This window comes from Parasteatoda tepidariorum, chromosome 10 (genome assembly GCF_982258835.1).
Source record: "Parasteatoda tepidariorum strain Cologne lab strain chromosome 10, Ptep-v5.0, whole genome shotgun sequence".
Classification (NCBI taxonomy): Eukaryota; Metazoa; Arthropoda; class Arachnida; order Araneae; family Theridiidae; genus Parasteatoda; species Parasteatoda tepidariorum.
Window position 1 is genome coordinate 49,152,159 of NC_141764.1, and position 144,179 is coordinate 49,296,337.

At 28.5% G+C, this 144,179-nt stretch overlaps 4 protein-coding genes and 1 long non-coding RNA gene across 7 annotated transcripts in view; 2 read left to right on the top strand and 3 right to left on the bottom strand.

Annotated features, from left to right (window-relative positions):
* Nucleotides 1-8,339: 8,339 nt before the first annotated feature.
* On the bottom strand, nucleotides 8,340-9,864 carry LOC147802769 (uncharacterized). The gene is made up of 2 exons (XR_015429734.1): nucleotides 9,490-9,864; nucleotides 8,340-8,485 (listed from the first exon to the last, which is right to left on the bottom strand). It is a non-coding gene; the product is annotated as an uncharacterized LOC147802769 (long non-coding RNA).
* A 15,383-nt stretch (nucleotides 9,865-25,247) lies between these two features.
* LOC107450508 (uncharacterized) lies at nucleotides 25,248-53,095 on the top strand. Its single transcript, XM_087154170.1, has 17 exons — nucleotides 25,248-25,558; nucleotides 28,942-29,023; nucleotides 30,777-30,952; nucleotides 33,203-33,332; nucleotides 35,021-35,849; nucleotides 36,545-36,593; nucleotides 36,698-36,815; nucleotides 36,944-37,099; nucleotides 38,633-38,740; nucleotides 40,379-40,528; nucleotides 42,185-42,304; nucleotides 42,991-43,189; nucleotides 43,525-43,617; nucleotides 45,177-45,337; nucleotides 47,555-47,669; nucleotides 49,065-49,183; nucleotides 52,798-53,095. Exons 2-17 carry the CDS (start codon nucleotides 28,946-28,948, stop codon nucleotides 53,053-53,055), a joined length of 2,859 nt encoding a protein of 952 aa, XP_087010296.1. The 5' UTR covers nucleotides 25,248-25,558; nucleotides 28,942-28,945; the 3' UTR covers nucleotides 53,056-53,095.
* On the bottom strand, nucleotides 53,080-75,514 carry Pus10 (Pseudouridine synthase 10). The gene is made up of 15 exons (XM_087154172.1): nucleotides 75,091-75,514; nucleotides 72,905-73,075; nucleotides 70,151-70,237; nucleotides 68,679-68,713; nucleotides 66,828-66,998; nucleotides 64,056-64,098; nucleotides 63,903-63,976; nucleotides 63,435-63,646; nucleotides 62,478-62,534; nucleotides 61,068-61,144; nucleotides 59,586-59,641; nucleotides 58,329-58,490; nucleotides 57,002-57,100; nucleotides 55,482-55,581; nucleotides 53,080-53,183 (listed from the first exon to the last, which is right to left on the bottom strand). Exons 1-15 carry the CDS (start codon nucleotides 75,217-75,219, stop codon nucleotides 53,118-53,120), a joined length of 1,539 nt encoding a protein of 512 aa, XP_087010298.1. The 5' UTR covers nucleotides 75,220-75,514; the 3' UTR covers nucleotides 53,080-53,117.
* Nucleotides 75,515-81,040: 5,526 nt separating this feature from the next.
* LOC107450831 (uncharacterized) lies at nucleotides 81,041-94,584 on the bottom strand. Of its 2 annotated transcripts, none has more exons than XM_016066781.5 (7): nucleotides 94,457-94,584; nucleotides 93,354-93,492; nucleotides 91,641-91,789; nucleotides 88,830-89,006; nucleotides 87,615-87,736; nucleotides 85,023-85,159; nucleotides 81,041-84,625 (listed from the first exon to the last, which is right to left on the bottom strand). In XM_016066781.5, exons 2-7 carry the CDS (start codon nucleotides 93,481-93,483, stop codon nucleotides 84,465-84,467), a joined length of 876 nt encoding a protein of 291 aa, XP_015922267.2. In that variant the 5' UTR covers nucleotides 93,484-93,492; nucleotides 94,457-94,584; the 3' UTR covers nucleotides 81,041-84,464. The 2 variants fall into 2 exon arrangements, with proteins under 2 accessions (XP_015922267.2, XP_015922346.2); XM_016066860.5 differs by lacking the exon at nucleotides 94,457-94,584 and adding an exon at nucleotides 94,334-94,451 and having other exon boundaries at nucleotides 82,376-84,625.
* A 48,857-nt stretch (nucleotides 94,585-143,441) lies between these two features.
* Nucleotides 143,442-144,179, top strand: part of Pde11 (Phosphodiesterase 11) — a 275,071-nt gene continuing 274,333 nt past the window's right edge. For both annotated transcript variants that reach the window (XM_087154280.1, XM_087154281.1), the window contains exon 1: nucleotides 143,442-143,672. In XM_087154280.1, the coding sequence (XP_087010406.1) occupies nucleotides 143,657-143,672 (16 nt within the window). In that variant the 5' untranslated portion in view covers nucleotides 143,442-143,656. The remainder of the gene's footprint in view (nucleotides 143,673-144,179) is intronic.

A 144,179-nucleotide genomic window follows, 5' to 3' on the forward strand; every position in this document is an offset into this window, starting at 1 on the left:
ATAACAAATTTAGAAATTTTTAAGACTTTTTTTAAAGGCAAGCTAAGCTTAAGTGTTTCTTCATTGGTTAGTTTACCCTATAAGATGTTGAGAAATTTGCGATGTTGTGTTGTGAGAGATGCTAAAAAATGTTGACTACGTATTTTTATTAATATTTATGAAATATATATTCAAAAAATTGATAAATATATTACTCCAAATCTAGGCATACGTATGTATATTATTGAAATTGTATCAGTTATCGAAAAACAAAATCAAAAAATAAAAAAATAATCACATTAAATTAGCACAATCTGGTGTATAATCATATTCTATCAGAAGCACGCTTTTATAAAACTAGACATTCGTTGAATAAAGTGTTTTTTATTCAAATTTCTTTACTAAATAGAAAAATAAAATATTAAACGACTAAAAAAGAAATATCCTATTTTATAGTTTGAAAGAAATAAAAATAAAAAGATTAGCAAACGATTATTAGCGAAAAAAATATGAATGAAATTTTACGCTACGCGCGCGAAGTCAAGTTCCTCGCAAGTTTATCACATTTTAATATTAATCGCCCCATTTAATTATTTCTTTACTGTCGCCAAATTATTTTTTTAAAAATAATTAGTTTTAATTTTTCTCAGCTTCTAATAAATAAAAACGGTTGAAACTTTAGATTTTTCAATTGAAAAACATGTAGATTAATATGGTATAAAAAAATTCATACCTTATAATTCAAAATTTTTTCATCCTCAATTTAATTAAATAATAAAAAATAATTAATAATTATTAAAAATTATTTTTTTCATGAAATTATCTTTGGGTAATCGAGTTTTATGAGTGGGTGCAATTTTCTTTGAATTGCTTTAATAGTTTTAAAAATATGACTAAAAACGTAAAAAGTGAAATTAACATTAAGGGGTACGAACTTTGGATCGCTCTCCTGACCAAACTATGGGAACCATATTTCCCAGATTGCGGCTACCCCCTATATTTTGAAGGTTAGTAATCCAAATATGTAAAAAAAAATATATGTTTATTCAGAGAAAGTACGTTTTTGTGTCTGATTTCGTAACTTAATTAATAGTTAGCACTAATTAATTAGCATATTTGAGGTCACCCCCCGGAACCATTAAGATTGACACTTAGTTCGTGAAAATCCGATCATTAGAACGAAAGTTATTCAGGGTGATTCGTTTTTTTTTTTTTTTTTTGCGGACTGTACACTACTGGCCATTATAATTGCTACACCAGGAATGAATGCAAATAACAGAATGATATTCATTGGGCACATACATTATATTTGAAAGAACAATTGATTAAACTTTCAGGATATTTGGATGTATAGATACTGAGAAATCAGTACTCAGAGAAGCCTCCCCTGGATGGCCAGCAATAACAGCAGTTATTCTCCTGGGCATCGAGTCGAAACGAAAAGAGATTGGATAGCATGGACGGGTACAGCATTCCATGCAGCTTCAACATTATGCCACAATTCATCGATTGTAGTGACTAATGAGTGGGGGCGTGCCAGTCGTTCTGCAACCAGTGACCAAATGTTTTCAATTAGTGAGAAATCAGGAGAACGTACTGTCCAGGGCAACAGGCGAGCATGTTTTGTGTCAAGGAAGATCAGGACAGTACGGGCAACATGCGGTCGTGCATTGCCCTGCTGAAACGTAGCGTTATGGAGGCCTCGAAGATAAGGCAGAGCAACTGGCCCTAACGCATCAGAAATGTAACGGCTGCTGTTCAAAGTGCCGGCAATGCGAACCAGAGGTGATCGAGATGTGTATCCAATGGCACCCCATACCATTACTCCAGGTGATGTTCCAGTATGACGATGTCGAATGCAAGCAGCCAATGGGCGTTCACCACGATGTCGCCAAACGCGGATACGGCAGGCATAGCGCTGTATACAGCACCTGGATTCGTCTGAAAAGACGACGTCATGCCATTCCTGCGTCTAGGTTCATCGTTGATCACACCAATGGAGGCACTCCTGCCTGTGATGCTGGGTCAAGGGTAGCTGAAGCCACGGTCGCCGTGTTGACGCAAACGTCTTCGAACTGTTCGTGCAGACACTTGTTGTCTTGCAAATGACCCCATTTGTTGACTCAGGGTTCGTGACGTAGCTGTACGATCCCTTAAGGCCATGTGGATATCATGTCTGTCTTCTCGGCTGTTAGTGATGGGGAACCCCTGAGATCCTGCACGGCGTTCCATATGATCGTCATGAACCCATCGATTCCATAATCTGCTAACAGTCACGGGATCTCGACCAACACGAGCAGCAATACTTCGGTATGATAAACCGCAATCCCGGTAGGCCACAATTCGGCCTCGATCAAACTTAGACACGTGCTGGTAGACATTTCTCCTTCTTACATGAGCCATAACAAAAACTTTTTTACCCAAGAACAACGCTCAAATTCTATTTCTCTATGAGAAACTTACTGTCAAATCTCTTCTTTTATATGCATCATTGCAGGTGTCGTTACCGTCACCTGCTTTGCATGAATGTGATGTGCTATAAAATATATATATATATATATATATATATATATATATATATATATATATTAAAAAATGATTGTTAGTAAAGAAAAGTGAAATAAAACTGAAAAAATGAAATAAAGAAGGAATAGTGCTGCGAAATTTAATTAAAAAATTAGAGAAAATTAAGAAATTGAAATGTATAGTTTGTTTCATAAAATAAGCAGAAAACTACTTTGTTTAGTCATTTTTTATTCTTTTTTAGTTTCTTATTTTCAATGTTGAATCACTGTAACGCTTATGCTTCGTTATGAAAAATGTAAGCCAATCATCTCGGCTACAACTAAAATTAGTTTCTTACTTAAAAAGTGGAATAGAATTTAAAAAAATGGACTGGAAAATGAAATTTTAAAAAAAAGAATTGTAATTGAAATAAAAAATAAAATGGAGAAAGAAATGAATTGGAGTTGTGTATGAAAACTCATTAAAAAATTGGAAAAACTTGAAAATTGATATTTCGAGTTAGTTCATTGGCATTAGCAGGAACAAATGTTTTCTTAATTAGTTGTTTGCATTTAGTTGTGGCTTTTTGGAGGTTTTGTTTACTCGTGAAAAGCATGAGATAAACGTTCCAACTGAATCTGAAGTTTATTTTTTTATTTGTTTTTTATTTGTTTATTTTTTTATTTATAAAAAAGTTGGAACAGAATTGAAAAAAAAAAGAAGCGATAAAGAAAATTAAGTCGAATGGTACAATGGAAATTAAAGAAAAACGTGAAATGAAATTGAAGAAAATTAAATTTAGAATGAAATAAAATGAAAGAGTGTGGTGGAAAACAAAGCAATAAAAAATTTCAAAAAGTCATCAAGAATTAAATAATCTTCAGAAATATCAAACGTCAAAAAGTGAAACAATTCAGATAAAGAACTAAAATAGTAAAACTAGATATCTTTTTTAAATGCTCTCAATTTCTGAGAAAAAGCACAGATGTACTTACAAGCGCAATTGTTGTTAAATCTCAAAATAACAATGATTTTTCTTCAAAGTAAGGAAAGGTTAAAACAATGTTTTTCCCAAAGGGATGTTATTACACCCAACAATCTTGAAAATTTATCTACAAAGACCATCCCACACAAAACAAAAATTACAACATTCTTATTCGAACATGCAGTGCTGCAGATCCCTTTTCATAATGACGCTGAAATGGAACTGAATGCAAATGCTCTCATCTCCATGGTAATGAGAACATAAGGCCTTGAATATACTGATGAGGATTCTCGAAATGTTGAAGTTTGTTCTGATATTCGAATTTTGTTTTAATGAAATCATTGATGAAACTACTGATTTGGGTGAAGGTTTTGAATCAAAGATGGAGAAAAGAATGAAATGATCAAAATATTCGATGGAAACAAAGGTAGAATATTATGAGTTGTTTACGGGTTAATGATTTCATTCAAAACTCATCATGATTTTATTTGCATTGAGTTTTCGATGGTTGTCAAAGAATATAACTTGTTATGATCAAGCTTTGGTAAAAAAGGTTTTATTTGTAACTTCAATTAATTATTTCGAAAGTAAAATTATCTTTACTTGAAATTCTTTTTTGTTTCGGTATTTAATTGTTTTATTACTTAAACGGTAAATTGTGAATTAAGTAATAATTCAGAAGGAAAAAAAATTAAAAACACTTGTATTCGTTATCAAACGATGTAACTAAAAGTGGCTGTCAATATAATTTCTAGTGATATCAATATCCAATACTAATATCAGTATTCAAAATTAATATCAGTACCAATAATGATATCAATATTCTATGATGAATCAATATACGATATCAATAATATTCATTCAATATGGAATATTGATATCAATATGCCATACGGTAACAACAAAAGTACGATATCACTATTCGATAACGATAAAAATATCAATATCCAATGAAGATATCTAATACCATTATCCAAATACCAGTATTCGAAAATGATATTAATATTCAATGATGATATTAATTTTCAATAATGATACCAATACCGATATCAAATACAAATATACAAAATGATACCAATATCCAATGATGATATCTATTTTCAATAATGATATCAATACTTTTAATATATTAGATCGATACTATTAATATACTGCAATGCTTTGGATCCATTTTACAAGCGTTTACTTGTAAAAATATATGTTAATAAATGGAATATAGAAAATAAATAACACAGAACGGTCCAAAGTATTTTGCAAAAATTTTCAATTTGAATTAAAATGAAAAAATACAGTTTTAAATAAGAGTTTGGTTAATTATACATTTTAATTGCAAGAAAATTAACAGTCGAGATACTTGATTTTGCAACGTTATTTTATAAACTAACGTCTTGTTTAAAAAAGTGTTTAAAAAACTATTTCCAATTCCTTTTCTGAATAAAAACTAAAGCAATTTATTTTAGGTACAGCACTTTAAAATTTTAGAATTCAAAGATGTATGTTTGTTGATGCTCTAAATAATTATTAAAAAGAGTTTAAATACTAAGCTGAAACTTTTAAATAGTTTTTCGAAACTATTTGAGCAAAAAGTTCCTTTTTCATAAATACGTTTACTTTAAATAGTTTTATTCACATTTAATGTGTACCTCTAGGATAATTTATTATGGACATTGAAATTAAGTAAAAGATTTTAAAAAAATTACTATTGGTTTGTTGAACAGGGGCGTGATTTCGGTAGAAATGATCTGAAAAGATCTTATCTGAGGAAAATCTATGAGAAAAACTATAAGAGTATGGTAAGATTTACCATGTTTCTGGCTCTATGGGAACACCAAAAAGTTCAATAATTTTTACCAAAGTGCTTTTGCAATGATATATGAAAAATCAGCAATTCGATATGGTTTTATAGTATATGATAAAATTTAGTAAATTTTAATTTATTTTTTCGTGATACCTTAGAACATGGTAGAAAAACCATTTATTTGTTTAAATTTCATTCTCAGTTTTCTATTTCGTACTATTAAAAAGAGTAGTGATAAAAGTTTAAAAGATGAAGTAATAAAAACTGTCATTTTAAGAATCGAATTTCCGGCAAACACTGTTACCATATTGACTGAAAAAATTGACAAATAAATAACTTAAATACCGAAGATTTTGGTTTTATTAAACAGAAATATGGATTTTTTTACCCAAAATTGTCAGTGCGAATCAGTAAGGTAATTTTACCAGAATTTATTTCTTCGAATGAGTTTAGCGAGAAATAGCGAAAAGAGATAAAGCTTGTAAGTTAAGAAAAAAACAATTATTTCTTTAAAGTAAATGCACCTCGCAACGCAAAAAATGGAATTATAAATTTCTAAATTTCGTCAATAACGTTGCCAATTCGTACCGTTAAATTAAATAAATATATATATATATATATATATATATATATATATATATATATATATATATATATATATATATATATATATATATATATATACATATACGAAGTTCTACTTTTCAAGAGTATTACCATTTTACTAATGCCTCTATCACACGAGAGAAAAATATGTGCAACTGCAAGTGTAACTGCAAGTGTAAGTGCAACTGTAAGTGAAATTCCTCCGTTCGGAGTTGCCGAAAGGGTTGCTTAATTGCCTGAACGGTTGCATGAAATTGGGTTACCATATTTTGTTATTTATCTTTACTTTTGGCTCATATTTAATTTTATCATATGATTCTATTATATCATAGTTTCTCAACGATGTTCGTAAAGATGCTGTAGAATATTGATTGATTTTGTTTTAATTTTTTACATTTGTATTTGTGTTAAGTCTTTTCTTCAGCAGGAAATTAAAATTCTGAAAACTTTATTTCCCCATTAGTGAAGTAGCATAGTATAAAAAGGATTATGATTTCTACCTCATAATATAAAATGATATTAAGATATCAATGAATTTCATGTTGTGTCCCTAAAAGGATAAGGGGGTGAAATGGGGATGGACTTAAATACTATCTAGAATTTTGACGATTTTTTTTATCTTGATTTGAGTGACTAAGGTATAAAACATGGTGCGTAGCGTTTTTAAAAAGTGCTTAAAGGTGCTTATTTTTTATTTTCATTTTTTAAAGGCCCTTAAAGGTGCTTTTCTTAATAAGTGTTTTTAAAAAGTGCCTTATTTTCCTTTTTCGAAAAAGAGATTTATGAAAAGGAATGTCGATTTTCGCCACATATTATGTAAAAACGTACTTTTCACATTTTTCTTTTTCACGTTTTCAGAATTCATTCGTCCCGCACTGGACTGATCGTTAAGACACGGTTCCCAGCAGATCACCGAAGTCAAGCATCACTGGCTATGGTCAGTGTGCGGGTGGGTGACCACTTGGATCAGTCTGAGTAGGGACCGAGGGTGTGCGGTATGGGTCCTCGTTAAACTGTGCTACCGCAAAGTGCTCAACTTCGCTCGCAGGTCGTCGGGCTACCGAGGCGGGGGTGCCATCCCCTCCGCAGAGGATCAAAATTGTGATGGCATGTCTTCGGATCATCCTCCGGGATGTTTCCCAGACCGTCGCCAATAGCCCATTGTGCAGCTCTAGTGCGACGTAAATTAACAATAACAGCAGAATTCATTCAACCATGATCAATTTCAGCGTACCGTCAGTCCATAGCGTATGAAAACGCCAATCATTTTACAGATTTGGTGAAATACTTGCGAGTCCGCATGTGCGTCTAGTGAGCTGGGTTCGGTGAGATTCTTGCTCTCTCATGCTGTATTTTGCAAGATATTCTCAATTTCAGGCTTTATTTTCCACCCTCTGAAATCGAACCGAAAAATCTCTTGATCATTTTTTTAATGGCTAATATAATCAAGAAAACAGTTCTTTGTCAAATTCTAGTTATTTTATCATGATCATGTAAAGTCTGAGAATTATTTTGCATTTTGTCAATTTACCTAGAGCTTTAAAATATTTTTGAGTGCCTAAAATGTTCTTAAAAGTTGCTTATTTTTTGTTGAAAGATTTGGCTCCGCACCCTGTAAAAGCATAGTTTATTTATATATATTTACTATGTAACATGCTAGCTAGGCAAGTGCGGTATCATTATCTATGTAAACACTAAATCGAATGAGAATAAAAACAAGCTGTCTGATTTAATAGTTTAACAATTCGAAAATTTATAAAAAGTTTAATGTGTAGAAAGGACAATTTTATGACTTATACCACTTTATGCAACTGACATTGCTATCTAATCAAGTAAGGCATTTCTTCAAATTTATTTTTTAAGCTTAATTCAAAAACATAGTCCTTTGAAATAATTCTGTAGAAGAAATGATGGTTTAATGTATGAAATATAAATTTTTGATTACCTTTCACTCATAAAATATTTATAACATCAAAACTATTAGATCTATCAAATCAATTCTATTTTTTAAATTCAGTCTAAAAAATACATAATAAATAATGTCAGACTTGTCTATACTACAATGTCTCAGAATTTTATTATCATCAAATTAATTTACATTACATGAAGGGATCATCAATTTTATTCATTTACACATTGCATATCAGGAATATCACTTTTATGAAAATTATTTTTTCCACTTTCTTAGTAAAATTGCTTTTTAAATATAAGAGGATTTTCAATGTCATACTTACATTTTATTATTGTAAAATTTATATCATTCATTATTGGTATAAGATAATTTAATTAAAAATTATAGGATTTATTTTGGGACAAATTTATTGTAATATACAGTATATAAATTAAAATTTATTTATAACTATAAAAAAAACAATATTTTATTAAGAACATACTTTTAATGTATCATATTATTTTGTTATAGCCCTTTACGTGTTTTGTTTTGCATTTTAAATAATACAAGAATCAATTTAAAAAATAAAACATTTATTGTCAAGTGAAACATTTAGAACATTATTCATTTTTATTTCTTATTTTTTAATTTCTTCCATAAAAACAGTATTACATCTCTTTCCTTCTTTACCAGATAAACCTTACAGGATTATACGAAATATCTGAAATAAAAGAAAGAAATCACTTTCATGATAAAATTTTACCAACACATTATTAGAATAAGGAAGATTAAATGCCATTAATTTGAAATCATTTAAGTCCTTAGGTATCCCTTTTAAACTTATTTTAAGTTTGACAGATATTTTGATTATAGTTCTAAGATTATTCTATACACTAATGAAAGATGGCAGGTGTGTTTAGTTTTGTAGTTCTTATGTTTGGCTTGAAATTTGTTTCAAGAAAAATAAATTGTATTTATAAACGAAGACTCTTAAAAATGTATTGAAAAATTAGTAAGGTACACTTACATACTTACTGTCATTATAGAAAAGCTAAGTATCAAGAGATAAATGTGAAGTATAAATAAAAAGTAAAGTATCATTAGTTAACTTTGAATAATTATAAACAAAATATTATGCAAATCATCATACACAAAAAAAAAATAGAAGGGATGAATGTAGAAACAGACAAGGAGATTGGGAATTTGCATTTTTAATAATTACTTTTTATATATAATATACTACCTTTCTTGTAATACTTTTCAATAATTACTGGAAAATGGGGTAACTTTGTGAGAAACAAGGTAAATATTTACCACACATATTTTCTAACTTGTTTTAAAATGAGATTTTCAAAAATTAAAAGAATTCTTAGGGAAGAATAAAATAATTATTTCACTAATAATTATAAAACTTTCAAATAATCGGACACATGCTTTTACAATCAACAGAAACAAAGATTAAAATTTAAAAATAAAGAAATATAATCATTATTATATTTTATGTTATAATACTGAAACAAAGTTTGGCGAGTTGCTTGGCGAATATTTCAAAGTAAAGCTTTTCGCCAGTATAATTCTTTACATATATAAAAATAGAAATTATTTCTATTTAAAGTAATTAAAACTTTGATCGGAACAAATTATAACAAGTTTTAATTTTATTAGCTTAAAATAAATAAATATTTTAAAAGAAAATTTATCGCAAAAATAATGTACTATACTTACCGATACTAAAATCGTGTGCAGGTTCCTGTTATGGTAGTACATCAACTGCATTGAGATAGTCATCTCATAGTGCGAAAGTATTTTTAATGCTTTCATTTTAAAGGAAATGTTATTATTAAACTAAAAACTTGTTCCGTCTCATCTATAAAAAAATTTCATCCGATCATCCTCTTCCTAACGTCGCCGCCATTTTTATTTACATTTGTATATGTCATCACATAAAATTGAAACGTCATAAAAAGCAAACGATCTGATTGGTTCATGAAAGAAATTGCCTGAACGGTTGCAGATATTTCGTGCAACCGTAATTTCTATATCACACGAGCGTTTTTTGGAGAAATTTCACTTACAGTTGCACTTACACTTGCAGTTACACTTGCAGTTACACTTGCAGTTGCACATATTTTCTCTCGTGTGATATAGCCATAAAAGTTAAATACATCTCCCTCCTTAAAAAATAGTAATTATCAGTTCAAACATTTAATCAATTGCATTATCATTTCTTACCGTTAAGTCCTCTTCTACAAGGAAAAAAAAATTTTTAATACTATCCGTTCTCATTAATAATATTTTTATTAATACTTTTTTTTAATTATATGTGTCTGACACCTTGAAAAATATTTAGCGTCATTTTTTTCAAAAATTTACATTTCTAATGTATCTTCCTATATGAAACTAAGATAAGAATTCGTCATCGGAAGTAGCTTTGAAGAACATAAAATAAATATGATATTTCAGCACAGATATTTATTTAGCTGTTTTCCAGGAAACAACAATCAATCCCAATATTTAACCGAATTCTTTGTCACGGAAAAAAGCAATAAGAAATTGGAAATGGCAAAAATGTGTTTTTTAGAAGCAAAAATATATTTTTTCAAAAAATAAGATCGAAAAATATTTTTCCCCTTTTTCTTTTTCTCAACATTATCTTGTAAAAGACTGCTTATCATAAAGTAAAAACTTTTTCTTCACTAGTATTTGTTTATGGAAAAAATTATTATTGTAAAAATTGTTTATCTCAACAACTCGTCATCTGGTTTGAATGCTATTATTATGTTTTCCATTTCGCTGCACTGAGCTGGAATTAATGGAGTTATTAATCCTTCTGTTGGGTGTTTTGTATCAGCAAAAAGTTTTGTGACATGTTAGTGTGGCAGAAAAATTTTGTTTAAACTAATAACATAGTTTCATTTTATTAGCCAATAACAGTACATTAAATAAGTATCTAAAATAAAAATATATATATGTAGGGCTATTCATAATTCGTTCCAGAATTTCAGAAATCTATAATAAAAATAAAATAAGATGAATGCATCAAAAAGAAAATTACACTAAATTTAGAATTAATTTGAGATTTACTTACAACCCTTACAAGTGTTCCATGTGCAAAACTCTTGGTCACGCAGCATACATACACCGAAGAGCCATTACATTATGACCACCCTCCATCTATAACAATGGGCTCGCCCAGAAATAATGTTTTCATGGGGCACATTAGGACCCATAATCCTCATAGAACAATCCGTGACGTCTGTAAGCTACTTGAACATAGTTGCATACAAGGTTCACCCATTCATAGCAACAGTTTTTCCTGCGAGGGTTGGTGTTTACAAACAGGATAATGCACCATGTCATAAGGGTCGAATCGTCATGGATTGGTTCGAGGAACATTTCAGTGACTTTCAAGTCATGTCTTGACCCCAAATTCACCTGACCTCAATCCAATAGAGCATTTGTGGTCCTACTTGGAAGACCAAATTCGTGCTGCCACGCTACCCCCTCGCAATGTGAGGAAATTGCAGGACCAGTTGGTGAGCGCTTGGTACCAGATACCTCAGACTACCTATCAGCACCTTGTGGAATCAATGCCACAGCGGGTGCTAGCAGTTTGGAGGGCTAAAGGTGGTCCTACCTGTTATTAGCAGAGTGGTCATAATGTAATGGCTCTTCAATGCATGTTATAGTCGAGTTCCTGTCAGACTCTATTCAACATGGTATTATGAATGGCATTGATAGCACACGTGATTCTTTCATGCAGTTCTATTAAATCACTTGGCAAAAGGGATATTTGCATAATACCACAAAAGAAACTCGCATGGTGTTAAATTGCGTAAGATGGAGGATATAGCAAAAACATTACAATATTTCGGAAGCTCTCCCATTCCAACCAGGTAATCGTATGTCGCTTTATCTGTTTCTGCCACACCAATAACGCAGATTTCGATTTAGCAAATACTCTGATACATAAAAACCTTTTCTTGAGGGCTATTTTTGATCTACGTACAGCTTTCAATCGGGTGTGTTTTGCCAGCTTTTGACAACTGCCATTATTTAAAAAATAATAAGAATTCTTTGGTACAATGTTTGTTTTTGCTGTATTCGTCTCAACTTTCTTTACTAGAGCCTTCTGAAAACTCTGAAGCAATTATGAATAGCCCTGCACTTCTATCGAGGGTTCAGTATAAGGAGGAAAAAAATTTAATATTTATGGAATCAAGTATTCACGGGTCCGGAAAAAGATTACGATATGCAGTTTTCTAGTTTGTGGCAAGATAGACATTTCATGAAAACTATTTCCGTCCCGTTTCTTGGTCTTGCTGAGATTATTTCTCCCCTAAGGAACTTATAAAATATGCATGTGGGAAGCGCAAAACCCATTATAAAATTTTGGCATTCTATTATAACGATGGGAACACTTCTGTGTCAATTTTGTGCAGCCATCTATTCTACAATCAATTCAATAAAATTAAGCACATTTTTTCATTGTTAATAAAACATACAAAAAACTAATATAAGTCTAAAAGAGAAATAAATGGCAAACAAAAAATTTTTTCTCTTATTGTTATTAATTCAAAAAATGATCGTTACTATTTCGTAATGCTCACTTACTTAGCAATTGCCTACTAAGTAATACTGCGAGTAAACGGTATGATATACGTCTGTCTTACGAAAGAACTGCTTCCAACTTAAAGTCTAAAGCTGTTTATTATAGTAAAAACAAGAAACGTGAATTTAATGGAGGGATCGAGGTTTTGATACATTACCGATCCGAATTAAAACAAATGTTCACCATGCACTTCTAATACTCTTAATATATTAGATCGATACTATTAATACATTGCAATGTTTTGCATACATTTTACGAACGTTTACTTATGAAAATATATGTTAATAAATGGAATATAAAAAATAAATCACACAGAGCTGTCCAAGCAATTTTGTAACAATTTTCAACTTGAATTAAGATGAAAATAATACAATTTTTGATAAGAGTTTGGTTTATGATACATTTTAATTGCAAGAAAAGTGACAGTCGAGGTTCTTGATTTTGCAACGTTATTTAACGACATATAAACTAACGTCTTGTTTGAAAATAGTTTATCCTCGTAACCATAGTTATCGACAAATTGTGAGTGGAGTTCTTTTCTTATATAGACAGTACTAAATGGTTGGTGCTCCATTTCTTCTTTCGTGCTGTTATGGAAGATTAAAACATGGAGATTACTCTTTAATAAAAAAAATCATCTAATTATCTGTTGAACTGCATCTTAAGAATGCATATTTTAAACATTTTAAGTGGTATCTATTTTGGGCATCTAACCACAGCTTAGAGAAGGCCAGAAAACTAACCAACAAACTGTAAACACGAAAATGATTCGATAAAACAAGGCGTTTTCCGTCAAGTAATCAGTCAGCCATTTCTTTTTTTTTTTTTCTTTTTTTTTCAATTGGTTATTTATGAGGCACACGAAAAGCAAATAATGGCGAATAAATTCGATTCTATTAAAGAAATTGGTCTGCCGCTTCTCTGATGATGTATGCTAAATCTATTGGGAAAATGTGAATTAAATTAAAAAAGATTATCCATTTTGAGTTTTCATTGACAATCTTATAGAAAAACAAAGCAATGTTATAAAAAGACATTGTTCGGGGAGAAGTTTAGATTTAGTTTTTCATAATTTAATTTTCATCCGTTTACATGGTCAGACATGCATTAAAGCTTTGCCGATTTAGCCCACTAAAAGTAACGCAGAAATGTTTATGGTTATTTGACTGTTTTGGATGAATATGGTAAAATAATAATTAAATAAATTGTTACGTAGCCATTTTTCCGAGAAATTTCCAAAAGTGTGCCTCGAGGAAGATTAAAGTTAGGCAAAAGTATCAATCGAATTTTAGTTTAAAAAAATACTAAAAAAATTGCAAAAGACTTTTAGTCCAATATTAATGAAATAAAATAATATCACAATGGAATTCATTTTTGTCAGGTAGACCATTAACAGACGATCAATAACGGTTTCTTTTTAGTCTGTTGTATAAAAAAATAAAAGTAAAACGTCATTTTCCTCTTTTTTTTAGACAAAAAATGGATTAATACGTACAAGAATGATTTCCGTCACAAAAACAAAGAACATTTTTTTACGAAATTTCCTAGGCACAAAAAAAATATAAGCTACAATAAATGTCATCATTAAAAGCAATATTTAATGTTTAGTTCTTAAACGCGTATAAAAAAATAAATATTCGTAAAGAGAAATGTTTAATTAGGTTAAAACTTCCCATTGACTTTAAAATTTTTATAATTACGACCAAAAGACTTTTTACTTACACGTTTTAATGAAATTTCTTTTTTGTTCTTAGAAAGTTAACAAAAAATGAAGGTCTTTGTCAAAAGTCGTTGTTTGTTCTAATTAAACTGTCTCTGTTGTTTTAATTAGAGTCACCACCTACGACTTTTTTATTCCTAATAAGAAATGGGAAAAAAAAATGAAGACTAGAATTGTAGTCTAATGCTAGTTGTAAATTATTCGAAATGATTTATGTCACTTAGAGAGATAACAATGAATATGTTTTAACAGCAAAGAAATTAATTCAATAATTCAATAAATAATTAAATAAGTAGTCAAATATAAACAAAATAAAGAAATCCTTAGTAAAAAAATAATAAATAATGGGGGGGAAAGTGAAGACTAGAATTGCAGTCTAATACTAGTTGAAGATTACTCGAAATGAATTAAGTCACTAAGAGAGAGGACAATAAATCTGATTTAGCAGCAAAAAATTACTTAAATAACTAAATAAGCAATAAAATGTAAATAAAATAAAGAAATCCTTAATATAAAATAATAAATAATAGAAAAAAAAGCGAAAGTTAGAATTGTAGTCTAATGCTAGTTGAAAATTTCTCGGAATGGTTTATGTCACTTTCTGACAATAAATCCGATTTAACAGTAAAAAAATTTCATCAAACAATTAAATGAATAATCAAGTATAAACAAAATAAAGTAACCCTTAGTATAAAAATAATAGAAGCAAAAGTGAAGGTTAGAATTGTAGTTCAATGCTAGTTGAAAGTATTTAATGTAGTACGTATCTAATTCAAGTTATCAAATAATAAGTTCAAATGCGACACCCGATGCAGAATTAAAACGTTTTATCATATTTTCTTTCCTTTTCAATAATCAAACTAAGATAAAATGTAATCGTTTTAATTGCAATGCTTAAATAAAAACTAAGACAAATATTTTTCCTTTAACTGAAATAAAATTTATTATCTATCAATGACGATTTATAATATGAGATCAATAACTATAAGATTTATTAACTATGAATGAAGTTTAAACTCCTTAGCTATAGAAGAAAACATTTTAGACCATACCAAACTTCATTTTTTAACACACGAAGAAAAAAAGCTGCGACTTTTTTGGTTTTAAAAAAAAAACATAGTTTTGGTAATGAAAACAAAAACACGGTATTTATATCATTTATTTGGTAATTTTTACGTTCATATGGTAACGGTTTACTGGAAATTTTAACTTTCAAAATTATCGCTCTTATTACCACACATTTGGCGAAGCATTCAATACTGAAAAGTAAATTCAACTGAATAAATGGTTTTTATGCAACCCTCTAAGGTATCATGGCAAAATTACCAAATTTTATCGCATATTATCTAACCACATTTTATTGTTACTTTTGCCAAAATCCTTACGAAAGCGCTTTAGTAAAATTTACCGAGCTTTTACATGTTCCCATAGAGAGAAACACTGTAAATTTTGCCAAATGAATAATTGTTACTCATTAAAAAGTTTGATTTAAAAAATCATCAAAAACTAACTCAAAGCCAGATAGGAATGCGTCATTTTACTCCCAGTATACTACCTACTCTCAATAATCATTAACAAATTATGGAACCCTCACAGTTTATTTAAAATGCATGATCTGACTAAAATAATCAAAATTTATCTTTGACAACTGAACTGTACAAAAATCAATTTTTGAAAAGGAAATATAATAATTTTTAATTATCTACACATGTTTCAAGAGGAATGAACTGTTTTTTCTTAAATTTCGAAAATAATGCTCACATTATACTTTTTTATGATTTTGGAAAAAAAGAACTTAAATGTACTGTTTCTTGCACATTGCTTTAATAACGAGAAATTTTTCTCTCCAAGTTTCAAAAGTTATTAAAAAATTTGTCGTTAGATGGCACTGCAGAATGAAATAAAATAAAAACTATAAAACAATGTTTCCGATTAAACAACCATTTGCAGCAATATTAAACACAATCTGAGAATTAAATTAGCGAACACCCGAGCAAATATTTGAATAGAAATGGTCTAATATGTAGTAGAAAATATTGTTTATATAGTATTTAAGTCTACAGCGTTATCAGGTTGCAAACATAATAAAGATTTTACAAGAAGATTATCATCTAGTTTTCTAAGTTGAATGCATTGAACCGCACATTTGTGCCTCTCTCCATTTTTCTCTCAATGATTTTATTCAAATCCGGTGACATTTTTGGGACAGTTAATTTTAGTATTAATATAAAGGGCGTAAAAAAAGTTGTTTGGATATAGTCAAATGTCTTGAAAATTATAAATTGGATCAAAAAGAGAAATTAGACAAATTCAATATTTTTAATAGTTATACATTGTTACCAAACTCGATGTTTCACCCTCAATACCTGAATACCAGGGATGGGGTAGCGGGCAACTTTGAAATCTTAATTTATAACCCCTATTTTTTAATGCAGATTCAGTTTCTACAAAAAAAAGTTACCCTATTTGAATTGTCGGTTTATGCATTTTGATTCACAGATGACGATGTAACCGAGAAAAATTCATTTGAATTGTCGGTTTATGCATTTTGCTTCACAGATGACGATGTAACCGAGAAAAATTGAAGACTTTACAAACTGTTTAAGATGCAGATTAAATAAAAATAGATTCGTTGAAATTTTTTTTTTAAATTTAAAAAACATTTTTAGAAAAAGAATACCGAAACGTTTATAATTTTATTTATTTTTGTTTCCAATCTCATGGGTCTCGAGTTACCACCATTTTAAACAGTTTTTCCCATTTTTTTAATTTTCAAAGCATAAATTTTCAACGTGTCTATTTTTATTTAATCTGCTGCGTCTCGAGATTAACCGTTTTAAACACCTTGTAAGTCCTATTTAATTTCTCTCGGTTACAACATCATCTGTGGAGCAAAATGCATAAACCTACAACTCAAATAGGGTTAGTTTTTTTCTGGAAAATCCGAATCTACAATAAAAAAAATTGGATTTTATATTTGAGATTTCAAAGTCACCTCCTGCACAGCCCCCAGGGGGGGGGGAATAGAATTCGATATCGTTGGATAGCTTTCAAAAAATATCGAATGTGACCAATTTCATTTTTTTGATCTGATGTATATTTTTCGAAATATTTGTCCATTTCCAAACGTTTTTTTACACCCTGTTTTATAACTATTATTAGTAAAATATCAGTAGAAATTAGCTATCAAAGGAAAAGGGAAATTAATATCATGAAACACATGAAAGACCTTCGCTCCGTTATAAGGTAACACAATCTTTGTAATGCACAGTTAAGCTTTGTTAAACTAACTCATAGTGAATTATCACTTAAATGTGATCCCTCATCGGATTTCACGATTTCAAAGTAACATTTCAAAGCTTCAAAGAGATGACGTCAGTGTCCAATTACAAATATTTAGGTTGCAATTGAAACTCAGCCGCAGCGAATTTCTAAATTAGCATATCTTGAGATAATAAAATAGGCTTTTTGAAATTTAATTCAGAGAGTTAATTTCTAAATTCAGTAATTTAATATTCCTGCTGTTTTAAAATGAAATTAATTATAATTTTTTTATACTAGAGGGCTTCAACCCCTGTATACTGCTGCTCGTCAACCCCAACGATTGATTCGCAAACATTTTTGTTTCTTTTTACCAATAAAAGATTTATAAAACAAAATTAAAAATTATTTGATACATAGACTGCAAGATGCTTTATAGATGTAGATTGGGTTCGTCTGATTTAATTTCCAGTTTTATTGGAATCAAATTTGCACCTAATGATTTAGTCGGTTGCAACTCCATTTACAACTTTAATTTTTTTTAAATTCCTTTTTAATTTTAGGGCCTATTAATTTATTCCTATTTAATTTAAATTCCTATTTAAATTGAAAACTCTTCAAACATTTTTTACAAAAAGATTATTTAGCGATCATGCGTAAATTTAACTTCTAAATTTCTAGTATTTCTAAACAATATTAAGTAATTATGTTGAATATGTTGACTGTTTTTCTTAAAATATATTATAAAAATAAATGTAACTTTGACAAATAAATATTAAATATCTTTGTAATAAAGTATAACAGAATAAAAAATACCGTTAAATAAGAGATAAATAAAACATTTGAGTAAGTACAGCTAAAACTTATATTAATTTTATGGTTACAACAATCAAAGATTCCTGGATATTTTCTGTTAATTACGGATTACATCATAAAATTTTTCAACCCAATAAAAATGCCGCAACAATGCTAAGTAGTTTTTGACCATTACCTTTTTATGTTATTACATTAGAGATGTTATTTCAGTATATTGGAGACATATCATTTGGTCACTTCCGTCGTCGTTACTTAACTATCTATTTATATCTATTACTTAAATTTTCATAAAACTTATTTATACGTCAATAATTTGAAATGTTACTTAACTTTTTAACTGCTAACGTCTAACTGTATTTGGTTACTTTCCTAAAGCATAAGCAAGTTTTTTTTCGTGTCATTAAGAAGTGAAATATTCAAAGTTCAATGAAAAAATATTTTAACAAAAATTTTCCTTGTATGTCAAATTTTTAAGAATTAAAACTCATCATACGTAATTTACCAAGAACAACTTTTAATTCTTAAATCAAAGTTTCCCAACTTGTTTGCCACTAGGTTTTGTCAAATGTGCTGCAAGAATTAACCCTTTTATTGAATATATTTGTACATTGTTATATTGTTTTATTCGTTTATTTTGCAGTTTTTCCTGTAAAATAAAAGAAACCTGGTTTTCACAGATAAAATACAGAAAAAGAGAAAACAATAATAATAATAGCGCAGGCAAAAACCACTAGGTACAATAATGAGCAATCATGGCTAATCCATAATTCATGATTTTTAAACTAAATCAATTGATATTGGTATAACAAATATCACTAAATATAACAAATTATTTATAAATATGATAACAATAATTACTCGAACGTTTTTTAAGTTTTATAAGGAACATGATGTATCTTAATTGAGCCAGTAAGATGCAAAGTACTTTGCTCAGGAGTGCCTCTAAATTCTATGCTTCGAGTTTGTCATCTCTTATTTTGCTTTTTTTATTATTCTTTTTTTTAATATTGTCTTTAATTATTGTTTTTATTTATATTACCTTTTGTGTTGTTTTTTTTTATTATTTTTTTATATTGATTCGTATTATTGTTTTTATAAGTATTTTTTCTCGCTTACCACTACCCAGTTTCTGTAAATAAGATCAATGATATTGCGCATTGCCAAGAAAATAGAATATTTTTATCGATACAGCATGAAATATTTTTCGCTGAAAATTTTATATTTTGTCTATGAAAAAAAGAGCTCTCCTCGCCATTTGTCTGGAGCAGTGGCTGTGACTATAATTACGAGGTTTAACTATTTCAAATAGGAGTGTTGGATCAAATTTAAGAATTATTTTTTCACGGATTTTCGAGAGAAAAGGAATCAGAGAAGTGAGAAGTTCCCCTCTTGGAAATGCACTTTTTTCTCTTTGGTTTTATAACAGCAGATGACCTTAGACTTGGTGGTGAGGGGAGTTTTTTCCTTAGTCAAGTTATAGATAAATTTGCATGTTATAACAGTCCCAAACAAAGCGCAAATATAAAGGACGAACCAATAATAAACACACCCATTTGGCTTCATTTTGACTTCGTGGGAGAGTTGAAAAAACAAGTTCCGTTGGAAACATATCGAAGACAATTTTAAGATTTGCAAGTTTGTGATTTGGTATTCCAGTAAGTACTTGGGCAAATTAAGAGTCAATTATTAATCTTGTCACTACTTATTTTTAACTCTTTCATCGCGATGGACGAGATGACACTGAATATTCACTGACCTAGAATATTCACTGTGCGATAGAGACGAGATAACTCGTCCTTTATGCAAAACTTTTTCTATATTGTAGCCAAGTTTCCATCGACTTTTTTACCAACATTTAGTACAGTATATTATTTTCATTTTATTATTTTTATACCTGTAAACACAAAGAGAGAATTGTTATTGATTGCAATTGATTATTATTTTTCAAAGTGAAGTAAGTTTTAAAGAAATTTACGTTTTGTTTCAGTTTTTAGCGCAGAAAGTGAGACAAAGGCGCGCTTTGGCCTCGATGGAAGCATTAAGCATTTTAAGCCATCCGACATTCATAAAAACTGCCATCAATAGTGAGCTTATTATTTGATGATCTCCGTCGCTATCTATGGTCTATACCTGTACAAGATATTTATCATATTCACAATTTTTTTTCATTTGGTGATTAGATATAATAACCAGCCAATTTCTGAACTGATACCATTCATAGTAAAATTCATGTTATCTTTTCCTCTAGGTTTGTCACCTATTTAAAGAATTTTAAAATTATTTCCTTCGAACCCTTTCATTTTACCATTCGGTTTAAATTTTATTTCTACCTATGCGGGTTGACAAAAAATAATACCCATGCAATGTGACCTATACAGGCTATTCTAACCTATACAGTGGGACTTAAATATTGAATTAAAAACATTTCACGAAAGTTTTCTGCTATAAGCTACTCTATTACACAATTATTTTTTAGAAATGCCAAAATCTTATGATATTCTCAAATCCTAATCTACAAGAAAAACCAAACGGAAAGATAGATATAATTCAAGTCTGGGAAATATGGTGGCCGTCATCATTTTGCAAGATAATTGGGAAAATGTGTTTCGCACTATTTTAAAATGCGTTTAGCTGTGGGGCAGGAGTAGAGTAGTGTTGGAAAATCTATTTTTGTCTTAAAAAATTCGGTTGCTAAAAGCATTGCAACCTCCAAACTAAGTTTGCGATAAAAAAATGTTGTTTTAAACTTTGTCCAACACACTTTCAGTACCCCTATGAATTAAAAATAAAAAGTTAAATTAAATTATTATTTCCACCACACAGCCTTTCTATTAGATTATATGCAAATAATTAAATCGATGTTATATGATATTGAACATATTTTCGGTCCTTGATATTTATTTATAAGCAATAGATGAAAACTCCCTATTAGCTATTTGATATCTACAAAGAACGCTGACATAAGCACTTATAAAAAAAAAAAAAAATTTCACTATCCCTAATAGAATTTCATGAAATTTAAATACCCAAAAACTGCGAACTCAAAACCTCTTCAAATATTCCCCACATAATGGAATAACTGCGCGAGAATGAAAATCATATTTCTATCAACCTCACAAACTTTCTCAATTTTTTCCAGTTTTCTAATCCCGGTAACAGACTGGATTTAAACTGTTTGAATTATTCAACTTCTGTTATTTGAATGAAATGGCTGGGGAATTTTTTTTTAAAAGAAAATATATTCCGAACGGCGAAGGAAATCCGATCACGTTCGTATTTATGGAACGTGGACATTTAACTGCGTTTTTATTGTCAGAAAAAGAAAGTAAATGCTTTTTACTTTTTATTCATGTTGACAGTATCAGACTACACACGTAGGGGTTGTCTATAAATATATATCATTATCAATATTTTAGTAATTTCAAACCACAGCTGATATCATTTAGATAACTTCTCTCTTCTAAATAATATCGTTCTTTGACCAATAAATCCATTTTACTCTGCCGAGTTTTTCTTTCCCCTGAATACTATTATGATTTTCTTATTAAATGTACAGTGAGGAAAATAAGAAGCGGATGACCCTGAATAACTTTTGATCTAACGATCGTATCTTCCCGTTCTAGGACTTAATCTTAAAGGTCAAGAGAGTTACCTCAAATATGCTAATTAATTAGTGCGGACGATATTTTTTATTACAAAAGGAGACACAAAAACGTACTTTCGCTGAATAAACATACCTTTTTTTCGTAGGAAGAAAAGAAAGAAATTTAATTCGTAAGAAATTTAATTTCGTGAGAAATTCAATTGTTCAGAAACTATTCAACCGATTTTACTCAAATTTGTATGTTGCCATTTAAAATTGCATTTTTTAAAATGATGTAAAAAAAATTTATGCCTTACAATTTATAATTTTTTCAATTTTTTTTTTTTTTTTACATAAAGTAATAAAAAATTATAAATAAGTACTAAAGTTATATTTTGCATGGAATAATAGCTGGTTAAACGAATTTTATAATTGCTTGAAAGAATTTTATAATTACAAAGTAAAATTACAAACAATGACACGGAAAGAAAAATAAGTATTTTGAGGGTCCAAACTTTGGACAGCTCGTTTGAACCAACTATTGAGACCATATTTCCCAAATTGCAGCTAGCTCCTATATTTTGAGGGTCAGAAATCCGAATACGTCAAATAAAAGACATGTTTATTCAGAGAACTGCGTTTCACGTTTTTGCGTCTGATTTCATTATTTAAAATATCATCGGCACTAATTTAGAAGCATATTTGAAATCACCCCTTCAAATCATAAAAATTGAGTCCTACAACGTGAGATCCGATCATTAGAACAAAAGTTACCCTGGGTGGTCCAAAAGTTCAAAATGTAGAGTAAACATGGAAAAAATTACAGAACAATGAAAAAAGGGAAAATGAAAAATAATAGTAATAAAAATAACAAACATCCGTGGGGGGGCGATGCAGCTTTAGTGCTTAATATTATCTTCTACTAACTTATTTTCTTTTTCCTTTTATTTCGTGTGTTTGGGACGTTGTGTGCGCTTAGGGCATTGCTCTATGAGCCTATTTTTATGGATTTAGACAGTTATAACAATTTATCTCCAGGTCAAATATGCGTTAAATTATTCTTCATTATGTTAAATTATTCTTCATTATTCTTGTACCCGGTACGAAGAGCCTAATTCAAAGAGGACCTTCAGATCGACATCCTGCTACTGTGAAAGCAAAAGCGAAAGCAAACGAATTTTTGAATTACATTCTACACCTGAAATTTTACCGTCTTACAAAGCGTGCGGTGATAAAAGTGGAAAAACTTGCCCTAGTATTAACAAAAAACATACAATTTTCAATAACGATAGCTCCAAATCTTTTTGTAAAGTTAAAAATGTTATTTATATGTTGACCTGTGGTTTTTGTAATATGAAATACGTTGGACAAACTAGTAACTCTCTAATATTCGAATTAATGAATACCGTTCTGATATAAACAGTAATAAAAATATCAATAACCTGGAATTGAATCATTTTAGAAAACATAATTTTAACAGTGTCGAAATTAATATTTTAGGTATGGTAGAAGATTTGGATTTAAGACTACAAAGAAAAATTACTACATGTTTTTTTACAAAACAATTTTGTCTAAACGATACCTTTCAACATACACAGATTAACTTTAATTCCTCTACTTATTCACTTTTTTATATTAAAGATAAGCGTACAAATGAAGGTAAACGGGGGTCAAGAAATAATAGAATCTCTCTTAATAGTGACAAATTAAAGATAAATTTTATTTCTAATACATGAAAAAAGAGTGTAATAAACATCATAATATTAAACCAATTAAAGATTTTGTTTTCTCCCTTAAGATAAGTTTGTGAGGTTGGTAGAAATATGACTTTCATTCTCGCGCAGTTATTCCATTATGCGGGGAATATTTGAAGAAGTTTTGAGTCCGCAGTTTTTTGGGGATTTAAATTTCATGAAATTCTATTAGGGATAGTGAAAAACTTTCCCTTAAGATTTTCTCCTGATGGTTATAAGCTTCATGATCTTATTATTAACTTTTCTTTTATTAATTTACACTTCAAAATTCTTTGTTTCGATCTTTTAAAAGCTAAAATGAGCAAAATTTCCCCAAATAAAAAGAAAAATTTGATAATTTATGTTTCGTTATTAACTTTCTAAACCCTATTTTTAATAATATCAAATTTCATAATATTTTTGAAAATTTTAAAATTTTATTTCCATTAAAAGATTTTAATATAATCAAAAAAATTTTATATAATTAAAAGATTTAAATATAATAAATCTCTTGGCAGAACTATATTTAATTATAAAGATATAAGCAAAAATTTAGGGAGGATTAATATATCCGATTGAGAAAATGCCACTGAGAAGAAGAGAACTATTTTGATTTTGTTGATAAACATCATAAACGTATTATTACTGGTAATTTAAATATTATAGAAAACTTAGAACTTAGGAATTTAAAGATAAAAGGCACAAAATTTAGATCCATTTAATATAAATCAATTAATAAAGTTCTAAAATACATTCTAAATGATCTCAACAGTTTTTGTTTAAAGACATCAAATAGATTCCCTTTACCTTTACGTATGCTAACAGAATGCAAATTTGTATATACTCATTTGCATCGCAGATCTATTATTTAATTAAAGGGTGGAAAAATAATTTCTACTCTTTAATTAGTGTCATTTAATTCGTGTCACTCCTTAAATTCTTGTTCTATACTTTGCATCTGAAATTTAAGTTTTTATGAAAAAATCAATAAATTTTTTAATTGTTTTTTTTTCTTTTAAAAAAGTATAAAAATAGCGATAAAAGGGAATTTGAAAGAAATTTGTTAAAAGTATTTGCAGCCTAAAACTGTGAATTTTTTGAGCTAAACATTTTTTTCTAATACCACTTATAAAGACTATAATCTACGTTATGCTTTTGAAAAATAATTTTTCTTTAAAAACGAGAGAGCATTTTTGTAAAAATTATCAAAACATTTAGCCTTGGGAACTTAAAAATTTTGACATTGCAGAATTTGAATTTTTTATAATCATTAGTTTCTATTCATGTCACTCTTAAAAATGAAACTATAAAAATTCACCTGAAAGAGCCAAAGATCAGCTATTGTCGATCGAAATGGGCTACAGAAAGCGTAGAGCAGAACTCTTTACCTATGGCAACACGTCACAGGCTTTCAACAGTAGCGTGTGGAGAATCATAGAAGAAGGAAGCACGTTAGTTTATTACTTGATTTTCAAATAGAATAAAATCTCTAACAGAAAATGACATGGAAATTTTGAAAAATATTTCTAACAACTAAACACGAAAAATGTTAAGAAAAGAAAAAATGTCGTAGAACATTCCATTAACATTCAACTATACATACAACTGAAAAGAGGAAAAGAGGGAAGAGTCAAAGACATGGAACCGGTCTTCTCACCAGATGGCGCATTCAAGCTTTGCGTTTGTGTACGACTTGTAGTGACGTCAGATGTTGTATAAATGCGACGATGGGAATAGAGACGCATTGGTTTCATAAGCAGAATATAAGTAGTACAGATATAAGCAGCCAAATGCTTTTTCATTATATTAGAGAAATATAAATAAAGCTAAAAAATATATGACAGATAAACGTTTCTGGTTAATAATAAACGGAATTTGAAGAAGAGCCTCAGAGCTCATATAAATCTTGATAGACTAAATTAAGCCTTACCTATTGAAACGCAGTGCTATAAGCGAAAGCCGAGAGCACTCCGCACTTTACTATACTCAACACTCAAAATATAGCTGCTTTGGCTTCTAAGTCCGGCTTTCTGAAATTGAAATTCTAATGTGTTATTTGTTATATTAAAGTAATTATTAATTTTGTGATTTTAACTTTTTAAACGCATTACTTATCAACGCTAATTAATTGAAATGATCAAGCTTTTAGTTTTTTGAAGTAAAGTTATAGAAAAACGAAATTAAACTATCTTATCGTCTTGCTTTCAAGATTAAGTGCCTTAACTGACTTGATTGCAATTAAAATATTTGCTTGACTCATTTTCTCGTAACTTATTTTTTTCTTCTGAACTGGATAAATATTTTATAACTCATATTTCTATGTAATTTTGCACATTTAATGAGCTGTCTAGTTTTTACTACCCATAAACCCATTGTTTATTCTTATTTATTAATAATTTTTAGAAATTTGAACTTTTTTCTCGTAAAAGGTTAAAATGTAGAGTCGGCGGCCTCTCTGATATTTGGCGTCTTGAAAACATGCCTATGTATATATACGTATGAAAATAAACCCAGAACCAATCACACAGTGGTAAATGGGACTCGTGGTAACCCGATGCTGTCATTAAAGAGAGAGACAGAAATAAAAGAATATCATGGCAACCTGAAACTGATTTTCAGCAAAATTTTACAGTTGAAATTTGGAATATTGCCTTATTGTGATCTGGCGCACCAACTACGATTGCCAAGATGTCAAATAGATTTTAAACCTGCAAATTTTTTAAAAAAAAACTTGTAAATATTTGTCCAGGGGGGAGGGGCTACAAGTTATACCCTTTCTATGAATTATTTTAGTTTCTCAAGATCCACTGCCCGGAAGTTGTCAAAACTTGGCAATTATTCTGTCACAGATCAAGTTATAGAAATCTTCCCTTAAAATTTGTCGTTAAATCAAGGGCCCCTCGATTCTGCACTTTAACCTCAAACAAATTATAAACTTGCTGGTAGATCTGAAACATATTGTGTTGTGTCTGTAATTCCCAGTTTTATTTTTTAAGAGAGTTTTAGATTAATTAATGTTACTTAAAAAATTGGAGCAAGTATAAATGGCACCAAAACTTATTTTAACAACAATAATTATAACTGCATGATTTTTTAACTATGTTTTTTGCGGTAAAAGCCTGCAAATATGAACATTTCTAAGAAATTGTCTACCAAACACTTTGTTTTCATTGACTAACTTGCTAGACTGTGATTAAAGTCTTAGTGCCTTTGCTGCAGTACATGCTGAAATTTTGAAAAGAGAAGTGTTTGGCACAGTGGTTTTAATACAAATAAAATGCTCATTTAATTAACATAACACACACAAGAAATATTTTAAAATTTTTATTTTATGAATCTTGTTACAGTTTTTAATTTTTATTTTCTTAGAGCATTATGATCTCGTCTGCTTTTAAGACGCACATTACACAATTAATGCCGCCAATAACTTATAAGAATATTAATTTAATTAGTATATAATTCAGGGTTGGGTTTTTGACGTCAAAAAGTGGTTTTTGACATGACAAGGGTATAATACTGGTTTAAACCGTCAAAAATGTCAAAAACTAAAGTTTGCCAAAAAAATATATAAACTTCAAAACTACCAACAGTTGCCATGCATTATATTGAAATTTAATTATACTATAGGTAATCAGCAGGTTTTAAAATATTTTTTTAATTAAAATTAAGGTAAAATAACAGATTTAAAATCTCAGTAATTTATATTCAAATGCATGTGCAGAAAAATTTTGCACAAAATTTTTTTAAATATTTATATTTTGAAAAAAAAAATTCTTTTTTTTGATACTTAAGAAAATAAAAGTTTATTACTATGCATTTTTGACATATAAGGAACATATAACTAATATTTATAAGGAACTTACAAGTTATGTTGTATAAATACAAACTTGATACAAGTGTATGAAAAAAAATTTTAATGTTATACCGAATATCTTTATTATCCAGTATGTTAATTTGAATTTAAAAGTAGTTATATTTGTGAATAATGATAAATATAATTCATATTGTTTATTATATTTATTTATAATTATTGCACTTATCATTTTAAAACAATTTTTACCTCTTAATTTTTTTCCCCCACTTGTATTAAGAATACAAATAATGCATATCTTGAAAGCAAGAAGTAATTATTCAACAGCTGAATATTTAGATATTCAACAAAACTATGTATATAGTATTCAGCAAAATGAAATTCACAAGTATTTGGATAAACTAAATTTTCAGCATAGTAAATGAATAGGCTGAATATATTGTAAATCGACACTAACTACTCTGTGTATTTAACAAAAAGCACTTAAATTTGTATTGTCTTATGTTAAAAAGATTATTAAGAAGATTTAAAAGAATATTAAAAAGATTTTTCTTTAAAAGATGTCTAATGTGCAAAACTGCTAATGTTTATCTTTAAAAATGTCTAATTTTTAGTATAATCTATACTATACACTAAATTTGGTTATAAACAAATTTCTTAATAATATCACTGCAGATTTTCAATAACACATGAAAATGAATACATAATATTACAAAAGATGTGAGCTTTCAAAAGTACAAGATTTTGGTTACTATTCAAAATATAAGTGTTTCTTCAAAATTTTAAATTTATTTTTTCTAGAACATATTTAGAAACACTATCCTTCTTTAAAAAATATATAAATTTTATGTATTAATTAAATTGCACATATGAATATAGGTTTTTGACATTTTTGACAGTGAAGTTTTTGACATGACGGTTTAAACCATGGTTTAAACTGTCAAAAACTGTCACATGTCAAAAACCTGCCTACCCTGATAATTAGCTAATACCAAATTTAAATGCACATTTCTAAATTATGAGTATAATACATTGGAAAGTTTCAAATATAATTAAATTAGGTTGCAACAATGAAATTTCATTTTTCAGGTAATATTATATTTGTATTATAGTTTTCCACTATATTTTACTGGGGACAAATTTTTTTAATTTTGTGATATTTCTATATCAGATCTTAATTATACCAACTGCAAATAATATGGCATTAAAGTGAAACTGCATTATTCTTGGAATAAGTTGAATACATTTTTATTTATTGGCTTGCTTGGAGTTGGCTATGTATTTTATTCTTCAAATTTGCCTCTTCTGTGATTTTTTTTGTTTTTTTGTTTGGTATTGCCTTGTTATTTTCAAGACACCGTGGTCACATTGGAACCAGATTAGATACGGAAATCTTCCCTTTTGTTTATAAACATTCAAAACACTAGATTAATTCTATATATAAATTACCCTTTCCTTTTCATTCATTTTTTTTTCAAGATTTCTTGAAAATTATAAACATAATTATTATAAATATAATTATTTTATTTATTAATAATGTTAAAAAGGACATTTTAACTTTTTCATATTATTGTTTTAGTATATTTTTAAATGTTTTTTTTTTTTTTGTGTTTATTACTAAAAATGAAAATATTTTTATAGTAAAATGTTTGAAAACAGACAAGATACCAATCTCCTGCGTAACTCTCTGATATCTTCATCTAAATGCTTGAAAGATATACAAGTAAGTATTTTAAAAATATAACGTAACAAAATTCAAGTAATTAAGTCAATATATTAAAATCTGCTACTTGAATCATAATTTTATTCACTTTTTTTATCGTAAAAATTATTGATTTCGCTCCTTTATGAAAGCAATGCTTTAAAAAAAATTTTTGCCTTTTGAAGAAAATATAGCCTTTTTAAAATGTAAAATAAATTAGACTGTCTTATAAAACATTTTTATGCATACGAACTTCTAATTAACTAATAAAAACTAATAACTTAATCACATTTTTTGCATTTATAGTCGAACCTTGTTTATGTCATATAAAAAGTAATTCACACTTTTAGCTTGAAATATTTCTTAAAAAAATTGTTTATTATGCAAGCATTTTATATTAACTGCGTTAAATATGTTTTGTAAACAGTAATTCCTATTTTGAATACGTAAAATGATGAATATTTTATTTTTATTGATAAAAGTTTTTATTTTTCAGTAAATTCTTTATAATTTTTTTCATTCTTGTAATAAATACAACAAATTACTTATAGAGTTACAGAAACAAAGAAATATATATTAGTTAATAAAATGAAATTTTAAAAGTCTGTGGCTCATTTTTGTTTTAAAAAAATGCTGACTGCTAACCACAGTATTTTATAATGAAATTTTAAGAGAAAAAAGTTGTTTTGATATGTTCCAGTTTTTACCAGTAGAACAGTATTACTAAATGAAAGATGTAGAAGTTTTTTAAGAAAACATTGAAAGGAAATTATCTCCCTTAACATCTTATAGGCTAAAAAAGACATTCAGTCGTATTATAGCACAAAAAAACTTATCCTGAAATTTTGTAAATGAGAATTTTTGTTATAGTCATGACTCCCCCCACCCATAAATGATTCAATTAGCTCTTACATTTGACATCTATAATGGTTAAATTAACAGAACTGTAATAAAGTGTTCAAAATATTTTTCAAATATTCCTACTGTACTGTTATTACTTGATTAAAAAAAACTGCATTCGCTACAAAAATATACAGATTGAAAACAACAGTCAACATGCTTCAAGTTCTCAAAAATAGGCATCCACTCTTAAGACTTGGCAGGCGTAAATGAGAAGTAACGAAAGTGATTTGAAATATAAAAAAATAAAGTTGCCGACAAAAAGTGGAATCCAAAGATGAGAAACCAGTGTTTTCACTACAGCGCGAGAATCTCGCATATTTTTTTCTTTCAGTTATCAAAAAAGGATAAGAATAAACATAAAAAAGAATAGAACAAGAAAAACCACTGTGGCTGAAAGGGGCAAATCAAGGTAAAATGCACTCGCTAAGGAGAGGTGATAAGGAACTAATGTCGTTAACAAAAGAATCAGCATTCATATAAATAAAATAAGATTCCAGGTCATCAAGATAAGCTGATATCACTAGGGTGGAAATAATTTGGACATTGTAAAAATTGAAGTTTTGTCAAAGATTCCTACAATGTGCAGCAATTAATTTTATCTCGTATTCTTGATAATAGACATATCTATCTAGCATATGATAACATTACACATTCTCTAGATAATTTTTCATTTAAATTCTCTTTATTAACTATTTCTTAAATGAAATCATAAACATGTAAACGAAACAATGAACATTTGTGCGAATCAGTAGCATCTTTTAGTTATTGACCTCTGGATTGGAGGAGAAATTCAAGCAATTCTCTTTTGCTGTAGAGAGTGAAATAACTCTTTAAGTTCCTCTCATAACTAAATCAAAAATTTTATTTTTAGATAAATCAAGGATCCTGCAGCTTAAAAGATGAAGGTACAGCTGCACAGGTTGTAGCATCAACGATCAATTCTATGACAAGTAATTTATATGGTATCAACACTTTTCATGAGCTTTTTCACCAACAGCAAAGTGTCAAAAGACGATGCCATGCTGTTGTGTTTATCAACTTGTTAAAGTGAGTTTCTTTCTTGTCCTTGCACGTTAGCTGTTGAAAATTATTTTACTTCATTATTTTTAAAACTGTATAGACTTTTATTAATAAAATAATCGATAATAATTTCAATATAGTGTAATTTTAACTAAAAGTTTCTTTTGTGTTACTTAGTGCGCCAATAAGACTTGCATCTAATGCTCTAATTAATATTTTTATAAACACTATGATAATGACAATCTTTTCCAAAAAATTTCCGAAAATGCTTCTTTATTTTTTGAATATCTGAAAGGAATAAAGAAAATTACTTTTTTTTGTCTTTAGAAGATCTTGAGAAACTTCTCATTCATTCTTTTGTTTCAATGTGGGTGAAAAGAGCTTTTAAATATTCTCACTCAATCTTGAAATGCATTCTGTCAGTAAATTTTGTAAAAATAAAATTTTACAAAATTTAAATCTTTTAAATATATTATTTTTAGTTTGCTATAATAGGCTCAGCTACAATTGCTTGTCCTAAGCCAGCAAAAAGTGTGAAGAGAAGGTACGTACAAACCTTCTCGTAACCGTTTTTTAAAGTTGTTCAACAATTATTCAGATTTTTTTTATTTATCCATATTTACTTTGATCCCCCAATTGGTAAGGATAATAAGTGCTTTACTATGTGTATATCTACATAAGATATTTAACTGTTAATTAGTGTTGTTAGTCAGGGATAGTTTCCTGAAAACAAGGTATAAATAAACTGGTTTTACTACCAGTTTTCGCTTTTTTTTTTCAGAGTATTCTGTATTTTGTCATTTGATGAGAATTGACATTTCATAAAAATATGTCACAGAGAACAAGTTTTGGACTATAAGAAGAATTGTCTAACACTGCTGCTCTCTGAGAATCGCTAACCAAACTGTTTTTTTTTCATTTTTATGTTTTATTTATTTTGTTTCTGTATAACGCAATATTTTTTATTTTTTAGCATCTTGATTAGTTTTTTAAATCAAATTATTTTAAACATTTTGCACTGCATATTAAATGTAAGATCTGTAATCTCATCACAATGTTAAACATTCTCCTAATTTTGAGTTGTATCTACTTGTGTATGCATATATATGTATACAAAAGAATTTATCATATTAATTGTATTAATATAATGTTTTTAATCTTTCTTATTTTTCTAACAAGAAAGATGGTGGTATGAGCTATGCTTACATCAAACACTCTTATCTTCTTGTTCAAAAAAGAAAACAGTATATCCCTTTAATTGGAAAATTAGTTGAATTTGATAAAATTCTTAGATTTTCATTTTACTCATGTTCCTTTCAAAAGGAAAGGTGGCACAAAACCACCTTTTGTACTATTTAAATGTCCTTTTCCTCTCTTCATTGTTTTCACAAAAACCCCTTTATACACAAAAAATTTATCATGCTATAAAACAAATACAGCTGAAATAAGACTATGAAGAAACATTCTAAATTGGAATTAATGAAATATTTTTATTATTTTTCTATTATTATTAAACTATTATTTTTTTAAACATTGATTAGACATGCTCCTTTCATAATGATTTGGGTGTAGTAGTGGGTAAAAAAATCTCTGGCACTTTCACACTAGATTATTTGACTGGATATACTCTATTTGTATACTATTGTTTTTTTTTTTTTTTTTTTGGTGCTTAAATGATACAGTGGTTTGTTATACAATATATTAGTTAAGCATTATGATTACTTTTTGTGATGGAACACATTTCTTTCTTTTTTTATTTTTTTTGTAGATAATCAAAGTGTTTAAAAATATAGAGTAATATTAAAATTGATCTTTTTGCTTCTATTATTTCTTCTTTAGCTACTATATTTCTGTTAGTTGAATTGAATTATTGGGGAATAATAAACGTGAAATATTATATGCTTTGTATTTTAATAAAATTACCTATATTTCTTGCTATGCATTTTTAAGTAAAACTGAATGTTTGAATTGCAAAATTAACATGCTGTATAAACTGTAATCCAGACTGAACAGAAACTTTTATTTGTTTTAAGTGAGACTTTTTTTGACATATCCATTTTATCTATTGAGCATTAGAATTTATCTAAGAAGCTAGAGTAATTAAGTATAGAACTGTCTTTTTATAGATTTTGATCCTATTTGTTGTATAAGTTTTGATTTTCCATAATTTTTTTCTTATGAATATTTGGTTTTATAAGCTTTTTTTTCTTCTTCCTCTTGCAACTTTTAAAAAATAATTTTAAATCACTATCTTTCAATGCTGTGTTTCAATTTTAGGTCTCAAAGCATTTCATGTCCTGATGCAGATAATTTCTATCAGACCATTTTTTTAGATGTGGATAATTTAAATTGGAGTTATTACTTGCAATTGAACTATCTGTGCAACTGGAGTGAATATTTCATTGAGGTAAAAATCTGATACTATCTTAATTTCAAGGCACAGCAAGTGTTCATTTATCAGCTAATAATTATATTGTGCTCCTAAATAGAATAATTTTTTTAACATTTATTTCTCAGAAACTATTAAACAAATTGCCTTCAAATTTGACATTTATTGTTATTTTATTTATTAGGTTGCGAAATTTTACAATTCAAAGTGTTTTGCTTATGACAGAAATTACAGAAGGAGATTCTTCCAATTTTTGGCAGAATTTCCAATTTTCTAAATCTGAGGAAAATTAAGTTTCTAAACTTTATTATTATTTTATTCTCTTTAATCATGATTTATTTGTAAAACTTGACAGTTTGCTATACTATCATTGTACCCGTATAATAATAAAACTTTAAATAAATATACAAGTAACTTAAATATTTTCTTTTTGTGCAATATAGTTTCAATTTTTTTTTTTTTTTTTTTTTGTAAATTAATAGATATTTTCATACTTTTTGTTCTTAACCCACGCTCATGTCTGTATTTATTAAAAAAATATTAATTTTAAATAATAATTAAAAACTCTTTATTGCATATAAATATCTTAAGGTGAGTTTTATATGTGATTGTAGAAAGTTCATGGTTCAAACATTCCACCAGTAACATAAAATATTTGCTGCACTTAAAAGATAGTCAAGCGTTCAACATTTTTAGTTCAACAATGATGATGCTTTTCAGACAATGAAGATTGCTTATTAAAATGTTTAATTAAATCAAACTTGTGTTATTTTTTTTATTTTTTGCACTGTATGATAGTGCTGTTTCATTGCATATACAAAGTTTTAAAATACTCCATTTTTAGAATAATTTACTCAAAAAGTCTCTTTGTGCAAAACATTTGGTTGATTGATACTGTTACTGATGATATCGATATTTTTTCTGACAGGGAAAATGAAATTTTGATTTTTTTTATATGTATATATATATTTATTTTATCCAAACATATTTTTTTCTTGATGTTTAATAACTATTTGCTCCTGGCTTTGAATACAGTAGGTACTATAGGAATTTAGTTACTGACTATACCAGTTGTAGCATATATTAAGAGTGGCTACTGTTTCAAAAATTGAAAATTAAAAACAATTTTAAAAACTGTTGCTATTAATAATGTGAGGCATTTCTTCTGAAGCATTTCTCAAAATGGTAAACATTGCAGGGTTGGTTCTTAAAATGAAAAATAAACTGAAAACTCGCAAGAAATGAAGTAATTTGCAAATTGTTATAAAATATTCATAATAATTTCACGTTTTTTTAATCACCATTTGTTTTATTTAATGGTTAAAGACAACAGTTAATTTTTACCTACCATAGGCTCCAAATCATTTGCTCTGGTAAAAAATTTGATATGTTGGAACCAACCAATTCTATGACTCAGCATGGTAAGTGGAGAAGACAAAAATTAGTACAGATTAAGCAACCACCTCTACATTTTGTCTCTTCCTAGTCAAAAATTTTCATATTTGTGTAGTTTATTATTACATTTTGAGTATTTTTGCCTTAATCTTTATTTTATTAATATTTTTGATTATACAGGTGTATGAGTTGGAAATTTTAGCTTCGTTCTATCTGGCTATTTTGTCATTTGACCTACTTTTCCATATTATCTATTGAAGTATAAATATCTTGTGCTAATTGTTTTAATTAAATAGCATTTTTTTATTTAGTGTGCTCACCAACTACAGCCTGATGTCCTTTCAGTTGTTTTGAAAAAACTACTAGAAGTGCAGTGTGAAGGAGAAATAAAGTTCTATGCATGCCATTTGGCATTACAAGCATCCATCAGGAAAACACTTGAAATGCCATCTACGTCTGTTGCAAAATCAAATGCCGAAGTTAACTTTGCATTTAATTTCTGTCTTCCACATTCAGACTCTGGTGGCAAAGACGGTCCCGAAGATGAAGAATTTGTCATGAAAAACTCCGCCCCTGAACATCTTCAACCTATATTTGACATCATTTTAAGACACTTAACCAATGAATCCGATCAAAAGTGTGATATAAATTTTATAAAAGTTGTCTTTCATGGAATCAAAACTATTTTGAAGTTAGTGAATAATATAAGTACGGATGAAGTAGCTGGAAGTTGTGTTGAAAAACTTAATCTGTTTACGCCACTCTTCGTACAATGCCTCACTCGAGACACTATGGTATCTGCGATTCTTCAAAATATGGAGAAACCTTTCCAGTGCTTAGTGGATTCTGGTTACCAAATAATGTCTTGGGAAATCAATGAACTTTATTTAGTTTTTCTTATACAAAATTTTTTGAAGGATTTTAAGGCAAAGTCTGTGACTAGCCCAGAAAGCAAATCATCATTAAAGACAGTTTCTAGTTATTGTAGTGATTTTCATACTGACATGAAGCAAAATGATTTATCGTACACAACTCTTGTTGATCTGAATGAGAAATATTTGAACAGCTGTATTAAGAACAAAGAAAATTATTATCTTTTATTGACAGTCATTGTTAAACATCATTATCCGTATGCTTCTCGTAAGTATATTATGTAGCATTTTTAAATGTTTTGCTTAAGCCTTGATTTTTTTCTTTTAAGAGACCATCTAGGATAAACTTTCCTTTATTTATGTAAATCATTTCCTACATTATTCTTTCTTTTATAAATAAACCACTCAAATAACGATAATTTCTAAATACTAGCCTTAACAATATATATCAAAAATACTTTTAATTATATTGCTAAAAAATTTAGATTAACATAATGAAATAAAAGATGTACAGACATTTGTGATTTGTGCTCTATTATTAGCTACCTCTTATTTTAGTTTAAAAATGATATGTCCCTGATTTTAAATCAATATAAATTTATTTAGCGTAGTAAAATATAACTTTGCAAAATAAAAAGTAAAAATTGAATAATTAAAAAAATATTTATCAGGTTATAAAATCTATGAAAAATTATGAAGAATTAAATGATAGATTAAGGATTGTAGTGATGATTTTAGTTTCCAAGATTACATAGATTTTTTAAATATTACCAGTTTATGAACCTCTGGCATCTACGAATTGAATATCAATGCTGTGTTTACATTTAGTGTTTTAAAATAATGTACCATGAACTCTTACTTATCCTCTAATAATAAACTTAAAACTTTTTTCAAAAATGTTTTAATAAATATAACTGTCTTTGTGATTAAATTTTGTATATATCTTTATACATAACTACATAGGTGCTGCAGAATGCCTTCTTTCAAATCCTCAACTGTGGGAACAATACAAGTAAGAATAAAACAAGCTCTTTTATATTTAGTTTAATTTTTTGCTTATTAATTACCATTATCTGAATGTGAATATCTGAATATATTTTTTTCACTTTTTTTCAGTCTAATTAATTTGTTAGAAGAAAATATTACTATTTTCCATCCTTTTGAACTGGAGATTACTTTAGCTGATGCGATCGTCAAAACAAAGTCTAAAAATATGCAAGACAGGCTTTTGAGTGTATGTAAACATTATCTTATGTATATCTACCATTTTAATCATCATACATTTATCGTTGTCAGCTTTTTATAATCTTCCTCATTTCAAACGGTAAAATCTAATCATGTGATTTAATCATTTTCTAATAGGTATTTTACAAACTTCTGTCTCAAGCTACAAATGAAATTTATAATAAGACTCTTGAAAATATACTAAAGAATTGGGGCTTCTGTGAATATTTTATGACAACCAACTTTGATGCTCAACTGACCCAGCTGTCACGCAAAACTATGACGCTTAAAGAGGTATATTTTAGTCAGTCTACCTTTAATGATAAGGAATCACAACAAATTCTATATAATAATTGACCTCCAAAGTGCTTTGCCTACAGTAGTTATTTTTAAATTAGTTTAAGGATTTTTTTTTTCTCCTTCACAAGATGAAGTTATCTGAAACTATTTCTCTGCAACAGAAATATTTTAGTCAACTTTTATTTGATTAGAACCATTAAAAATTTATGCCTACCAAATTCTCTCATTTAAGCAGCTGATTTTATGCTTTATAATTTTATTTTTGAATTTTATTTACAAGGATTTTGGCTACAACTATGTAAAAATTATATACGACCTGATGCTTGCGAAACGAAAATTTTTAGCATGTTGGCAAAATTGAACAAATGAAGCTTACCTAAATTGTTATTTTGCTGTCTCTGTGGATATTGTTAGAAAGTAGGGCTTGTGAGTTGGCATCTATCTAAGTTACACTCATTAATTTACTTCTGTACAACTCAGTTCATCATTAGATTAGTCAAATTAGGTTGAGGTTAAATTTAAATTAAAAATAACACTCATATAAACTATTCTAATTCACTTTCACTTCCAAAACACTCATTCAACCGCCGAACAGTTTACTTCTCTATGTCTCATAATTAGTTGGAAGTAAGATAAATGTTGGACATAAATTAGAAATTTCAACCATTAATTCATTTTTGATTCACTAAGTCTTCCATTATTAGATTATGGTTAGGTATAATTTAGAAATTAGAATTAGATTACTTCCAAACCATTGATTCCACCATAATTAGCATTACCACATAGCACTTTTTTGCCATACTTTTTAGAGAATAATATTTTTTTAATTACTGTCGTCAAGTCCTAACAGTTATTCATAACTGTTAATCTATATCTAACTGTATGTCTATATATAACTGTGTTTTCATTCTATGTGCCTTCCGTATTCATAACTAACATTGTAAATAATTTTTAATTGGAAAAAAATTCTAATTTTTTTTTAAATTGATGAAAAGCATTTATTATTTTGTTAATTAATATTTAAAAGTTAACGTAATTAAAATTTTAAATAATTTAAATTGGGAGAAAATTTTTATTTTTTTTAATAAATAAAAAGCATTTATTATCTTGTTTTTTAATATTTAAAAGTTAACTTACTCCATCACTTCATTGCTTAGGCTTGTAAAAATATAAACTGTGCTTTTAATTACTTTAAATTGAATGAATAAATCTTAACTAATTTTTTACTTGAAACTTAAATAATTTTTTTATATCTATTTAGACTAATCAGTTATTTTCAGCTAGATAGTATGTAATTGAACTTAATAGTGTATATCAAACTTATTTATCTTTGGATTACACATATTGAAAAAGTGATTAAGTTTTTTCACAAATTGATAAAATGTGTTAACATTAAGCCTTTAAAACAATTTTTTTTCGTGTTATCTTAATTTATCTGCTTATATGTTTTTATTTCATAATAAGTTTGTAGGGCTTAATCTTCATGTAAAATATTCTGATATTTAAGATGATATCAATCTTTGCTAGATTGAAGAGACACTTCTTCCTCTGTTTGTGCAATCTCCTAAAGTAGTTTTGCAATTTTTGATTGAACAAGCCATGATGCAAGGTTTAGATGGAATGGAAGCTTTGAAAGTAATTTAATTTTTTTCTCTCAAATATTACTCTCTATTATTTTTCTTTCAAGTTATTTTTTAATTTTATATTACCCAATTATGATATACGGTCAAGCTTCAATATCTTGGACTCGTAGGGAAATACAAAAAAATTTGTAGTCATTTATTATTACTAATATTATTTCAGCTTTTTTCCACTTAATTTTTGATAAATAGTAATCTTTAATCATTATGGGGTAATGAACCTATTAAGTTTTGGGTTTTATGACTTAAGGGTAACCAAATATTTTGTTAAATCAGTGATTGCCAAGAAATAAATAGTAATCTTTAATCATTATGAGGTAATGAACCTATTAAGTTTTAGGGTTTTATGACCAAAGGGTAACCAAATGTTTTGTTAAATCAATGATTGCCAAGAAATGTGTTCAGCTAAAAAATAGTTTTTTTTATTCTTTGCATAATTTTTCATGATATTGTAAAAAATGTGTTACCTAAGTTTGTGATACTGAGGCTGGAATATATCAGTTACTAAATTTAAACAAGAACACCACATTAATTCACTCAAAAAAGCCTATTTTCTTCTAAATGAGTTTTAGATTGCATAGTAAATAAAAACATTTGTGTTTAATTTAAAATAACTCTACATGCTCTGAGCTAAATTTAATCTTGAGTGAAATAAATAATGTGAAACAAAATATCTATATGGTTAATAAAGTAATTCTTTCCTTTGAAATTTTATAATAATGACACCAAAATTGATCAATCATTTCTTATAAAATCCTTTTCATAGTTTAGCAGGCTAAATAGCACTAATGTAGTTTCTGTTGCACATATTATTTTTTTTTCTTCGGTTTTATCAAAATGGTGATATATTGAACAAAAAACTACCTTATAAGTTAGGTTTTAACAGTTAATTCATCAAAAGCTAGTTCCATTGATGCCATGAAATTTCAAACGAATTGGATGAAAATTAAAATCTACTAAAGTTGATCAATCATTTGTTATAAAATCCTTTTCATTGTTTAGTAGGCTAAATAGCATGAATGTAGTTTCTGTTGCACATAGAAGTTTTTTGTATTTTGTTTCAGTTTTATCAAAAAGGGGATATATTGATCAAAAACAACCTTATAAGTCAGGTTTTAACTGTTAATTAATAAAAAACTAGTTCCATTGATGCCATGAAATTTCATACAAATTGGATGAAAATTGAAATTCCCCTGTCTAGAGTTTTGAAGAAAGACCATTTAAAATACATGATGGTTTATTTCATCCATATGCATATTGTTGCAGAATGGCTGTGCATCTTTCTTATTTGTATGACTTTTGATTTAAAATTTCATAAAAATCTTGTAGAAATATGTATAGTGTTTTCAATGTGTTTTATTGTAAATTGTCAATCTTTAAAGGTTTCTTATGCAATATATAAAAATTCACAAAAGGTGTGAGCCAAAAAGAGGTTTTAGAAATCTGTCCTCAGTAGTGATACTTTCTCATTTTTGTCACACAGTCTCGTAACTAAGGAGAATTATTTTTATGTCTGAACTGCCTTTCCAATATGAAAACTTAAACACAAAATGTATGTCTTAAAAATAGAAAATTTATGTTACTAAATGTCATTGCTAATAGTGAAATTTATAATATTTTAATATTCAAATAGGTGCTGAAAACTATTCCTATAGCCTGTGTATATGAGTGCCATGAGGAGCCAGTTGCTCCTTTGATTACTATACTGTCTCCTTACTTTGAGCATAATTTAAGAGCAAATGAAGCCAAGCATTTTGTCATTCTGCTGAAAACTTTAATGGAGGTACAGTATTAAAATTATTTTAAAGGCTTTATTGAATTTTGTTAGTATGTAAGAAATTTCTTTATTAAAAATTAAGCATGTTGTGCAGAAACAGTTACATGGGTGCCACTCTTCAGTCCTGGGGACAGAAATCAGTCTTGAGACAAATGAATGGACTAATAAATTCTATCAATTTAATAACATTTTATTTCTTTTCTCATTAAAAATTTTAAAAAAAAAAATTTGGTCAAAATAAAGAAATATTATATCTTAATGAAAACATATGATATGGTAATGATGTCAGGACTTTTATTTATCTTCTTTTTATCAGCTTCATTAATTCTTATTCTTAAAGTCTTGACAAATGGGATTGCTTGAACTTCATCTACTTGTGTAATTAAATTTGTACTATTGCTGTATCTAAATCTGCTCGAGTTTGCTTCCTCCACCCTAACCTATTGTCATGGTGGCCAAAGTTAAATCAAGATTATTTTTTTAAAAAACAAGGAAATGCTAGTGCTAGAACAAAAAAAAAAAATAACGGTGAAGTGAAAAATGGAGATATGAATTTTTTTCAGTAATAGTTGTAAAAAAATATACTAGGTTAGCTGTTATTTTCATTTGGTTTGCTAAAGAAAAAACATAAAATAAAGAAAAAAATTTTAGAAAAAATAATCAAATGATTGATTTAATATGTAGGCTATTAACAGGGAAAGGTGAATTTTGGTGTCAGTGAGCTATAAATTTCTAAAAGTTTGGTAAACAATGCTAGACAGTATTATTTGGTCAAAAAATAAGTTCAGTCTTGAAATTTTTTTAGAGTGGCACCACTGAACAGTTATGAAGGTTTAAAAAATTATTCCTTCTCTGCAGAAATTCTAAACATTTTGCTTGAAACTAGTCAATTAGGTAGGCATAAATAAACAATCTTTATGTTTTATACAAAAAAATTGAAATTTTAATTTAGTTTTTTTACACTTTACTAATGGTAGTAGGCTATGATATCCTTAATGTTTGAAAACTGTGAGTTCTTTTCTTTAGATTAACTTATGTTCCCCTTAGGTTGTTAGACTAGGCTCCCTTGACCACAAGGTATTCTAGTGGAATGGTCGTGACTGAAGGAATTGAGTGTTTGCCCTCGATTGAAGTGACCCCAAGTTTGTATCCTAGCGGTACTTGGTTGATACAAATTCTGCTCCAAGCTTGCACTGACCACAGTTCTGACATAAAATTTCTTCAATGGTATGATTGTGTGTTAGAATCCCCTTGCGGTCGGGCTAACCATAGAATGATTTATTTTGTGGTTTTTTTCTACGTGAAACTCAAATCTGGGTTAGTTCCATCAAAAAGTTCTCATTGAAGGCTAGTTTATCATTTTTGTCAGATAAATTTTACAGCCCTGATCAAATAACTTATGCTTAATGTCATTTATCATTGGCACAGTGTAGTTGATTCAAACTCTTATACCATTGAAATCTACATTAAATTCAATATGAAGGATGTAGAATAAAAGGTTAAAAAATGTACAGCCACTGAGACTGTTATCTTTTTTGTTTGTATAACTTCTAGGATTATTTTTTTAGAAAAATTCTGAATGCATTACTCATTTTTGTTTTTGAACTAGTTATTCTACTGTAATATTTGTCTGGAATTACATAAATGCTTTTTAAATTTCAGATGCAAGTTACTGAAGACATTCTCTCTTTTGATTCTTTCTTAGATAAGTGCATTTTTCCAAATTCACTAATTCAAAGTGCTCAATTCAATCAGCTTGAATTTACCCTTGAATGTTTGCATGTAAGTGTATTTTTTAATTTTATTTAAAAAAAATTTAGGATATTTTTTTTCTTCTGTTTGTGATAATTGTTTTAATCTAACTAATAAATAAATTTTAAATTGAATTAAGAAGAGGCTTAGTGTGATCGGTTATGGCTCTAAACAAAGTTGATGTCATATGTTTTACAGATGTGTGAAATAAAAGGTATTCTGTGTCCTTCGTGTTAACTTGCTAAGAATTATATGCCTATTTCTTCTTTTATTAAGTAACTTAGAATATTTTTTTTTCTTTGAAAGGTAAAACTATTACTCGAAATTTGGAAACATTTACAACCTTAATATTTCATAACTAAACTTAACAAAATTAATTTCAATAAATAAAATTAAACAAAAAAATATTAATTACTTCTTAAGTAAACAAATTGTATTCTTATTATTCTATATAGTTTTAACACGGAAGAAGTTGAATATTTTTACTATTTTTACACCTAAAGATGGTTTTGAGATATTAAAAAATGTTTAAAAAAATTATACTTTTTTCCTAATTTTATATAGTATATATATATATATGCAAACCAATGTTTTAAACTTCTTATAAGTCATCCAATGTTGTATTATTTGTTAAATTTGTTTATTTATTAAAAATATAATGTATAAGTACTTAGCAATATTTTTTTAGTTTAACCAAGTTGCTTTATTTATTATAGGTTGCTTTAGATGTTCTTATTAGCAATGATGCCCTGGAAATCAGTAGTGACAAATATATTTCTCTTTTCAAACATCTGGGTACAATTTTGTGTTTCTGTATTGAAAACAACCTTGGAAAGCTTAAAGAAACTGTTGTAGACATAATGAAATTGCTTTCAAATCATAAAAAGAAGCCACAGTTAGATGCTCTTTTTAATAGTGAGAACTTCATTTGTCCCATATATAATCAATTTCTGCTGTATTATATAGTTTTATTATTTATTATACTTGTTAAATGGTTAATTCCACAATCACTGAATTAACATGCTAATAAATGCAATCAAAATAAAATTAATTTGTCATATGTATGTTTCTATACATTTGAACTCATTATGTATTTTTCCTTCATTTCCTATTTATAATCAATATCTTATTTCTATTGTATTATACAGTTTCTGTTTTATGATGTTAGTTATTTTTTATACTTGTTAAAGCTGTGCTATTATACCTGCATGAATAACCATAACTTATGAATAGTTTTGTAAATTTTGCAGATGAGAATAAAGATTCCAAACATCAATTATTTGATGTTGAGAAGGTTCTTAAATTGTATATCATAAGCATCTTCTACAAAGAAACAAATCCAGGTATTTTTACATGTTATATATATATATATATATATATATATATATATATATATATATATATATATATATATATATATATATATATATATATATATATATATATATATATATATATATATATATATATATATATATATATATATATATATATATATATAATTGCATTTTTCTCCTAACTCAACTTCAAGATTGTCAGTTGCAAGATGTAAACACAATAAAAAAAATTCTGAAGTTCTCTTTTATAATCATACAGTAGGCTAGTAACAATTATGTTTAAAATAACAGATCTGATAAATATAACTAAATTTCGAAAACTAGTTTATACTGAGTTGCATGAAGAAAAATAATCTAAATCCTCGATGTAATTATATATACATGGTAGATCTGGCATTATTTTGTGTAGTTTTGATCTAGATTCACGATCAGTTGATCTTTTGTTAATTCTTTGCTTGTGGACTCTCCTGTTCTGTAAAAAAGAATTATAATTCATAAAAAGAATAAAATGTGTCAGGAAAACATTTATCAACCTGTTTATTTAGGTTTAAGTAAATATGTCTGTCTATTTTGAGTCAGGTGAAGTAATTTGGTTACAAAAGCAACCTTTTTGCAGCTGATTTTGCTAGATTGTAGCTACAGAAAATTATTATAATTTTAGATTGCATTTCATAAAGTCATTATTTTAATGCATCTTCTTAGTACATTTTGTAATTATTATTCAGCAATAAAATGGAGTAAAGTGGTCAGATTAGGAAAAATTTAACTCAAAATAGATATTATATTTAAAAATTACTCAGCTAGCAAAAAATCTCATTCCATGTGTGTTAATGTTATTTTATTTTCTAGTTTCACCATCAACCTGACTTCAAGTCAAGTTAGTCAGTCAAGTTTATATTGTCAAAGCTTTTTATCAAAATATATATTATAATGTGTATGCAATTTTTTAAAAATAATGAAATTGCTTTTTTTTTAAAGTAAGTTTTATAGCTTTTTCCTCAATTACCGTTATGAAATACACAAAGCCTTAATTCCTTTTTTAGATTATTAGAAATTAAGTTACTGATTCGTTACTCTTGTGTATAATTGTTGTTCAAACATTCTCTATTAATTTTTTTTCTTTCTAAGCTTCCTGAATCTGGCTTGAATTCAATGTTATATTTTTTTATTTACTTTGAGAAAATTTTCTAATTTATTCAAATATTAATAATCATGACATTAGATTTCAGTTTTTCTTTTCTTATTTTCAATGTCTTAAGCAACTGCTTACAACAAAGCTTAAAGCATTTTTGGGAAGAGCATCTCAAATTATATCTTTATTTTGTTTTGGTGACTAATACCTTTTATTTTAGTTCTGATTTATGAATTGGTTAGAATTATAAGCTGTAATTTTCTATTTAACTAATTTTACTTCACTTTTCCTAGAGCAGCAAACTTAACAAAGTAAAATATATCCTTATTTTCTTTTGGCGACTAATACTTTCTATTTTAGTTCTGATTTATGAATTAGTTAAAAATGTAAGCTATAATTTTCTATTTAACTAATTTTACTCCACTTTTCCTAGACCAACAGACTGATCTACTTAAATGGAAAAACGAAGTGATTAAAGAAAATTTCCATTATTTGTGGATTTGGTGTTGTATTACCAGCGATGTTGATGATTTTGTAGATCATCTTTCATTCTATGGACTCTCTTATGTGGACTTTTTGAAATATCTGCCAACGGTAATCTATACGTGAATATTTTCTATCCATTTTATTTTGTTCTTTTAAATTAGTTTAGCTTTTTATTTCAAATCAAAACAACCATGTTAGATGTGAACTTATTAGTACATTATTTTTTTTAACTGTTAGATATCATATAAAAGCCTACAGTAAAGTTTCTCGTGGGAATTAGTCATTTGGTTGCTTTAATGATGTACTGGCCGTGAAAACAAAACTCTCTGAATAAACTTTAATCTGATGCTCAAAATTTTCCTTCTAAAATCCAAAACCATGAGTCATATATAGGACGTTCAAATAATATTAAAACCTATCACAACAACAAGATTTTTATTTTTATATGAGTCTGCTTCTAATGGTGCCACCATGTTGCATGGATTGATACTCTGTGCCAGAAGGCACCTGAAGTGATAATCTATACCATTTTGCTCAAATACATTATTTCTGTATGATTCTGTGCCAATTTTAACCTTTGATTATGCCTGATCCAATTATATTCAAGTTAACCTAAAACTCTGAAGTATAATCAATGTATAATATGCTTATATTAGGAGGAGAAAGAATGTAATTTATAAAAAGGTGGGGACGGTTTATAAATGATGGCTGGTCGATAAGATTGGATTGCAGCAACCACAGTGCAGGCGTGAAATATCCTCAGTAGCAGACGGATCATGGGTTAGAGACCCTTTGCCATCAGGTTAACCGTGGGAGATTCTCGTCGTCTTCCGCTCCATGTAACCCAAATGTGTATTCATTCCATCAATAAGTCTTCCACGAAGGCAACTTTCTCCCAATACTTGATACAGGAGTTCCCTTGTATTCCGTATTGAGTTTAAAATTACCAGGCTCTTGCTTGCTGCAAGTCTTAGACAAATTAACAATTTTTTTTATTCTTCATTTCCTTTCACCCCAAGGCTCAAAGTTGCCCTTAAATTTCTTTTTTACAAAAAGTGTCCTTTAATTTCTTAATTATTAAAAATTTCAATAAATGTCCTAAAAATTTTGGGTTTTTACAAATTTTTGAAGTTAACAGTAAGAATAAATATTATTTTTCTAAAAAAGAATTGAAGAAATTTGGTTATCTGCCGTATAACGAAATAATTGCCAAAATTTTCATAGCATGTCAAGTATAGTATTAATCCATTGTTAGAGATAATTATCCTTCATTTGATGCCATGGAAATATTTTATGTTAGAGAAATATATATGAAAAGCTTCTATCTGTCTTCCCCATCTCATCACTGTATGATATTCTACTGTTTTTAACAGGAGAATTCTCCTCATTCAAATCCAATGTGTATTGAGTGTAAATTCTCAATTTAAATGTGTAAATATGCCTTCCTAAAAAGTGACCCTTCAAGCATATGATACAAACAACTATTCATCGCAAAAATGCTTTTGTCAACAAATCATGGATATTTTAATGAAATTATGTGTCTGCATTGCAATCTTTAAGGTTCAAGCTACAATAGCTGAAGTTATAAAATTAGACATAAAAATGTAATTTTTCTTGAAAAAAACTTTCGTTAATTGATTCAGGTTTCTGACCGTAAAAATAGAAAGGTATAGCGACACTGTAAAAGATCTTATCTTAATATTTTAGTTTGCGAATGGTCAAATTGTTGGGCAACTTTTTATGTCTTTCTCATATCTCAAAAACTGTTTGGGTTAATCAAAAAATTTAACCCATTTTTATAAAACTTGCTAACTTGAAGACCATTTTGTGTAAAACATCATTATGCATTATTATTTTTAAAAAAGTTATACAACAGTGATAAAAATGATTTGAATACACATATAAATTTTAAATTATCAAGCAAAACTCTGAATTATTAAATATTTACCTAATAAATTTGTTAAAAGTTATAAATGAATTATGTAAAATTTACGCATTTAACAACTTGACATTCTCATTCTTGTAAAAAAATACATGCCTATTAAATTTTTTACTCCATTTTTTTTAATGTTCAATACTGATTTTCCAACCTTTTGCATTAATACTTAAAAATACCGAATGTAAACTTTTTAAGCATTGCAGGCATTGGCTTTTTTTCGAAATTTATATTTCGGAAAAAAGCAGTAATTTGTAAGAAAAGTTCTGGTGGGATAATAACTCTAAAAAAATAATAATTTTATATTGAGTATATGCTTTTAGAGTTGAATAGAATAATGTATGCTGATATAGGTTTAATAGAATAAAGTTTGTTTTTTTTTCCTTCAGAATTTCTGGCACTTTACTAAAAGTGAATGGCTTCAATCAACAAGAATAATTATGTTTTATCAGTTTTATCACCTGAAGACAGGATCTTCAAATTATCCATGGTTATTACCTAATAGTAAGTTATGATGTTAATATAAGATTTTCAATTATGGAATAGTAAAAATGATTTTTTAATAATTTTAGAAATATGATATTCAATGTATAAATCATGGTTAAGTTTCCAGTTACTCAAATAGGAATTAACTTTACTTATATTTTTGTTTTAAGAAATGCAATTCATATAGAATTGTGCTTAAATCCATGGAATAAAATATTAATGATATTAAAATGATCCACTATTACATTATAGTATTTTTTAGATGCTACTTTAGTTTATTAGTAGGGTTTTTAATTTTTTAACAAGTATGGGATGTGTTGTAAATGGCTTTAACATTTGTCTATGCAAACACTTCATTTAAATATTGTGCTAAAAGAATTTTTCTGTTGTTTAAATTAAATTTACATTTATCTTGTTTAAATATCGTTATATCTTTTTAGAATCAATCAAAAACTAAACTTGTCTCAGAAAAAAGTTCACCTTTTAAAATTTCATGTTAGGAATTGTACAAATGTTGCCTAAAAGTAAAGAAGTTAGTTATTTGCTGTTTTTTTTGGGGGGGGGGGGACTGGTATGTTAAATCCTAAATAAAACTGACTTTCATATTTTTAGGGGGTGGGATCTTTTGTAAAAATTGAGATTAAGAAAATTTACATCTTTTTTTAAAAGAAATCTTACCTCCAGAAGGAAAAAGGGTGTCCAAAATCAGTAAAAATTAATACTTATGTAATATGAATTTTAGTAGTTCAAGGCAGAAATTTTTAAAAAATTATTATTTAATATCAATATCATATTTTAATTATTGTTAATCATTATCTGTGATGCTCAAGCCTAAAATGACAAACTTTTAGATTTCATCTAAAAGCACAAAATTGACAGAGCAAGTTATTTTTAAAATTATAATCCCATAATACATTTTAAAAGGTAAAAACTCTATGTAATGAAAAAGTATTATGATAATTTAATTTATAAATAAAAAAAAGATTAATAAAATAAACCGCATTATCTATAATTTCCAAACATTTTTAATACATACATACAAACAAACTGCTTTAAATCTATCTTGTTTTTTTTTTTCTTCATACTTTTGGCTATAATTAAACATAAAGACGAGTCCTTTAAAGAAATTTTGGTTCCTATCATAAAAATTTTATGTTTGTATAAAAATTAAAATTATTTGTGTAGTGAAACCTCTAAAACTAAAAACTAGTGGTGCGACAGCCCGTAGAGGGCCAAGGCCATTAGAACATCCAGAAGTGTCACGTTTAGATTAAAACTCATTTTACTTACATCCAATTCTTGGAATATAATTTAAAAACAATAGTAATTAAAAGTGTAATCATTGTTATCATTTAAGACATACAACAATTTATTAGATGTATGAATTGCAAGAAATAATGTTTGTCTTTTCAGATAACCCTGACGTCTATAGTATTATTCGATGTTTAATCGACGTCTTTACTCTTATGATGAAAGAAAAATCTTTAAAAGATATCTTGTACTCCTCTAGTTGTTTAACCAACACAATAATGGTAAGCGATTGTTCACATTTGTGTCAAAAATAATATAAGTTTAATAAAACCTAAAATTTTATGAATATTATTTTTACTGTGAGTTGCTTTTAAAATTAACAATTTATGTATGTTATTATATTAATTTATGTATATTAATTGAAGCAGTATTAAATAATAAAAAAAACAACTAATGTAGAGATTTAGTAATTATTTTATTAGATTTCAAAGTAATTGTTATCAAGTATTCTGGAAATGTATTTTTTTTTAAAATCTAGAATCTAAGTATTACATTATTGTTAAATATTTTTCAAATGCCTTTTAACATAAAATATAATAATAATAATTAGGCTTGTTTTTTTAATCCATGCATAGAGTAATCTTAATAAAATTAGAAACAATTTGCTTAAGAGTGAATTGAAGCATCAGGAAAACCGTTTCAAAATTGCCCTTTGAAACTTGGAAATTTTTCTGATGTTTAACATAAATTAACATTTATCTTCTTGTTTAAATATCATATATTTTTAGAAATAAAATTTTCAGCATACTTTACAATAAACTGTTTATCATCTCAACAAATTAAAATCATTAAATTTCTTTTAATTGTTCTTCCTCCAATTTTAATTGATACTGCTTGAATTTAATTTTAGTTACCATTGATTCAAAGCAAGTTTCTCAGAATTAGTAACTTTACAATTTTAGAATATATTTATGACCTAAAGGGACTAAGAACGCACTATTCAAGGATTTCTGTAGCAAATTTATAATTTTTCTAAATTTTTGTAACACTTTATATATACAGTCAAACCCCGCTATAGTGAACCTTCAAGGGACCGAAATTTTGGTTCACTATAACCGGGAGTTCACTATATCTGTTACGCGGGCAATTTAGCTAATTGTTCCCAAATTCCTCCCTTTTATTACACGTTATTCAAATAAATGACTGAAAAATATTATGTACAGTACAGAACCTGTTATCCGGAAATCAGAAAACCGGAACGAAATTCGATAAATTTTCCCGCCATTTTAAAAAAAAATTTTTATTCCTCATAAGATTTTAGGATTTTTCTTTCTATTTTGAAAGATGTTTACCTTACCATCATTTTGGAAATAATCATTAGTGTATTATTTCATCGTTTTTTCTTCTTTTTAAGATTATTTCCAATATATATATATATATTTTTAGTTAGGTTTAATAATAAAAAAACGGCTTTTTGTAGCGATTCAGAAAACCGGAAAAATCAGTTATCCGGAATAGCGATGGTCCCGATCGTTCCGGATAATCGGTTCCCTACTGTAGTAGCAAAAAAAATTTTATTTTTTATTACTCTTCGTCCTGCACACACACAAAAAAAAAAATAGTTATCTTTAGCTGATGAGCAATCCTCAACATCAGATATGGAAACACTTCCCGACTCTCAGATAATTTTTCCTGAATTTCTGTTAGTCCAATTTTTAAACTTGTCTAACCTGCCATTCGAACACATAAAAGTAATCTTAAAATTGCCTAGCAAATTCATCGACATTTGTCCAGATACTGGAAGATTGCTGCTTCTTTGAATGCTGAACCACTTCAGTAATGCTTCTTCAATATCCTTGTGATCTGCTTTTCTCCACTTTTTTCTGCCATTTAAATTTTTTTCATGAGCAGAAATTGTTAATTGCCTATTTTTCCACATGTTACGAACTGTAGATTTGGATAGTTTATATTCTCTGCAAATATCAGCTTGATTACATCCATTTTAAATTTTCTGATTATGCCCATTTTATCATCAATGAAGAACATTTTACGTTTACTGCTCACCATAGTTAAATTTGACACACTTATTTGCAGGCTTTTTTTTAACTGCATTGAGAGCAAAAAGGAGTTGAAATGAGGGCCTTATCAACACATATTAGTGTTTAACTCTTTGACCAATAATGAATAGTTACTCATTCCCTCTGACAAAAAATGCTTATTGATCCCAGTGACACCTTACAGGTGCATCATCTGCCTGGGTTGGAAACATCTACTTGATTTGTTTAGGAATGGGAAAGTAAGGTAAAAGAAGCAAACAAGAAAAAATGCTTATCGCTACCTTCCCCAATATAGATGGCTTTAAAAATCGGTATATGTACTTATTTTGAAGTAGAAATTTCGAAATTATTACAAAAAAATGAAGAAAAAAATCAGTCGCAGACAGAAAAAGTTCATTATATCCAACTTCATCACTTTTTTGGTTCACTATATCCACACAAAATAACATTATACGGGTATAGCAAGGCACGGGACCGAACACTTCGTTCACTATATCCGGGAGTTCACTATAGTGGGGTTTGACTGTATATAGAAAATATATATATATATATATTTTTACTTATTATTTCCCCCCCCCCTTTTTTTTTATCTGACTATATATAATTTTTCTTTGTTTTATCTTCATTTTAAACTTATCTAATGAGTTCTGTTTACTTGCAGCTTAAGCGCAACAAATGAAACTTATTGTTTTTCTTAACTTTCTTCGTGTTTTCTTGTATTTATTTATTTATATATATATATATATTTGTAATATTGGCAAATTTTTTTTTCTGTCTTTCTAATACTCATTTCTTTCTCAAAATCTGAAGAAAAAACCTTGTCTTATAATTTGAATAAGAAGTAGTCAACGAGCAATGATTATTTTTTACTCAAATTTAAAAGTGTACAATTTACTGTGTGTCCACAGTAAATTATAGATGTATTTTGATTCACTACACTTATTACTTCATGCAACTATAAACCTACTTTACCCACAGATATGTTTTTTTTTCCATTTATTGTCCCTATTTATATTTTTAGCCTCATCTATCAAACAATTACTTTGATTTTTTTTTTTTACCAAGAGTCCATATTAATATTTACCTTTTGCACTCCACCTATATGATAGGATTAAAAATTTTAAATTTTTGTATCTTAATATTTCCTAACCACATAATTTTATTGTTATTAGTTGTTACAATGTAATATTGCAGCCATATATATTTTAAATAAGTGCCTACACTAATTTAAATTAACACTAATTTAACATTTTAAAGTGCCCAGAGTGCAAAAAGTTAAGTTTCATACCGCATGATCAATTTGATTATTTGGGCCATTAAACTAAATATTTAATCAATCTTTACTTCATATTATAAATATTATACGCTAAAATCAATTTAATCAAATCTATCTCCTAGAATGATGGAATTTTAGAAATAGTTGAATATCCTGTTGATTGGAAATAAGTGTTTTGTAATAATAAAGTTTATGCAACCAGTTACAAAAGTCAGTGAAATTTAATAAAAATCAGTCTTAAAAAGCCTGGGAAATTTTTTTCTCTCCATTTGTGGCCACCTTATCTTCATTGAAAATAACAAAACTTAAAATACTTTAATAATTTCTTTCAAAATACCAGTGACAATATTTGTAAATCTAGTGGATGTCTACAATGCCTGAATATTTTCAAGATCTCCACTGCACACTACACCCAATTTTTTCTACTATTGTAATATACAGGTTGCGGGGATTGTTATTACAAATTTTTGTATAGAAAATGAAATTGTAGGGTAAAAGTACTATAATGTTTAAATGAAGATAAATAACATGAAATTTATTCTATAATTTCTTTCCACTGCAGGATCTCGTGAAAAAGACCACTAAACCATCTTTGTTAGTAAATGTTTTCCTGGACATTTGTTGTGTTTCATCATACCTTGATTCTGAAGTGTTTTTCATGTTTTCATCAGTTTTGATGAGTTTACAAAAACAATGTCTTTCAATATGCGAAGAAGCAGATAAGAAAGACTATATAATGCTGATGAAACTGGGTATCAACAGCATTCAAAATGATGTTGTGGATATAGAATCATTGAAAGATAAGTTTTGCCAATTGTAAATAATGTATTTTTCTAAGAATAAATTGCATTTAAAAAATATATATTTCTTTATTTTTTTAAATTATACAAATAAATAATTCCTCTTAAAGTCGGAAGATGATTCTGGAGGCCAATCTAGATGAATGCTCTGGAAAAAAAAATAATTTACAATTATTATAAAAAATAGAGCTGCCACATTTTATACTGTAATACTATTAATTTCAGGTTACGACATATTCTTCTATTTATAGGTGTGTATTTTTCTCATACTTTCAAACCTCAATATCACAGAATTGAAGGAACACTAAAAAATTTCGTGATAGCGAATATTTTTAACAATTTCATCATCTGATTTTATGCTTTGCTGATGTTGTAAATTTTAATATTTCTAATTCTTTTCAATTTCCAGTTAAGAATCGGTTTCTTTTGATAACATTAAATTTGCACTTTCTTTTCAATCTTACAAACGAATATTTTTATCTACTTCTTTAGGGATGGATGATTCATGCAACTTTTATTTAAATATTGCATTCTCTTTCGTATTAAGACTATAAAATGGTTCAAGGCATGAATTTCAAAGTCTTCAAAAATTAGGAGGAAAAAAATTTTTTTTGGTGATCAAAAATATTTAATCAATTCAAGGGTCATCCAAAAATATATTGGGATAAGTTAAGTTCCTTTTTAATAATCAGTGTAACTAATGTGTCAGAAATTCAGAATTTTGTTGTGATAAGAACAAATTTTTCTTGAACTTCACAATATTGGAGTTCGAATATAGAAGTGGAATGCAGGCCTCGAAAAAACTCAGAAATTTTACCCGTCCCCAAGGAAGGCTTGTCCAACAATGTACCTGTCCTCCTTTGAAACTAGCCCGTAGCTTCTAAATAAATAAAAATATAATTTTCTCTTATTTATTACAAACATTTATATAAATTGAACAATGAATTAGTAGTTACTAGGATTACATTATACAGAAATACTAGGTTACTAATAATAACCTAGTATTTCTTTTATGAAATAATTTAAATTACAATGGTCAAGTTAACTGGAATGTCAATTTATCCGAGGGTACTGCGTTTCTTAAATGAATCAAATATGATGTTTGCCAGTTCCACTTGTAAGATAACAAAAATTGAAAATGTATCACTAACATTGACGGGAAAATGGTCGTCCGCGCGGACGTCGGATTCGAGAAATTCGTTGTCCGCGGTGAATTTGTGACTGCAGAGGACGGGCTGTTTTTCGAGCCCTGGTAGTATGTATTTATTTTTCAGCAGTAGTATATTACAAATTTGATGGCCAAACTTTATTTATTCTTTTAAAAAAATTATCAACAAGTTATTTCAACTCATTAGAAGCAAACAGTATATCAATTTTCTCTTATAATATAAATGTAGATATTTGTGGATTAAATTGTCAGATTTTCACTAGCCTGTGTGCTTCAGTAAAAGTGTTTTTTGAAGAATAAAAATTAAAATGCATGGTAATAATTGCTAAAATATTAGTTATGTGTTTACATATTCTTAAACAAATAGTTTAAAAGGATGATTAAAGTAAATTAGAATTATTTAAAACAGGGTTAGCATTTTGTTTAGAAAAACCTATTTCTTCACTAGAAGAAAGTGAGAAAAATTGGACGATATGGAAGAAATTAAGAATGATAAAGTAAAAATTTTTTTGGCAACTATATTTAATGAATAGCTGCTTTAAATTCTAACACACATAAAATTGAATATGGTATAAGAAATAGAAATTTTTTTCAAAGAAAATAATCATTTTTATATCTATTTTAGTATTACATATAATTTTAAAATCTATATAACCTATTATGATAATTTATTTTGAATTTCAATTTACGTTATCCATATTTTACTAAATAAATGTGTGCACCTCAATCTAAATAAGTTATGCACACTTATTTTTAGTTTGCCGAATATTCTGTTAAAAGTCTAATTATCTAAAAAATTACAAAAATATAATACTTTATAAAACATTAGATAAATGTTAATTTTAAATTTATTACTTATTTCATTTTTTTCAACTGCTTAACATTTTTTTTAATTCCAAAATATTTTTTTTTAATTGTTAATAGTAATTTTATTTCCATTTAGTTTTCTTCTTATCAAAACAAATTTAGAACCGTTGAATTCTATATATAATTTGTAATAAAACATAATGTATAATTTTATTAAAATATTTTTAAAAAAATTTCTTAAATAGAAATTCCTCAATAATTTAATTAGAATAGAATAATTTAAAATTCCACAAATTGAAATATTAAAGTTTTTCTCAAATCAATGTATAAAATCAAAGTTATTTAGAATAGTAACGAAGAATATTACATTATGTGAATCTACGCGGAGAAATGCAGTGTAATGACATTTGAGAAAAATTCTGTTCATGGCATTTTTTAATACATCAGTCAATTAAATAATTGTCCACTTACCTCTACATCAAGCTCCAAAATGTCTGCTTCAGTTTCTAATAGAGTTCCAAGACTAGGAGTTGTTCTACCAAAATCACTGTGAACAAATTCTTTCACATATCTTATATTTAATTAAGTAAACACTAGAAAATTTTAAACGAATATTTTGAATAAGTTAAAATGTCTAAGCTTTGTATTTTAATACTTCATTAGAATGACTAAGAACTATTTCATGCAAAGAGTAAAGAATGTTAAGTATAATCATGCTAATTATATCTGGATAGTTTTGTTTGTAAGGAATAATACAGTGTTTATTCATATACATTGCATTTAAAAATGTAAATTTTTTTTTTGCAAAAATATTTTGGAAATTATTAATATATTGAGTACTATAAAATTTGCTAAGTTAATCATACAAGATAACAATTGAAGCTTGAACAGCTTTAAATACCTGAATCAATAACAGTCAGGATTGCAGTGTTTTTTAAACTTTCTTGTGAAGTCACCATGTTACATGACTATGTTACACCCTATAAAGCCAATGCAATAAACAAACTTTGACAGAAATTTATGAGGGAAGTTTTAAATCCTTCTCATTCAATTGTCCATATCTGTTCTGTTCTCATGCAACTTTCATAATCATATCTTTGAAGACTCGAAAAAGCACTCGAAAAGCATCTTATATTTAATTAAGTAAACACTAGAAAATTTTAAACGAATATTTTGAATAAGTTAAAATGTCTAAGCTTTGTATTTTAATACTTCATTAGAATGACTAAGAACTATTTCATGCAAAGAGTAAAGAATGTTAAGTATAATCATGCTAATTATATCTGGATAGTTTTGTTTGTAAGGAATAATACAGTGTTTATTCATATACATTGCATTTAAAAATGTAAATTTTTTTTTTGCAAAAATATTTTGGAAATTATTAATATATTGAGTACTATAAAATTTGCTAAGTTAATCATACAAGATAACAATTGAAGCTTGAACAGCTTTAAATACCTGAATCAATAACAGTCAGGATTGCAGTGTTTTTTAAACTTTCTTGTGAAGTCACCATGTTACATGACTATGTTACACCCTATAAAGCCAATGCAATAAACAAACTTTGACAGAAATTTATGAGGGAAGTTTTAAATCCTTCTCATTCAATTGTCCATATCTGTTCTGTTCTCATGCAACTTTCATAATCATATCTTTGAAGACTCGAAAAAGCACTGTAAAAACATTGATTTCATACAGAGGATGATGCCAAAGTATTCTTAAGTAACATCCGATTTTTTTTATGAGCATTGTGTTGTTAGGCTAATATCAAAATGGGACTAATACCTATACAATTGTAAAAAATTCGTTTGAGATTCATTAAATAAATTGTATGAAAGAACCTTTGACTCATTACTTTTTGACTTTACATTATAATTGGATGTGATGTAGTCAAAATCTAAGCTTACTTTAAATAAAATAGTCATAAAGGCATACAGCATACCAAATCTACTGTTTAAAAAAGAAGAAGCACATTATAAGTATTAGGATACGTTCCAGCTTGTGTTTCAAGGCGCAATAACAAATGATGATCATCAATGATTTTACCTTTTATGGTATGTATCAGCCTCTCTCTTATACTCAGAGTTCGCCTAAAATTTAAAGATTAAAATATTATTTAATAATAGTTTTAAAATTCCAGTTACATATTTTCAAAAACTATGACTACAGAGAAAGATTTGAGTTATAGTAAAATAAAATTAGGTAATTTTTATTTACACAGCCTTCAAAATGATATATGTATATATATTATTGACTATATATATTGTGACTATTTATATTTATATATAAAAACAGAATCCTATATTCTCAAGTACAGTGGAACCTGTCTAAATTGACCACCCTCGGGACCAAGTCAAATGGTCACTATATAGAGGTGGTCACTTTATGAAGAGTCTTTAAAAAGGAGTTTTTAAATAAAACTTGCAGAAAATGGTCACCTTACTCAGATTCTCACTTTACCCAGGTGGTCACTTTTACAGGTTCCACTGTATTTAAAAAGTACCATAAATGTAATCAAAATTACTAAATTTTTAAATCAAATTTTGAAAGAGGCTAGTTTTCCTAAACAAACATTTCTAAATGCTTTATTTTATCATTTAGTTAATAGATATAATTAATTACAATACAATTAAGATATAATTGCCCATTACAAAGTATAAGATAGTTTAAAAATTTAGTGTCATCTTTTATTTCCTTACATATACAATATACATAAATCTTAATATACGGTAGAAGTTAAAAGCTACCTTTTTCTTTTGCATATAAAAGCAATACTAATTTATTTATTTTTTTTATGCATTGACAACAGATAGAATAATAACAATGAAAAAAAATACACGTTTAGTTTGGTTTTAAAATGTCTAGAAATTTGCAAAGATCTTTATTATTTTAGATCTTTAATTTTGCTAAAAAGATAAATATGTGAACAAGGCCATAACATTAGGAACCATTCATTTTTTAATATGAAAATAATGGTTGCTTGTGAAATTTGAATGGTAAGATGAATTTCTTTCTCCGAAATATTTATGGGAAAACAGGATTTTCTGCCTGACAAACAGAAAAAGCAGGATTTTCTACCATATGATGATTACGACAAAAGTATCCAAACAAAAAAGCATATTAAAATAGTTTTTTGAAGTATTCTACATCAGTTGCTTGAAAAATGTGATTGCTAACATTAGATTAAACTTGCACATAATATACATAATGAGTTACCCAATGCTTGACCAACAAAACCTTAACTAGATTAAGATGACATGTTTAACACAATACTTAATTAAATGACAGAATTCAAGAAAATGCAATAGTGTTATTTACCTATGTAATACACGTATGGGGGTTTTTTGATTAAGTTTTACATCTTCCAGTCCTTCTAAATGATCAATATCCTCTTGTTTAAGTGTTTTCTTCACAACGCATAGAGCAGAATATGTTTTTCGTTTCTCTTCCTCTCCTTCTTTCAAAATAGAAGTATCTTCCCTGAGGAATCCATAAAAGAAAAATATAATGCAGATTTAGCATAAATGAATGACGTTTTTAAGTATTTATAAATTTCAAACTCATGTCATATTAGAGTCTTGATAATTTAAGTCTCAATTGCTCAAACAAACAAACAAAAAGAGTGGAATGAACTTATTAACAAATTAAATGTTTGTTAAGTAACCAAAGTGCCACACACATCAAACATTTGTAACTGAGATTTTTTATTTTTCTTTAATTTAGTGCATTAATAATTTAATATACTTAATAGTTTTGAAAAGAAAAGCATTTGTAATATGACAATGTATTTGTGCTATCCTAACCATGTAAAGCTTGTAAGGATAATTAGGGTTGTAGGAACTTAAATAAAATCACAACAGAAATTATATTTGTATTTGAAATTATGTAATATATTTGTGCTATCCAAACCATGTAAAGCTTGTAAGGATAATTAGGGTTGTAGGAACTTAAATAAAATCACAACAGAAATTATATTTGTATCATTGTTAATAATAAATACTATGATCCTCTCGCAAATGTTATCCAGAATGTAGGTCAATTATATGTTGTTATAATTGACCTATGATAATTAAGGTCGCAGGAACTTGGATAAAATCATCACAGAAATCATATTTGTATCATTGTGTGAAGGAATAATACTATGATCCTTTCGCAAATGTTATCCAGAATATAGGTCAATTTTTTTTCTTCAAAAATTTATTTTTTTAATAACACAGGATAATCCATACTGACTGCCCTTAAGGTACATTTTTAAAACTAATCAAAAAAAAAAAAAAAAAAAAAAAGCTTTGTGCATTAAAAACCACAAAATAACTTTGATATTTGAAGAAAAAAATTAAATCTGACCAATCACTATTAAGGTTAATAAGAGCTAAGGAAGGATTAAAATTTCCTAAAACCAATTTATGATGATGCGTAAAGACAGTTTCTAATGATAGACAAGGGCATTCCAGTCCCACTTCAAGAATAAACTGATAGTTTTGTATGATTTTAAACCCTCCATTGATCTTATTGGTGGTAATTTTACAAACATTACATAAAAATTTTAAATACAAATAGTAAAAATTTCCTTACTTGGAAATAACTTGTAAGTTTTTGACTGCTATGAGATCAGTGTTTTGATTGACATCCTGTAAATGAAAATTAAAAATTAGATGCATGTCAGCATTTAAAAAAAAATTATTGCAACATTTATTCCATGTTTCTAGGAGGAGCAAATCAAGTATTATGTGTTTTGTACTTTTAAACTACATAAATCCTTTAATTGCATTACAAAAGATAACCTATAATTATTCAGTTTTCAGTCCTTTTTTTGTTTATATTTTTAATTATTCAGTTAACTTAAAATTTCTATTAATTGTAGGGCTGAATATTAATTTCAAGTTAAAATTAATTATTAACTTAAAAATAAATAAATAAACTCATGAATAAATGTGAATTTGTAAAAATTAGTATGAAAAAATAATTTTTAAAAAAATCTTCTTATATTAAACAAACAAAAAAATCTATATAAAATTTTTTATTCTAAATAAGAAAAAAGTCATGTTGACAAAAATATTTGATATGTATCTAAAGTTAAAGGAAATATGTAGAGATAATGATAATACCAGTGATTTGATATAGTGCAGATAATTTTTATGGTTAAAATTCTCTGTGAAACTTTTGTTTATCAATCTGTGACATTAATTATGATTTTCACAGAAAGAATTGCAATTAATCTCATATTAATACAAGTTTAATTCAAATCTAATTTAAAAGCTAATTGAAAGATACGGTAGATATTTTATAATAAAAAAAAGAAACTAAAATTCCACTTATTTTCAAAAAATTGTGTAGAAATCTTTAGTGCAATTAAAAAGAAGTACCGATAATTAAACAGTCTTAATATGTTTTAAATATCACTGAGAAATCTCATTATTTTTTCTCGAAGGTGTTTAATATGGGCTTGTAAGAGACTTTCTTCATTTAAAACTTTATTCTACAAATAAAATAAACATACTAGAAGTTGAATTTATATTTATTATCCAAGAAAAAACATATGATCATTTAAATTAATTACATTAATCATACATCATTTAAATTAATTACATCATGAACTATGATAAAACAATTATATCGTGAAATATAACTATATTAAATGATAATATCGTTTTAAATCATATAATTATATAAAATATTAAATGATATAGTTATATTCAATATGAATAAAATTATATTAAATAATACATTAAAAATGTTAAGTTTTTTTCAATACTATAGAACAAAAATATCAATACCATAGAACAGTAATATCAATAACAACTGATACTATCAAAAAAAAGTATTTATAATAGACAGTATTGATATATTTTCAATGTCACTGAATAATCATTATCACTAATCAATTATCATTATTTTTCAATCAATCATTATTTTTCAATTAATCATTTTTTTTTTTCAAATGTTCTTTAGTATCAGATTTTACAAGGTTTTTTTATTTAAAAGCTTTATTAGGCAAATATTACTTACAGTTGCAGAAAAAATATGATCAAGATTGATATAATTAAATATGCTTACATCTTCTATTGCTTTTATTTCATCACTTGAAAATAATACATTTCTAGGATTTATCAGTTCTAAAATAAATGGCCGACCTAAGTAAACAAAAAAAGTATATATAATTTCATTTAATAGAATTTAATTTTATATTCAAGTATTATTAACAGCAAAAGGCAACTAAAAATCATATCAAATTTAGGAAAAGTGAATCAGGCAATTTGGCAACAAACATTGTTTTACTTTAGGTGCAGTAAAAAGAACAATGTATAAAACTTAGAAATAGTTTAAGTTAAAAAGAAATAATTAACAAAAGTGTAATTTACTTACGCTGCACGGGCATTTCATAAAAATAAATGAAAAATCAGTTCATAAATGTAGAAAGAAATTTAACGAATTCCAGTGCAGATGATACAACAGTAAGAGGATGTTAACAAAATACTTGGAATGGAACCATGGTGGGCATCTAAAACACATTATTCTTCGAAAACAAATCTTTCTTTTTCAGTTTGACTAAAAATTGAACCAAGTCTAAAATTCATTCCTATTTGAAAACTAAATGCTTTTACATTTATTGTGTTCACATATAATTAAAACTAATCACTCAGGATAACCCTTTCAAAATTGCCCGATTCAAGATCATACCTTTTAATATGTTTTTATAACCATGCTTCTCGCATTAAGCAGTTGACTTTGATAAGTCATAAATACCAAAAAACATGTGATGTCCTTTCAGGAAAAAGACTATTACTATATTGATGTTGATGGAATTAAAAAATTTTACGTTTTTAAAGTTTTACCTTTAAATATAAAGTTGCCATAAGAAAGTCAAGTTTAACTCATATCATTATATTGTTTCTGCGCTACAACATAGTTAACAAAATAACATTAAAAAGAGTTCAACTATTTTTAACTAAGTTGAGTAATTTTCTTCAATTTCAGAAACATTATGACTTATAAAATCTTTTAAAAAAGACAAAGAACATTATGTTAAAACTATTAAAGCAGTTTCTTCGTAAATAATAAACATTATCTAACAAGAAACGTGTTCATACAAACAGACAAGGGCAAGATTTATCCATTATATTGCATTGAACAACTAAATATTTTAAACAATCAAATTTAATATATTGTAAGAAAATCAAAACATTTATTTTATTCATTCACAAAAAAATAATAATCATTTAAATAAAATTACTTAGATTTAAATTAATATTTTAAGAAACTTATACAGATGTGTAACACTATTCTTCTTTCATTCAAAGTTTTAAATAATAGTTATTTTATTTAAAGATCCCATTCATTTATGTTAAAGAAAAATCAAATATATTTTCAATAAAATTAAGAAGTAATTTTACATTGTTAATAACTAGATTGATTAGAAAATAATTTTGAAGTAAGCAAATAAATAAAATTATTTGCATAACATACCATTCCCAAGCATTTTCACATCAACATCTTCTCTGCCAGATGCAGAAAAAACTATTTCTGAAAGAGAAATGTCTACATTAGTTAATATTTGCAATGTAATTAAAAAAAAAAAAAAAAAAAAAAGATTTTACAAAAATCTATAAATTTCAACAATACACAAGCAAAGAAAAGAATCATAATCAGTATTTTATACACAAAATTCTAAAATTCACACAGTATCTCACAGTATTGTATAATAGCACAAACTTTATTTAAAAAATAAAAATTACAATACATGCAAACAATTACAAAATTATTCATTGTTAATCATAAATATTCAAAACTATAGTTTCAGTTTTGAAAAGTTACATATTAATGTTGAAAATGTTACCTCAATTTTCAACTTGACTGAATGTATTAATTTGAAACCAACTGTTCTTAAAATACAATTCTACAAGAACATTTTTCTTGAAATTACTAACGTAATATTTTTGTTATATTAAAATGAAGTAAAATTTGTGAGTCTGATGTTGCGTATTGATGCAAATTCTTGCAAATAAAAAATTGTTCTTACAAATTGCTATTATTTAAAAAGGAATGGGAACTTTAGGGAACATTAAACTTTATTCGTTCAAAATGTATAAATAGTTCTGACATATAAAACTTTTTTAAAGATCAGCAGCAGCTATTTTTTAAAATAAATAACACAAAGAAGTACTTTTAACTATAATTGGTGAACTCAAATAAACTTTCTTTATAGATTGCAAAAAATAAAAGTTGCCACAATAGTTTAAAAAAATATTAATTACTGCATTTTATAATTGGAGAAATCAAACTTATACATATAAAAATCTATACAATTATATCTAACAATCAGTGAACTCAAATTCACTTAAATTTTATATAATAATTGGTTGATTAATTAAAACAATTCAAGATATAAGAGTTATGAAAATTAGTAAACAAATTACATCTTACTATCAGCCTGAATATGTTTCTCAACAATGTCAGTAATCAGTTCACTAACAGAAGATTCCATGTGACGTTCACCATCAACAATCCAAGGAGTTTGGCTGAGTACTCGAGAATATTTATTATACCTTCCTCCAAGGTACAGGGGTGCATGAGTGCAACGTATTTCACTGAATGTCAAGCTTTTATCAGGTGCTGAGGGGGGTAAAGTGTACAATCTGGAAAACATCAAAGATAATAAATAAAACAAGTATCTCTATATTGTATAAAACAAGTATCTAAAATTTGTATACTAATAATTCAAAATTTTTTAGACCATTAGTAAATGAAATAAAAGATAGTAAATAATTATAAAAAATAATAATTTTTTACAAGGAAAATACTTGACAAATACAATCTTTAAACAATGTTTTTTAATGGAGAGTAATTTATTTTTTTATTTACTTCATTTGTTATGATATTATGTACACTCACTTTTTTATAGTTGAAGATAATTTGTCAATTGCTTTTAACACAGCTGTTCTATTGTAAACATTTTCTTTTGGAACCTAGAAATATGAACATTCTATTTTAAAATATAATAACTTATATAAAAAAAACTGTACAAGTAGATATATAAAATTTTACCCTTTTCTTCGCATTTGGAAAAGCTTCAGGGCATTTTTCAAACCTATAAAAATATATGTTTAACATTTATTTTAAATTTTATAATATAATTAGACAAAAAATATTAATTATTTTTAAAAATATAATAATATATTACAATGACATGGTGGAACAATTTCTATTTTTTTTTTTTTTTTAAATTTTATTCCTGTATTTTTAATATTTTTCAGTCAAAAAATACAGTTAAACTTTTGTAAATAACAACATTTTTGAAAACCTAAAAAAAAATAACACATAATACAAAAAATACTTAAGTTTTATAAAATGAAATGCTTTCAATTACTCAAAAAATTTATATAAAATATTCAATATTGAATGGCTTTCACATGATATTATATGAATTTAGAATGTAAAGATATAACATTTGACAAATATTTGGGGAATGAAATTAAAAGCTTATCAGACTAACTCTTTTGCATGGCATGCTTAGTAGTTTAGCATTTACTATGCCAATGTGCAACATGATTTTCATAACACAATCAAACAATGACTCTTATTGCAAAAATTAGACTTAATCTAACACGTAAAGGATGAAAATTAACTAAAATAAGATAAATAAAAATTATGCACAAAATAATTGTTAAAGATATACACTAAATAATTCTAATTACATACAGCATTTGGTTAATTTTTCATTTAATTATTTAGTTTCTTTATACCTGCAACCATATAACCAAAATTATTCTTAAATTAATCAACAAAAAAATTTCATTTTTAGTTTTAAAAAAATTTGGACAATTCAGGAAATTTTCACATTGCAAATCCAAACAGTAGCATTTACAGAAAAGGATTGTCTTCTTTCACTTAAACAATTCTACCTCTTTTTCTTTTCTTTTTTCTTCATTTTTATTGCATGTAATTTCATTAAATTTCAAGAAGTTCAAGAAGAACATTAAATTTCAAGAGATGCTTGATCATCTGAAATAATGGCGAGATGAAGAAAACACCTGACCACCAAAACACCAAAGGGAAAAATAGATTTTTCCATCAATAAGAATAACATAATCTTTCCTCTTTTGCTTAATTTTAAGCTTTCCATAAATTTTTAGAAAACATTTAAAAAGAAAAAAAAGACATGAGAGGAGAAATAATTTGCAAACAATGCAATAATACGAAGTATCGACTACTGTGCTAAGATTTTCTACCAACAAAAGTATATGAACCTTATAATCACAAAAATGGTCTTAAAAATGAAGATTTTTAAATATATATTGGTAAAGAAGATAGTCCAAAATTCTTATTTAGTACGATACAAAGACACTATGAATATCAGAAAACTTTTTTTTTTGTTCTTTTAAATATTATAATAAATCTAAACCTTATTGTAGAAAGCATTATCACAGATTAATTAACAGATTGATTGATACATCAAACAGGCACGAGATCTAGCATTTTTAATGAAAAATATTTAGTATTAACTAATAAGAGTATTATTATTAAATAATACTCTTATATAAGAGCAAATACATAGTGATTAATATGTGTTATATTTCTTCTGTTTCAAATTAACATAAAAATATTTTGAAATTTTCTTAATTCCTTGATTTTTTTAAAGCACTTTTTTTACTAGATTTTCATTCATCTCAGAAATTTAAGCCAAATTTTTGCATTAGCAAATTAAAAACCCTTATCTAAATATGCAAAAATACAGCATTTTTAAGTTTAAAAAAAAATTACAATAAATTTATATGCTGAATGCACAAATATGGACTGGTACAATATATTTGCATTGTTTCAAACTAAATATCCACAAAAAAGAAATAGAATACCACTTGAATAAAATTAAATTTCACAAACCATCCTGAGCCAAAAATAAGAATTGCCCCAGTTAACAGAATAAAAACTAATTGTAAGTTATGCCAAATAAAAAGGAATGTAACAATTAAAAATTATTCAACAATATATAATATTGTTCTTAAAAATTAATTTTCAATTATACACCACATTGCATAAAACATTAGATATGTATCTTAAAAAAACATATTTTGTAACATTTTTTGGAAAAGCAAATACATTAAAAACCTAACTATGAGAAATGCCTGGATAATCACAAGACATTGGATACGTGAAAGTCCCAGAAATTGAGCACCAAAATCTCCATTTTTAATATTAAATTATTTTCTGGAAAAATACTGTGCCTTAAAAGAAAAATATTGCAATCCCCACTTTTAAAAACTCAATTATGATAAAAGGGAAAAACTATAATAGTTTTCTATGAAAATTACTAAGGTTGCATATATATAAAAAAAAAAAAAAAAATTACAATATAGTGTCCGGTACAAATTATTAAAGTTGTCAATAACAAAATAAAGACTAAAATTACAAAATGAAAGGAAATCACAAGAGAGAAACATAAAAAAAATAGCACCATATTCTTTTAGTTTAAGTTTCATAATAACGTTTGCTTGAAAAACTGCAACACCATAATAAAAATATCAATAAAAAAAGATATACTGGAACCGCTTATTAAAAAAAATATTAAAGATAATGTGAAAATAAACAGAAATACTAGAATAGTCAATATAAAACAAATTTAAAGAAATTTGTTTCATATATTTCTAAAAGTTTCGGTTCCTCAATCATTCTGGTTAGTTGAATTCTGAATAATCGGAATTTTACTGAAAAATTTGTAAAACAAACTAAATAGCGTAAATAATAAATTTTGTTAAAACACAACGTCATGCATAACATTTTATTGTAATAAAACAGTAAAAAATAAAATAAATATCTTACAAAATTTGACATTCTGTAACAGTCTGTGGATAAGAAGCAGATAAAAAGATTTGGAATTCACTAAATGGCGTAAATTCCCTTTCAGTCATCTCCCCATACATAGAACCAATAACCCACTTGCAGATATCTTTAACTGTAGGAATGTCATTTGAACCAAATGTGAAACAATCTCTGCAATGAAAAATGACATAGTTATTTTACTATTCACAAATTAAAATTCCAGTTCCATACAAAATTAAAGAGAGAGCTTAAAATATGATCAATACCAAAAAAAGTAGGAGTCAATTAGTTTCAAAACCTTAATTTAGACAACAAAATTACTGAAGGACCTCAAATATTTTAAACAATTGGGACTGAATTTACTTTATATTAAAGAGGCAAAGTTATTTGCTAATCTATTTTCATCAATTGACTCTAAAAATCAAGGCTTTTCTTTAATAACAGAACAACATACAGTTCATATTTAATTTTATAATTGCATTTAATAAATATTGTTTTGTAAAATAGAAATACAGACATTAAGTTTCAAAATTCCTTCAACATTGCCTACCACTCCTTCCTTCTTTTTAAAATGAGCTGTTTAAACAAAGCAGCATCTAATTTTGAATCATTCGCATATTTTTTTGATTTTCATAGCCGATTCCATAAATTTATATTGCTTTGTAATTTTTTTGCCGAATTCTATTTATACTGCTTTTCTTTTTTTCTTTTGTTTCTTCTTTTTTTTTCTTTTTTTTTTGCACATATAACATAACACACTTCCTTTTAGTAGAAATGAAATACCATGATGAAGAAATTAAACTAGACAGGTAATAGCAAAAAGGCATATGAAACATTGAAAACTACAACCTTCATATTTATTTAGCAATCAATCAATTTAACCAAAACATGCCATTTAACCAAACTAAAACATGCTATTCACATAAAATAATCAATTCAAAGTAATCATGCAGTACAAAGAGCATTTCTTATTTTGAAGACCTCAGGTTGAAAAAAACATTAGAAATATAAGGTAGCATTTCATTGAAATAGATAAAAAAATAATATGTGTGTGAATAAAATGAAAAGAAACACTTCAGAATTGATGGTTAAGAGAAGTATTCAGGTAAAAGACATTTGAATACTCAAAGTTCTACTGCGCTTATTGCTATTATATAAATAAGATAAACATTATTTATAATGTAAAAGAACTTTTGAAAATGAATGAAGTTAATGAAAAGTACCAAAGCATTTAATTACTTTATGTTATTATCAATTGTTTAGTCATTATCATAAGTTTATCATAAAATGCACAATTCTAATAAAAAATATGAATTTAAAAATTTAAAAAAATTTTCATACTTTTTGTAAAGGAGAAATTTGGGTCCATACAAAAACCTTCACAAAATTCTTTCTGTAATGTCATTAATCAACAATGATTTTGTAAATAATATTCAATGAACTTATTAATTATTTAAATTTAGAAAAAGTCTTTTCTATTAATCAATTTGAATTTGTATTAAAAATTTATGTTTGTATTTTAAATTCAAATGTTCACTTTTCACAAAAACAGGACATTAATTTTACACATCCATAAAAATGAAACCATGATTTAAAGAACTCAATTTAATGCTAATTTTAGATTCACAAAATTATTAGTAGATTTTTCAAAAATTTACAAAAACAAAAGCTCTCACAAAAAAAAAATTTAACCAGTTTTTTCCCTTGGTACATAGCTATAGTTTTATTCTAATAATATCATTTAACATCTAAATTATTTTCAGCCAAACAACTAATATCATTTCCATTAAAATAAAGTTTTTTCCAAGCACTTATTCTCAATAAATTTACAAAGTAAAAAATATTACTTACCCTATTTTTTCTTGTAAATACAAAAGGAATAGTTTCTAAAATAAAATAAAAGAATGAAATATAAGGTGATTTCAAAAGAATGCAAATATATTATTGTAAATACTGTAAAAAAAATGACAGAAAATAAAGAACAGCTTTAAGACATGCAAGATTATATATTACAATTAGGAAAATTTATAAATAATATGTAATTAAATTAAAACATTTATCATGATATAACAAAGAATCTGTTCACAAATGCACATTCAAAACTTTCAGATACCCATAAAGATATTCATAGTTATAAAAAAAATGGATCACAATGAAATATTTAGCCCCTAGAAAATAATAACATAATAATACAGTAAGTTTTTAAAAAAATATTTCAAGAATATTGTTTCCTGATTTCAATTTACTTGAGTTCTTGATAGAAATGTTTATTTCTAGAATTAAGATAGTATTTTTAATACAGCATCATATAAATGAACGATAAAAATGGCAGATTATTTTTAATTCATATTCCTGGCATTAAAAGTAAAACAGACTTCTTAATCCATTAAGAATAGCTTTTGAGTGAATCAAAGGCTTATTTAGATTTTTATTTTAAAGGAAATTTTGCGTGTTCTAAAATTTGAACTAAATATCATAAGTTTAAATATTCCTTTAACAGGATCGCTAAATTTCAATGCTTGGCTTTTCACATAAAATTATTAAATTCAAATGAAAAATATGTTGTTTAATTTTGCTTTTTAAAGAAATTAAATGCATGTTATTTTTACAAGTCCTCTGTTTTAAGTTGTAAAAACGCTTTCTTTTACAATTTGTTATATTACTGGAAAAGAGGGTTACATAAATACTCTCTACGCAGTATAAAACAAAGGAATAAGTTTAATTTCTTAGCTAAATAATACTCTATGCTTGTTTGGAAAATGATTATAAAATTTGGTAGATAAAAATTATTTATAAAGTTTGAATTAAAAGAGTTCTTATATTCTATTTAAACTAAAAGCTTTTAGTACAAAGTATATTTGCCATGATATAGTTCAACCTAAATTCAACCAGAACACTAAATTCCATTAAACCATCTGATTTCATGTAACACCTCAATATTGTTATTGTAAATATTTTAATTAAGAAATAAAAACTAATATACCAAAAAAAAATTTATTTGATCCAACATTTATATGAGTAAAAACAGATATGGTATTGTTGATTCCAATTAAAATAAAACTATTAAAAAAACTAGCCATTATTTATAAAAGTTGACTTGAATTTCAATCAGAATTCAGTCATTTGACAGAAGTCTCATAGGATAGATGACGATTGATGTAAATTATTACATTTTAGAATAAAATATTAAATATAATAATATAATAAAAATTCATAATAAAATTTTCTATTTAGTCTCACACCACAATAATAAACGGCATAATTATGGGGGGAAACAAAATTACGTTCTTGTACAGAATATTTAATAAGACATATAATCTTACATCCCTAAGATCAATAATAGCAGGAAGTGATATCTGTAGCACAAAATTCTGGAATTTGTGCTTGCTTTCATTAACAGCAGCTTCAACCTACAAAACACAAATTTTAAAAAAATATTATAAATTTAACAAGAGAAAAAATATTCCTATATTTAAAGATGATGACTTTCAGATTTAATTATTGCTTCAAGATGTTGATTAAGAAATTCCTTACAGTTAAACAATTTAATAATAAAGAAATAAAGACTGTTTTCTTACCACAACAATTTTTCAGTTACAGGGTTATATTAATTCTCACAGTCTCTTCTGTGATTAAGCTATAACCAAATTACTTTAAATTTAATATTAATTATGAAGAAGCAGGGCTTGAAATTAACAGTATTCGGTTGATCTGAGAGCACTAAAATTTAACTCTGATCACCACAAAATAATTAGTAGTTCCCCAGATCAACAATCAGGTGTAAAGGAATGGTATGCTGCATTTGTTGCTTGGTTTTCAGGTAACATTTTGGCATATGTTATTAACACAAAACGAAACATATTTCATCATAATTGTGACCATTTTACAAACTTTGTAGCATTATTTTTTAAGTTCACTTTATTAAAAATCACTTAATTTCAATTTAAAAAAAAGTTTAATAGATATATATATATAAACAGATTAGCAAAAATGTGCATGGATTAGATATATCCTTTAGTAACTGCCCCCATAGAGCAGTGACTAAATTTTCTTAATTTCTATCCCTGAATATATATATATTTGTGAAAATTTAGTATTGCTTAAAAAAAATTTTAAAAAAACTACATATGTATATAAAAAGTACAATACTATAAAAAACATACACATATTGCGCAAGGAATTGCTTATAAGACAGCTTGCAGATTAATTCCATTTATTAATTCAATGTAAATTATACAGCCAGCCAGCATAGAAATTATGGAATTTACTAAACAGATTAATATTAAGGTTAAAAATTAGATTTACAAAAAGTTTGAAAAAAATTTTTAACTTATTTACTAATAAAATTTATTGAACTTATTATGATTAAGAAATTATTATTTTGATATTGTGTTAACTTTTACTTTTGAATTAATGGTTGAAAAAATAATAGAAATACAGAATACATAGATAAAATTACATCAATCACAGAGATATTTTGCGATTTTCAGTATTTTTTAAGATAGTAATTATACTTTGAGTCTGTTCATCAGATAATAATTTGGATAAATTGAAAATTATGTTTAGGTGACAATTTAAAGACTTCTGTGAAATGCTGCATCTCAGTTTGGTACAGACTAAATTCGTCTTAGAAAATAATCTTTCCACAGATGATGTAGAGGAAGGAACAATCACACATAAAGTTAAGTCTCATTAAATTAGGAAAATCATTCCGCACTGTAGCTTTTCTTTCCATAATTGATATTAAATCTGATGGTGTAATTTTGTGTCCCATACACACTTTAGCTTCATCTTTTTCATTTTTCCTAATCAACAACTTGGCTGCTTCAAATTTTTCTATATCAAAGGTTAATTTTGATTCTTGCATTTCTAATTCAAATTTAATAAGTTCTTCTTTTGCTGATATTTCTTGAATAAATGGTGCAGACTCTGTTGTTTTGTCATTGAAAAAAAAAATTATTTTCGTGAAGATGCGTTTTTTTTTTTTTTTTTTCAAAGTTTGTAGAAATACTGATTCTTTATTTTTTTTATTTTGTGAAAGTACCAATTTTTTTTTTAATTTTGTGAAAGTACCGATTTTTTTTTTTTTTTTTTTTTTTTTGTGAAGGTATTGAAAAACGGTACCAAAATCGACCTGGATTAAGCCCTGTGTATATATATGTGGGAGTTAGTGCAGCATTAGATGAAATAATGACGATAATTTAACAAACATAACAATTTAATAGAAATAAAAGGATGGAACGATATAACAGTGACATGTTTGGTGACAGCTGCCTTCTCGCAGTGGTCTCCGGAATGCATGTGACATGTGACTAAGATCTAGATTGTTCTATGGTATAAAGTAAGAGTTAATTATAAATTCGGGAGTTTCCCTTCGGGACTTCCCCTTCTGGTCTGGCTGGCGCCTCTCAATGTCAAGAGGATGATGCAACTTCCTTTAATATTACAAGATGGTGAATGACGTAATGTTCGCAGTTATTACACTATAATACTATAACAACAGCTCCAAACTCCACATATATATATATATATATATATATATATATATAGCAAATTAAACACTAAAATATTTATAAACCCTTATTTATTTATAAAATGTATTTAAACCTATTAGCCTTTGGACAAAATTATACTGAAATTTCCTAGCCATGCACTACGTTCCCATTGCATAATATGAGGGGAGGGGAATTTTCCAGTGGAAAAACCTGCTGTTGAAATTCCAGGGACAAAAATAAGTTTAATGCTCAAAAGGTTAATCATGTTCAATTAATCGAATAAAGTAACAAACAAAAATTTAGAAGAATATCTCAATCTCATAGCTGGTATTCTGGGAAATCTGATAATACCCTCACAATTAAGAATGACAAAGCTTTCTAGGTCACCACCAGCAAACTCTTGAGTAGACCAATCAGAACCCTTGAAGTGGACAGAAAACTTTTCAAATTTGTACTAAATGTGCTTTAGCACAAGCTGAAGACTATTAGACAAGGTCTACACAAGTGTAACCTTGAGGAATTAACCACAACAACTCACATAAACAAACACTGGTTTTGGTTGACCAAATTAACAATTCTTACCCTTGAAACCATGTTATCTACATCTTGTAAAACTCCTAAACATGCAGCGCATGGGGTAACCAAGGCACGTTTGTGTTCTGGACTAAGGCTAACATTTCCCAAGGATTGCAAATCTATGGATTCTTCATGTAGTAAGGAAGTATCAGTTTCTTCTAAGTATTTCTTAATTGTCTGCAATATATTAAAATTATTATAATTTATACAAAAGCAGATTGAAATGTTAATAATTTTCACTGACTTAAGCATCTTTCTATTAACAACTAAATGTGATAAAAGTGCAAACATAGAAATACAAATAAATTAAAAAATAAAATTATTAAAATGATACAATTTCAGTAGTTGTATCATTCCATACAATGATGCTATTTCAGTAGCTGTAATTTTGAAAAAATATTTGATAGTTTGAACGTATAACTAATACAGTTGCACTAAAGATTAAAAGTTATAGAGATTAAATTATAAAATAACAGTTTACATGCTTGAAGAAAATGTTCAACTGTTATAGTTACATTAAGTTTTCATAAAAAAATTAAAAAAAGTTTGAGATGTAAATTTAGGAAACAGTATGAAGTAATAAATTGTTAATTATTTTTTTATCCTTAGACTAACTTACATTCTGATTTGATTAAGCAAAAAATAATTATAAGAACAATACAGAAAATTTTTTATAAGAAATAATTCTAAGAGATACAATATAATCTAGAATAAAATTACATGCTTTGAAACAAATTGGATAAATTTGCAGCAATCTTCCAAAAATAATTCCTTGTAACCCTAGGATTCCAGGAAGGATTGTAAAGATTCCAAAAGTTAAGACTTCCTTTTAGCAGCAAGTTTTGTAACAAAACATCACCGGCCAACAACATAGTCCAACAATATAGGCCATGTAGGAATGCGAAGTAATTTCGACCCTAGTTCTGGGCAGTGCCTAACTATCACTTTTCTCTCTAAACTTTAACACCATAACAAATGAAAAGACTTTCAGCCACTGCAAATTTAATGTGCACATTTTTAGGTATACACGCTGGTGAAAAAAAGCCCACATTAAAAAAAAAAAATTTTAAATTTATGATGTGCACAACATTACTTTAATTATGGTTGAAATCAGAAATAAGTTTTTGCACACTTATTTTTGTATTTTTATTTAAAAGATACAATATTTATAGTTTTGATCTAGAATTATTTCAATTTTTAGAAACTTTAAAAATTCTTGTCTAGAAGCAAATTTACCAAAACTTTTTTAAGAACCATTTTATTTTGGTATTCAGTTTAGTTTAGAGGATAGTTATGAGGAATTAGAATAGATTTAAGACAATTTTTTAAAAACATCTAGGGATCTGCAATTAGAAGGCAACCATAATCAAGAATTGGTCCTAAGGACTGGGAAGACTTCTGTATCATGATCTGTAGCAGAATAGTCACCAAGTCTTGACAACTTCCCGGCAGCAGCGCTCAAGAAACTAAAAGGGACCAACTCAAAGGTTATAGCTCGTAGGCACCCCCGGGCAAACATCTATATGTCTTGTTGTTTTTCAATTTGTCATTCAAAAACAATTTGGCGCCTTGGCGATTGCAGTTGGCATGGCAGATACAGAAATATCCCCCAAAGTTCTATCAATAGAACATAGAGAAGGGGAATGAAAACTCTGTTTTCATTTTACCTATTTTTCTATACAGATTATCTAACTTTTAAAATGTAGAGGTATTATAAACATTTTTTAAAAAAACTACTTTTTAAATCATTTTATGTAATTTTTTTGGTGCAAGAGCAATAATTTGGCTGTAACACATAAATGGTTATCAAAACAACAATAAACCGATTTTAGCATAACTTCATTGAATTATTTTAAAATTATTTAACATTTCTTTTATTTTTTTTGAAGTTTATTCATTTCAAATTTTACATCCTCTGAATTCATGAAACTTCTTTAACTTGGCTGCAAATAGTTTTGTGATAAGAAATCTTATTAAAATATTTTAGCAATGAAAATAATACACACGCCAGGCATCACAAATTGCATTGCACATGAACTATTGAAAAACAAAATCGACGAGTTGAAAATGAAAAGAAAAATTTAATAAAAGAAAACAATTGAAGAAATTTGAAAAATTTTGATACAAGTAATTAAAATTTAAAAATATAATAGTACAAGGTTATGTTAATATAATTGTGACAGACTGCATACTTCTTCGACATTGTTCTTTAAATAACTACTATAGTGTTTGACACCGAAAAATCGTAACAAACACCTTCGACAAACATCGGACCCATCTAATATATCTCTAATACTTCTATACATCAAATGTTTAACCATTTCATAAAATGAAAATTTTATTATTTTAAAAAATTAATCAAATCTCCTTAACAATGTACAAGTTCGTATGAAATCAGGTTCAAATCAATGCATGCAACAGAGCAAATTGTAAACAAAAAAATTCAAAACAAAGCGGAAATTGGGCGAATGTATTGGAACTAATCAATATCTTTTCAACACAAGTTCAAACGGAATCTGTTCGAATAAGATTAAAATTCCTACTACATACTCTATAAAATATGCCATGAATGTAAGTTTCAGTTTATTCAGTTTAATCAGTGGTAATTTAGAACACATCGCTTATTTTAGAGTTAGTTGAGATGTACCAAAACTTGTTTTTAGAGTCATAATAATGAAAAAGGAATAGCGGGGCCTCCCTGGCCGAGCGGTATCGCCGGTCCAAACGCTCTGTTAAGCGTGGAGGTAGCGGGTTCGAATCCCGCCGTAACCCTGGATGTATTCTTTGTGATGTCTTTCTCTGAATTGTTTTATCTGTATTTTCTACTTGACAATGACTTATAAGCCTATATATTGAGCACACAAGTCAGCAAATTTATGTAATTTCAATAAAATAAAAAAAAGGAATAGCCGAGAAATTAAAATTTGAAGCAAGAGCTGATCCATTTGCGAGGCTTTTACAGCTGAGTTTCTTGGAAATCACATGCACTTTTGATGAGTTTATTTAAGTTTCATGTGCTTTCCATGTTGAAATGAAAACAGTAAGAGAATTACACCTTTAGATCACTAGCTTAAACTCATATACAAACATATACATATACATATACTCATATTACAAATCGTGCGTAGTGGAAATATGCCAATACCAGTAAGCTTGTTTGGTGTAAGCAAGTCCAATTTAAGGCAGAGATTGCGTTTCCTGTTTTACAGTGGAGCCATCTGCTGCCAAGAATACGTCTTCAGCCACTAGCACACATGTCACAGCCCGCTTTAAAAGGTGGACACATTCGTACATCCACAGATCGTAATTTTGACCTGAACCATAGAACGATAAATCTCTGTAGCGTATCTACCACTACAAAATTACAACTACAATTCACTAGTATATAAGACATGTTAACTCGACTCTATGTCGGGGTACCTTTTCATAGATGACGGTTGACATGGACGTTAACTGCTCTCCCCACATTGGTGACCCGGACGTGATGTGAACACGCCTACCTTGGCAAAAAAACGCCCACTTTGATCTGGATACGCCTACATCGGCAGTAACGCCTACTTCGTTGGATGGTCCACATTGAAAAGTTGACTTGCTACTTGTGACTGCATCATTAACCACCTCCTCACGCAGTTGCTACTCAGTCTCATCTCGATCACACACAACGTCGGCTTGCATACTTGTGATTACTCGACTGCTAACGGCAACAGAGGAGCGACTACGACCGTGAAGTTAATACACCTCTCACATTCAGCACTCAAAAAATACGGTGATCTTAATACAGCCACTCCCGGCTTTGCATAAAACAGCAATGAATCAACTAGTGGCATCCATTCATCGAATTCTATCATAGCTATAATTCTGGTGGAGGAGTACTTTAGCGTATCTACCACTACAAAATTACAACTACAATTCACTAGTATATAAGACATGTTAACTCGACTCTATGTCGGGGTACCTTTTCATAGATGACGGTTGACATGGACGTTAACTGCTCTCCCCACATCTCCAATACAGCTTCCCCAGAGGTATTGACTTGTTATATGGGAACTTTGGGGACTTCGAGCTACGACAGATTTAGCGTACACCAGTCACCATTTACTAAGAAAGGAGTCTTCGGCGGGAGGAGATCGAACTCATGACCTCTTGGACATGAGCTCATCGCCGTAAAAACTGGGCTATCCCACCCCCAAATATCATTTTAATGTTAATGTAGTACATATTAACAGGTCCGGAGAAATAGGGAAACACTTACTTCTAAAAAGAAAAGGAACAGAATGCAATTTTAAATATCTTTGACTTTAACTTTAAGTAGTAGTCGTACTTTTTACGTCACGCTAGAGCTATACAATGGGCTGCTGGCGGTAGTCTTGAAAACATCCCTGGGAATGATACAAAGGAATACCATAACAATTTGAATCCTCTGCAGACGGGATGGCTTCCTCACTTCAGTAGTCCTATGATCTGCACGTGAATTAGAGCACTTTATGATGGAACAGTTTAATGACAATACCACGCACTCTCGGTCCCTTTGTAGCCTGGTCAAAGAGGTCACGCACCTGCTCACTGACAGCTGCTATAGTGATGCTTGAAGTTTTACTGGGAACTGGGGCTCTACGATCAGTCTACTAGATAGGAGACTTTAAATTCAAAGTTGTAACACTAGAATTCTTGGTTTCGAGCTTCACAACTGCAAGGGCCCTGTCTCGTCTTAACGATAATTTTTTTTATATGTGACAATATTTCCATCAATTTGCTTTTACTTTTAATCCACAATTCTAGAATTCGAATATGCTACCTAGCGAGCGCTGAATACAGTAACCTTCCTAAATGTGATTCCAGCCATCTATCATCGTCCTATATAATGCGTAAATTCTCATCGAAAAAATTGTTGTTCTTACTTGACATCTTCCATATTCGCGAAGAGACAAAAATTACGCATTTTGTTCATCAGTTTGCAGAGCCTCGTAGACCATTCTAGTCGCGGATAATTACTGCAAGACTTCTGTTTGCAAACGAAAAAAGGAGGAACTTTCTCGCTCATCTCACCTTTTTCCTAAGTGTTACCCTGGCTTTAGGGGTCCCGCAGTGGACTGATCGTTAAGACACGGTTCCCAGCAGATCACCGAAGTCAAGCATCACTGGCTGCGGTCAGTGTGCGGGTGGGTGACCACTTGGATCAGTCTGCGTAGGGACCGAGGGTGTGCGGTATTGGTCCTCGTTAAACTGTGCTACCGTAAAGTGCTCGACTTCGCGTGCAGGTCGTCGGGCTACCGAAGCGGGGGTGCCATCCCCTCCGCAGAGGATCAAAATTGTGATGGCATGTCTTCGGATCATCCTCCGGGATGTTTCCCAGACCGTCGCCAATAGCCCATTGTGCAGCTCTAGTGCGACGTAAATTAACAACAACAACAACAACTGGCTTTAGGGGCCTCCCTGGCCGAGCGGTATCGCCGGTCCAAACGCTCTGTTAAGCGTGGAGGTAGCGGGTTCGAATCCCGCCGTAACCCTGGATGTATTCTTTGTGATGTCTTTCTCTGAATTGTTCTATCTGTATTTTCTACTTGACAATGACTTATAAGCCTATATTGAGCACACAAGTCAGCAAATGTATGTAATTTCAATAAAACTACCCTGGCTTTATTTTTATTTTTTTTACACTCTTGATCTTTATACTTTAAGTTATATTGATAGTGCCTCCACGACCACAATCTCAACAAAATGAACTTATGTGAATGAATTCTTGTAATGAAATCGGCTTTTATCAAAACAGCACGCCATTCACGAGAAATTTAAACCAAAGAAGCAGTGGTTGAAACAAACCACCTGAGAGAAAATTAAAAACCCCAGATTTCTATTAATGGAATAAGACTGTCTGGTCACTTTATCTTTCAAATGATTTTGAAAATAAGAATTTTTTTAATACTTTAGAATCCTCAAAAATAGAGCTTTAAAATTTATGAATTCCAAAACTAATTCGTCCCGCAGTGGACTGATCGTTAAGACGCGGTTCCCAGCAGATCACCGAAGTCAAGCATCACTGGCTACAGTCAGTGTGCGGGTGGGTGACCACTTCGATCAGTCTGCGTAGGGACCGAGGGTGTGTGGTATTGGTCCTCGTTAAACTGTTCTACCGTAAAGTGCTCAACTTCGCATGCAGGTCGTTGGGCTACCGAAACGGGGGTGCCATCCCCTTTGCAGAGGATCAAAATTGTGATGGCATATCTTTGGATCATCCTCAGGGAGGTTTCCCAGACCGTAACTACCCCCGTCCTAGACCAAAGTAAATGAACAACAACATCCAAAACCAATTCGAAATTTAAAAAATGGCCAAGACTCGAGTCATTAGTGTATGTATTTACAAAAAAATTATAAATTTTACTATGATTAGCAGTGGTGCAGCTTATTTTAAATTTGTTTCACCATATTTTTTACATAAGATGTGGAACGTTTTTCATACAGTCTCAATATTAAAAAAATCTGCTCTTGTCATTACTATTACAGAAAATTTTCGCCGAGATCTCTTCTCCTCTCGTAACTCAAAAACTAAGAAGAAATAACATGTAATTTTACATATTTCTAGAAAATGTTTAAAAGGAATATTCTGATATCAAATACCAACGCTCTCTCTCTTTTTATAATAGTTAATTTTGCTTCAAAATAAGGGATTTTTTTCGACGCTTATTAGTTCAGCGGAAACTATTAGGATTTATTTCCCGCAATCGCATACTCTTTTAATTAAAAATAAGCAAGAGGTTTTGGACATCAGACGCTTTGATGTAAAGGAAAAATTGACGCTTTAATTGATTTGGAAGGAAATATTTTTCAATTTAAATCTTCACCGTTTGAAGTTTTATAAACATAAATGTTATTTTAATTTACTTTTCTTTCATAGGAAATTTTATAATTTAATCGTACATATTGCAAGGCAAAAATCAAAATACATTTAACTCTTAAAGTTCTTCGATTTGAATTTTTCTTTTGAACTTTTGTAATTTTAAATTTTATTTTCATCTAAAATGCATCGATAAATTTAAACTTATGGATAAATTATTTATAATTTTAAAGAATAAATAAATGGTATTGAAGTCGCGATTACACTTTCTCGATTTGAGTATCCTATTTTGCTTTCTAAACATGCGTGTATAATATTTTTATTTTGAATTTTTTAACTTATGAATATCATTATAAGCGAAGGACAGGTGAAATGAGCGGACAAGCGATCTGAAAAGAACTGTGTAAGCAGTTCAGAAGGTCGATGAATGACAACGCAACCACTAAGATAACTAAATTTAGAAAATTGTTTGAATTTTAACCCCTAGTAACTTAACATATTTAACATGTCTTTCAAGCATCCAATAATTAGGGTAGTAGCCTTTAAGTTTAGTTACGCGACGGCTGGACAGCTTAAATGATACACAAATAAAGAACAGGGTCACAGAACCTAAGGCATTTGGCCAAACAGTGGCCTGTGGTGCTTTTTGGCTTGGTTTATGAAACATTTATTAGGAATCAATGAAAAGTAAAGTAAATTTGATTTTATTGTCCTGTTTTTTTGTTTATTATCTGGTTGCATGCCTGAACTTGAATAATAAAGCATTTAACTTGAAATGTAATCATTTTAATTTGCAAGTTTTATTTATGACTATTGTTTCAGTGTTTCCCTACAGATTTGTACAAATAAAAAAATTAGAAGACATTTTCAAAATTGAAAAAAAATTATGAAATAAAAAATCCAATTAACTATCACATTACTCTGATATTGCATTAGAAACTCCAGTCATGTTTACTCAATGAAAGTAAAAGTTAACTTTTGAAAATGAATTTTCTCCTTCATATACCTACATATCTGGCATAAAAAAATTGTTTTGTAATCTTGATTTATTTACATTCAATACTTCTATTTCCTTATGTTTAATTTTCATCTTTTCATAGTAGAAGTAATAAATGAGTGAGCCATGCACGTTATTATCAAATAAGAGCTACACAACTCCAACAATTTATAGCTTTACCTTACTTACGCTAGTACCTGACATGCTATTTTCAAGATTTCATGGCTCCAAAACAGGTTTGTATCAAGAGTATAATCATAAAACCTACAGGAAATATAAATTCAACTAGTCATTCATTATACAAGGCAAGAGATCAATGCAACTATAGGAATCCTTTATTAAATTTGTACTTTAACAGATTTAGTGCATTTAGGAAAATATATACAGGCATAAATGTAACATACCAAAGATAACTTGACGTAAATTTGTAAGCTAAACAATATAAGTATAATTATGTTATATAGCACTATCACAAAAATTTGAAAAAATGTTTTAAGTCGTAAAATTTAATAGCATTTAATTATGAAATTTAAAATAGTTAAGTTTTTTTTTCACAAATGGAGCCTAATCAAACCAGAACTGTCTATGATAATGGATCAAAGGAAACACATCAAATTTTATAAGATTGCAAAAAAAAAAAAAAAAAAAAAATGTCACTGCTGCTTGACTTTATATAAATAGGCTATTTTCAAAATAGTGAACATAATATAATCAGACAATATAACCATAAAACATTAAAGCATTTCTTTAAATAATAAATTAAGGTATCCAAATAGGTAAAATCGGCAATTTTGGTGAATTTTTTGTTGTTGCTATATTTGAACTTTTGTTCTGAGCTTTCTAAATCTCTTTAAAATTTTTGTTCCTTGATTTTTAGAATCAGAGTTATAGTTGTTTTTTCACATGCTGATAGTTAAAAGAGAATAGCAGTTTTAAATGTATTTTTAGAAAAAATGTTTATTTTGAGGAAATCACTTTATTCCAACACACATTACGAAAAGATTATAATAGATATTAATTCTTCTAAGCTTTGCATGAAAAGTTTGAATACTGTTAGCTATGTTTTGAACAAAAAGCTAGAGCCTAAGTGTGAATTTATTATTTTTAACATGCTTTACATAAAAATGATTAAAATTTTTCTGTAAAAAAATAAATATTGAAGAATATATATTTAGTTTTAAAATTTTTAAAAGATAGACAACATAGGTAACTTTTGAAGGTAAAACAACTTTTCAAAACATAGGTAACCACATAATCGAACTCGAAAATTGCTTTGATACTTATGCATTATAATTTGTTGTAGAACTGTTAGCATGGCCTAAAAAATTTGTAGTTTTTATGCTCAAATTTGATTAGATTGAAAAAAATATTTTACAAATTCTTAAAGTCTACTTAATTTAGAATTTCAGGTGTTCTGTTTACTGAAACTAAAAATTACATTTAAGTTTGTTTTTATTTAAAGAAAATTGTGCTGAAACCAGTTGGATACTTAAAAATAAAGGTGATAATATATTAAAAAATCATTTGGAGAAAGAAACTGATGGCAGGAAATATTTTAACAGAAGAGTTCATAAAAAAAAACAGATTTTCAGGTTTAAAACAGCAATTATATAACTCTAATTAATAGAATGTTATCAACAACAATACATTAGGTATTAATTTTTTTATTGCATGCCTATTTATGTGCATAAAAACTTATATACTTGACAACACAACTATTTTTTTCTTCTTATGTAAGCCACATATTTTATACATCAACACATCTTTAAACATTTTCGTCACATAAAAAAATCAATGGAAGAAAGTACAGCCGACCCTCAATCCAAAAACCCCAGGTTTTCGTAGGAAAACAAACACTAAGGTCATTATATGGTGAATATGCAAAAGTACCATGAATATTTACTCATAAATTTAAAAATATAACATTAATTTAAACAAAACAATGCTATTATTTAATAAAAATCAAAAAACTAATAAAGTGATTGATAATTAATTATGCAACTTGCCTTTTTTTAAGATATTAATATAGAAAATTTTAGTAACATCTGTTGACAACAATGAAATAAGCATTTTAAACACATATTTCAAAAATGAAAAATGTTAAAACAAAACACTATTTACAACTTTTAGATATTTATTTCATACAATACAAATAATCCATTGCGGTATAACTATGTCAACTAAATTAAAAGTGGAAATCTAAATATTGCATAGTGAAACCTTTCCTGAGCGACCACTCTGTTCTACAGTAAAATGGTTGTTAAAGGAGGTTGGTCATTCTTAGGGGTTGCCTCTATTGACTTAAATGTAATCAAAAATACATGATTTTTCACAATCGACTTTAATTTTATTCACTGTCATTTTCTTAGAGCGGAAGTACCACTCAGGTTGGCTTCATGAAAACCGAATCGATGAATAATACTTAAAGTCAATAAATGCGAGCCCTAATTACGTGTAAAAACAAATTTACCAATTATGAATGATAGAACTATTTTAAATAAATAAACAATTATGTTTGTGGGGTCTAAATTTGCATCTAATTTTATATCATAAAAATTAGTAAACTTTAAAAATGAGAAGAGGTTTGTTTGCTTGAGATGCTTAGTCTTTTCAAAAATAACTTTCCCCCCCATTTAACTTTCAACTCTAAAAATTATCATTGACAGCATCGTCTATAATGCACTCTGAATGCAACATGAGGTTGTCGATCTCTCTCAAATCTTCAAAAAGAGCTCTCCAAATAAGAGCCAGTCACAAATATTTTTAATATATTCAGTTTACTTATTTGTTTTGCGAAATATTTTTCTGTATTTCCTTATTTGACCTTTTTTGCATTTGATGAGGAGGTTTTGATGGTCTCTCCTAAAAGTTTTCTTCGACACAAAGTTTATGGAAAAAATTCCGTGCCTGCAAAAAGTAAACAGAGTAGAGGTTGTCTTTCCTGGAGGTTTTACTGTATAATGAAAATGGATTGTAAAAATAATATTTCCAAATACACTTTTGATTACAATATAGGTATACAATACAATATGTGGTATAGTATAAAAATATTGATTATACATACAGTATGTAAAAAGAATAACACAGTAAAAAAATAGTTTGATAAATGGTTTGAATATTAAGTGCTTTGAAAAAAGAAAGCCCTTTTTAAACCGATGTGACAAGTTACTTCTTAAAATAATCTCGGAATAACCTTTTTTATACCATAATATGTATTATAGTATAAAAATATTGCTTATACATACAGCATGTAAAAAATAATACTATATGTAACCAAGAAAAAAAAACTCTAGATGGCTCGGATATTATGTGTTATATGAAAAATATTTTTAAACTAATATGATAGAAGTTACTTACAAAACTATAAAAAATACAATTTCTGTTCCATTTATAACCACATGATTAAAAGACTTTTATGTTTTTACAGTAAATCTTTGCAATTTATATATAATTTTATAATTTGTATGCCTCAATTCACATTTATTGGTCTTGTTAAATTTTTTTGATTATCTACATATTTTAACTATTTCACATGAAAAACTAGGAAAAGTTATTTAAGATTGTAGTCTTTCATTCTCCGTAAATCTGCAGAGCAAGCAACAGAAGCCTTGTCAAAAAACATGCATGATTATTAACAGTAAATCACTAAGACTTACACATCACCAACACCAAATAATAAAAGAAAAAAAACTAATGTGCAGTTATATTCTATACATTAGTCCATGATAAACACTATATTAAGAATCACTCTTTATTAAGACTTTTGGTCTGGAAAATATTTTGATTCCTTCTTCCGCTTTTGCAAGTTGTCGTTCCAATTCTTCTTTTTGATTTCTTAAGCGCATAGTGTCATTTCTAACAGGAAGTGCTGCTAAAATCCTAATCAATTCTTCTTGATCTAAATAAAAACAAAAATGATTCAATTCACACAAATCAAATTTCAAGTCAAGAGTGTAAATTTACTTTTGATCCACAGATATAGATTTTGCTTAAATTCTATTATACATTTAAAAACAAATGTCAAAAACAGACATTTTAGGAACATGATAACTGGATGGAATTACAATTACATAATAATAAATGTAAATAGTAATTTACTTTAAAAATCATAAGAATAAACAGAATATTATTATTTTTTCCGAAACTGTAATGTTTTAACTCTTTCATCATCAGGCCAAAGAGTGTAACCAGTAGGAATGGAAGAATCCTCTAATATTTTTCTATCATCTTTCTTTTTCAATTATAAGAATCAATTCAAAAATCACAAGAATAAATATAATATTTGTAATATTTACTTTTTCTCAGCAACTCTAATGTCTCAACTCTTTCATCATCAGGCAAAAGAGTGTAACCAGTAGGTATAGAAGAATCCTCTAATATTTTTTGCTGCCTTTCTCTCTCAATTTCCCATTCTTTTTTTCTTTTAGTCAAACTATAAAATATTTCTCAGATATAATAAATTTAATAATCATAATAAAAAATAGAGTATGTAAATTAAATTATAAAAAATGACAGACAGAACTTGCAGCAATAATTGCCTTTTTTATAAGTTTAAAAGGTTCTAGAGTGATTTCTATGAAATAGACAACAAACAAATATTTGACAACTTGTTGATATATAAAGTATCATGTCATTAAATAGTTAAAGTAAGTTATTAAATTTTGTTAGTGTAGGTTATTATTCTAAGTTATTATTTGTATCATCAGAAAGATAAAATTGATTGACAAATAAATTAATATAATACATACTTCCAGCCGTTTATAATTATATTAGATTTATAAAATATAGTATATCGATTGCTACTATCCCTACGAAAGTAATCACTGAACTAATTATGATCAATACAATAATTTAGTCTACTGAAAGGATTCTTGATACTTCCATTGAAGTTCATATTTCTTAAAGAATGTTATAACACACAAGAATTGCTTTAGGTTGAAACTTTCTGATTACACATAATACGCAAAAAGAAATCTGGATCCATTAACAGATCCTTTATAAAGTAGTAGGTCTTTTCATAAATTAATTTACCTTTAAAACGAACCTCTTTACAAAATATTTTTTCTCGAAAACACACCTTTTACATTATATTTAATTTTAAAAATAAAACTTTCAAATGATAGATCTTTAAAAAAACAGAGTTGACAATGTCTTTAGTTCATAATTTTATAATTACAATTTCTTCAAAATCATAATTTTTATGATTTTTTTCTACAAAAAATGGCCTTATTTTATTATCTTCACATGACGATTTTTGATTCAGAAAATTGCGAGATGGTGTAGATTTTTTACAATAGTAGGACCTTTCATAGTAGTCAAGATTGACATATATTAACACTTACCCACATGAAATTATTTCTACCGTCATTGACCTTACATGAGCGTTTTTTTATAATTATTATTTATTTGTAATAAACAAATTGACAATATTTTTATTTAGCCATTGACAATTAACTGTGAAATTATGAATTTTCACCATGCAGACAGATATATGCTAAGCATAATTGTTTTTGCTATCGCTAATGCACAGAAAAACTACATTCCTGTTTTTCATAATAAATATGTTAAAATTAGCTTTTTAAATGCTGTAAAGTAATCTATAAACCAAACAGTTTTTTGATATGCTTAAATTTAAAATAAAAATAAGAACAAGCAGTGGTCCAAAAATATTACACTGTTCTATAGTTAACTAAACTACCCTCTGGCAAATGTAGTTAACTACAACCACAACTTTTTTTAAAATAAATTAGTGACTACTAACTACTTTTGAAATGTAGTCACTACATCAATACTTTCAGGAGACAAATTAAGACTGAAAAACTTAATTTACCATGAAGTTCAAATTGGTTTTGAAAAATAACTTAAGGAATTATAAAGGTAAGAAATGCTACAAAATTATCAAATACTTGCAATTTTTTTAAGTGTTTAATGGTCTTTTATTTCCTCTAAGAAATAAAGTACATCAAAAATTGCATAGCAAGGATCTTCTCCATTTTGAATAACATGCACACATCCATTTAATGTTTGATGAGCGTACAATCACATTTGAAGGTGTGGTGCAACCACTACTATAAATATTGAATACCAATTCACTAGTATATAAGGCATGTTAACTTGATTCTATCATGAGATACCTTTTGGCAGATGAAGGTTGGCATAGTCTAAGATAAAATCCCTCTCAAAGGTATGACAATTCTAAATAGAGACTGGTGATTTTGTAAGTGATGGACAAAATTTACAAGCAACTAAAAATTTTTCATTTTTATATTTTTAGATGACTTTAAAATAACAATTATACGCTGGACAGGACATTTTAACACTCTCATCCTTTCAAGTAGCTTTTGAGTACTTATAAAAACAAAAGCTACTGTCATGAAGAAATCAAATTATACATGTGATTTCGATTACATGATTTTCCAAAAAACAATAAAAAAACAACTGCTGTCAATTTCATGAAAAAAATGCTGCTTTCAAGCATCTGATGTAATTCTTACAAATACTCAATCAGAGAGGGATTATCATCACATCAATTAAAAGACCCACATAATATTTGCAGCAATCAGCTTAGAAACATTAAAGTATTTGAACATTATTTCTTTACTTAATTGATGAAGAAAGTAGATGCCAGGAATCATTATAAATTACTATAATTTTTTGGTATCATATTACTTAGTACAAAAAAATAGACTACAAAAAAATAGTGACTAGACTAGTTCTGCTAATTAAACGTACTACTTCCAATCACTGAGAACAGTATATCCTGAATAAATAAACTCTGTTAATGGTTTAGAAATTAAAAAAATCTTCTATAATTTTTTAAACGAAAATCGAAAGACAATATATTGTTCGCATACATCTGTAACATTAAAGAATACTAGATATCTTACTATTGTGGAATTTGGCCCATTTGGTGTCGCACTTTAGGCTTTAGCTCTGATTCTTTTGAAGTATTAGAAAAACTGATTGGTTTACGAGTGCCCCAAAGATTGCTTTCTCTGCTTTTTATTATCTATAATAAAAAGAGGTATTTAGAAAACAAATCAACAAAACAAATATTTTCCTTGCATTTATTAATTTTTGAAAATTTAAACAGCCTCTGAACACATGTAGTGACTCTAAAAGTAAGAAATACTTGGTAAACAGTTTTAATGATTTAAATCATCAAATAACTCTTGCAAAAAATCTTTCACCTTTTACTAACTATACTAGATTCTAAGCAAATCATTATTCAACCAACAATTTTTGGTTTTAAACAAGCTTAAAAAATTTCAGTAGCCTGAGGATTTTTATGTATTTAATTAAAACTAATCAAAAAATCTTCAGGCCAAATGTTTTTTTTTTTTTTTTTTTTTTAATATTATTTCTTTTTTAATGTGACTAAAGAGAAATAATTTTCACTACAGTTCACTCATAAATTCAAAGAAGACCTTCTTACGCCAAATGAAATATTCTTTATAGTTGTTTTATAGTTTGTGTGTCTTAGGCAAATTATTTTTATTTGGCAATTTTGCTTTCACAGAAATTAAAGAAAAATTGTTTTCATCACATTTTACCCATAAATTCAAAGACCTTTCTACCCCAAATGAAATATTCTTTATAGTTGTTTTATAATTTGTATGTTTTAGGCAAATGTTCTATTTATTTACAGTTTGGCTTTCATTGATAGTAAAGAAAAGTCATTTTTACCACACTTTTCCCATAAATGTAAAAAGCGACCTTTCAATCCCAAAATAGAATATTCCTCAAAGTTGCTTTATAATTAGCGTTTTTAGGCAAATGTCTCTTATTTGCAATTTGGCTCGCAATGGGATTCAAAAAACAAACCCATTTTCACAATAGTACTATTTTTTTTTCAGTTCAAAAAGTGCACCCATAAATTAAAAGACTTAAATCAAATTTGCTTTTATTCTGACTGATTTTAAAGCGATAAAATTTTATAAATACTGCAGACTTGTAACAAATTTATGCCAGATTTTTTGGAAATTAAGTTTTGGTCTGTAATAAAGTGATGAGGATATTGAACACAGATTTAACAATTGCATAAATTTCTTTTATATAAGCATAGTTAAATCAAGATAACAATTTAAGAAAATCTTACTAACCCTTTCACTTTCCTCTATTTGATTTAAACGAGGAAGAGATTTGGATGTCTGAAGTTTTCCATGAATTTCAGACTTTGAACTCAAACATGGAGAGCTAGGGGGATTTCTTCTAAATGGTCCAGCTGTTTTAGGAGGGACAACATTTCTATAGGTCATGTTTTCTTTTATTGATGGATCCTGTATAATAGAGTTACATATAGTATTATGACAAAGTATTACAAAAAACGTTGGAAGTAAAACAAAAAATTTAAATATCCAAATTTTTATTTTTTGGTGTCTGTACTAAATAAAAAACTAATATTATTTGCATTTACAAAGTTATAATTGACATAGGGAATAACAAGATTTCAGAATATAATATCAACACAAATTTAGAATAATGCAAAATATGCAACCAAAAAGTTAAGAGACTGATGATTTAATAACTAATACTTTTTTTGCAACATAACACGCAATTGTCGTGTAAAATAGTTCATGTAGCTTACGATGCACTTCTAACCACAATAAAAAAATCTGTCCTTGAGACTGATTTAAGTCCTTAAAAAAATAAAAAAGAAGAAAAAACACTTTGTTTGTAAATCTCTGAGTTCTGACAGCACAAATCTGATGCAGACACGCAAGATTCAAATACAAAAATCTCCTGCAGACCAGTAAATGACCATGAGGATGCTCCACATAGAAAATCCTAATATTTCACAGAAAATTTCCAAAGCATTAAATAAAAAAAAAATTCTTTTCCATTTTGAAGAAATTAGTTCATATTATAGAGTGATAATATGCTTTTTATTACATAGATAAAAATAACATGTATTAAGTTAGAATGAACATATAGATATGTAATTTTTTTTTATCACAAATAATGATCAGAACATAAATAACTTAAACCTATTAAAGCTTTCAGTTAATTTTATTTTTAAATCAATTCACATTATGTGATTTAAAAATAATTATGATACAAACTTGCCATTGTAAGCATTGATTTGGCGATTTGGATAGGTATTAAACTATTACTTTGTAACCGCAATATTAACACACCTTGCCTAATCCGAAAACTGGCAGATCAAACTTTCAAGTTCTTAAACCATCTCTAAAACTGAATATTGACAGAACAGAACTCTAAAATCTAGAACTGATCTTTTCATAGAAAAAGATACTATAGATCAGAGTAAAGTTTAAAAAAACCTAACCATGGTGAGTTTTATTGGGCTTTCTCAGGTTTTATTGGGTTACGATATTACCTAGTTTAATTCTTTTTAGGTTTAAATGTTAACTTTTAATTCAAAAGAGAACAGTTTTATTAAAAAGAAAACTTTCATAGGAAAATAATTAAATAATGAATTTAAAAAAATAGCTTTAATTTTAATGCAGCGCCATCTTTTTACGCTGATATTGATAAAAGGCTCCTAAATTAATTCTAATTTGACTAGAAATAAAAGCATAATATTGGGGTCAGAGAAATAAGCTGTTTTCTGTTTTATTTATTTGTGTTGTTGTTTTATTTATAAATATTAAGATATAATTTAACTATTTTTTGTTAAAATAAAGTAAGTTTTTGACAGACTAACTAACTACTAAACTATAGTTAATTTAACAATTTAGTTTCTTGAATTGCTTTTAAAACTATATTTAGAATTAATTCTGCTGCGAATTCAATAATTAATGTGAATAAAATAATTAATTAATCATGTAAACTTTTATTAAGTATAATTTATAATGCAAAATAAGTTAACATTAATTTTATATTATTCTGTATTTTATCATGGTTTAAAGTTACACATTTATCTAAATACACTATGTTTTGAAAGTAGGGTTATGCATATTTGTGTATTATGTAACAATTGATATAAGGGCAGATTTTGATTATGTTCATAAAAAAACCCCCAAAAAACACACATAGGTTTTTTTGGGGGGTTTGTCTGAGGGTCAAAAACTCTGGGTCAGAGGCAGCAGTTTAAGCTTACGACTCTCACAACAAATTCACCGAATAGATATAAATATATCATAAACTGCACTGAAATAAAAAATTTTGGCCAAAACTCTGGGTCAGAGGCAGCAGCTTAAGCTTACGACTCTCAGAACAAATTCACCAAATATATATAAATATATCATAAACTGCACTGAAAAAAATTTTTTTGGCAAAAACTCTGGGTCAGAGGCAGCAGCTTAAGCTTACGACTCTCAGAACAAATTCACCAAATAGATATAAATATATCATAAAGTGCACTGAAATAAAACATTTTGGCAAAAACTCTGGGTCAGAGGCAGCAGCTTAAGCTTACGACTCTCACAACAAATTCACCAAATAGATATAAATATATCATAAACTGCACTGAAATAAAAAATTTTGGCAAAAACCCTGGGTCAGAGGCAGCAGCTTAAGCTTACAACTCTCAGAACAAATTCACCAAATAGAAATAAATACATCATAAACTGCATTGAAATAAAAAAATTTATATCATGTATATCTATTGTAATTAGTTAACTTTTTGTCCCTCACGGTATTATGAGTATTATTACTATTATCTGAAATACTAATATTGGGTTCTTAAACTACAGAATCATAAGTTTGGGTGAGAGTTAAATCTTGAAAAATGTGAATTTATAAACCAAAGACCAAAACGCTCATACCATCAATTTTGTTTTGTTTATTTAAATGGTTTTTAAACTAAATAAATGCCTTTATAAATATGTATCTTACATAGAATGATTTTAGAAATTAAACTGGAAGAAATTAAACTAAAAAATTATTATTAACAAATAAATATTGTTAATATTAACTTCTAATTCTAAATCAAAAATCTAAATACTTACATCAAGAAAGTTTTTCTGTGCTTGATAATACCTATGAGGTACTCGAAGAGGTTCTAATGTCTGTTTTTCTTCTAATTTCTTCTTGGCACAAGCTTGAATCTCTTTCAACCGTTTAAGGTTTTCTTTCAAATAATTTTTTTGTGGAGGTTCTAAAAATGAGAAATCATGCTATAATTAAGGCAAACTTACAAAATAAATTCATTAATACCCAGGTATTTATAAATTTTGGGTATTTACTTACACTTATAAAAACTCTGGTATTTTACATCCATATCTGGGACTCATTCATATTACTTTCAAGCAGAATCTAAATATTTATCACATTTTTACTATTATTTTATTTTATAATTTAATTTTAAAACTATCGTTGAACAGCCAACCCAATTTTATGGGTTTATGACTACTAAAGTTCAACTTTGTAGCCTTGTAATTTTGAACCCAATCCAGAACACTGGGGAACTCCTGGATCAAATATTGGGAGAAATTTGCTTTTGTGGAGGACTTTTCGGGGGAACTAACCCGCATTTGCGTTACAGGGAGAGGAAGACCAAGAGAACTTTACATGGTTAGCATGACGGCAAGGGGACTCTAACCCGTGATCCGTCTACCTTTGAGGATATTTCATGCCAGCACTGTGGTCGGCGCAAGCCGGATGCGGAATTCACATTGACTGGGATTCGAACCCGGTTCGCCTCATTGGAAGGCGAATGCTCTATATCACCTGAGTCATCATGGCTCACATTTTCACTATTACAGCATTTTTTTAAAATTAGTCCCCAACAAAAAAAAACTTTTTTTAAAATAGTTTTTGCGACTCATGGAAAATAGTTGTGCATCCCAGCCTTATGACAATATACCACAGAAATTTGCTCCGTAAGTAGGTAAAGGAAGTATACGATAATTTACTTCATTCCGAGAAAAATTTCACTGTTTTGGATGCAATTTATTAAGTTGATCCTGCATGGAAAAATAATAAAAAGCAGCATGGATAAGAAATCATGGAAGGCAATTTTAATTGGATAAGTAAGAAAAAATGAAATTCCGACAGATGACAATGATAGTGCACAATTAATCTTAGAAGACTTGAGAAAGTTGATTCGTTCTAAAAGTATACAGATGAAGAAGTAGTGGAATAATGGATTGACAAAAATGAGATATTAGAATGTTGTGAAAGTTCAAGTGACAATGATATGGTGCTCCAGGTAATATGCTCAGAAGAAACAAGAAATTTTGAAGAATGTCCAGAAAGTCATGAAGAAAATGTTATATCTCATGAACAAAAATAATTCCCAGTGGTGCATTTGTATACACTGAGATGTTACTTAATTACATGGAGCAGGAAGATGAAAGCAGACCCACAAGAATAATGATGTGCAGAAAAGTTAGATAAAAAGTAAATGAAAAAATAAACTTCTAACAATTCATTCTTCCCCAAAACAGTGAGGTAAACTAACTTTAAAAAGGTATTTTTTCTGTTTTTTTTTTTCAACTGTACAAATTGTGAATCTAAGTAATATTAAAATTTCCAGTTAATTATTTTCTATTTATTGAATTTAACTAATAATGTTTTATTGCATAATAATTTTACATTTTCTATAACTTTTTCATCAAAATTTGCATAAATTGGATTATTTAGGATTTTGGCTTAGCTGAGGAAAAGCATTTCCAGACCATCCTGGTTAATCGAGATTCTTCTGTAATAGTTATGCTTACTTGGTTTTTCAACAGGCCCTCTAGCTTCTTTGTGAATTTCTTGTAGTAGTTTTGTCAGTGAGTCTGACTGGTTATGCCATTTTGGTACAGATCCAACTGTATGTGGTCGCTGGGGAAGTTCGTATTCCATGACAATATGCTAAATAAAAAAAAAAGCATTTTTAATTGTAATACAGAAAAAAAACTAAATAAAAAGAAAGATTTCCATGTTGAGAACTGCGACAAAATAATCACCGAATTTCGGTATCTTCCGGGCAACAGACCGAGGGATATTAATAATAAAAATAAAAAAAATGACAGAAGGTGACTAACTCGATAGGTATAACTCATAGCTACCTCTGGGCATTCCTCTACATGTTTCTTAAAAAAAATTTTAACTTTAAAATCCATTTGACGCCTTGGCGATTGTAGTTGGCCTGACAAATTACAATATGGAAATTATATAATAAAATAACAAGGAGTAGTTGCTTTAAAAATCTTATGTGTATATGTCTCTATATATTAGGAAAGGGGAAAATAGATGCGTTCATGTTTTATTACACCTAAAAATCGTACAATCAACAACCCAGGACATAAATAGATTCTAGACATGTGATATAAATACTTTTTCCCCTCTCAGTTGAACTCTGCTAAAAAATTTCTTTTCATCAGATTCAATAAGTAGTATGATTTCTTATTAAGTAACAAAACGATTAACAAAATACCTAAGTGAATAAAATAAAAAATGAAGAAGCAATAAATTAACTTAATATTCGAGCGAAATACTTTACACAAAAGATATTAAATGATATTTAAATAGATTATAATAAGTTTGAAGTAGCTATTTATGCATTTTGAATGGTAGTTATTTAAACTTTAGGTTTCTTTCAGCACGAAATAAATAAATTACGACAGATAAAATACTTAAAAAATTTAACACGAAAATTTAATAAATAAGACAATAAGTCAATTAAAATGTCAAAAGACTTGAAAATTATTACATTGCTTTCCGATTTTTTCAACACATTACAAGAATTACAATTATATCGATTAAAACTTAAGATTATTTAGAAAAATTAGTACTAATTTTCTGTAACTGTTTAAAAGGATAAAAAAAATCTTACTCAAAACATTATCGATTTTTCAATTTCACGGGAGACGGGCAAGTGGAACACAAAATAAACAGTATTGATTGATTGATTTTACTCATACAAATTTTATGAGCTTGCTTTTGTCTCTATAAATTTAAAAGAAGTAGTAGTAGTACTTTATTTACGTCGCACTAAAGCTGCACAATGGGCTATTGGTGACTGTCTGGGAAACATCTCTGAGGCAGATTCAATCACAATTTTGATCCTCTGCGAAGGAATGGTACTCCGCTCTGGTAGCCTTATGACTAGCGTAAAGTGCTGCAGTGATGCTTGACTTTGGCGATACACTGGGAACCGCGCCTTTACGATCGGACTACGGGACTTAAAAGTTTTATTTCAAATACACTTGATGCCTAATCACCCAAGTAGGTTAGTAAGGAACTAAAAAAAAATCAGGTGTGTAATATTATAATTTCATTTTTTTTTCTCAGTACAAAATGCTTTTCCACGCTCTATGGAGACATTGTGGGGAGCTCATGTCAACAATGAAATTGGCATTCATATGAATAAAACAAAATCAAGATGAACTGATATGACAGAAGTGAAAGGAATTTTGACATTATCATAATTAAGTTTGTGCCCAAGATTGTAGCAATGAGAGTACTTTTGAGAACAAACATATCTTCTGAGCTCTCTTAGTGGAAATTTTAAAGTGCGTGTGGTTTTCACAATGTAGCCAAAGTTGCTCTAGAGAGGCATTCTTCTTCAGTCTCGACCATCGCGGTTTTCCCTTTTTAATTTTCAACCTTTACTTTTCATTGGTAATGATACATTTTATCTTCAAATTATTTTTCGAACCCACTTTTTTTAAAATCAATATTCTAATCCACTATCTTTCTATCTGCATTCAAACCTGCTATAATTTGATCAATTTTTCTAAGCATGTATTCATAGACCAATACTTAAAACCACTATTTATTTATCGTAATTCAAAACCGCTTCAGATATTGGAACAATATCCGAAACTTCTTTTTAGATTAATGCGTGAACCCATTATCCTTCTATCTGTTTTTGAACTTCCTATAACTTGATCAGCTTTCAAAACCAGTCTCTTTTGATCAATACACGAACCCGCTATCATTTGAACAATTTTTCAGGTACTTTACTCACGTCGCACTGGAGCTGCACAATGGGCTATTGGCGACGGTCTGGGAAACATTCCTGAGGATGACCCGAAAACTTGACATCGCCATTTTGATCCTCTGTACACGGGATGACTCCCCTGCTTTGGAAGCCCAATGACCTGCTCGCGAAGTCAAACACTTTAGAGTTGAACAGTTTAACGAGGACCGATACTTCGTACGTAGAGACGTATTCTGATCAAAGTGGTCACCCACCCGCTTACTGACCTCAGTCATTGATGCTTGACTTTGGTGCTCTACGGGAAACCGTGTCTTTAAGATCAGTTCACTGAGGAGCAACAATTTTTCAACGCACTTTGCTTTGATCAATAATCAAACTCGATATCTTTCTGTGAGTATTCGAACCTGCTAGAATTTGATAATTTATCTAATCCAATCACTTATGATAAATACTGGAATCCATTTTCTTCCTCTCCGAACCTATTATTGTTTGATCAGTCTTCAAAACCATCATCTTTTTCTCTAAGCCACCTTTCATTTGATTAATTTTCAAAACCAATTAATTTTGATCGTTACCCGAACTCACCATTCTTCTATCGGTAGTCGAACTTGCTATTATTTGATCAGTCATCAAAACCAGTCACTTTACTACTCGAAACACACAAATTTTTTTCAGTACTCAAATTTTGCTATCATTTGAACTAATTTCGAGAATTTTTTAGATGCTCGAACCCACTATTTTTCTCTCAGTACGAAAGCCAATTTTTATTTATTTACTTTTTTTCTTAACTAGTCTCTTTTAATAATTACTCGAACCTTCTACCTTTTTAATCGGAACTCAAGTTAGCTATCATTAAAACAATTTTCAAGTCTGCTCTATTGTGATCAATACTTTTTACCCCTATCTTTCTATTGGTAATTTCTATCATTTGAAACTAGACTTGATCAATACTCGAATACAATGTCTTTTTTTTTTTTTTTTTTTTTTTTTAATAGGATTTTTACCAGCTACCATCGGAAGTTCTTGAACTCACTCCTTTCAGACCTGTGCTCGAACCTACTATCTTATTACCTGCAATCGATTCCGCCCTTTTTTAAATAATTTTCGAACCCACTATATTTTAATCGATATTCGAACCGGCTATAATTTCAGTTTTCAATATTTGTCTCTTTTAATCAATACGCGAAATCACTATCTTTCAATCGCTACTCAAACCAGTTATCATTGGCACAGTTTTTTCAGATGAACATTTAACCTGTAATTTTTCTACCAGTATTACAACCTGCTATAGCTTGATCATTGTTCCAACCCATTATTTTTAAATCGATACTCGAACACCCTATAATTGGAATAAAATTCCCTTTTTGATCAAGACTCAAATCCACAATCTTTCTACCGATAGTCAAATCTGCATTAATTTTATCAGTTTTTGTAACTCATATACTTTATTGTGATAACCAGTCGAACCCACTGATATTTTAATGGGTACTCGAACCTGCTGTTTATCGATTATTTTTCCGCATCCGCTAGCATTTGAACAATTTTTGAACTCACTCATGTTTTCTAGTCTAATCTGTTTTAATTAAAACTCAAACCCACTAGATTTCTTTGTACACGAACCTGCTATTATTTAATCTGTTCTTAAAATTAGTGTCTACCTTTTTATCGGTAGCAAACCCACTCTATTATGATCAATACTTCTAACCATAAAATAGAAAAATAACTCAGTGGTCTAAATGGTTTAATGTATATATAAATAAAATAGAAAAAAAATAATGGGAAAACGTAAAGGTTCTCTTCTAGACGCATTAATTTACGATGGTTAAGGCGATATTTCGAAATAAAGAATAACTTTCCTGGGACACAAATTAATCTTTATAATGTGTCTATATTGCTAAAAAATAAAAATGCAATTGAAAATGTGTTTGAGATAAAAGAAAGCAGAAAACAAACTTATCGACGTGAAGTAAAAGTTAAAATGCCGTAAAAATAGATATACTAATCTAACTGTTCACAAAAACTCGCTGAGAAGAAAAAGATATAAAACAGTGTTTATAGCTTAAATCGTATAAAATATTTTTAAAAATATATTTGGTAGAAAGAAAATGAAGCAAATTACATTTCAGCGCAGCCACTTACAAAAAAAAAAGAAAAAAAAAAACACTTTAACAAAGTATATTTGGAAAGTTTAAGTAACTAAACCCTTAATACAAAGAAAAATTTATTAAAAAAATTTAAATTTATTGAAGAATTAAAATTAAATTGTAAAAAAAAGACTTTCAAATAGGATATGCCAAGAATTATGAACAGAAAATGTTTAAAATTGTTTTTTTTTTAGTCCGAAACAAGCTAACCTGACAGCATACATATAAATATCACAGAGGCGGACATTTTTGCAATTTTTTTTAAATTTTTGCAATGAGGAAATAGTTTGAACTTTTTTTTACATTGTAAACAGGGCGTCACTTTGAAAAAAAATGCAAATATCTGTCAATTAATATTAATTGAAAATGTTTAAAAGAATTTTGCTCAGTTTGAAACTAGCTACTCTGACAGCAAATATATTACTAACATAGAGGCGGACAGTTTGCGAATTTATTAATAATTTTTGGCATTGAGAAAATCGCTCGAAGCTTCTTTTTCTATTAAAAAGTGAGCTTCAAACTAATAGAAAATATAAAAATATTTTAAGAAATATAAGTAGAAAATGTTTAAAATCGGCTTGTTTAGTTCAGAAGAAGCTACTCTGAGAGTAACCATATTGCAAATATGGACGGGGACATTTTGCGATTTTTTTAAATAATTTTCAGCAATGAAGAAATCGTTTAGAACTTGTTTTTTTTATTAAAAAGTGAGCGTCAAACTAAAAGAAAATGCAAAGATATGTTTAAAAAAATATAAATAGAAAATGCTTAAGAAAACGTTTGTTTAGCCCGAAATAAGATTCCATGACAGCATGCATATTTACTAACATACAGGCGGACAGTTTGAGAAATTTTTATAATTTTCAGCCATTAGGAAATCAATTGAAACTTGTTTTATATTAAAAATTGGGTGTCAAATTGTAAGAAAATACAAAGATATGTGAAGAAATACAAATAGAAAATGTTGAAAAGTTAAATGTTTAGTTCAAAACAAGCCAATCTGTGAGCCTACATGTTACTAATATGGAGGCGGTCAGTTTCAGAGTTTCTTTTAATTTTTGGCAATGAGGAAATCGCTTAAAGTTTTTTATTTAAAAGTGAAGGTCAAACTGTATGAAAATATGAAGATATATCACGAAATATAAATAGAAAATGTTTAAAAGAGGTTTGTTTAATGCGGAACAAACTAACCAGACAGCATACATATTACATACATACAAGCGGACATTTTGCGATTTTTTTTATAAGGAGGAAATCATTTGAAGCTTGTTTTTTAATAAACAGTGATCGTCAAACTGTAAGAAAATACGAAGATATGTCAAGAAATATAAATAGAAAATGTTTAAAAGGGGTTGTTTACTCCGCAACAAGCTTACCTAAGAGCATACAAATTACTGACATAGAGGCGGACATTTTTCGAAAGAAATCGGTTTGAAGCTTATTTTGTATTGAAAAATGTGCGACAATTCAAAAGGTAATTTAAAGATATTCCAACAAATATAAATAGAATTTTTTTTTAAAAATGTTCGTGAACTCCTATACAAGCTGCACTGGTAGATAAGATGAAGATAAATATCAAAAAAATCTTTATTATGAGATAAGACTTCGTTATCTGAAGAATATTTTAAATGCTATTTAACATCCCGATTAAAAATTGGAAAGAAAAAATTCGCATTAACGAAACTTCGTTGTAGAGGTATTCTTTGCATGCAGTTAGTTAATCATTTATCAAGCAAATAGTACACTATTGCAATCATTATTTCCGACTATACTAATGCATTAATCATCAAAATAGTTTTTCAAAGATTTTGGTTATAGTGAACCATCGCTTATAGTGGACTGCTATGTCCATAGACGGTTAAATATAGTGGAATTAGAATGCATTAATGTTGGAAAATTTACGTTAATGAATATGTTTAACATGTAAGCTAATCAATGACTTTTTTCTCTCGTTAAATCAATATGTTCCAAATATCATTATGTGTGCTAAGCATTTTTTTTAAAACTATTATTATGAAAGTGCAAAACAATAAAATTTAGTAAAATATAATAGGAAATCGATATATTTTCTGCTCAAAAATGGGATAAAGGTAATCTTATGGAATTAAGAAAAGAAATATATTATTCTTTCTTAAATAAAGTATTTCTGGAAATATTGTTTTAACATTTTCTGGCCAGTTAAGCAAAGTTTTTCTTGTTGTAAACTTTCATATAGATGAAAAAAATTTTCTTCTAGAAAAAACATTTTTCTTACAAACGTTTTTTTCCTTACTGCTTAAATTCTCGCCCAACACAGTTTTTCTAAAACCAAAAAGGGAATTTCAATTTGATAGTAAAATAATAAGAGTTCTTTTAAAACATTCGCACAACTGAAAATATTTTAGCAAAGGAAAATTAAAGTTTTCATTTGCGATGGAAAGATTATAGCACTTTTATTGAAACTTTTATTTATATAAATTTAGAAAAATGAAGATGAGAATATTTGCGTTATTCAAATGGCCAAATATAGTGAAAGAAACGGAGTTTTTACTTTCGAAAATGAAACATTTAATACCATAGCACCTACTTTACGGCTTTTCGTGAAATAATTTATTTTTCAAAAGCAAAGAAAGCTATTCCTTAAAAAAAATTTATTAGTTCCATAAATACGATGTAAAATGAAGGGAAGGACTATTTATAAAATTAATGCCTCTACTAAATATTCTTTAATTCTGAGAAAATAATATAATTATCATTATCTACAAAGAGAGTTGAAAATTCCACTCACGAGTTTATGAATATGAATACTTAACTCTGAAGCCTCGTAATTTTGAGCCCTACCCAGAAAGAAATAGAACTAAATTAAATATTGGGATAAACTACAACTTTTTGATGAAAACAACCCGTATGACGAAGGAAGCCACAGAACCCTGCCACGGTTCGTTTTGCTTTCTTTAGACTGTAATATTAGTATTTTTTTCAGCAAACATCCACGCCTTACTATTTATATATTTATATAGCAACCGTTGTTAAACAGCCCACCCGATTTTGGGTTTACGACTACCAATGTTCAACTCCGTATCCTTGTAATTTTGATCCCAATCTAGTACCCCCTTGATCGGCACCCCCAGAGGTGTTGATTTGTTATGGGAGCTTGGAGGACTTTGTGACCCCGAACAGATTTAACGTGCATCAGTCACCATTTATTACACGGGGAGTCTTCAATCCGCACCTTACTGGAAAACAAGTTGTATTTTTTAAATTTTTTGTGGAGTTGCTGGAATAGTATTTTTACGGTTTATTATAAATCGCCTCCGCAAATTGTACTTTCCATAAAACTGATTTTTTCCCCGGCCTATTCATTATTATTTTTCGTTTTTTTGACAAAATCATTGCTTGATAAATATAATTCCAGCTAAATTAAAACCTCTCGATAGAATTGTAATGTATACAAAAAATAAATGCTTAGTTAAAAATACTCTTTTAATAATTGTTTATTAACCAAATCTATTATTTACTGACTGCTAATGTTAGTTTAGTTGTAAAAGTGCGGTAATAATTATTTTTCTTTATTTTGTTACTTACTTATCCATTTATTTACTTAATCCATTTTGTTACTTACTTATCCATTTATTTACTTAATCCATTTTCTATTTACTTAACCATTAATTTTAATTAATGGTTAATTGAATTAAGTTAATTCGTAATAATAATATTTTTTCAATAATTTTCTAATTTAATTATTCAATTTCTATTCATTTCCTTAAATTTATTTTAAGGCACACTACCTTTATTTTCAAAAAATTGCAATCGAATAATTTAAAATCGATATAAAGTTATTTCTATTTATAATATACCATGGTAGGCACAGACGTTTTAAATTTGAAAAATAAAAGTATGAAAGTATTAAGTTATCACCCTTTATCTTTTCGAGGAAAAAAAGAACTCCCTCCAAAAAAGAGAAACAGTGATTGCTAATGGGTTAATCAATTTTAATCGAAACTAAAATAAAATTGCTTACTTTTTCCCGTTCTTTGTTCGTCATACATCAGTTTATTCTAATATCTTCATTCTATGTTCGTACACCGAGAATATTATGAATATTTGCATATGAAATCACTATAACAGATGCTTTCATGATAAAGTAACCTGCCAATATTTCTGAAACAACTGTCGATTGTTAGAAGCAAAACTTTGCTGCTGCCCGAAGATGCAGGTACCCTCTTAAATTTGATTTAGTTCGCCATAAAAATAACGTCACGCCCTATTATGCCTATTATGTAATTATAATTCAGCACTAACTTAGCTCTTTTGTCATCAGTATGCATATTTATGAAATAAAGATGAAGGCGTATTGCGGAGGGTACTTTCAAAGGAGGTAGGGTAAAAACAAATTTTTTCTCTCGTCGAAAAAATATAGAGAAAAATTCTGAAACTCAACTGATGAAGGTTGACTGACTTATTTAACTAACAAAAAACATTTTTTATTTAATGGAAGTGTATCGAAATGTTAAAACTGACGAATTGAATTCTTTTTCGATAAAATTTTCAAAAATTTCGCTGCACATTTTACATTCCTTGCATCCACATTTGCAAAACAACAAGGAAACAAACTTGATATTTTTCAAACTAAATGCCTCAGACGAATTTTAAAGCTATGCTGGCAAAAAAAAAAAAAAAAAAAAAAAATCACAAACAGCAAAATCTATTATAAAACAAAAACTAAACTCATTAAAATAGACATGGGTAAAAAAAAACAATGATGGTCTTGGATAGGGCATATACTAAGAATGACCACAAAAAATCCAACTTTTTTTTTTACCGGTTGGAAAACCTAAATGAGGCCGGCCGAAACTAACCAACAGACAAATGAAAGAAACATCCTGGGGGAAGTTCCCAGTTGGGGGGAAGTGCAAGAGAAGTGGTTCTTGACTAGCAGGGATGGAATGCCAAAGATATGGTCTCATGTGCCACCTGGCGAAGAGAGAATTAAGGCTAGTAAGTGGCTACCCTGATCCTAGTCATTCAAAAAACAAATAAGTAAATATATAAATAAATAAATAAAATAAAAACTTATTAAACAGTTCCTCGCTTTATCGCACACAATGATATAAAAAGTACTTAAAATTTTTTTTTCATATTGAAAAAAATTATAGAGCTTTAAGCTGAAAAATAATATTTTCTAATGTGATAACCAGAGATACGCGATGGCTCACGTGACACAGCGTTCGTCTCCCAATCAGGTGAGTTGATATATATATATATATATATATATATATATATATATATATATATATATATATATATATATATATATATATATATATATTGGAGATGACTTCAGTCCTGACATAAAATATCATTAGTGCTAGACGGATCATGGGTTGGAATCCTCTTACCGTCGGGCTAACCGTGGAAGGATTTTGTGGAGTTCATCTCCATCAGTGGCGTACGCAAGGGAGGGGTTTAGGGGTTTAAACACCCCCCTTGAGCGCAGACAAAATGGCAAAAATCAAAATTTTAGTAGAAATTATGCGAGCTATTATTTTTTAAGACTATATATTTTTATTTGCTTTATGCCTACTTTTTTTTCTCACGGTATTTCTCAGAATACTGAAAAAACATTTACTTTAATAGGGTTGTACTTTTGAAACCAAATTCATGTGATACTTGTTACGGACTGGTTCCTTTCTGTCCTGCCAGTATAGTTTTCGAGACTGGCTGTCATTCGCGAGGTCTTTACGCGATGATTCTGGAATCCTAGACGTTCTGTCTTCTTTGAGACAATTCGAGAATTTTGGAGATGAGGTGAAAAATTATATAAAAGGGGTAACGGTGTACAGTGGAGTTAGTTAGTCAGACTAAGAGTTATCTCTGCCGCTTGTCTTCCGGAGCTTGTCGCTAAATCTGTTTTGATTTGTTTCAACAAGAAGTTCATTCAATCGCCGAACCCGTCGTCGCCACTATTTCGACTAGTGAAGAAATCTGTAACAATACCATTGGAGATAACAATTTTTAATTATTCTGAGACAAAATCACGCCCTAAAATTAGTGAGGTCGCAGAATCTAGTACCAATGTAAGTTTTTCTGTTGTACAGAAATGTGATACTTCCGTTGAAGAAAACGTTTCTAGCGTAACAAAATCTGCTGAATGTGAAAGTGGCCCTCAAAGTGTTACTTTCCACCCATATGACATTGGACTTTTTATAGAAGATATTACATTATGCTCTTAAACTTAAAAAATCAAATCAAAATTTAACTAAACAATGTTGTCTAAATAAAAAGTCAAAATTGTCTAGCTGTCTAAATTAGGGAAATAATAGTGCTTTATTACAGACTCGAATTTCTTTTAGTAGTTTCAGAAAATTATGAACACCCCCCTTGAAAAAATTCTGCGTACGCCACTGATCTCCATGTAATGCAAATGCGGGTTAATCCCATCAAAAAATCCTATCCTCCACGAAGGCTAGTTTGTTCAAATACTTGGTCTAGGAGTTCGCTTGTCTTCTGGATTGGATTAAAAATTACAATGCTACGGAGTTGAACATTGGTAGTTGTAAACTCAAAATTGGTTCGGCTGTTCAACGACAGTTATAATATAATGTTATAACCACTTTAACGTTGCATAATTTCAAATCAAAATTTAACCAATTTTATCATTATATTTACGCGAAGGTCTTTGTTTCTCTGAACTAAATTTAAAAAAGGAAGTAACCAGATTTTATCTCTTAAAAAAAAGTACATGAGAGAGGACACTTGTGATTAAACGATGGTCAGCGCACTAAACTGTCATTGTGGAGGATTGGTGATTCGAAGCTCGGTGGTAGTCCACGCAGCTTCTGCTCATTGTATTTCAGTTTGTCTGGGAAGTAAAGGCAACTTGTGCGCAGTGTTACCACAAATATTACCACCATCATCCCAGCAGTCACGAAAATTGTGGAGCCTCAACCTAAGTGACTCCTTTTTGCCCACAACTGGAGTTCTTTACCCGGTGAACATTTTAGTGGTTTATGGGTTAGTAAAAACGCTTAACGCAATAGTGATTACCACTACTAATTTATAATTTTAAATTATATTATTTACGTTGAAAATCTTTTAAGCGGTAAAAATATTTAAAAGATACTTTATACCTTTAATGAAGTGCCATTTCTTTGTAAATCTTGTTTTCTACGTTCTCGGCATTTTTGTTCTTTCGGTGAAAGGTCTACATTCTAGTAATTCGATTTTTGCATGAAATTTCCTCCATTTTTTTATACTTTTATTTTTCTGAGCACCTTAGCAAGTTTTGAATACATTTCACTAAAATTTAATATTTATCTTTAGAATACTTGAATTCTCTAAACGTTTCTTTCGAGTCAAAAGTCGCAGAAAGGAAGTGGAATTCGAAAATATTCCTCTCCGAAAAAAGGAGAGAGATATAAAAATAAAGAAATAAATAGAAGATATTTTTTAAAAAGAAGAACAATAAAAGTTTTATAAAGAAGATACCAGTAATATCTGAATACGACTTAACGTAAAATTGTAATAAACATTGTCTTTATTTTCTCATTGTCTGGTTTAGCGTGATTTAAAAAATAAAATATAAGGTTTTTTAGGGATGAAATAACTTGAGAGATAAAATTGAAGCCATAGCAACATTCACAGCCATAGCTATTTCAGAGTTTTTTTTTTTAAAAAATTGCTCAAACTTTTTTAGTAAAAAATTTCTGTTAAAAATATTCACATTTCGGGAAAAAGCTAAGTCTTAGTATTCTATTAAAAGTCTATTTAGTTCATGAAAAAAGAAAAAAAAAACTTGTTTTAGAATTTACACAAGAGTAAAAGAAAGGCTTTATTTGAGGCTTTAAATTAAAATTCCGACAATCGTGCTTTTGAAAATTGTTTACAAAATATGTCGTTGCGCTTAAATTTTATTTACGAAAAAAAGGCTATTATGATTTAATTTTTTTAAAACTTTTTTCCGAAGGAAAGAGCTCACTTAATTAACTTTCTCATTTCTTATGATTGTGCAACCACTTGTAAATAATATATTTTTATATTAGTTTCTCAAAGCTTTTTGAGTGAAAACTAATTTAGAAATTGTTTAACATTATTTGCAATAAGAAAAACTAGGCAATTAGCAAAGAGAATTTTTTATGAAAAAATCGGCTGGAACCAAATTTACGCTACAATAAGCAGTGTTCTTAAAATAAGAGTTTTGGAGTTATATTGTATAAGAAACTTTTCGTGAAACGTTAAATATTTCATATAAATGGAAATTTCGGCTTAGAATAGACACGCAACAGTAGTTTTAGTAATAAAAAATATTAATAAAAAAAGGTTTAAAACGATGATTTCAAGAATCGCGTTTGATTGTTATTTTAACAACATTAAGGAATTTTAGGGATTATAAAAGAAATACTCTGAGTTTGTTTCTTAAACTTTTTGTTACATGCTTAAAATTTTGCGAAAATAAATATTTCATAGCTTACTTGACAGTATGGGGATTACGAAGCTTGCCTTAGAAATAGCGCACCTAATATTGAAAACAAAAATAAAAAGGGCCCTTTTTTGAGGCTTTGGAAGATAATTTCAGGCATCGTGTTTTTGAATGTAGTTTCCACAACATTAAACAATCTAAGTAATTTTATAAAAAAAATATTGTAGTTTCTTATTTTTCGTTAAATGTAAAATTGCAATTTTTTATTGGTAATTTTTTTAAATGTTCGGTTTTATTGCGAATTCTAATTATTTACTATCTTATCTCTAGAATATGGCTAAAAAAGTTTATTTTAAAAATAAGATTACTGTAAAATTCTTTTCTTTTTTTTTTTCTTGGGGGGAGGATAATAAGTCTCGAAAAATGTTGTATAGACATCAAGCAGTTTTAGTGTTATAAAAGAAAAACTTTTTTTTTTGAAAAAATGTTAAATTTCGCTAAAACATAATCTGTTAATTTCAAATGTTGATCACAATGCTTGATTTAAAAATGACAATATAATGAAAGAAAAAAACTTAGGAGCTTTCTTTGGGGTGCTTTAAAGGATATTTTCAAGCTTCGTGTTTTCTAATGTTGCTGCAGCGACATAGAACAATTTTAGTGTTTTTAATAGAAAAACTTTAAGTTTTTAAAAAATTCTTTTATTAAATGTTCAATATTTCGTTATCATCTAAGCATCTGCTAAATTTATTTTTAGAATGATACTAAGAATACTTGTGCCAAAAATGACATTCTAATGAAAAAACTTCAGAATTTTTTTCGGAGTGGTTTAACAGATAGTTAAAAGCTTTGTGGTTTGATATTTTTAAGCTGAATCAAACAATTTCAATTTTCTTAATCTAAAAACTTCCTTTTTTAAAAAAAAATTATTAAATGTTCAGTATTTCGTTATAGCCCAAGTATCTGCCAACTAGAATGAGGACACAAAAAAAAAAACTTTAAAAAAATAATATTTTTACTAAATGTTCATTATTTTGTTAAAACGTAAGCATTTGCTAAATTTATTTTTAAAATGATGCTTACAATGCTTGTTTCAAAAATGACATTATAATAAAAAAAATTGCAGAGCTTTTTTGAGTGGTTTGAAAGAAGAATTTCAAGCATCCTGTTTTTGAATGTTGTTCTAACAACAACAAACAAATTTAGTGTTTTTTTTCCTTCGTAAATTTCATTAAATATTTAATATTTCGTGAAAAATTAAATATCTGCTTACTTTTTTTAAATAGTGTTCGCAACATTTGTTTTAAAACTGACATAATAATGAGAAAAAAATGAAGGGCTTTTACCGATTCTTCAAGCGATAATTTCAAAAATGTCTTTTTTAAATGCTGTTTTAAAATATAATTAAACATAATGACGGTGCTCTCACTTTTTAATCGAGAAGAATTAGTTGTAATTATTTTAATTTTTTTAACCGTTTTATCGAAAAAATACCATGACTAATTAGTTAATCTTTACAATTGTTTATGCATGGACTAGATTGAAGGGATATTTTTTTATGTAGTACACATTAAAAAATTGTTTTAAACCTAAGTTGCCTTTCTTTTAATAAAGATGCAAGCATTTTTTAATAATCTTTATATACTGCTTCTAAAAATGTTTAAATTTTCAGATTTTTTAAAATTTTGTATGTTACAACTTCAAATAATTTAATACGCACTTAAGAGAATTTTATATATATTTAAAGGTATAAATATATATATATATATATATATATATATATATATATATATATATATATTTATACCTTTCGAATTCTAAAGTATTTTTTTCGATAGAACATGGAGCTTTTTTGCAATCAGCATTGTATACTTGATAAAGCTATATTCTAAAAGCTCTAAATTGATTAAGTATTAAAATTTTTACATCAGCAACTTCAATGTATTATTAGTTTGTTTATGTTCTGCATGGTTTCGTTCCTGCCTTTGTGTTAAATAAGATATAAACCGAAAATTTTCTGGGAGAACGAATGTAAATGAAAGAATGTATGGGATGTGTACAGAACTTCATATTTGACGGATTAGGCTTACTCGAAATAGAATGGAAGAAAATAAATAATCAACAGCTAATCAGGATTGATACGAACACTGACGTCACTTGCAAATATCTAATTAAGGTAGGTAGGTACTTTATTTACATCACACTAGAAATGTAAAATGGGCTATTTCACTATATTTGGCCATAAGTGTCCGGACACCGAGTGGTATGGACTTAGAGCGTCTTCAGGCACATATTAATATGATGTTGGTCCCTCTTTTGCATCGATGACAGCCTTCAAACGTCTAGACTTTCCACCAGTTTTTGATAGGTGGCCATAAGAATTGACTTCCACCACAGCTGAAGTGAGTGCTTGCAGTGAAGATGTTCGATTTGGCTGGCTACGTAATCAGAGCTCTAATTCGTCCCAAAGATGTTCTATAGGATTTAGATCGGAGCTCTGAGAAGGCCAGTCCAGTTTTTGAACACCTATTTCGTCAAACCACATCTGTGCAAGCTTCGATGTGTGAATGGAGCAGTTATCCTGCGGTAAGAGAAATGGGTCTTCCTCGAAATATTGAAATAGAATTGGGAGTGCAGCATTGTCCTTGAATGTCCAAATACATCTCAGAGTTCACCTTTCCAATCACAGGAGCTAACGGACCCTGGCCAAACCACGAGAAACACCCCCACGCCATAATGCTTCCACCACCATAAGAACCGGGTGTCCGAATACTTTTGGCCAGAAAGTGTATCAACTTTCAAGAAAGGCATACCATTACAAATTTTGATCCTCTGCAGATGGGATCTCATTCGTGCCGGCACTTTCTCAATTTAGACATAGATCTGAAGGGGAAAGAAACTTTATCCAGATCCCTGTATCCATAATACTGCTCCGTGACCGACCACGTGACATTCAATTCGACAGATTTTACGAGTACGTACTGAGTGGATCTTAGTGGAGTCGAGGATCGAAATTCGGCTCATCTGAACTGCAGTCGGATTCTCTAACCACTGGGCTACCACGGCCCGGTATCTAATTAAATTGAAAGAAATAAACTATTTATTGAATAAAAACATAAAAAAATACGGTTAAATTGGTCTCTAATTTATTTTTAAAATACATAGGGTCAAGTGGGGAAATTGAGTATAAAATTAAACATTTTTTAAAGAAGACTTTAAAAACAAACCATTAAATTTATTTTATTAAAAATTCTATAAATTATAGAAGTGATATGTCAGACAAATTTAACTTCAGTGATAAATCTGTTTTGTATCTTTTGTATTTTTTTTTACCACTTTATAGTCTTATTCTGTGTTCAGACAATAAAATATATTTATAATAAATGACGTATGCATGAAATCCCATATTATTCAAATTCTTCTTAAATTATTGTGTTTTTTTAGTTTATTTCGACAAAATTAATTACTGAAATATTTCATTTCGTAGACACAAAACAGCAATGTCTAAGCTGACGTCACTTAACTCTGACCTATCCACAGAAAGTCCATCAATAATCAATCAGTTACAGATGCAACCAATAGGAATATGTTTCTATTGGGATAGGAATACGAATTGTCCAATTGAAATAGTTCAAAATGAAATTGATCGAATGATCCTGGAACACTGTTCGAGATTAGCCCTGGGACATCTCTATAAACCTATAGTTCATCTTATGAACTATAACGCTTAAGGATGATTCACTATAACGTTATTTTTTAAAGTTTCTCCTTGCCCAACTGCCAATAGTGGCCTCTAGCAAACCTTAACGGAAACAGTTGAGTCAGTAAATGTGAATAGTTGACACTCTACAGCAGTGTTTCTTAACCTTTTTGATATAATGGACCCCTTTTAAAATTTTTTAAGAAGTCACGGACCACCCCCCTGTGAAAAAAATAATTGTAAAAAACATCAATTATTAGAAAACATTTAATTTTATTATTTTAATAGTATACAAAATTTTTAAAATTAACATTTTTAATGTTAAGGTTGCTGCTGCTTTTCCTCAATTAATAAATTGAATTTGGGGGCTGGTTTTCGACAAAGCAACGCGCATATCATGTTCAACATTCAATCGATTTGGATGTTATGTTTTTATTGTCATAAGTGTGGAAAATCCCTCTTTGCAAAGATACACTGTAGCAAACGGAATTATAGCTGCCATAGCTCGCTTTACAAGCAATGGGTAGGCTTCCAAACGTTTTAAAAATTAGGAGTAGTCAGCGGACCCCCAAAATGTAACTCATGGACCCCTTAGGGGTTCATGAACCACAGGTTAAGAAACCCTGCTCTACAGTATATCATGTAGTGTCTCTCTCATATTTTTTTTAAAACTTCTGTACGATTATATCGGTAGCATGAATGAATGAATGAATAACATTTCTTTGTAATTTATTGTTTGAAAGTTGAGTTTTATTCTTCCTTTCAAACAGAATTATTGACTTAAGAATGGATTGCTTGAATTTATGTTATGGATTCGAAATTTTCTGTCATAGATTAAATTCTTTTATAAACAGAGTAAATAAAGAAAAATCTACATTAATGAAGCTTTACGCAATTTATTCTTTAGTTGAAAAGAAGTAAGGGTAAAAGTCACTCATATAAATATGTAATTTATTTAACGGAGAAATAAATTTAAGAACAAGAAAAATGGGAAAATTTAAGCTATTTAAAAAAATAAAACTTAACTTATTTTGCAAAATATATTTTTTGTCTTTATCAACAAACGACATCCTTAACAAATCAGCATCTAAACATTTCATGGAACTAAAAGAAAATAAATGACCAGACGATTATAAGGAAGTTGATAAATTAGATTAAAAATAATAAAGGAAAACGATAAATTCATAAATTAAACTCATAGTTAAACCCTTGACGTTGCATGGCGCTAAAATCAGTTGGTCAGACTGATGCCATTTTGGCACACGTCGATAAAAAACGTGTTATCTTCTTATATGCTTTAGCATTAAAGTAGAAACTCCTTCTATATTTCTCTGTGGTTCACTCTGAACTTGCATTTGCTTTTTTTGTTCTATATAGAAAGTCCTCGTAAGCTAAAGGCGCAGTTATAAAGCAAAAATCTCAAAAATCGTTTGCAACCCAGCTATTATAATAGTTCTAAAAAACCGTTCTATATTTGTTGAAAAGCTTTTCATATATCGAATCCATACCAGCAAATTTAAATTCTTGCAATAAGATTTTCTTTTCAAATGGCTTGTAAATAAAGCAAATGTGTTTCATTATAAATTAAAATATTCATTAACGACAAACGAGTTTTAAACAATAATTTTAAGTCATTCGAAAGTATTTCATTAGTACCGGCTAACAAATGTCAGGTTTTCTCTTATTCTATTTTAGTCCCATTCACTGTCAACAATTATTTCTGAAACCTTATCAAAGACTCCCCCCTTTTCCTGGTGACTAGTTACTTATTTCTTAAACAATGCAATTTCCTCGGCTTAACGTTCCAAGTAGGTAACCAGGGCGACAATAACAGATTAGAACTGTCACTGCTCCTTAGCAAATATCTTCTTAGCGACAAACAATTATTTATTGAAGACACTATTAAAAGAATAATTACCTACGTTTAAAATTATTTTAAGATTTAACTGAAAAGTTTAAATGTCAAACTGTTTATTTGTAGTTTTAAAACTAGACTATAAATTCTTTGTTCGTAAAATGAGCATATGAAAGTAAATATACTACTGTTTTTCTCAAGCTTAAATTTTTTCTTAACAGATTGAGCTTATAAAGATAAGTAAAATAGAATTTTACTCCTTTAAGGTACAGTTTTAACTATAAAGGACCATGGGCCCTATGAACTTTTTCAAAAAGATAAAGGTTGGTAACTTAATTATTTTATTTTTTAAATTTATCTCCAGGAGCTAAATATTTGTGTTTACCATAATATGTATCTTTGTGATATAAATATCCATATTTTTTATCTAAAAATATTCCTCAAGAGTATTTCAAAACTAAAGTGGGTTGTCAACACTAGGAAATACCAATTTAGTTGAAGCGTAATTGAACTATAGATTTTTTTAAATCTAAAAATACTTTTTACTAATAAAAGCTGTACTTTCGTAATAATTGGACAATTTGAAGTCTAATATGGTGGAATCTTTTGGCAGTTTAGTCAATATGTTTTTTGCAAAATATTACGTAGAAGTAGTCACAAATATATACTGTTTTTTTTGTATATTATGTAATCAAATATAGAGCTCTTTTTTACGTCTTTCAAAAAAAATGTAAACAATATACTGTGTGTACCAATAAAGCATTTTCTTATAGCATTTTCGATACCTCAGAATTTCTAAGACAAAATTTAAAAAAAAAAAAAAAAAAAAAAAAGCAATCGGCATTTTAAATTCATTTTCCGTAAGTTTAGATGCTCACATTCTTCTTATATTCATTTTATCAGAATAATAAATTAAGAATTTAAAAACACAAAAGATGGCCTTAAAATTGAAATTATAAGGTATACCGATTCAAATACCATTTTATGTGTTGAAATTTTAAATGATGCAATCAAAATTTAACGAAATTATTTGAAGAGTTATCAATTAAAGATTATTGCCTTATTGCTCTATTCGTTCTAATTAAAGTATAATTTCACTGATTTAGTTTAAAATTTTTAAATTGTTGTTTTAAATCAGGTAATTTAGTTTAATGTAATTAATTTTGTTTGCTACGCAAATAAAAACTTTTAAAGTCTATTTTTGCACGGAATTCTTTTTAAATATGTATTGTAACCATGCGAAAACATTTTTTGATTTTGTATAAATGTTTCCATAATATAGTGAAGAGGGCAAAAAAAACAAAACAAAAAAACAAAAAAAAACAATTAGCATTAAAGACCTTAACTAAATGTTAACTACGCTTTGCTAGTAAGGCTAAAGCATTGAGACCATATTTTCCAGAATGAGACAATCTCCTACATTATGACGATAAAAACCTGCATCCTTCAAGAAATTTATACTGATTCAAGAAAATGAACGTTTTTGAGTCTAACTGAGTAGATAATAATGTCATCTGCACTATTAAGAGGGATACATAAAAATAAATGAAACCCCTTGAACTATTAAGATTTCAATTATGGAAAGAATTTGCATTCATTCAAAAAAAAAAAGTATGCATACTTAGAAAAAGAAATGTTTTTGTGTTAAATTTCGCAACTAAAAATATCGTTTGCAACTATTAAAATTACGTTACGTTAACGTTACGAATAAACGTTTGTAACTAATTGGGAATTTGTACTTCACGAAGAAGATCATGAAAAACCACAATGTAACTTATGACGTAATCACCAGTTGATAGTTTATAAGCAAAATGATGTGTTAAAGTTGAGCCAAGTTTCTACACATACGTTAGAATGTTAATTAGTGTAGTTAATTAAATACAGCTCCACATCACGCATCGAATTTGTTGAATCATAATTCTTTCTCTTCCATGTCTTTTACTTAACTTAGATTTGCTATTTGTTAATGCATTTCATGGTAACCATAATGTATTTTTGTTTTGTGTACCTGGCAGTTTCGATGCATGATTAGTTTGTTTGTATTCTACATGACTTTGTGCCTGTCTTTGTGTTAAATAAGAAATGTATTGTGAAAGAATTAAAATCTTTGTGAAAGAATATAGAATGAGTCATTTAAGGGAATTGGTACCTGATGGGCTTTGCTTACTCGAAATACTATAGAAAGAACAGTTGCTCACGTAAGCAAATGCCATGGTTTAACAACAAATCAGGATTGAGATACCTGAACTACACCAATTGCACGTATCCCATTGAGCTATTAACATTGCATGTAATTATGTGAAAGCATGTAATATACTGAAGTGAGTTCAGAAGCATAAGACTTTCACTATTTTGTGAGGGTAAAATAAGCATTGTAATGCTTATTCAGTTATTTCATTTTAGAATAAATAAATATTTTCTTGAAGCTCCATTAAATATTTTTCTCATATTAACTACATTAAATTTTTTTAAAAAATCATATTCAACCTCAGAAATAACCCTCTGATATCTAATGTAAATTATTCAACGCAGATTCGAATTGATCTTACACTAAAAGCTTAAATATTGTTCAAGTATTTCGATTTTCTTTTTATTTTGCGTGTTTATCATGAACAAAGGTTTAGTACTTAAAATGACCAATTTTTTCAAAGATTTTTTCAAGCACTTACGTAACATATTGATAAGATAAAGTGTAAGCTAATTATAAGTCATGCAATCAAATAATAATTTTTTATAGTAATTTTCCTGCGCTATTTTCAAAGTAATTCATAATACAAAATATTTAATGAAGCAAATTTTTATTTCGTAGAATAGAGGGGCCAATTTTAACACAAAAATTGATGAAACAAAGCTCATACATTTGATAAATTACCTTTATGGAAAAGTTTTGTATTTTAACGCAGTACACTTAAAATCATACAAGACGACACTAATATTAATGACAACTGCCAATTCCAGGAAGATTTATTATAACCACTTACTTTTCTTTCCTCTTTGTCATTGATTAGGACTACGCCATTTATTCCTTTTCTTTCTTATGTTACTTCCACGCATAGAATTGTTAGTCTTTTATTACATTTTTCCCTTCTGGCATCGAAAAGAGAACAGAAGTAAGAAAAGCAACAAATTAGAACTATTTCAGAGAATTCGTATTATTTATTGCTAAAGTTGGAGTATTAGTTAACTTCACATTAACAATTTCTATAAGCATTTAAGTTTTCAATTCATTTAAAGCTTTTCTATTAAATTTTATACAACTCACGAAATACGGAAGCGTTCATACATGAGATATTACTTTTGAAAGAAGAAATCCTTATTAAATTAAAGATAAAGTAAAAATTACTCTGAGTAAAAAAAATTATGGTCAAAACTACCAGAATATGGTAAAATTTACCGTATTTCTGATTTTATGGGAACACTAAAAATCTTGGTAATTTTCAGCGGAGCACTATGGTAAATATTTTTGTAAAATTAGCAATAAAATATGGTTTTATAATATGTAATGAAGTTTGGTAAACTTTCGTAATTTTGCGATTATTCCTATGAGCATGGTATGTTGGTAAAACTTACTTATCAGTTTTTTTTTATTAAATGTGCGGCAATAAGAACTGTAATTTTAAAAAAAAATTCCGGTAAACCGTTATCATCTGAACGGAAAAATTACTAAATGAATGATTTAAATACCGCATATTTTAGATTTTTATATCAGAAATGTCACTATCATACAGTACAGTAATTTTACCAGAATTTTTTTCTCTGTGCACATGTCTTGGAAGGTAATAAGTAAAGTGTACAAATACTACTAAACTAAAGTAGAGAAGTAAAAAGTGCAAGAACAAACAAGAAAATTAAAAAATTTAACCCTTTGTAGTCCTTGTACTTCAATGCTAGAAATAAAATATTATTGTCAACTCAAGCGTCTGCAACATAAATGCCACGAATAAAATAAATAAATTACAACTCTCTTTTTTTGAAATAAAGGAGGTATTTCTAAAATAGAAATATCATTAAATAAATAGAAATCCATTGAATTAATAGAAATTGAATTAATACAAATTTATATTGAATTAATACAAATTGTGAATTAATACATATTAATAATAAAATTTTAACCCTTTGCAGTCCTAGTACTTCGATGCTAGAAATAAAATATTATTGTTAACTCAAGCGTCTGCAACATAAATGCGACGAATAAAATAAATAAATTACATCTCTGTTTTTTTTTCTTCTTTTTTTGTTGAAATAAAGGATACATTTCTGAAATGGAAATATCAGATTCTATTGAAATAATACAAATTTTTTTTGTAAGCATTAATTTCTGAAGTTATGAAAACTCATTTTTTTAAAAGAAACAAATTTCTTTCTTAACATTAATCTCCCAAGTTATGACAGAATCTATAAGAATAAATTTCACTCACGGTTATATGTTTGAGCACTGCAACTATGTAAACATAGCATACCAGGAAGTAACTTTCTCCTTCAAACTATGTGAAGGCACGTATGTTTAATGTTTACTTATTCACGTCTCCTACATAGTCACAATACAAGGCAATATAAATATATATATATATAGCAGATTCACATATAGGAAGAATAATTTATTATTTGGGGAACATATTTGCACGAGCTACTTCAGTTAAAAAAAGTCAAAGAAATGGTGTGCTGTAAAACACAATTTTCATTCTGCGCTGTGTTGTAATGCTTGTCCTATGAAATTTTTAGTTTAAATGAAAAAGACCGTAAAATGAAAGCTAAAAATATTCTTCCAAGTAAAAGCTCATAAAAAAAGAAAAAGGTTTATATTTCAGAGCTTTCACGAAAACTAAATTTATTTTGCGACGCGTTTTTTGGATTCACGTGATGTTATTATAAATTCTTTATGGCAAGTATAGCTACAGTAGAAATGTATAGATGTTGATTTTCGGAATAATGGATTTTGCTTCTAAGAACTTGAACATTTTCTCGTTATTTGTACTTAGTTTTAAGATGTCGTGATTAATTCCAATGCTAAAACAAATTTTTTTCCTCCTTTTAAACAGATCATTAAAAAGTGAATGTTAAAGTAAATATTTTGAATGGAAATTTTTTGAAGTTATACTTCTTATGCGACTTCCAACAAGGTTACGTTAAACGTTTAACGCTACATTTTTATTGGCCGGGAAATCACGTGGTAGGATACAGTTTTCCCTCATTCATTTCCATATTGTTTTGGTTCTCACTAGAATAAAAATAATAAAAGTCATAAAAGTATTGTTTTTCTATAAATATTTTTTTAGTTTGTTTTGATACACATATAATTTAATAGGTTAGTATTTTTTATTTTCAAATTTAGTGGATAACAATTGTAAAAAATGAGTGAAAACAATCCAACGGACAATGCGACGGATTTAAGGTTATGTCAAGGTACGTCTCTTGTGAATATCAATTGATTGTTAGGTTTTCTCTTCTGAAATTACATTATGACGCATTCACATACATTATTAATACAAATACATTTTTCAGGGCGAGATGATGAGGCAACCACAAGTGGTTCAAGAGGTCCACGAGGGAAAAATGCACAATATTACCGTGATTACAGAGCACGGAAGCGAGCGGAGCAGAAAAAAGAGTCGTTGAATAGAACTAGTGATCCTTCTACGACTGCTGATTCTTCTACAATTAACGTCGCAGGTTGCGAAGTTTAACTTCTTCCGCGCGAAGGGACTCCACGCACTATTTTTTTTGTAACATAAATATTATTTATAGTTATTATAGAAGGATAGGTAGAAAATACAATTACCCGTATAACATAAAAATACAATTGTCTTCTTTCTGCTTTATGCATTCTAAATAAACTTAAAAATCATGTAAAACGACTCAAAGAGAAGATCCAGATGTCTTCGGATGTCATCAGTATCGTATAACTCTAATGATGGTGTTGCAGTTTTCCATTGTTGTCCGTGCAGTTTTATTGGCCGGATAATCACTTGGTAGGTTCCAGTTTTTCCTCATTCATTTCCATATTGATTTGGTTGTCATTAGCATAAAATTAATAAAAGTCATAAACGTATCAGTTTCATGAAATTTGAGTATCCATTTTTCACAGTGTAGTTAATCCATTTTTCGCCAAAAGTGCGTAAGCGCACCATTTCAATAAATATATTTCTTTTTATTAACTCTGTGACTCATATTTTTCACTAATTTTATTTTTCTGTTATTTTTAAGGATTCTGAAGACATTTATAAAATATTAGTAATTCAATTGCATTTGAACACTTTCTTTTGAAAAATTTTCCATTTTCTAGTTTGTAAACTTTAAACATTTGTTCAAAAACTCGACTTTTTAAATCTGTATAACTGTTGCACTTGAGGTTAATCATATGTTTTTACGATGAAATAAATGAATGAAATAAAAATAAAATAAGTCTCATAAAAAAACTAGTATTCAATTAAATGGTTTCTCCATTGATTTGATCAATGCATATACATACCATTTTATTTCTTAAATGGAATATTATTGAAAACTCTTTTTGTATGCTAATGAAGGTAATTTAAGTATATTTTAGCAAAAATAATGCCACATTTTATAAAATTTCTATGCTTGGACTAAATTGTTTGATGTTTTCTAATAACTAAAAAATAAGAAAACTATACTATAAACTAACTTACTATATTTACGTTTTAGTAAGTTACATTTACTTTTATAATAAAAATTATGTTGAACCAGTATCAGTCAATGTGTACAATTAAAATAATAAATGCAAAACCACTATTCTGAAGTAATATTGAAAATTAACTTTTCAAGCTAGTCCTAAAAGATATTTTTCTGAAAAAAAAAACATTTTAGTAGTAACCAAAGATTAAATAATTCATGAAATTTGTTAGTCACTGAGGTTGCTACATTTACTAAGTAAATTTAATGAGTTTAAATTTTAAAATTAGAAAAAGTTTTTTCAACAGAATTGGAAATAATTCTGTATACACCAAATTTGGATCGATACAAGAAAAAAATGGGATATCTATATATATTGTTGTTTATTTCTCTTACACGGCGACAAAAAAAGCCTCATTACAACTCTCCGAATGGCAACGCTAGAAAATCGACCAATGATTGCCGCTAAAAATGTCACATGCCAAATCTAGCTGAGATGGCTCAACATATAGCGCTTTTAAAAACGGAAACTGAAATAACCAGAGAGAGCATAAGCTAGTCAGAAGTGAGTAGTATTTGTCGATAGATCGCTAGTTTAGTATTTTGTCGAAAGCGCTTTTTTTTTCACGAATTTATATATTACGAATTTATTTGACAATTTTTGATTCATATCACGAATTTATTTGTTTTACTAGAATTTATTTGTTTATGCAGGTTTTTCCATTGCAATTCCCTTATTTTAATTTTTAATAGACTTAATTATAGCCAAAATCTTAACCTTTAAAAGAGATATCAGTTTTAGAAATTTTATCTTAAGATTTCATACTATGGCACATTTCTAATAGGTTTAACGATTTACATGTCATTTATTTGAATTCAAATTTATTTTAATGACTTAGTATTTACTAAAAAGATGTAATTTTTTTAAAAAAAAATTTTTTTTATATGGATTTGAATGATTGTTTTGAATTCTTAGAATTTTGTGCATTTGCAATGTACCTAAGTTAGTAGCGAGCGAAGCGAGCTTGGTTTGCGAAGCAAACCATATAAGATTGCGTAGCAATTTTCGGGGGGAGGCGAGCGCTAGCGAGTTTAATACTTTACTGCGACTAGTTTTAATTTAATACTTTTTAATTTTGATATGCAAAAAGCTTTTCATTGTCTATAAAGAAAAATGATTACAGGGAAATTGTGATGCATGGTTGGTGAAGCTTTGTAATATTTCCAAAATTATGAACTTTTTATTCCGAGCTACGGAAATCTATTGTTAAATTCGTACCACCTGTTCCCTAAAACGCACAACCCTCAAAAATTATTCAGTATTTATGATTAAGTGAATAAGATTAGACGTAACCAAAAATTATTTTTTAGCATAATAATAAATGTGATATTAACTGAAATTTTCGAACTGTTACAAGTATGGTAACAATATTATGAGCCTATAAAATGTTAACGTGATATGAAGTTCAAGTAAGACTTTTATATGTGCTGCTTTCTTAGACAACATCCTCTAAAGATGCCTAACCAACTTTCTTTTTCTAGTTTTTAGAGATAGGGAAATCGGTTTAGTGAAACCCTTCACTAAACCGATGAACTTTTGATGATCTCTAAAAACTAGAAATTTTCGAACTGTTACAAGTATGGTAACAATATTATGAGCCTATAAAATGTTAACGTGATATGAAGTTCAAGTAAGACTTTTATATGTGCTGCTTTCTTAGACAACATCCTCTAAAGATGCCTAACCAACTTTCTTTTTCTAGTTTTTAGAGATAGGGAAATCGGTTTAGTGAAACCCTTCACTAAACCGATGAACTTTTGATGATCTCTAAAAACTAGAAATTTTCGAACTGTTACAAGTATGGTAACAATATTATGAGCCTATAAAATGTTAACGTGATATGAAGTTCAAGTAAGACTTTTATATGTGCTGCTTTCTTAGACAACATCCTCTAAAGATGCATAACCAACTTTCTTTTTCTAGTTTTTAGAGATAGGGAAATCGGTTTAGTGAAACCCTTCACTAGACCGATGAACTTTTGATGATCTCTAAAAACTAGAAATTTTCGAACTGTTACAAGTATGGTAACAATATTATGAGCCTATAAAATGTTAACGTGATATGAAGTTCAAGTAAGACTTTTATATGTGCTGCTTTCTTAGACAACATCCTCTAAAGATGCCTAACCAACTTTCTTTTTCTAGTTTTTAGAGATAGGGAAATCGGTTTAGTGAAACCCTTCACTAAACCGATGAACTTTTGATGATCTCTAAAAACTAGAAATTTTCGAACTGTTACAAGTATGGTAACAATATTATGAGCCTATAAAATGTTAACGTGATATGAAGTTCAAGTAAGACTTTTATATGTGCTGCTTTCTTAGACAACATCCTCTAAAGATGCATAACCAACTTTCTTTTTCTAGTTTTTAGAGATAGGGAAATCGGTTTAGTGAAACCCTTTATCGTAAAATGTACTAGGTGCATAGTGACCTATCAAATCTCATTACTAAATAATAATTAATAGATCACAACTTGACAATCATTAAGTGTCATCATTTAGATGATTTTCATCGTTTTCTCCTTCCTTGGAATAAGTAACGTAAATAACATCATACGGATATTGAATCTTATTAAGTTTGCCAAAACAAATTTCGTTTCTTTCCGATTGATTGGCGTATAGATTCCGGTTCTCTGCCGTTAAAAAGTCAGCTTAATTAAAAATCAACGCACAGGAATAGTTAAATCCTTATAAATATTCTTTTTTATTGTTGTAGTCTTACTATGAGCATCACTCACTGAATGAGTAATTTAGTAATGGGTGAAAGCTAGTCCAAAAATAATTCGAATCCAATTTTCAATAGTTTGGGTGAATAGATTGAAATTCGATTTATTCAGCTGTCGAAGTTGATACATTGCTTCTAATTAGTAAAGGTATGATTTAGGCAACTACTAAACTCCTTTAACAAAAGTGCTATTCGAAGCCTTTAACAATGGTTAGCGAGCAAAGGATTATTCTACTGTTTGGTTCTACTTGCTCACGTAGAACATAACAATAAGAGTTGTTTAACAATTAAAGATGTATTAAATAATCTGTACATTACTGCAATTCTGCCATATCCTCACACAGACTGTTCAATGTATGAATGTATGTTAAAATAAGTGAAAAACGCTATATTCAGCATTTTAATAATTTACGATTATAAAATATTCTATAAAACACCAGTGTTTTCTTCTGCGTTAAAGGTAAGATCTTCTAAACATAGCTCACTTCCGAAAGATAATTTGCAATTTTTTTCAAATTTGCAATTGCATAGGAGAGACAGTTATCCGTCATTAAAGTTTCCTTGATTAACAAAATCAATTATTGATAGATTTTTGAATATGAATGAAAAAAAATCTTTTCAAACTACTTTTCTGGGATTTTAAATTTTAGTAATAATATAATTCCGATAATCTAATTGATCTTTTACGTGACCATTAGACTGTTTTTTTATAATTAAAAAACACCAAAATGTATTTTTGCTACCAATTAACAGCAAATATATAAAAGTGATACCGGTATCCCATCTCCGTCAAAGGGTTAAATATTCACCTAATATTACTTCGAATTATTAGACAAAACAAGAAACTAAGTAACAACTTTAAAAATAATGAAAAAAATCTATATACCACTCAGATTTCTTCCCGGGAATGAAAAAAGTGCAGGGTGATTCGCTTTCTCGCAGAAAATGGCACTTAAAGATTTGAAAGAGCACTCAATTACTACCGTTAAAATTTATCAAAATGTATAATATTATGTAATAATTTTTTGAGTTGAGGACTTTGTTCCTCAATTTTTAAATTACCCTCATGCTACTGTATGTGCATATTTCCCAAAGTAATTCTCACTCATTATGGAAATAACAGAAAAATTTGAAGCTTTTGAAAAATAATTAAAGGCAATCTAAAATACAATCGTTGTATATTAATTTTCCTCAGAAAGAGTGAACTAAAAAGAAAGGTAGTAAAAGAATACAAAATATCAAATTCTATTATAACAGAACTTTCTTTGAAAGAAACGAGCTTAAAAGCAGCAGAATTTTCAAAAGAAAGAATAATTGAAGCAATAAAGAAAAACACAATGGAAATAAAATAAAAATATGGCCACCGAAGCTGACGTCTTCAGAGGGTACCAGCTTCGGAAGCCATAGAACAAAACCTTTTCTATTGAGAGAGTGGACAAATGTCAAAATTAGCTCTCTCAGTACTCAGAATGTTTTGTAAAAGACCAAGAAGAAATGCAAGAAATACATAAAATAAAATACGAAGAGAAATTTCAAACAAAATCTTGAGAATATAATACAATTATCCTCTTATTTGAAATTTCTCTTCCTATTTTATTTTATGTATTTCTTCCTGGACTTTTACAAAACCTTCGGGGTACTGAGAGAGCTAATTTTGACATTTGCCCACTCTCTCAATAGAAAAGGTTTTGTTCTATGGCTTCTGGAGCTGGTACCCTCTGAAGACGTCGGCTTCGGTGGCCATATTTTTATTTTATTTCCATTGTTTTTTTCTTTATTGCTCCAACTAAAAAGAAAGGATTCGCTGATAAACAACTTGTAAGTTTTTTTAATTTTATATTTTAAACTAAATATTATGAGAAAATAATCATTTAAAGGTAAATCTTTAAATCAAAAAGATATATTTAAAAAATAATGGTAAAATTTAAAATCATTAAAAAACTTATTAATATACACCTCATTCCGAAAAAAAAAGATGTGAATATCTCTGAGACCGAATGTCATGCGAATTTTGTATATATAACTAGTCAACGTAAGTAAAGTCCTATTAAAATGAAAGAAAGAAATTGAAAATTAAAGTTAAATAATTATCAACAGCTAAATAAATCAGAAGTTGATTCTTTATTAAAACAGGTAGTTAAGAAAACCTTTCTCTGAAAAAATAAAATTAAAAGCAGTGTTTTTAAGGGATAGTGGTTTATTTTTACAAAAAAGTAAGGAGGTCGCATCAAAGGGCAGGCGGAGCGGGCCGCCCTTTTAAAAATACTTAGGAAAAAAACTGCTCTTCCTTATTTTTTTCCTCAATTTTTATTTTTGAGTTGCATTGTAAAAAAATAAATTTCTTAACTGAAATTCTTGAATACTACGGAATGAATAATATTCTGACATTGTAAGGATAAATCAAGAAACATTTCTAAATATGATCTGAGTTGTACGATTTATATCAGTAGTATAAATCGCTACTTGGCGCATCGCTAAAGTTCTCGTTGAGAATTTTAAACCGCTTCGAAATTGCCAGCTAACTTCGGCTGAAGATGTTCTTCTGGATTTTCAATAAAAGTTGAGAGGGTCAGTAAAAGCAGGGAGAGTATCGATTTTTACATTCTTTAAAAGACCATAAAAGATGCTTTTAGCTGCATGATGTAGTAGAGTAGGTCAATTTCTAGAAGATGTTGCGAAAGATGGCTATTCATTTTGGTTATGACGTCAAAGACAGAATAAAATCTTTCCTGCTTTGTTCGTTTTTGAAATTTCTCAAAAGAGTGAAGTAGATTTGAGTTAAATATTATTAGCAGAGTTAAATGCATAGTTTCATATTGAAAATATATTCGACTTTGGAAACTTTTTATGGAAACTATTAGGTGGGCCGGAAAGTAATGTTGTTTCGGTGCAATTGATATTGGTTATCAAGATTTCATCTTTAATCAGTAATGTATTCACTCTCGTTAGCAACAACCTTTCAATGCCTGTTCGAAAATGAATCGAAATATATAGAAGACTTTTTAAGACTTACGAATATTTAATGCACCGAAACGACATTACTTTCCAGTCCACCTAATAATTATAAGTTGTGATACAGCACAATAAAGAGAAAAAAGACAGAAAGAAAAAAGAGAAAAATGAAGAAAATTAAAAAACTTTTTGGTAGGCTGTAAATATTATATTTTCGTGGTAAAAATATTAGTACATTTATATTTAGTACCTACTAAAAACACTTATTAATACAATACCAGTACTAGTACTAATAACCAAAATTAGTTGGCATCAAAAAGAATATGGGGATCTCGAAGACGAATAAGTACTTTTACTCCATTAATAGAGCTTTCTAGACCACCTTTTAACCAAAATTAAACAATTGTAATTTAAAATAATAATTAGTAACAGCACAAACTGTGAGAATTTTAATTCTGAAATTACAGTAAAATAACCGTCAGCAGTCTGTCTATATCCAATTAACCATAAAGTTAAATATAAAGTACATTTTTTACCTTAACGGTTTTGAAACCGTTTACAACTAGTATGGTTAAAAAATTATAAATGCAAAACTACACGATTTTCTTTAACCATTTACTACTGACATGGTTTCAAAACCGGAAAAAAGAACTTTAACTGGACATTAGAGCAAGGCTTTTCATTAGATAATGGGCATTGGATTTAGGTTGTGGTTACGTTGTGTTTTATTAAATGAATCGTGGAATGTGGTTTAATTATTTTATCTGGTTGTTTCACCTATCGTAAATCATGGAAAATACTAGATTTCTTTTGTGTTAAGCAGATTTACGGTGCTGCCATCTATGAGTGAAAGATAGTATTGTATTTAAGCAGTCCAGGGTCACAAGTTAGGAAGTACAGAACGCTAGAAATGTTTCATACGATGAAGGTAATGGAGGAAATACTGCGGTGTCAACGCTGGGATTCGAGCCCCCGTTCTGCCAGGCATGAGACAGATAGATTAGCCCTCGCTGGTATACTATGCAGCCAGTTGTAAGAAACTAAGTGCCTTAATTAGGTGGGCCTAGTTAATGCGATACAATCCTGATTGTTCAACCATTTTATGGGAAGGTAGTTAATAAGCGGTTTTTTTTTTTTACAGTTAACATATTTAAATTATTGACGTCAGTGATACTTAATTAAAAGTGGTATTAAATATTACTGGTATTGCGGTGGTAAAGAGAACTCATTATACCAATATAAGGGCATAATATAGTTTTTGTGGAAATATGTTCTTTTACCCCTTTCTGGAGCGAATAAGTAGACAAATATCTCCATATTATTCATTCATGGCACGTAATACATGTTACTTTTGTATACCCTATGTATAGTGCGACTTCATACTATTAGATTTACCATAATAAGAGTTAGAAGTTCATCTCATAAATAGAAAGACTGACAAGACATATGGAATAATTTAGTTTGTAATATTCAAAATTTACCACAATTTTCCCTAGACTTAATGGATAATTTTAGTTTTATTTATTAGTTCTCGTTGAGTTTTCATCCTTTAAATTCATGGAGATTTAAAAACGCAAGTATCAATTAAAAAACACGCGGATTCATATACCTCTTCAGATACTAATTTGGTGACGTCATCACCATGAATCGCTATTATATTAATGTTGATTTTACTTGTGATAGTCCAATATAGGAATATATAAATAAATAAATCAGCAAAACCTGCTATAAAACTTGTTTTTGACTGATTAGAGTAGCATGCTAGAAAATCACTAATATTACAAAATATTTATCAAATATTATGGAAAACTTTTTCTGTGGGATGTAGTACGTGAACCGATTATCAGAAGGAGTTTTAATGTAGACAGTCAGATCCTGGTCATTGAAAGTATGTACAGTGAATTTGGTGCGAATTGGTTCAGAATTGTGGATTTATATAACATCCATACGTACGAACATGCATACATTTGAACAATCTACTCTATTCATATGTTTATGGCTGTGACTTCCAGGGGTGAATTTAGTAATATTTATACATTATACTGCTGAATGGGACATCGTTATATTTTCCTGCTGAGTTATTTAGAGAGTAGACAAGTTCTGCTTCCTTGCAAGTTTGAAAATGTATCGATTATCTCGAGTTGATAATTTACGCTTCCTACCGATTTTTTTTAATATTTTCTATAAGAATCTTTTTAGCTTAAAATATTATGAACAGCAGTTTTAGAACGCTTAACTTACTTGCATGTTTCACGGTTCGATTTTTCAGAGCACTTGAAAACCAAATTGTTTGAATTTTAAGCTCAGATAACTCTTTTCAGTGGGGAAATTTTCTGATAAAAATTATAAACTAAAAAACTTAAAATAAAGAATTCTTAGGATTAAAAAATTATTTTAAAAATTCCTCATATTGAAATAAAAACTTTCATATTGTTTCTTTTTTTAATTCTTATATCAAATGTTTAGCGTGTTCTGGTTAGTTTTTTTTTTAGCTCTTCTGCCTTTTCCTTAGGGAAATTTTGCTTCTTATTTGCTGCTAAGAAAATGGCGCCCGTCTTTGATTATGATAGAACTAATGCCTGGTATTTTCAGGCTCCCGCTGGAGGGCGTACTCAAGCGTTGCGATCGCGAATTCTTATTTTCTCTATAATATTATCGTTTGCGTTTTTTCTGCGATACAAAGCTACAGCTTCTTAGAGAAAAAATAAAAAGGTTTTGAAAACTCAAATGATTTTGAAAAAAGAAATAGGTTGTCTTATACTTATTTAACACCCAGATTTTTAAAAAAATCGTTTGACTCACGTGAATTGACTCAAAATCGTGAACTAACTTTATTTTCTCACATTTTAATTTATTTGAGAAAATATAACTTATTTCAGTTATTGCACTGTTTTAAGATTATTCATTTTATGAAGTGTACAGTAAAAATTATTGATATTTGGGGTGGTCTTATAATTTTGCAACACACTGTAGTATGCTACAGTAGTGAGAAGTAAACTTAAGGGCAGCATATTTTTTATGAGTTGTAAAAATAAAAAAAACAAGGGAAAATGTATTATACATTTGAAACAACTTAAACATTTTGCAGCAAAATGATGCGCATTATACATTTATACAATTAATATGGTTTGTAAGTACGTTGAACGTTCATTCTAACAGGGACTAAACAGCCGACCCAATTTTGGGCTTGCGACTGCTAATATTCAACTCCTTATAATTTTGAGCCCAATTCAGAAGACAAGGGAACACCTGGACCAAGTATTGAGAGAAATTTGCTTTCGATGAGACTTTTTGATGGAACTAAACGGCATTTGCGCTACACGGAGAGAAAAATCTCTCACGGTTAGCCTGACGCAAGGGGACTTTACCGTCTAGCACTATATGATACTGTCTACCACTGAAGATATTTTACGTCAGCACTGTAATCGTTGCGAGCTGAGTGAAGAAATCGTATCGACCAGGGATTCGAACCCGAGTCACCTCATTGGGAGGTGAGTGCTATATCCCCTGAGCCACCACGGCTCAAAGGTATGTTAAACACACGTGGCGTTTCCAGGTGGTCACCCTCCAAAGTGCTGACAGTGACCGATGTTGCTTAACTTCGGTGATCGGACGAGAACCGATATACAAGTACGTTTTTGTAGCTGATTTTTTTAACTTAAAACATCGTCCACATAAATTAATTTGCACATTCGTCTCTAGGCCTTCAAACTATTAAGAATGAGTCATACTTCGTGAAATTGCCATAAATTAATCAAAATTTATTAAACATGATCGTTTTTTTCCTACGCACCTATTAGAAATAATATTCTGCTATTAAACAATCTTAAAAAATTCATTTAAAGTGTAAATGAATATTTTTATTCCTCAAAAGTTTGCGTGTAGTGAAATAAAAAGAAATACACTTAATTGATCGCTGAACAATCAATACACGATCTCTTCATCTTATTCTGAAAATGTCAGAAGGCACTTTGGTAAAGAGATTATATCAATGACAGGATGTCTGACAAGTAATTTTCTTAATGATGGTTACTTCGGTGAGTTAGACAATCGACTAGTTTTTCTTTTTTCAGTTTAAGTGATATATTACGTGATTAGGAAAGATTGTAAAAGGGCTACTGTTGCGGTAACATTAGCTTCCGAATTTTGGAATTGTTAAAGATATTTCATTTTTCGGTCGCTGTTTGTGATTCCACTACCGTATCAACTGCGAGCTTAGAGAACCAATTTTGAAATTATTATAATTTTAAATCAAATTTAGTTCGAAATCCACTTAGTTTGTGTGTTGGAAAAGTTCTTGATATTTCGTTAAATGAAATTGTGGGATTAAAAAATCCAAAAAAAGGTTTAAGTTAAAAGCTTAAATGGCTTTTTATGCTGCACAAGATCATATTTCTTTTAGTAGTTTTTTCCCAACCTTAGTTTCGGGGCACCAAAAAAAATCACATTGATCTACTAAAAACTTAATAATCTCCATCTTTTTATATAATAAAATCCACAAATCTACTTAAATATTTTAAAATCTACTGAGTGTTCTGAATTAGAGTGACGGTTTTCAAAATTTATAATAACAAAATGGTTTTGGTTAAATAGAATTCTTGCAGTAAAATGTGTAGGGAGCATAAATTTTTTCCTGATTTTCCAACAGATGGCGCTGTTAGCACCCAAATCCAATAAAAATACTTGAAAATCACAAATTTGAACATTCAAATTCTTTTAATGAATGTAAATCACATCATAAAATTTTCGAAATGCCCATCTTCCGCTGTGAACCTGGTAACTGGACAACAAAAAGTGACACACTAATGTTCAAACTTCTATAATTTGGATCAGTACTCGAATCCACTACTATAAACACACTCATGTTACATAAGACAATTTCTTTTAAAAAGGCAACAACAGGAAAATTTAAAGATATTTCCTGATTAAAAACTTTATTCTCCTCATAAATTTTGAATAGTTTAACAGTTAAAGATATTTGCAGAGCCATCAGTCGGAAATTTTAACGTAAGAAAACATAACATAAGAAACTAAGGATATAACATAAGAGCATAACATAAGAAAAACTTATGATTAAGGACATAACATAAGAAAAACTTACGATTAAGGACATAACGTAAGAAAAACTTATGACCTGCCATATGAATTTGAAGTGGGAAATATCTTCTTTTTAACTTCACAGTTTAGCTGTCGCAAATTTTTGAAAATCATCTGTCTAATTCCCTTCGGATATACACATAATGAAATAATCTCTCCATACCATGAACTTACTGAAGGTATTTCCAATAATCGTTTTTCAAATTCATCATGTTTTTTTCGGCAATCAAACAAGTTTTGATGTTTTGTTCCAGCCTCCACGAAAGTGCTTCTATATATTTCAATTGTTTGTGTGTCTTTAATTTGACTAAATATTAATTTGCATCCTCCAATGAGTGTACATTTTTTTCTTCAGCTAAAATTATACTTTAAGGGTGGATATTACAAAACACTATATTAGGCCTTAGCATCTTGGATAGGAATATTTTACCTTTCGGTCTTGTCAAGAAATCAATATCTTAGCAATCGGTTTGTTTGTTTTGTCTGTAGTTCACTTACGTTGCACTAGAGCTGCACAATGGGCTATTGGCGACGGTCTGGGAAACATCCCTGAGGATGATCCGAAGACATGCCATCATAATTTTGATCCTCTGCGGAGGGGATGGCACTTCCGCTTCGGTAGCCCGGCGACCTGCACGCGAAGTCGAGCACTTTACGGTAGAACAGTTTAACGAGGACCAATACCGCGGACCCTCGGTCCCTACGCAGACTGATACAAGTGGTCACCCACCCGCACACTGACTGCAGCCAGTGAGGCTTGACTTCGGTGATCTGCTGGGAGCCGTGTCTTAACGATCAGTTCACTGCAGGACTTTAGCAATCGGTAAAGATGATATTGACAAGAAAAACACTTCAAACAAAGAAACAGTGCAAAAAATATAAATATTTAAATAATAGTATCATCGAACCCTTTAATTAAAATAATTTATTATTATTATTTTTTTAAGTGAAAGCAGTCTATTTGACAGTGTTTACTTTCAAAAGACAGAAAAAGTTCGATTTTTTGTAACTCTTTCGAGGTTGTATGAGTAAATTTCATCGAAATGCAAAAACGTTTCACATTTTATAACAATAAAACTAATAGTATTTTTTTATTATTTTATTTTTAGTTATAAGAGTACACGGCCTTAAAAAATTAAAATTTCTCTGCGATAGGGTTTACCTTTACATTGAAAAACCCAAATGACTGTTAAAATAATCTATTTAATAATTTCTAAGCTAATTTTATTTTATTTTATAACCGTCGTTGAACAGTCGACCGAATTTTCAGTTTACGATTATCAATGTAAGTATCCTTGTAATTTTCAACCCAATCCAGAAGATTAGGAAACTCCTGGACCAAGTATTGGGAGAAATTTACCTTCGTGGAGGACATTTTGATGGAACTAACCAGGATTTGCGTTAGACGGAGGGGAAAATCAAAACTTATTATTTGAAATCTAAATAAAGAGAAATTTATTACTCAATTTCAGATGCGTGACTAAAGAAAAAAATAATTTTTCTGCTGATAAAAAAATAATAATGAGAAAAAAATGATAATCTTTGAGTAAAAAAAAAAAATTTTTTTTTTCTGCTGATAGGTTCGTTAAACTGAATTACTCGGCAATAAGAAAATGTATAAGAATGTTGTTTAAACATGTCTTTAAACATGTTTTTAAAAATGAGCAAAGTTACAAGACTTTTTTCATCCAACAATTTTTGTGATAGAAAGTGATATATATATATATATATATATATATATGACTATGATGATATATGGATATATATATATATATATATATATATATATATATATATATATATATATATATATATATATATATATATATATATATATATATATATATATATATATATATATATATATATATATATATATATATATATATATATATATGAAAGGGTAGCAGTCATGGTGAGTGATGTTAGGCCACGCAGATAGCAGTTGGAAGGCAAAAAATATTTTATTAACTTCACATAGTATATTTAAGACATTTTCTAGCAAAGGCGGAGCTCAAAATCGCACTCAAAAACTGTGTGCTTACGTTTTTATCTTAGGGAAAGTAGCAAAGGAATTTCCCTCTATTTTGTTATATTTGAGGGGAAAAGGGAAGTGATAAGGATTACTATTGGTTTATGAAAGAAATCTAGCTTTTCCCACACAAAGCATAGGGAGATATGTCCTGCTCTTAATTAAATGCATAGTTGAGCCAAAAATAGATTTAAGAACAGGATGTGGCTTTTAAAAGTGTGAGAAAGAATTTGGAATAGAATAATTAATTAGTAATAAAGTAGGAGTTGTTTTATAGCAAAGAAACTAACGTAAAAAGATTAATAGAAGCTTTTTATGTTACATCCCCCCTCGCCGAAAAATTTTAACTAACATCAAAAAAAATTTTTAAAATTATCCCTTTGCAAAACTTTCCTTATGATGACACAATTAAAATAATAATAATAATATTTGTAAAATCAACAAGATATAAAGTAACATGAATTATAAAAAAAAAAAACACATTTGCACACTATGTAAAAAAAATTTCATACAGTGTTAGAGGAAGAAAAAAAAATTTGAAGTAGCGCTACTATCGAAATGAAGTGTTAGATCTCCATTTTCAGAAAATTGTTTGTGATTAAGTTTTTTCAGTCCTTCTTTATAATCACAGTAAATAAAGTTATTCCTCATACTAACACAATCAAAATAAACTTTTCACTTAAGACAAGAAAATCTATAAAAATTTCCTAAAAGATGTAAATATTCATATTCAATAACAAGAAAGATACAAAAATATGAAAATGCAAGTGATATGAGATATAAAAATACAAACTGACACTTTTTATCAAAAAAATTTTCAATATAAAATGTAAAAAAATTTTTGACACAATGGTCTTTAATCTGAAGTTTAAGACTTCAGTATTTTTATTTCAATGAGAGAATAAAAAGTTTGACACTTGGTCTTTAATCTGAAGTTTAAGACTTCAGTGTTATTAGGGGAAATTGTTTTGTTGGATTAGGGGTTGTATTCCCCAAAAGGAGGAAAACAGTCCCTATTCTCAACAATAATGTGCTGGAAGATCCTAGATTCAACAAGGTGCATAAATATTTATTTTTTTGGTTTTCACCACAGAGAGAAACTACCATCGCCCCATATCCTTTTAGATTGGGTAAACATTGAACATGAAGAAGAAAATTTGAAAGGTCGGATCTTCCAGAAAAAAGGGGACCACATGTTCTTTTGAACCATGTGTATTGTTGTCACATTCGGTGTTTTTAATTTATTTTAACAATGAAAAATCATTAAATTTAATATAAAATATAGTCAATTCCATTTAAATAATTACATGTTTTTTATTCGTGACATAATTTAAGTTTGTCTGGTGGGTGATACCTTCGCAATTTTGATATATAAACTATTTCTGTATTTTCTTTATTATGAATATTCTTTTTATTTATTTTATAATTAACATCAGAAATTTTTTCAAGAATTATATATGGACCGGAAAAAGTTGGGGTAAGTTTCCTAGTATTGGGGTATTTAAAATCTTCATACATTACAGTATCATTTGGGGAAAATTCAATATGAGTGAATCTTGCATCATAATAAATTTTATTTTTTTCATGATATTGTTTAGTTCTTTCAACTGCAATTTTCCTTGCTTCTACTATTGGTGGAAAAATTTCTTCAGATAAAGGATGATTAAATGGGAGAGTGCCAAACATTAAATAAGCTGGTGGGAATTTAGTTACCGAATGTGGAGTTAAATTATATTCTTCGGTTACTTCTTTTAATAATTTAGGCCAAGGAATTTTTTTAGAACAATCATTAATTTTACATTTTAAACGTGTTACAATGGTTTGTCCTAAACGTTCAACTTTTCCATTAGTTTCAGGTCTATGGGCTGTAGTTAACAATTGTTTGATTTTGCTATGTTTAAGAAATTTTTTAAAGTGGGAAGAAGTAAACGCGGCATTTCTATCACTCAAAATACTGTTAGGGGTTTGAATTTGAAAAATTTGGTGCAAAAAATTTACATAAGTTTCCGTAGTTATTGATTTAGATGCAAAAGACCACATATATCGAGTGTGATGATCAATTACTAAAGTTAAATATTTTTTTGTAGAATTGTAATAATTAAAACCACCTACACTATCGATTGCAATTATTTCAAAAGGTTTGTCAACTGGGGGCATTTCCTGAAGTAACCCAAATCTTTTCTGTCTAGGTTTTTTATTAATTTGACAAGTATGACAATGTTTGTTAAAATTTGTAATGTCCAAAGTAATATTTTCCCAATAGTAAACAGGAGTAAGTAAATTAATAGTTTTTTGAATTCCCGGATGGCCAAATTTTTTATGAGTAATTTCAAGTAATTTATGCCTTAAAGAAAATGGAACAACAATTTTGGTAAAACCCTTTTTACGTATACACAAAACATTATCTATTTTAATAAAATTTCCAGTTAAATTATCATTTTGTTGGGCTTCACGAATTTCATCTAATTGCAAAAGATGTGAAAAATGGCTTACATTATTTAAATCAACATTACTATTGTTTTCAATATTGTCAGGAATATCACGGGATAACATGTCAGCTTCAAAGTTTAAGGTGCCTTTTGTGTATTTTATATCATAATCATACATACTTAATAGTAAAGACCAGCGGAACAATCTACCTTTCAGATTTTTAACATTTTTTAACCAAACTAAAGCCGCATGATCTGTATGTATGGTAAATTTATTTCCAAATAAATAGTGATAAAATTTGTTTAATGCATCAACAATAGCAAGACATTCCAGTTCTGTGATTGCATAATTTTTCTCATAGTCTCTAAGAGAACGAGAATGGAATGCTATTGGATGTAAGACACCTGAAACATCTGGCTGTTTCAAAATTGCTCCAACACCACTTTGACTTGCATCAACAAAAATATGACATGGTAACTTAGGGTTAAATATTTTCAAAATTGGTTTACAAACTTAAGCATTCTTTAAAATTTCGAATGCCTCTTGACATTTGGGAGTCCAACACCAGGTTGTATTTTTCTTTAAGAGATTATTTAAAGGTGCTCTAATTTTAGCATAATTGTTTATAAATTTGTTATACACATTTATTGAACCTAAAAATCGTTGAAGAGACTTAACATTAGTTGGAGGTTTCAAGTTTTTAATTGCTTCAATGTTGTTGTTATCAGGAGTTACTACACCATGACATATTTCATAACCCAAAAATTGAATTTTAGTTTGCAAAAAAGAACATTTAGAAGGTTTTAATTTTAAATTTTCAAATCTACATATTTCAAAAATTTCCTTTAGATGATTTAAATGTTCTTCAAAACTATTAGAATAAATTATGATATCATCAAAATAATTAGCTGCAAATGAAACTTTATGTTTAGTGAGTATTCTACGTATTGTTCTTTGAAAAATACTAGGGGCGTTCTTCCACCCAAATGGCAATCTTAACCATTCATATAACCCACTATTGGTGACAAAAGCAAGTTTTTCAGTGTCTTCAGGGTTGATTGGAATTTGCCAATAACCACTTACCATATCAAGTCTACTAAAATAAACATTGTTCCCTAATTTATCTATAAGAGTTTCTATAAGAGGTAATGGTTCTGCATCCGATTTAGTGATTTGATTTAATTTTCTAAAGTCTATACACAATCTACTTTTTTTATTTTCATCTTTTTTATAAACTAAAGTTACTGGAGCAGAATAGGGAGAAGAGCTTTCTTTAATAATATTATGCTTTAACAATTCCTCAATTTGTTTATCTATTTCCTCTTGTTGTTTTGGGGAAGTTTTGTATGCTCGTAAGGATACTGGTAAGTCTGATGTTAATCTTACCCTTTGAGGTTCAATTCTTATTGTCCCTACATCATATTTATCTTTAGCAAAAATATCTGAAAAATCTTCTAAAATTTCCTGAAGTTGGGAATTTTTTTCATCATCATGAATTTGCATAATTCCGTCAACATGATTTTGACAATGTTGCGCACCATTATCACATTTAGTCTCAAGAACATTTGAAAACTCAAGATTATTTTCAGTTTTGCTATTTAAATCTTTATTTTTAAGTCTATTTTTTATTTTATTCTTCTTTAAATTCTCTTTGTTTAAATTTTTATTTTTGTTTACTTTCATGTCCAAAATTTTATTTTCCATAATCATTTCATTTTGTTTATTTTTAATTGATTTAACATTCATTCTTTTGTTTTTACATTCCTTATTTTTATACTTAGCTTTATTTTCTTTATTGGTATTTTTGTTGCAATCATTAACCTGGATTTCAGGAGAAATGTGTAAAGACAAGTTGCTTTTATAATCCGAAAAAACTATCAGCTTCTTCTGATTTTGCATTACAACTCGTTCAACACAATCTATCACTAATTTAAACCCATTACATTCCTTTAAACTCAGTATGGCATAAGGTAGATCAGTATTTAAAATATAAAATTCCACTGACCTAGCTATATCTCCAATTTTTAAATTTAAAGTACAAGTGTGGTTAAGTTGCAAAATACCTTTTGTTTGTTTTACATTAACAAAGTCTTTTCTTTCTTTTAGGACATTAAGTTTTTCAAAAAGCTTAGCCGGAATTATATTTAAAGTACTTCCTGTATCAATGTTTAACAGGATAGTTTTATTTGTCAAAATTGGGTTTTTGTCACTTATATTGTGTTCATTTTTATTTTGTAAATATCCAGTTACTATTAATTGACAATTTTGTTGTTGGTCACTTTCCTGTTTAGGCTGAGTTTGATTCTCAGCCGTAAAAATATTAGGTTTGTTTATACAATTTTGGCCCCAATGACAAGCATTGGTTATACCAAGCTTATCGCAGTATTTACATGGCTTAGGAGGCAACTCCTGGGAAGCCTGGGCGAAATGACTTGTTTGTTGTTCATTTATATGAAACTTTTCATTTCGAATTCTAGGTCTAAATTGGGATTGTTGGTTATAACTTTGACTAGGCCGGGAAAAATTTTGATTTTGTTGAGGATTATAATGTGGATTACCCGAGTTGTTAAAGAATGGCCGCCTTGGTACCCAGCCTTGATATTGTGGTCCATACCCATTAAATTTGGATTCTGGTAATTTTTGTTTAGTTTCAGTTTGGGGTGAGACCGTAGGTACATCATGAATTATTTTCGAAACAATTGTGAGCCATTCAATCGGGGTTTTGGGTTCTTTTAAAACCAAAAGTGTCCTAATTTGGGGAGGCAAATCTATAGATAGACCCTCAATTATATGTTCATTACTTAAACCTATCTTTCTACCTAACTCTACCTTTTCAGTAAAATATGAGTTAAGGTCTTTAGCTTGGCCAGAAAATTTTAAATTTTGAAAATCGTTTAAGCCAAAGAGAGGTGAAAAATAATGTTCTTGAAAAATTTCAACTATTTCCTGATATGAATTACAATTAAGGCAGTTATTAATATACAATTTCAAAGCTGAACCTTTAATGAATTTTTGAAAATTTCTAACTTTCCATTCGTCATTACATTTAGCATCTAGAGTTTGTTTTTCGAAGTGTTTGAGCCAGGATGTGAATTGAACACCAATGTCAGGCTCAAAGACTAGTATGTCTGGTTTATCCTCTACATTTTGATGCATATTAAATTTGTAATTTTTGCCACTCAGTAAGGGCATTAAAATAACCAAAATAAATTTCAATAATTAAATATAACATTTAGAAGGAAAAAAATTTAAATCTATGAATAACACATATTTTGCTTTTTTAAACACCATAATTAAATAAAAATTTAAATTTTACTTCTACAATCAATATATTATACACTGTGATATATAATGCAATATATAAAGTGATTCCTTAAATAATAATTAAAACTATAATCATACTGAATTATAAGTGGAAAAAAAAATATGTGATAGCACTAAATTTTAATATCATTATTTAATTTAAACAAATAATATTATAAACCATTGAATAATAGCATCAATAAATGGAACTATTATCAAAATATAAATATTAATAGATAAATATACTATTACCGGAATAAATATTTGGAACAATAAACATAAAATTATATGTTCCTATTTCAATATATGAGCTTAAATGATTCAAAAGTATTCACGTTTTAAAAACTTAAACTTTTGAGAGTAAATATCAGTCACATCTGTAATTAATCACCAATAAATCACTTCTAATATTTGATGAATCACGCGCACACGCTAGCGGAATCATAGCTACCACTTGAGATCACATTTTCGGTCATCTTCCGTTCAAGGAAACACAGAACACTCGAGAAAATCGCCAGAAAACGAAATCAATTCGATCATATGCTGAACCTTTATCAATCCTCAATGAGACCGACAAGCAGCAAGCAAGTAGGGCAACACAGCAAGCACTTGCTGTAAATCCGCAAGAAGCTAATTGTTGATGGTAACACACGGTAGGCGAAAACGAAACCAAAACAGCGAAGACATCAATTCTTTAACGGCGATTCCGGTACAACGGTGTAGAGGCAACGTCTGGACCCATTATGAAGGAAAGTCCCGAAATTCTCATTCTTTTAGTCAGGATATCTGTTTCACGAGCAACGCCGGCATCTCCTAAAACTTCATTCCATTATTTTCTTTCCTTTTATATTTATATATTTTTTACTTATTTGAAAAAAGCATTTTTTTTTTAATGGAGCCAGTGAAAAAAAAGTGCCAAACCAACTGCAAAATTTATCTATCCTGCTAGGCTTGAATGTGTACCATACACTCTCCATGAAAGAAGGATATAAAGTTTTGTAGTCATTTTCAAAATCAATCCACCTACCCATACGACCAACGATTTCTTCCCACTCCTTTGCATAGCGCATCACAATTTTTCGACATTCATTGTTGTAATTTGCAATTCCTAATTTTTCGACATCTTTTGGGCCTTTAATATCAAGAGTTTTGTCAATTTCGTATTCTACAGGTAAACCATGACAATCCCATCCAAAACGACGATCAACATGAAATCCTGATTGGTGAGCTACTCGAGTCACAATATCTTTTATTGTTCCAGCAAGAAGGTGACCATAATGAGGGAGACCAGTGGCAAATGGAGGACCATCATAGAAAGTGTACTTAGGTTTGCCTTTGGACTGTTTCAGACAATTTTTAAAAGCATCAATAGATTTCCAAAACTGAAGTATTTTCTCCTCTTCTTTAGGAAAATCAATATATTCTGGAACTGCTTCAGCCATTTTGGTAAATTATTAGCATGTGGACAAACAAAACTGTTCCACTGTTACTCGTTTTAAAACTCCCTTTCCACGAGAGGATGGAATGGTCAGCTGATCAACATGTTCTCGATGAAGATCAGTAACTTTAGTGTTGGTGAGTTGCTCAAGTTCTTCAATGGATCCTACACACACTATTTCTTCTCCATCATCACTGACCCACAAAGGAATTGGTGTTCCCCAATATCTGTTTCTAGAAACTGCCCAATCACGAGCATCCCTTAACCAGTTGGCAAATCTTTTTTCTTTTACAAAATCTGGAACCCAATATGTTTCCTTGTTTGCCTTCAATAAAGTTTCAGTCATATGTTCTACTCTAATGAACCAAGATGGTACTGCACGATAAATGAGAGGAGTATCAGATCTCCAACAAAATGGGTAGCTGTGTTTTGTAGTAGACTGGTGGGGAATTTCCCTCTATTTTGTTATATTTGAGGGGAAAAGGGAAGTGATAAGGATTACTATTGGTTTATGAAAGAAATCTAGCTTTTCCCACACAAAGCATAGGGAGATATGTCCTGCTCTTAATTAAATGCATAGTTGAGCCAAAAATAGATTTAAGAACAGGATGTGGCTTTTAAAAGTGTGAGAAAGAATTTGGAATAGAATAATTAATTAGTAATAAAGTAGGAGTTGTTTTATAGCAAAGAAACTAACGTAAAAAGATTAATAGAAGCTTTTTATGTTACATATATATATATATATATATATATATATATATATATATATATATATATATATATATATATATATATATATATATATATATATATATATATATATATATATATATATATATATATATATATATATATATATATATATATATATATATATACAGTGGTGGCCAAAAGTGTGGACACTTTTCGAAAGTATAATGTTTTTCAACTTTGTGTGCATGTAGAATATATTAATTTTCACTTAAATACAAATGTTTCATCAAATTGAAGGTAATTTAATGTAGAATTTAATAATAAATACAGTAGTACAATATCTATATTACAAAAAAAGTTATGCAACTAATAGTAAGATCTATCTTAGATTTGCATTTTTTTAAAGTGATACTTACACAATCAATACTTAGTAGGATAACCCTTATTTTTTAAGACAGCTTCACAGCGTCTTTTCATCGAGTGAACGAGTGTTTGGAGTTTATCTTTCGTAACCACATGGTGCCAAGAATCAATTATAGCTTCAATAAGTTGTCTTTTACCAATAGTTTGTGTGGTACTGGATGGAAGTTTTTTCGTACAAGAATTTTCAAACGTCGCCACAAATTTTCAATTGGATTGAGATCAGGGCTGTTTCCTGGCCATGGTAATATATCTATGTTTTTTTTTAAACCTTGCTTTGCATACTTTTGCTGTGTGGCATGGAGCTGAATCCTGCTGAAAAATAAATGGTGCGTTGTTGGGGAAGTTCTGGTGCACAAAAGTTCTGTTTACGTTATGAAAAAACGAAATCAGTGGAAAATAAAGCCAAATGCACAAAAAAAATGCACAAGTTCTACTGCCGGTAGAAAAATTATACTGCTATGCCTACAAGATAGAAAAATTTCATCAGATGCCATTAGATGTGAAATGAATGCAGAGGGTATTGCAGTAAGTTCAAGAACAATAAGAAGAAGGTTATCAGGATTTGGACTACAAGCTGGAATTCCAAGGAAAAAACCATATTTAAATCAAAAGCAAAGCGAGAAACGAGTTAAGTGGGCAAAATAACACATTAAATGGTCAGAAAATCAATGGAAGCAAGAAATCTGGAGTGATGAGAGTAAAATATCGCTCTTTGGTAGTAATGGTAGAAAATACGTGAGACGTAGAGTAGGTGAAGCACTTCATCCTGATTGCATTGAAGCAACTACAAAAAACTCAACAAATGTCATGATTTGAAGTCTGCAGATGGTGTGGGCCGAATTCAAGTGATTGATTGCATCCTGAATGCCAAAAAATACATCGAAACTGCCCTGAAACCAAAATTGATACCTTCCATCAGGGATGTCTTCCCAAACAACGCACCACTTATTTTTCAGCAGGATTCAGCTCCATGCCACACAGCAAAAGTATGCAAAACATGGTTTCAGAGCAAAGGCATAGATATATTACCATAGCCAGGAAACAGCCCTGATCTCAATCCAATTGAAAATTTGTGGCGACGTTTGAAAATTCTTGTACGAAAAAAACGTCCATCCAATATATATATATATATATATATATATATATATATATATATATATATATATATATATATATATATATATATATATATATATATATATATATATATATATATATATATATATATATATATATATATATATATATATATATATATATATATATATATATATATATATATTAATTTTAATTATGGAGAGATTATAATATGGAGAGGAAAGAAAACCTATAACAAGGAAAAATTATGCCTTGTGTTGAGATGCTTAAAAATTGTTTCCAAATAATCGGATTTAAAATGACTGAATGTAATTAATTATTTTGCTGTTCGACAAAGCATGTTTTCCTCTTCTACCCTTTAAGATCAATATTATTTGTTATATAATTTTTAGATAAGTTAATCAATAGAACTACTTACAATTATATAAATAATACAAGTGTTTTCACAAAGAAATGTTTACATTAACATAACATTACATTAACCTTTCAAAAACTATGCTTTTCAGGTAGACTAAAAGAGAGAGAACAATTTTATTTATACCAGATTAGGAACAAAAAACGTAAGGTGCATCATTTTAGAAAAACGAAGGAGGTTGCAGAGATTTTCTGTGATTGTGGAAGAATGTTACGAATTGAAGCCGTTCAACTATTTTTTTTAGAAGAGACGAAAGTAAAACAGTTATTTTTTAATTTGCTTGAGAAATATAATTTTTCAAAATATTTATTTTACTTTATTATCTTTTTATTTTCAGTTTTTAGCGTCTGTTTGTTTATTTACGTGGAGAAGTGCTGGCGATTTCGAGTGGCAAAGAATTTTACTTTAATTTTTTATGAAACAATTTTAACTTTTTTTTGGAGTCAGTCACAGAGCTTCTAGTTGTAATTTGAGCACTCCAGCTAGTTGGAAAGTTAGCGAAATTACGATAGACGATAATTTCTTTTTAGCGATAAAATGCTTGTAGTAGTCAGGAAATAAAGTTGCTTTAGCATCCATTTCAGACTCTTGTTAAAATGTAAGCACTTTAAATATATAGACAAGGTTTTGATTTAAGGCAAATATTCCATTTCACAATAATATGGTGGTAAATTTTGCCTTTTGAAAATGATTGAAATTATTATTGTTATTAGAAATAGAGCAACAATTCAAACTTGAATATTTTAGCTTGGCTCAAAGTGGTCAATATAAATGAGATGATAAATTCTGCATTAAGATGATAAGGGGATGACAAATAAGATAATGATAAATAAGATGATAATGATAACTCACTGTAATAAGTTGATGATAAATAAGATGATAATGACAACTCACTGTAATAAGTTGATGATAAATAACATGATAATGACAACTCACTGTAATAAGTTGATGATAAATAAGATGATAAACAGTGTAAATCAGATGATAAATTCTGCTCCTGGTTGTCTGGAAATGTTAGTATTCTCGTCAGACACTGAGTTGCGAGGAAAAGTTGAGCACACTAATTAGTTTGAAAGCTGGGGGCGGATAGTTTTGATTGACAATAAACTCCTGTGGCGATTTAATGACCTTAAGGTCTGGAAATGATTGAGACAGGAATTGATTTTTCTAATTAAATTAAAATTGATAATAATTTATTAAAAATTGAGAGATACCAAGTGGTTAAAATTGTGAGTGCAATAATTCCCTGAGGTGATAACTTAATGATATTCTCTGCTTTTAGCAGTTAGCGAACTATTGAAATTTGTATTGTGATCAGACAAAGAACTCCAGTCGTAATCTAACTGGAGATTTAATTGGGTACTTGCAAATAATCACATGGTTGTGTCTAATCACGTGTTTGTGTATGGCGTGTTAATATTACAGCATTAAGACTTTATCAATCTTTTATTTTCCGATAATTTCAAATGAGTACCTGCAAGTGACGCCACACGTGGTGACGAACCTGATAGGCTGACTCACGCGGATTGCACGCATCCAATTGCCGGTAAAATAAAGCGGTTCACTGAGACGATAAAATAAAGATACATTTCTTGTTTTGATTTGAGTGCTCTAGGTAGTTAGAAAGTGATCGAAATTTTGATTAGAAGATCGTACCGGCACAGATTCAAAAACGAGCTAATAAACATCTAATAATGAATGTCTATTTATAAAATTACAATTAGTAAAAGCAACGATCTATATATTGATTACGCATTTGTATTGTATAATTATTACCATTCTTTTTCTATTTTGATTTATACATTTATAACAATGTAAAAAATAATGTTCTGCACACCTACCGATATCATTTGTCTAATAAAGAAATATAATTATATAAAACGATATATAGTATTCTATCTATATAATGTATGGACAAATAATATGATGCATGGAAAGTGTTTAAATTCTTAAAAAAATAATGAATAGTATAGAATAAACAAAAATATATGGAACAAATTAAAATATATTCCATAGATAAAAATTTTATTATGATTATAAACTTACATTCTTTACATAAACGAATATAACATGAATACTAAAGATATAATTATATCATGTATGAAATGCGAAAAAAAACAATATATTTTGTAACTGTGAAAAAAAAATCAATTCAAAAAATAATAATAATAATAAATAACAAAATCTATGCAATAATTTAAAATTTAATAAAAATTCGAAACTGCCGTTCCTTATTTATTAAAAATACTATCGAATTTAAATGGAAAATGAAATTTATATTAAGCACAATGAAGAAAATAAATCCATTAATCTTTTAAAGCCTTTTATCCACTGGATTTCTACACAAAAAGCAGAAAAAGAGGAATAATCCCATTTACCTAAAACGCAAAAAGTCAATGACTCGATTTGCTGTTTGGCGATGGATTTCCAGCAGCATTTTCGCCAAATCCAACTTGCAACTCTTCACGCTCTCTGCATGCTATTGATGTCTTGCATGCAGTTAAGAATGGTTTTTCTTGGCGAGAGAAGTTAAGTTCTCTCTTTTCAACCATATGAAAACTAGCAGGTGAAAATAAAACAAAGAACTTCAGAGGACGGTGAGACGACTACAAAAATAAATCAGCTCTAAAAAGCCTATGAAAATAAACTGAAAAAAAAAAGTGATATTAATAATTTACGAACGGAACTTGTACCTCATGCGGCGTGTACCACGTGAGTAAAACTTTCTCTAAAACTAAACAACTCTCAACAGTTTTTTCAGTTTTTAATTTAAGATTTTGTCGTAAAATAACGATTGGCGTTTATAAAAATACAACGTGATGACGTCTGACATTGTTTTCATGAAAATTTATTGCAGCTAAAAAGAATAAATATTTTTACTATGTCATTTGGCGCAATTTATTGAAAGAGTTATTACTTCTAAACGAGAAGTAAAAATACAAGAATTTCAACTCATGATAAAAATTATAATTAGTATACGTTGAAAGAAAAAACACGTTTGAATTGTACGAAGCATAATTCACAGCTGAATAATTTTTTTTTTCACTTTTGGTGGCAAAATTTTAAATAAAATTAATTTTCTAGAGTAATGAAATTTGTTTTTATTGCAAACTATAATTCAATTAGCGCTCAACAATATTATTATTTATAATAAAAATTATAATTACGATCAAAGTATTCATATAAAATATTATAAATAATAATTAGATTTTCATGTAG

Coding starts and splice junctions, on each gene's coding strand:
- LOC107450508 (XM_087154170.1), top strand. CDS start 28,946: ATGTTTGAAAACAGACAAGATACCAATCTCCTGCGTAACTCTCTGATA. Junction 38,741..40,378: donor ATGGAATGGAAGCTTTGAAA/GTAATTTAATTT, acceptor ATATTCAAATAG/GTGCTGAAAACTATTCCTAT. Junction 42,305..42,990: donor TTACCCTTGAATGTTTGCAT/GTAAGTGTATTT, acceptor TATTTATTATAG/GTTGCTTTAGATGTTCTTAT.
- Pus10 (XM_087154172.1), bottom strand. CDS start 75,219: ATGGTTAAACATTTGATGTATAGAAGTATTAGAGATATATTAGATGGG. Junction 73,076..75,090: donor TAAAGAACAATGTCGAAGAA/GTATGCAGTCTG, acceptor AATATATTGCAG/ACAATTAAGAAATACTTAGA. Junction 68,714..70,150: donor CTATTATTGATCTTAGGGAT/GTAAGATTATAT, acceptor ATTTTATTTTAG/AAACTATTCCTTTTGTATTT.
- LOC107450831 (XM_016066781.5), bottom strand. CDS start 93,483: ATGGAATACGAACTTCCCCAGCGACCACATACAGTTGGATCTGTACCA. Junction 89,007..91,640: donor CACAGAAAAACTTTCTTGAT/GTAAGTATTTAG, acceptor TCTATTATACAG/GATCCATCAATAAAAGAAAA. Junction 84,626..85,022: donor ATTAGAGTTGCTGAGAAAAA/GTAAATATTACA, acceptor GTTTTTATTTAG/ATCAAGAAGAATTGATTAGG.